Raw genomic sequence first — 144,179 nt, 5'->3', positions numbered from 1 at the left:
TGGTTGGTTCTTAAGCAAAAATCTCCAATTAATGTCTGAAACATGAAATAAGAGCCATTAATGAATCATCCCTCTTTTTGCATTAAATATTAGCTTAAGTCACACTTTCCTCCTCCATACCAGGTGGTACTGTATGAAAATACTGACTAAGGTTGACCTTTTTGCGAAATGTAATTGTGCAGGTAAATTTAAAATGGTTATATTTATCAACGGCTACTAATGGTGAGTAAACAAGGTATAAGCATGGTAGCTGAAAGAAGAGCTTATTTGAAATATAAATAAGACAACTTACGCATTTGCTCTCTGTTCCTTTTCTCTGCAGCTAACAGCCAGCACTCTGCTGTTAACAGTGACCTTTCCTTCTAGCCCTGTCATTCTATAATTATCTAATATGTTATGTGTGCTTTGCATACTATGTAGACTATACTACGCAGAATAGAATGCATATTGTATGCAGTCTGCTAAGCATACTACCTTTTAATAGTTTACTAGGCATAAAAAGGTTAAGAACCAATAAAGGGCATGCATGCTGCATTAGTCAGCTCCGGCTGTCATAAAAAATACCACTGACCAGGTGGCTTAAAACAACAGAAATTTATTTTCTCACCATAATGTAGGCTAGAAGTCCAATATCAAGGTGCCAGTAAATTTTGTTTCTTTTGAGGCCTCTCTTCCTGGTTTGCCTGACAGTACCTTCTCGCCTTGTCCTCACATGGTCTTTTCTCTGTGTGTGTGCACACGTGTGCAGAGAAAGACAGCTCTCTGGTGTCCCTTCTTCTCCTAAGGACACCAGCCCTGTGGGATTAGGGCCCCACCCTTATGCTCTCATTTAAACTTAGTTACTTCTTTAAAGGCCCTATCTCCAAATACAGTCACATTGGGGATTAGGAATGCAACATGAATTTTTGGGGGTGACACAATTCAGACAATACCGTGTGCAATGCACACACACACACACACACACACACATACCCTTAGGATAAGAGAGAATGAGGAGGAGAGAGGGGAGATGCTCATTGGATTGGAAATGAGGTCTTTAGGGACCTTATTAAGCACACTGCCTCTGTGGCATATAAAGAAGCCACATATTAAATTATCCAGCAGTGAATTGACTTGTAAACTGGACACTTCAGGAACCTGTATTTGAAGAGGAGGGAAGATAGATAGGGTCAATGTCCTTTTTTTTTTCTGAATATGTGTATATTCTAAGGAGAGTGAATAAGTGAGTGGGGGACATTGACTGATAGATACTATATCTGGAAGGAATCTCAAGAAATCATCTGATTTAACGTTTGAAGGTAAGAATCAGTTCTGATGAGGAAGAGGATCATTGATTCAGAATAGAAAGGGGACTGCTTTTCAGAGACTGGTGAGATGCTGGCACTGCAGAGAAAGGGGTTAAGGGAAGGTCAGGATTTGAGAGGAGGATACAATTATGTGAAGCTAGGAGTGGCTGGGAAGCCTTCATGTGACTTTGGATCATTTTCAAAAGATCACACCCATGAAGTGAATGAAACAAAAGAGGAGGCGACACATGGGCTGTGGGGTTGGAACTACAGTGTCATCTGCATTCTTTGACTTCCATGACTGTCTAATTTTCTGTACAAAAGCAGAACAACAAGACCCCGGACTGTTACTGGCAAGTCGAATGTGTGGGCGCCCTGCCATCGACCCTCTGCTTTCTGGCCAGAGATGTGCTGAAGGGCTCTTCTATCACTGTGGATAGACATTTATCTTCTGCCTTTCAGAAACCACGCAGGAGATGTGCCTTGCTCAGGGTTTCCATGGGGGCGGGCTGGGGCTGTGAGCCAGCCAACCTTTGAAATTGAAGAAGCACAGAAGGCTCATGCCCTTGGGCCGTACCAGTGATCTCAGCAGCTGAGACTGAGTTTGATTCTCTGAGGATCTGAGATGTTTTATGGTGTTGGTTCCTGGAATGAAGGGAGTATCTCTTTGGGACCAGCACAATAACTTTGAAAAAGTACAGGAAAATACTTGCTCCAAAGCTTCTAGGTTTAAAAAGGAACAACATGTTGAGCAATCTTGAGTTTCTTGAACCCCTGTTTTAAAAAAGAAACCTACTGATTTCAGAATTCCTTTTGTTGACAAGTTAGACTTTGGAATTGTGTGAAGGAAGAACTTTTGCTTTTATTCGAGAATTCATATGTAATTGTCAAGAACTTTGAAGGGGTTGAGATTTTACCCTACTTGCAAGCTAACCAGTTAGCTATTCCAAGTTAGTCTCATGGATCGTGGGAAAAGACATTAGACTGCTGAGTCAGGGAGATAGTTTATTATCCACAGTCATAGCAGTAGATAAACTGTCAGCATGCTTTAAAGAATTTATACTGGCTCCCCACGTCTCAAAAGAGTGATTGAAGAGGGTCAGATTATACATGAAAATGCAATGGGTTGCGTTTTAGGACAGGAATTCTGAGCTTAGGGGACCTGAACAAAGGGCAGTAAGCATGCACGCCCTTGATTTCAGGATTACATATTATCTCTATCTTCCAAGGAGGTAGGCAAACCTACCCTTTGCTCCCAAGGTACACATGATCTCTATTTTCAAGTCTGTTCACTACAGAAACATCCTGCAAAAGATAGTCCAGAGCAAAGGACAGTGTTTCTACTCAAGATATACAGAAATGCAGCCCGTTGTGGTGGCTCACACCTGTAATCTCAGCACTTTGGGAGGCTGAGGCAGGTGGATCACTTGAGCCCATGAGTTCAAGACCAGCCTGGGCAACATGGTGAAACCCCATCTCTACTAAAACAAACAAAAAAATACAAAATTTAGCAGGGCATGGTGGTGCACGCCTGTAATCCCAGCTACTCAGGAGGCTGAGGTGGGAGGATGGCTTGAACCAGGGAGGTGGAAGTTTCAGTGAGCCGAGATCTTACCACTACACTCCAGCCTGAGCAATAGAGCAAGACCCTCCCTCAAAACAAAAACAAAAACATATACAGAAATGCAAGAGATTCACAGAGAATTATATCCCAACAGTAATATGTCATTTAAAACTTAAAATTCCTAATAAATTGAATGAAAATGAAAACAATTTTACCATACATTACTTTCAGTTGTGCCCAAATCCTCTTTACAACACCCCCGTTTTTGAAAACAGTCGTCTTGAAGACTTTTCTGAATGTCTTATCATTATTGATGCCCCTGGACCAAAGAAACTTCTCAAACACTGCCGGAGTCTTCTATATACCGTGGTTTCTGCTTTAACTGTTTCTATCTCTGGTATCTCAGATTCCCTCTGGCTTAAATATTTCCTCTTTCATGCCTCTGTCCAGGTGACTACCTGCTAGTTAGTACCTCTTTTCCACTCCCTGGACTCAGCAATGTTTTCTATCTTCCTACTCCCAACATTTGGTTATTCTGGGTTTCGTGTCATCTGCTCTGGCCTATAAGATTTATGAAAGAAGACAAATCCTGCCCTTGATCCACTCGACCCCTGAATGCCTTGGCCTCTCTCACTGCATAAAGCTGGAAAGAATCTTAAAAGCTGTCTAGTCCAACCTGCTCATTTTACAGATCTGTGGGGCTCTGTGGTCAAATGAATAAAGGAAATACCAAGTTTAAAAAGTTATACAGGTGCAATCACTTTGGAGAGCTGTTTGGCAGTTTTTATAACATTGAACATATATACCCGATGGCCCAGCAATTTCACTTCTACATATTTACCCAAGAAAAATGAAAACATATGTCTACAAAAAGACTTACATAAGAATGTTCATACCAGCCTTATTCATTACAGTCAAAACTTGGAAACCACCCAAATGTCTATCAACAGGAAAATGGATAAACAAATTATGAGATATATATGTAATCTCTCTATATATTACAATATAGATGTATATAATCTGTCATAATTTGTTTACACACACAATGCAATACAACTCAACAATAAAAACATGAATTACTAATATACACGACAGCATTGACGCAACTAAAATATCTCACATGAGCAAAAGCAGCAAGTCACACAAAAATACATGTGGCATAGTTCAAGAATGAGCAAAGGCAGATGACGTTGATGAGCAGTAAGACAGTGGTTGTCTCTGAGTGGGGACAGTGGGTTGGCTGGAATTGGGCATGGAGAAACTTTCTGGGGTGGTGGAAATGTTCTACATCTTATTTTGAGTAGTAGTAAATTGAGCATTAAACTCTCAAATATTACTGAGCTGAACACAAGATCTGTGCATATGTTCATTCTACCTCAACTATATATTAAAAAATTAAACATTTCTTTACTCTGGGGCTTTCCAGAGGATTTAACAAGCAAATATATATGGTGCATCTTTAAGAAGGAGACACAGCCTAGAGTGTTTGTTAAACGTGTTTGAGGAGGGGACACTATGTGAAGGAGCATCTCATGGAACAGGAAACACTTTAGAGGAGTGATATTTTGGTTCCAATATTGACCTGAGAGCATCTCACCAGGACTATGTTTTCTGTTGTGATTTCCTTCCTTCTGCTCATCCTAGAGATGGACTGCTTGTGCCAATCCATGGGGCAGGGGGGCAGTGGGATGAGGTGCCTGCTGTGGCCCAATTCTCCTGCCTTCCTGTTACCAGACTGGAGCCCTCCATTGGCGCCCTGCCCTCTCTAGGCCACTGGATTGCCACCACCTTTGCCTGCTGTCAGAGGCAAGAGACCCACTTGGGCATCTGCTGTATTTGCAGAATTGTATCAGTCACATGGGTCATTTATTCAGCCATGGGTGCATGCATTCACTCATTTACCACCTGCGTCTCTATGGGTGCCTCCACGTGTCTATCACTGTGCAGCTCCCTGGAGACACAAAACTGAGTAAGGCATAATGCCTGCCTTAAGGGGGAAACAGTCACACAAACACAGTTTTTTAATTTTTTTGAGACTGAGTCTCGCTCTGTCGCCCAGGCTGGAGTGCAGTGGCGCGATCTCGGCTCACTGCAAGCTCCGCCTCCCGGGTTCACGCCATTCTCCTGCCTCAGCCTCCCGAGCGGCTGGGACTACAGGCGCCCGCCACCTCGCCCGGCTAAGTTTTTGTATATTTTGAGTAGAGACGGGGTTTCACCGTGTTGGCCAGGATGGTCTGGATCCCCTGACCTCGTGATCTGCCTACCTTGGCCTCCCAAAGTGCTGGGATTACAGGAGTGAGCCACCGCGCCTGGACACACACTCAGTTTTTAAACAATGCAGAACTGCAGTATTAGAGCAATGCCTAAGCTCTTATTTTTTATTTTATCCCTTCTCCTGCAAACGTGCGATTCCCTTTTCCTCTTATGGGTCTGCCAAGGGCAAAAATAATACCAACCACCTGATACAAAAAGAGAATTATTACTTTGACCAAAAGAGTATCTGCTACAAGAGAAATACTTTACACATCAGTGGAGTGGTAGGGGAGTGCAGCAGGTAGGGGCTCCAGGGCCTGCTGGGGCTTTGCTGCACATTTTGGGGTGCAGCAGCTAGGAAGGAAACTCAGAAGTGGGTGCTCAATGATGAGGTGACACCTAGATACATAAGTCCCGATCCTCCTAAGTTCAATATTTTTTTTCTTATCTTGTTTCTCAGGAGGGGCGAAGGGAGGTGAGCTTTACAGATTTGGTAGAAAATGCCTCCTGCCTTCTCATTCATTGTTCAGCTCAAACGAGTGATATTTTCTGAGCTTGAACTGGCAGTGGGGCAGGTGGGGAGCGTACGTTCAGCTGTGAGCTGCGCACTCAAGGGCAGCAGAAACAACCGGACATTGGCCTTGTCAATGACCTTCACAAGCAGGTGTCCAAGGAAGGTGGTGAAGTATTATTTAGACTAGAAGGTTCTTAGCAGCAACATCTCTTGTTCATTGGCCTAAAAAAAATTAACATGCAGCAAGATTGACCTTGGGTGTGTGTAGAATTCTACACCTTTTAATGAGTGTAGAGAATCAGGTTGCAGAACAGCTTCATCACTCTAAAGTTTCTTCATGCTATCCCATTTTAATCACATCGTCATCCCACCCCGACCCCTCGCAACCACTGATCTACTCTCTGTTGCCATAGTTTTATCTTTTATCTTTTTGAAACTGCTATATAAATCAAATCATTACAGTACATAACCTTTTGAGTCTAGCTTCTTTCACACGAGGTAACTGTAGCTCTTTCTTTAGTAATTCTTCTACAGCATGACTGCTGCCAAAAATTCTCTTATTTTTCATTTATCTTATAATGTTCTTATTCCACCTTCATCCCCGAAGGATATTTTCTTAGAATATAGAATTCTAGGGTGAAATTTTTTTTTCTTTCAGCATTTTACCATCTTGCCTCCAATTGTTTTAGATGAGAATTCCATAGTCATTTAATTGTTTCTCTATAAATAGTGTGTTGGTTTTCTCTGTTTTAATAATTTTGGGGGGCTGTTTTTAGTTCTTAGCAGTTTGATTAGAATGTGTTTGGGCATAGGTTCCTCTGAGTTTGTCCTGTATGGAGTTCACTGAATTTCTATAGGTTTGTGCTTTTTGCCACACTTGGGAAGTTTCCAGTCTTTATTTTTTGAGTATTTTTATGTACTACACTTTTTCCTGTCCTTTTGGGGCTCTGATGACACAAATATTAGGCTTTTGGGGAATTGTTTCACAGGACCCTGAAGTTCTGGGGTTTTTTTTTTTTCTTTTAAATCAATCTTTATTCTCTTTGCTAAAGCTTTATAGAGTGTTGGTTCTTACTTCTTAGAACATTTTTATAATAGGTGCTTTAATTTCTTGTCAAATAACTGTCACATTTGTGTTTTCTTCATATTGACATCCATTGATTGTCTTTTCTCTCGTGAGTTGAGATTTTCCTGGTTCATGTGCAGAGTAGTTTTGGAGCATATCATGAACATTTTAAATATATTATGAGACACTAGGTCTTGTTTAAATCCTGTACAGGTTTGTTCATTTATTTTTTTAGCAGGCAACTGACACAATTGGTTTAGACTGCAAGTTCTGATCAGCTTTCTGTGGTTGTGGTTGCAATGTCAGTTCTATTTTCAAAGTCACTGTGTCCTCTTCACAGTTCTCCTGGGTGCCTGTTATTTCACGGTCAGGATGGGACCTAGATAGTGACATAGCTGTTAATTCAGTTCTCAAAGTCTCTGTTATGATGTTTGTGATCAAATCCAAGCATGCATAGGTCAAGGGTGTGCCCAAAAGCCAGCAAATAACTGTCTAGGTTTGTTTTCCTAAGCTCCTTTCTCTCTGCCATCTCCCTTGCACTTTCTAGTTTCCCAGGATTCACCTTTTTGGTTATCCATCCAGAAAGCTGGAGCCTTATCACCCTGCTCTTCTGTGCACTTCTTGTGACTCTGCCCCTGTCCAGGACCAAGTGGTGGGAGCCCAGAGAAAAGAAAAAGCATGCTCTTGGGGCCATGGTTCCTTTGACCGAAGAGGAAGGTCTCGCTTTGACAACAAATTCTGTGCTGTGGGCCTTCCATGCTGTGGCTGCCACTGCCAGAAGACTCTTCTCTCACCGTGAGCCTGGACTAGAAGGTTTATGCTGGAACTCTCCGTCACGCTGATGCTGACTTCCGGGTTTCACGCTGCCTTGACTCCTGTCCAGGGAATACAGGGTAAACATGGTAAATCCACAGTCAATTGGCGATACCTTTGAATCTGGTTTTCTTCCACAATCTACCTGCTACTGTTTACTTCTTCAAGAGTTGTCAAGCAGCTGCCCTAAGCATTCTGTCCAGGTGTTATGGATATATTCAATGGGAGAACCAGAACCAAAACCCGTTCCTGGATTTTTGCAGAGCCATTTCCCCAGTATCTCCTTGGTCTGAGATCTGGCGACATTTTCCAGGTTACAAAGGTAGAATGGATACATCATCCTGAGAGTTTATGATGGCAATGGTGAAACATGTGAGTTTGTATGTTTATGTGTATATGAAAAACAGACATTGCAGGTGAATTCAGGCAATATGAAAGCTACAAGGGGGAACCAAATCCTTGTTCCCCAACTGGAGTGGTGGTCACCTCCTCCTATTCCTAAACCACTGCAGAGGAAGTGAGCTCTTTCCGCCTGTTCAGCAGATACAGTATTGTAGGTAACAGCTTGCCAGCCGACCTATTGTCCTATTGGGCAAATATAATATTCTAGACATGGAGCTGTCGGCCCTGCATCAACTTGCAGGTACCATCTAAACTTTTTCTTCTTTTCCTTTTATTCATTTCTTCTTCCTGCCCCTTGTTATGGAGTAATATGACAGTAGGACATACATGATTAGATCTAGATAACAGAAGGGGATGGGTGGAGTGCTGATGAAAAGGAATGAGGTTCTCACATGTTGTAACTATTGTGATCCAGGCTGGGGCAATCATTACGGGGGGGAAAAAGTTGCAGTGCAGAAAACCCTTGATTGATAAAGATGTAGAAGTGCTCGCCAATGCCAACGTCACCCAAGGGATAAACAGCTTGCCCGCCATAAAATCTCATTAGTCCCCGCCAGGAGAATGGAGAAATGTAAAGATTTGTGGCCCCAGTCTAACTAAAGCCATTATCTCAAGAATGTCTCAGCAATGTGTTACTGGTCTGTTTGAAGATTTCAATTTACCTGTAGTAGGTTTGCTTTCTTTGCTTCCACTAGAGGAAAACATTAAGCTTGTTTTATTGTTTTGGATCCATTTTCAGAGGACCAAAAATATCATAGCCCTCTCTCCAAAAAAAAAAAAAAGTAAAAATACCAACCGTTGAGCTGTCCTCCCCCAACACACACAATCTTAAAGGACATTTCAGTTTGTGCAACAATGGGTCACTTTTGTGGGTGTACAAGTTGAGTGATATAGTTGACACAGTTGTGAATTCATTTGTGGTGGAAAAACATGCTGAGAATCTAAAAATGTCTCTGAAAAAAGACATTGTATTACATTTTCCTTTTTGACATATTTGACATCATCAGTTCTTTCAACAAACGTTTACTAGGAACCTCTGAATGCACGGTCAGTGTTAGGAGCTGCAAGAGATGGAGAGGATACACCAAGAGCAAGGGCCTTGCTCTCTCAGAGCTTGCAATCTGCTTGTGAAGACGATACACGTGTAGGTGGTGTTGTCTGAGCGTTCACTCAGTTGCCAGGTCAGAAAGCTTGGCCAAGCTTCAGCTTCACTGGTTCCTCACTTCCCACATTCAACTGGTTGCCAAGTCATCTTGATCCTATTTCCAAAATGCTTCTCAAATGTACTTGGTTTTCCTCCTCCTACTGTGGCTGCAACTCTATCAGGCTTTCACTTACTTCAATTGCCCAGATCACAGCAATTTCCTTCTAACCAATCTCCAATCAACTCATGTATCTGGTCATATCTCTTCCCTATTCAAAATTTTTTCGTGGTTCTTTATTATGTCCAGAATAAGGCCCACGGCTCCTTAGCACATACATTACTCTGGCCCAAACATCCTCTTTCATGTCTGTCTTCCACTGGACCTGTAACATGAGGTGCTCTCTGAGAAGACCACGGATTTGCCTACTCCTATGCCTTTGTTCTTGTTATTCTTCCGCTTATAGTCCTCTCCCTTTTTTTTTTTCTGCCAAGCAAAATCAAACTTATTCTTCAATACGAAGTCAAATGTTGCTTCTTCAGTGTGGCCAGTCACTGGTTATAGCTCCCATTTCTAGGCTCCTGTGGAACTTTGTTTGGTTATCATTTATTCATACATTCATTCATTCGATGTATTCATTAAGTAATACTTTATTACTGGACAATAGACTAGCTGCTGAGAATGCAAAGGTAAGACATCATTCCTGGCCTCAAGGGACTTAGTCTAGTGGGGAGATGAATTTGAGCATAATAAGCATATGCAATGAGAGAAGACAGTGGTTATAATGGATGTGTGTACAAAGTTGTGTGTCTATGGGAGGTCCAGGAGAAGAAGCCATTAAATCTGCCTGGAGGAGGCTCCATAGGATATAGCATTTGAGCTGAGGCTTGGTGGTCGGGTAGGGTTTTCCTGGTAGATAAGTAGTGGCAGGAAATTTCACGTAGAAGAGCACATTTGAAGGCACTGAACCATGCAGAGCAAGGCACCCAAGGAAGGAGAGTCCACATTGACAGATGCAAAGCATAAGGGTGGGTGTAAGGTTTGTAAGGCAGCATACAGGACAGACGCCGAAGCAGAGGCTGTGTGACTCCTTCCAGAGACAATGACCAGGGGTTCCTGCAATGTGTGGGAGGTTAGACTAACCGCTGGGATTAGATTCCAGGAACAAACGCATTTCAGAAATATGTGTGCTTACAAAAATGTAGATAAGGGCTGGGCGCCATGGCTCACACCTGTAATCCCAGCACTTTGAGAGGCCAAGGTGGGAGGATCATCTGAAGTCAGGAGTTCAAGACCAGCCTGGCCAACACGGCGAAACCCCATCTCTACAAAAATTAACAGGGCATGGTGGCAAGCGCCTGTAATCCCAGCTACTTGGGAGGCTGAGGCAGGGAGAATTGCTTGAACCTGGGAGACGGAGGTTGCTGTGAGCTGAGATTGCACCACTGCATTCCAGCCTGGGTGTCTCCGTCTTTGAGACTCCGTCTTAAACAGAGAGAGAGAAAAAAAAAGTAGATAAGTCTGTTGGAACCATTTTTAATTTAAAGGGTACTCTCACTCCCTCAAATGATAGCAGTATTAATCACAGAGTAACATATTTGTTTCTGAGTGCTTAGATCAATATGTCAATTAAATTAATTCTTCCCACTCTTTTTCACTACCTTCTCTTTACCTTCTTTCTTCCTTTCCCAGGAATTACTGTAAGACAGTACTTATGGTATATATTTAACTGTTGTTGATTTTTGACTGGAAATAGTAAGTCTAAAATCTAAAAATAATTAGAGGACTATTCCATATCTATTACTATAAAAATCAACTAAATCTATCTTATTTTTAGCCATGTGACTCTTCATTATGTTTCTGCTTCCCACCCCGTGTGGACTACGGCTCACACACAGGCGTGCACACACAGAGCTTCCCCATTGCTGATATAAAACACAATTGCTAGATTCCTAGCCCCATCCCCACTGATTTGGGAGGAGGCAGGTGGAGCTCAAGAATGTCTAACACAGGCTCCCAGGTGACGCCCATGCTGCCAATCCGGAGACCACTCTTTAAATCACATTTCTCTACATGCTGCTATCTCCATTATTAAACTCTAAACATATGGATTAGAGAGCACTAATCCATATGTTACTTGCTGAGTTGAAAGGCATTTTAAGGGGTTATCTAGACTAATCATCACTTTGAGCTACCATCCAAGGCTACTCCAATGAGGTGCCAAGTAAAAGCAGTTATATGTAGTTTCAAGTCCCCGTCCTCACAGAAATAGAACTTGGTTGTTCTGCGTATTACATTTTGTTAATCTTGCATAAGAAACGATCCCGTGACACAGTATATGTTATCATGCATATAACAAATGAACTTCCAGACCATAGTAGTTAATGCCTGGGGACGAAGGTAACTGGCTAATTGAGCTTCTTTAACTTGACTTTCAAATAATTGCCACCTGTCTGTATCCTCAATCATTAAACCTATTGTTTTTCTCATGAACTTTTTTGAGGACTGATATAGGTACAATAAGCTGCACCCAATTAAAGTGTACACCAGTCTAACTTTTAAAACTACAAAATTACTAATGACTTATTAATTTAAAATTATTCATCAATATGAATAAAAATGTTTTTAGAAAGCCCACACAACTGGAAAGTACTACATGCTTTTAGAAGGAGAGAAACATATGATTTTCTATTTTTGGAATCTATTGGGTACACATGATAGAAAGACAAGCGGGAGTAAATGGGAATCAGGATGAGACTGTCCACAAGGACGCTGGAAAACCTTGGAGGTGCATCTGGCATCTGGCGCTCCTGAACTTGGCTTGGTGTGCTCAGATAGCAATGCTGCTCTGGGAGGATTTGGGCTGTGAGAATGGAATGAAGGGGATGAGTCTTTGTCATGCTTTCACAGCTGTCTGTCACTTCCTTTGTACTCCCAATGTCCCCACCCTGGTAGGCTGTGTCTGAGTTATACCTAGATTATTGTTAAAAACCATCAGCGTGTCTCCTTGCTTCCTGTCTCTCCCCATATAAACCTATCTTGCACGCATCTGGGTTTATGTCACTTTCCAACTAACAAAACTTCAGAGACTCTCAGGGTGAAGTCAGAATCTTCCCTCTGGCATTGGAAGCCCTCAACCTGTGTCATCCACCGATCTCACCTAATTTCAGAGGCAAATCACCTGTGGTAGATGAACGGCTCTGTTGACTTGCTCTTACCTTCATGTCTTCCTGCCTGCTGGAAAATCCCTTCATTTTCCTTACCTTTATTTCATGGTCCAAATGTAGTTCTCTATCAACTTCATGCACACAATGGAGACTTCACTCCCTCAGAATTCCCTCTCCCTATGTTTGTAGTTTTTACAATCTGAACTACTCATTTTGTACATAATCATGAACTGCTTTGGATTTGTGTTTAATAGTTCATGGGCATATGTTCTGTCTCTCAAGTGGAATATGAACTGCTTGAGGTCAGGGACCATGCTGTGGAATACTTCTTGGATTTTAGGATTATAAGTAATTATAGTAATAAAAAAGATACCTTAATGTATAACTAAATGTCTTATTGAGACTTTCCACATAAATCCATGAATCTGAAAACCATCTTTTGTTAGACCATGTATCTTGTTTTTTATTTTAAAAATATGCTATTTTTATAGGCACTAAGGAAATGCAGAGCAGTGATAATAATGACCAATATTTATTGTGTTTTTACTGTGTGCTGTGTACTTTCCTCAGTGCTATGCTGTGTAGTAACTGCCTTAATCCTCCTGACAACATACAGAGACTGGTGCTATTATCATCCCCATTCTACAGCCACAGAAACTAAGGCACAAAGAGGTGAAGTCACTGGCAAGGTCAGAAAGCCAGACTTGAGGGAGCTGGGCATGGTGCCCACCAGCTTAACCACAGCACACACTGCAACTCATTCATACGAGAAACACATGAAATGTAGGCTGTGTTGAGAAATACATAGCAGAATCGTAATTAGAGGCCAGAGGAAAAGGTTGTGACGACCATGTCAAGATTTATGCCTGCAAGATGGTAAGAACATGTCCTCTGCGTAACAAAGGTGTTATATTCTAACAAACGCAGAAGAAAGAACAGCTCATTATCTGTAGGATCTATTTCTAGATCCTTTTTCTGATGTCATTATAAAGAAAATATAAAGCCTCCAATTTGATTGCTCTGTATATGATAGGTCCAATCTTATTATTATTTTTTAAGATGCTCTATCTAAACTGTATTTTGCTGAGTTTTTCCATTAAAAATCTCCTTTTCAAGCCCAGCAAATGTTTAATCTTTACTACTTTAATAGTTGGAAATTCTCCCTTGGGGGTCGTAAGCTCTTTAAATATTTTTAGGTTGCCAGATTTCTTCTGTGGGCTCTCCAGGAAGCCAATTTTGGAAGCCAATTTTGTTCCTAAGAGTAGTCCGGGCTCTGTCTTTTGCACACTCACTGCATCACAATAAAATGCTGCCTAATTACCACCTTTGTGGGATCCCAGAGGTGTGAGTATTTGTCTCCAGGCTATTGCTGTGGACTATAAACTCTTCTCAGATGAGAGATAAAGCTCTTCATTATTTAAGCCTCCAGGTCTGGTAACAGGAGTTTACTCCATTCAAATTGTTTCCAGTCTTGTAAAAGAAGTGATCAAATGAGACATGCAATTCACCTTGAGATAATTTCTAAAGGGAGTAGTTAAGGGAATGTTCCTTCTGGGTGGTGCCCAGTTCGAAAGGGGATACTGAAAAGTCAAATCCTTTTATTATCTTGTGTCTTCATTTCTGGCTGGAGAAGGGAGTTCGGAGGTAAACAGATGAGGAAGCGTTACTTCCGCGAAGACACACAGTCTAGTATACTGTAGTGGAAATTTTCTTCCGACAATGGCTTAAGAAATTTGAGTCAAACAGCTAAACCTATGTTTTCACTAGAAACTATTTTAATAGATAATATATTTATATTTATAAAATAAATGTATGCTTATTTGGGTGAACCCTAAAGTGAAACATCATACAAAACATGTATAATTTGTAAACACATCAGAATTCAATGGAAAAATACATTATTAAATAATGTATGATTGTTTCCTCATTATCCATGGGGAAAATTAAAGAATCAGCCACTCGTCGGCTATGTGCTTATCCTCTGAGATTTTTTTCTTTTAAAATAGGAGGTATTCAATTTTCTAACCACTGTGAATAAGAAGTCCTGTGGAATGTTTTCAAGGGGAGCTTAGTGGAGGAACAGTGATGGGGCTGGGAGGCTCAGATTCTCTCGCTGTGTGCACCATTTTATCTGTCAACAGTGGCAGTTCAGGAAAAGGGCCAGCTACCTACGTGATGGTGGCATTTAGAATCTTTGTGGTTTGAGCTCTCTTGGATTTCTTTCCCAAGTGACCTCAGACCTATTTGACTTACGTACTTCATTTCTGGAACTAGCAGATGGATTTTTCCAGAACCATAAGCTGTGTTCTTTTAAAACTGTGATCACTTTCAGCAGCCACTAAGATGTACAAATAGTCTCAAATAGCAGTGGTTCCCAACCTTGGCTGCATATTAGAATCACTTGGAAAACTTTAAAAAAAATACTGGTGCCCAGTTCCTCCCCACCAGATTCAATTTTAATTGGTCAGGGTGGGACCTAGACACCTGCATGTGTGAGGGGGATTCCAGTGTGCTACAATTTAGAGAATCACCGCTCTAAAGACATGCTGAGAAGAAAGAGCTTCCCCTTCCCTCACTGGCTGGCTGCTTGTGCACCTTTAGACATGGGAGCAACAGGGGTGTTATACAGGTGATAACAAGCTGCAAAATTACTGAATGGCTGCAATGAAAGGCACTGTCAAAGTAAAGAGGTTATAACAAACATTACTGTTATTATTTTATTAGAAAACATTGCTAATACCAGACATCTATGGATTACCAGCTCAGTTATGAAGCACTTTCACACAGACCACCTGTTTTGTCCTCATAGGCACCCTGTGAGGCAGAGAGGCAAGGAATGATTATGTACTTTTTTTTTTTTTTCTTTTTCTTGAGATGGAGTCTTGCCCTGTCACCAGGCTGGAATGCAGTGGCCTGATCTCAGCTCACTGCAACCTCCGCCTCCTGGGTTCAAGCGATTCTCCTGCCTCAGCCTCCCAAGTAGCTGGGACTACAGGCATGAGCCACCACGCCCAGCTAATTTTTTTTTTTTTGTATTTTTAGTAGAGACGGGGTTTCACCATGTTGGCCAGGTTGGTCTCAATCTCCTGACCTCGTGATCCGCCCTCCTCGGCCTCCCAAAGTACTGGGATTACAGGCGTGAGTCACCACACCCGGCTGATAATGTACATTTTTTATAAGTGAGGAAATGAAGGTCAGAAGGTTGAATGGGGCCAAATGTGGTGGCTCATGCCTGTAATCCCAGCACTTTGGGAGGATTCCCTCAGCCTAGGAGTTGAAGACCAGTCTGGGCAACCCAGCAAGACCCCTCTCTCTACAGTAAATTAAAAAAATTAGCCAGGTGTGGTTGGCACATACCTATGTAGTCCCAGCTATTCAAGAGGCTAAGGCTGGAGGATCGCTTCAGCCCAGGAGTTCAAGGCTGCAGTGAGCTATGATTGTACCACTGCACTCCAAACTGGGTGACAGAGTGAGACTCTGTCTTTTCTTTTTTTTCAAAAAAAAAAAAAGAAAAAAAAAAGGTAAATGACATGTCCAAGATCATACACCTTAATAGCTGGCAGCCTTGGGGTTAGAGGCCAAGTTTTTTTTGTTGCTATTCTCTTGCAACAAATTTGTACTCTTATACCTTAGAATCCTAAACAGTTCTACTCAGTTGCTGTGTGACCCACAGTTGTATAACCTCTGTGAACCTGTTTCCTCACCTACAAAATGGTTATAATACTTGTACCTACTTCACAGGGCTGCTCTGACCTCAAATAAGCTGAAAAAAGATAAACCATGTCACAGACTACAAAAAATAGGTACAAATATAAGCTGTTGCTATTATTATAACTAGCAGGAGAAGGCAACAGTTTGAGAGAGGTAAGGTTATTTATAATGCTATTATACTGCTCTTAGGATTTTAAGTTAAGCCCAAAACAAGGAGGACGCATCATATTCTTTTTAATATAGTCTGCATTTGTTTTTGACCTAGTTTGTTTATTCATTAATTCAACATCCAGGGTTGCAGAATTGACCTGAGCAGACCAGGCTTCCGAGGGTCAAAAAAGCGCCTGAAGGAGAGACACTGAGCACATTCTGGGTTCACACTCCCCTCCTCTACTGCCTTCCTGAATTTTCTGCCTCATAGCGGCATCTGAAGCACTGGTCGTGTGTGTGCTTAACCACCCTTCAAATCCACAGCATGTCATATTACCTCGTTTTTGGCTCCCTGGGACTATTTTGGAGGACCTGAATTAGTCATGTGGGATACTTGATTAAAAACCACTTGAACGGCCCTTTTCTTCTGCTCAACACTGGGCCTTTCTGTTTGAGAACAGACCTGGGCTAGGAGAGCAATGTCTGAGGTTTCTCTCCTAAGACATGAAAATAGGGAATCAGTTACGAAAAAGAGATGAAAGAAATGGGTTCTTTAAATCTCACTTTCATCATTCAATCCACTGTCAGTGAGACATCTGATGGTACTTAGTTGTAGATATAAAGAATCCTCATTTATAAGTACAGGTCATTTTATACCTATTTTTTTTCATTTAGCACTGTCAAGTTCCACTATTTTTTTCATAATTTTCTCCAGCACAGTGCTCTATGTATAATAGATTTTCAATAAATGTTGTCAGGAACTTCTTTCTCTATCTTTAATCTCTATGACATTCATTCAATCGTTCATATAAGAAACATCTATTAGGTTTTCACTTTATGTCAGGCACTATGCTAGGGCTGGGGATATGAAACTGTGGAGACCTACTCCCCATTCTCAAGGAACTTGTCTCGTGGGAAAACAGAGAAGTGAACAGATGATTCAATTCAGAGTCAGTGCTGTGATGGTGGTGGCACAGGGTTCTACGGGGCACACGGAGAGAAGACCAGGGTCAGGGAATGGGTTCCAGAGGCAATGCCTGAGCTGATTCCTGAGGGGCAAAGAGGAGCTGGGAAGGTGACAGGTACAGTAGGGGAAGGTAGGTATAGGCAGAAGGAGGACATGTGCAGGCACAGAGGTCTGGGAGCATGAGGAGGTAGAAAATGAGGAAGAGCGAGCAGGCTAGGTCACCATGTACTCTGCACTGCATCCTGCAGGCTGTGTTTGCTACACCTACTAGTAGTTCAAGAATTAAATGTAAATGAAATAGAACAGAGAACATGAGAGCACAGGACAGTAACCGAGGCCCTCAGTCCGACCACCTGCAAGGAACTGAATTCTGGCAACCACCACGAGAGCCTGGAAGCAGATCCTTCCCACGTCAAGTCTTCAGAAGAGATCCCAGCCCTGGATGACACCTTGAATGCAGCCTCATGGGACACCCTGGAGCAGAGAACCCACTAAACTGTGGCTGGATTCCCGACCCACAGAAACTGTGAAATAAGTATGCGTTGTTTTGAGCACGTTTGTGGTAATTTGTTATGCAGCAATAGAGAACTAATATGCTGCCTAATTTATATTTGACTTCCTCTACTTCCTTAGCTTCAGCCTCACATTCCTGACTTGACAACCCTCATATAGTGACACCTACATCAAACCCAAATCCACTTTCAAACATTCACACTCATCAGACCAGCAAAAATAGAAATGTCAGATAATTCCAGGATGGGATGAGGTGGGAATTCTCTTACATTGCTGTTCTGAGAGTACACGAATACAGTCACTTTAGGGAACATTGGTGAAATCCAGGAAAACTGAAGATGAACCGCCTTTGCTGTCTATCATTCTACTTCTTGGATAAACTCTCCAAAACCTTGCACACATACATATATGGAAATATTCAAGAATGTTTATTGTACTACCTTTAGTATTAGTGAAGGATAAACTAGTCAACCATAGGAAATAGATGAATGGTATTACACGGTTACAGCAATTAAAATGAGTGAACTAAATCTATTAACATGTATAAATCTCAGAAATACATTGTTGAATTTAAAAAGGCAACCTCAAGAAAGCATAGTATAACGACATTTATAGAAAGCTTGAAAATATGCAAAATGGTATTATGTAATGCCTATAATACACAGATATGTAATAATAGTAAAAGAACATGAATCCAAAAATAACATCAAAACCAGGATGTGGTGAGTACCAGGGTTTCTTTTTTGTTATGCAACTCTATAATTTTTTTTGTGTTTTAAATTTAAAAAAACTAAAATGCTTTTCTGTCATGAAGGTGTAAATCCTAGAACAGATCAAGAAGGAAGAAACATATGTTTCTTCCCAATCTTATGTAATTGCCATACTTACTTTATTTCATCTTAACTTCACTTTCAGACAGTAAGAACAGGTAGCCAGTAATTTGGGAAAAAGGGATCGAGATGAGGTTGAGTAAGTGCTGTTAGAATCCTTTCTTGTCAGTGAGGATTTTTTGGAAATGTGAAAATTGAGGTGAGACTTGAGAAAGGAGTGAGGCAGGCCAGCGAACATAAGGAGAGAATATCAGGGAGAATAAGATGATGAACAGTTTGCTTGAATCGTTAACCATTTAGGAACGATTCATGTAAGCCAACGTTTATGATTTTGTATCATTTATGCACATAAATCACAAAGACGACCTAAAATGCATGAGAAACAGGAGGGAAGAAAGGAAATGGAATTTTCCTCCAAAACTCATCACTCTCAATTCTCTATAGTGGAAGTCGAACAGACTTAAGAAAAATAGGAAAAGAAAGGATTTCAGACATGGGACGGGCCCTGGAGAGCGTTTGCATCTCCTTAGAAGGGGAAACGGGATCCCAGCTGTACTGCTCCTTTTTCATTCATACTTGAAATTTCTGTGGTTGGGGTTGCCTGGCACAACACTGTCTTCTATGAATAGAAAACCTGATCACAAGCTGCTCTTTCTCTGTGACATGCCACCTACATTGTAACATGCTTCAGTGGGTAAATCAGAAGGTGACATGCTTTTCAATTCACTAGAAGATTCTTTGCATGGCACAAATGAAGTAACTCTTGCCAACATTTGCCTGAGTAATTCACCTTGAGTTATGTATTCTTCTGCCAAACGCAAAGTCCTAAAACAGTTAGGTGACAAAAGTGTTGCTAATGTATTAGTATCTAGTACAGTATCTGCAATGACTTACTGCAGTGCTCAATGAAAATACGATTCCTCCAGCTATCACAGATGACTATATATTCATTCATTGAGTTATGTGCCCACAACACTCCAAGTGTTACAAATCCACTTAACAGCCACAAGTCCTGGGTTTTCTGTTCATATTTCTGAATTAGCATAAAGAAATGCAAAATCATAAGCAAGGAGAATCCTCATAAATTGCTGCCAAGAGGTTTTGTGTTTATCTTGGCATACGTAAGAAATATTTTGAGTTCCTGAAATGTGGAGCAGTTCTTTATATTAGGAATATGTGATTAAGTGAGTCTTACTTCTAATGGGAGACTGAGGCATAAGTATAGTAAGCTCATGAATAAAATAGAGCAAAAACCTCATTTTGACTGGATAAGGCAGAAACATAGGTATTAGGTATTAGTATAAGGTTCTTAATTTCCTCCTCTTGTCTACTCTCTCTTCAGATTACATGCGAGAAAAGGCAGCAAGAGAGAGAAAATTCACACCTTGAAAATCTACCTTTTAAATCCTTCTCTTCCACTCAATCAAGTTCCATTTCACGGTATGAGGTCTCTGGTACTAGTTCCTGGCTTTCTTCATCATTCACTTTCTGCTTCCTCTCACTTGCTAATAACGGTAAAACTGTAGCAAGTAAAGAAGCTGAGTTTCTGCATGTTTGAGAGAGGTCAGATTCCATATGGGTTCAGGCCAAACTCTGATGGACGACTGCAGGCTCACCGCTAGTGATCCCTACAGGCCAGGCTGGGCCTGGGGTCCGACAGTGACGACTGCTGTAGTGGAACAGGATCTTTGCTTTTCATGGACCTGAAATCCAGAGTACCTCTGCATGTTAGGACTGGCCCCTTAGCTGCATCTCAGGTCATCTGGCTATTTAAGAACTCCCAATCCTCCAAAGCAGTGTTTCTTAAACCCTTTTGATGGACACTTATGGCAGGAAGTACATCTTACTTAACAATCCATATTAGTCAGGGTCCAGTCAGGAAAAAAGAAACTTAAGTAGGTATTTTAAGAGCAAGAATTTAGCACAGGGAATTGATTAGACAGATGTTCAAGGACTGAAAAATTGAAAAAGGAACACTGGTGTAACACACAGGTTATAACTGCAAGAAGCCGCTCCTGCCTACAGGGCTGGAGATCAAAGGGAGGAGAGGAGGTTGGGGTTTGCAGGAAAGGCCCACTGAAGCTGGGGCACAGGCTCCTGAAGGAGGACACTGGCTGGCTGCTGCTGCGGGTAATGCTCTGGGGTGCAGGAAGAAGACACGCGATGAGGCTGGTTGAGATACAATAAGAAGCTGGAGACAAGTAGAAGCTCTACCAGGCTGAAAGTCTGTGGCAGGAGTGATGCTGCCAAGCATAGCAGGCCATCAGGAAGGAGCAAGTTGCTTCCCTCTCCTCCAGCCTTGTGCTCTTCCTCTGGTCCTGCTGTGCTGCCCCCACCTCTCCATGCAGATGACAAAGGAGAAATGTGGTTTGCACAATTCCAGCCCCACCTCCAAAAACCAGAGGACAGAGGGTAGGTTTGAAGCTGAAAGATGACAGCTCAGTAACTGTCATACAATACTTGACCCTAACCATGCACATCCCCTCTGGATTTCATTTTCTACTGCATTCTACTTTACCCTACACTACCTTGCCTTATCACATTTTAAATATCACAAAGCTGGAAGAGACTCATCACACTGACTTCATGACCTACTAATAGGCTGTGACCCACAGTGAGGAAAACTCTGTTCTAGATCTTCACGGGTAAGAGGGCCTGAGCGTTGCAATTCAGTGCTACTTACATACTGAATTCCTTCCACAGCAACAGCGACTTAAGGAATTACCTCCCAAGGTACTCTCCTCCACTGAACATGTATGGGGACCCACAGTTCTATAGGCTTCAGGGAAATTTATATCAAGAGGCTGTAAATGTCCTGTATAGTAGTAGAAGAGGGACAGCTACCAGATAAAGAAGGCTTTGCTAAGGGGAAAAGTTAAAAGAACTACCAATCAAAAACATTTATTGTGCCCTTATTATATGTAGGGTATTATGAAGGTGTTTTTGAGAATACCCAGAAATGCACGTTGGAGAAGCTTGAAATATAGTGAGAAAAGACAAAAACCCAATGAGTAAACAATAGATGAGCAGCCACTCAGCAGTATGGTCAGCTGTCCAGGGAGTGAGATTGACAGGAAATATTCTGAGCACAGAGCAGGGTGATATGACTACTGAGCAGGAATGATCTGGAAAGGCTTCATGTGAAGGTTTGTTTTCAGAATACGTAGACCTTAGGGGGTAAGGGGCTGGCATCTCAGGAGAAGAGAACAGAAGTAACAGATCAAGTTAAGGAAGAGTAGTCCTGCTTGTGCAGTGCTGGAACTTGTGGATCAGAACTAGCAAGAGAAATTGGAGCGTCAACCATGGCCGAGGCGGAAGCTTGCAAATGGAGAAGGTGCAGTCACTGAACCTTGGCAACTATCCTCACATTTAAGGAGCAGGTAAAAGAGCTGGTGAATAACACAGTGAAGTCTGGTTGGAAAGCTCTGGAGAGATCCAAGGTCAAGGACTACCAAGGAGGGTGGTCAGCAAAGTCAAATGCTAGAGAGGCCAAGAACTCCAAGAACTGAGGAAAGACCTCAACTGTAAACCAGATGCGCTGGAAATGAGGGTGGTGGCTCTCGACCACACTGCCTGTGTGGATTAGTGTGCTACTACTTTCAGCTCCATCTTTTGCTTTTGCATAGGGTGTTTAACTATGACTTGAACAGGTCCAAAGTATCTGGTGAAAACAATGAACTATGGTTTACCATCGGTCCTTATTCCTTCCTACCTGTCCACAGCCACGTGAGGCATTTTAAGGCTGTGCTTCGGTGGCTTGTGGTCTTCCCTCCCGCAACTGCCCACCTCCAACTCACTGCAAAGCAACTTTTGTTTGTGCTGCTGTCATCCATTCGGAAGTGGCCTGTCCTGCTGAGCTGATTTTCTGGGATTCTGGCTTCACAAAACGAGGAGCGTTATGCACTGGGACCTTGCCTTTGGAGACTTCATCATAGCTGTAGGCTGCACTACAACTCTGGCCCGCTGCCTTGCAAAGAAAGACAAGCGACTGGTCACAAGGGAAACCAGATCAGGGATAGATGGATCCGGTGAACCTATTATCCCTACTACAAACATGTGTTCATCTGGTATAGCAGATCCGTAACATCTTCTCCAGGAGTAAAGGAGAATTTATTTACATGCTCATTACATATGCAGAGTTGTGACCAAACTGCTGCAGGTGACAGGTTCAAGTTCCTATAAGGATGTCCTCTGGCTTAATACCCAGACTTTATTCCGGACTTCATCTCTTAAGTGCTGTCATTTCTTCTGTACAAGCTATGGTTACTTTGGTTTCTTTTCTTCGACAGCAGATTCCAGCTATTACCACACAGCTTCCTCATTTATACTAAATAGAGTAAACCACCATTATGGATGTAAGAAAATGGGTTTCATAAGTGAACCCACTGTGAAGGTAAGAAGCACAGGTGTATTAGTCCGTTTTCATGCTGCTCATAAAGACATACACAGGACAGGGTAATTTATGAAGGAAAGAGGTTTAATGGACTCATTTTCACATGGCTGGGGAGGCCTCACAATCATGAAGGAAGATGAAGGAAGAGCAAAGAGACTTCCTACACGGTGGCAGGCAAAAGAGCTTGTGTAGGAGAACTCCCATTTATAAAGCCATCAGATCTCACGAGACTTATTCACTACCACGAGAATGGTAGGGGTGAAACCGCCCCCATAATTCAATTATCTCCACCTGGCCCTGCCCTTGACAGGTGGGAATTATTACGATACAAAATGAGAGGTGGGTGGGGATACAGCCAAACCGTATCAACAGGTCATGTACCTAAGCTGCTTAATATTTATTGAGCAGTGACACTGTGGACTGAATCAAATAGAGCATAAGGATACATACGTAAAAAAAATTATTTTAATAGCTGGCTCCAGAGTTTCTCTTGGGAAGTTACTTTGTATAGGAAAATACTTTGGTAAACAGTTTAGGAATGGTAGGTAGCTATAACGGCACAGATTAGGAGATAAAAATAAAAGTGTTGTATAAAGAGAGAAGAGAGGAGGGGACAGATGGGACCAGAGAGATAGTACGATAGTGGGAGGTTACAGGTAATGATGAAAAAATGGGGGTAGGTGGTAGGTGGATAAAAATATCACGGGAGGAATTGAAGGACTTTTAAGAGCAGGAATTTCTAATTTTAGGTTTTTTACATCCTTAATTTAAAACCACTCATCTGCTCCAAACCTTCCAAAGAGTTGGCTATAGAAACAACCAAAGAAAAGGCGCTGATTTCGACATTATGTGTCAGCAGGAGTAGAGAGAAAAGAGTTTTAAGAGGTGATATGTGGAGAAGTCTAAGTGTTCAGAAAAAGCAAGAACTGAGAGCCAGAAGTGACGGTGCAATCCTTGAGAGGACATTGTCCGTGGGGAACAACAAAAGGTGGATAAGGGACTCAGTCAAGTTCAAGAAAATCTCTGTGGTACGATGACTCAGCTGGATTACAGGCATAGTGCTTTGTTATTGTCAACCATAATTTTTCAGGAGATATTCATTACCAGAAAACGACAAGGTCACGAATTCACTCCCCTTCCTCTTTTTTTCTATTAAATCTCTGGACTTCAGTTTTCTCATCCATAAAATCTAGAGATTGGGCTTAGAATATCTCTGTGGTTTCTATTACAGTCTATAGCTCTAATAATAATAACAACACATTTTTATGTTCTGTTTTGAGGTAAATTTACATGCAGTGAAATGTACAAATCTTAAATGTTCCAATCCAAGAGTTCTGACAAATGCATATACTTCTGTAACCGAAACCCTTAGCTATAGAATTTTTTCATCACTACAAAAAATTCTCTCAAACTCCTTCCCGACGGCCAACCACTATTCTTTTATCACTATTGATTAAATAATTAATATTTAATAGCTATTGTTAAATGCTAAGCTTTGTTTTATAGAGCTTCATCAGTATTAATGCATGTATTTCTTACAAGAGTTGCAAGATGGATATCTCCATTTTTGCAGATCAAAGCGTTAAGAGGTGAGAAACGCGCCCCTGGTCATCAGCTACCAAGTATAGGGGCAGGACGTGAACTAAGAATTCGTTTTAGAAGCCCACGCTCTTAACCTGTTTATCCTAGAGTCCACAAACGATTGCCCGAGAAACAGCATAAATCCAAATTCAGTCGAAAGCAATGCCATTTGCAAGTTCTAAAACCTCCTGAATAATCCTAAAGGCCATATGCATTCCATCTTATCGAAGGATTCCTTTCCATCCCACTCCCCAGAGAATGGAGAAAGCGGGTGCGAAAGACTTCAATTCGGTTTGACTGCAGAAAAATACTGAGGTGGCGTAGGATCCACACATCCCATGGGGGCAGACCCAGCGGTGGAAGCCTGGACAGGCGGCGGGGGAAGGGCGCTGCGACGCCCCGGTGCCCCCTCCTTCGACGCCACTGGCATCCCCTCTGAAAACAGCAGGCTCGAAGGTGCCCCGCCACGGGGGATGGACGCGGTGGAGGCGGGCTCATCAAGCACGACCAGAGCTCAGTCGGCCACACGTCCTCCTCCATGTCACCGTCTCCCTGCTCTCCCACCCCGCGCCGCTGCACCTCCCTCCCCCGGCAACCTGGGCTGGAGTCCCAAGCTCCGCCCCAGAGCGGACTCACAGCCTCCGCGCTCCCTTCCGCGCTGCACCCACCGCGCGGCCGGGGCTGCCATGGCAACCCTACGCAGCCGCCGCCTCTTCACGCACGTCGCGAACTAACGGACTCGGCGGCGGCGGCGGCCTGCGCCCCACCCCCAACCCATCTGGACCGCATCGCCGGCTGTGCCCGGACCTGCGCCTTCTAGGTAATGAATCCGAGGGACAGGGGCTCAAGCGATACTGCAGGTAGTGCGGGGCTTTAGCCGATAGCCCCTCCCGGCCTCCCACCGCCGGAAACGCCAGGGCGGTGGGCTGTGGGGTTCCTCGGGCGCTGGCTCCCGTGCGGGGACTGGGAGGGGCGCGGGAGCGCCAGGCTCGCTGTGCATCATGGGGATTGTAGTTCAGTGACTCCTCGGGCTCGCGGCCTTGGCGGGGTAGCTCGGACTGCCGAACTACAAAGCCCGGCGGCCCCGACCGCCGGGAAAGACTGATAAACTTTGAGCGGACCGGGACAGAAAAAAAAATCTCTCTTTGTCTTGAGAGGGCTGTTGGGTGGTCGCGGACCTGGGCTCTGTGCGTTGGGAAAGGGAAGTGGAGGTGAGCCTCGGGCTTCTAGCCCAGTCGCTGGGACCGCCCCAGCTACAGCGCTCAGCCCCACCCCGACTGGGCCACCGCCCTGCACAGTCTCAGGGATGAGCAGCCGCCCAAGCTGCAGGGCCTCGGGTCTTCGGCGCCTCTGACCCTCGCAGGTTGCTGCCTCTCGGTGCAGAACCGTATGTATGTCATACATTGGATGTGAGACCCGAGAAACCGTGTTTTCACAGGCTTTTCTCCTTTCCTGGATACGTTTATTTCTGGGTTAGTCATGTTTGTTTTAAAGTAGCTCAGAGGTATTTGCATATTAAACCCATCAATTGGTAATTACTCAAAGGGCCGTAATGTTTAAAGGTTAAGTGTGGAATTAGATAAAAAGATGTCATTGCTATTATATGGTGGGATCTGGCATTTTAAACTTTTAGCCTTTTTGCATTTTATTTCTTGAGGTTCAAGGTTGTGAAATGGGTGCTCCACCCCACCCCCCCTTGCCAGCCTGAACACTGCCTACACATACTTTGATTAGTTCAGTTTTAAATTACAAGTAACTTTTAAAAACATACTTTTTTTAGCAGTAGGAAGCAATAATTATTTTCTTTGATTATTCCAGTGTTATTCAGAATTTCTCAGCATGTTTTCGGAAGGAAAAATACCATGTTTTAATTATTTAATTAATTATTTATATATTTTTTATGTTCAGGAGTACACTTGAGTCCTTAGAGTTGACTCAAGACTTGGTGGTAAAGGAAGCTGACACAGATTTAGAAAACCTTCCTTGACGACCCTTTAACATTTTTCAATAGGTAGATAACCATCCTGGAAATGTGCTGCTTTATGGAGTAAGTTGGAGAATTGTTGATATTATTGTGAGTTTGTGTGTGTGTGTGTGTTTAAAAACAAACAAAAAGACCACAAATCCTATAAAACTTTCTCTTAATTAAAATGAAGTTGACCTGTGTAAATTTTACTTGAGGTAGCAATTTTGTACAAGGAGGAGATGGAAAGTAGGTTTAGTAAGACAGGTAGAAAACAAAATTGAGGCGTTATGTGATCGAATATAAGGTTTGAAGTATTTATTCATTCAAAATTTGTTAAGAACCTATGTGCCAGGCATTATGCCAGGTGGTGAGAATAAAAAGATGAAAAAAGATAGTCTGTATCCTGCATGGGCAGTCATGTCATCCCAATAGCGTGGTAGAGATATGTGCAAGTTGCTATAGGAGCCCAGAGGAAATAATCACCTAACAGTAACATTTATTGAATATGTCAGGTGCTGTGCGGAGTATTTTGCATGCAGCTCCTCAGTAAATCCTCAAAACAGCTGGTGAAGTAGTTACTGATGTTTAGAGATGAGGAAACAGGCTTTAGAGGCCCTGCACAAAATCATAGTTGGTCAAGTGTAAACCTGGGATTTCAGCCCAGGTGGGTCTGGTCATGATCTCAAGCACTGACCATTTTCTCTGTCAATTAGTAGAAAGATCCTGACTCTGTCTACGGAAGTCAGGGGAGGCCCTGACCATTTTCTCTGTCAATTAGTAGAAAGATCCTGACTCTGTCTACGGAAGTCAGGGGAGGCCTTCAGTATGATTTGACTTTTAACTTGTGTTAAAATAGTTGAATAAGCTTTCACTGGAGTGATGAAGAGGAAAGTCATTCTAGGACAAATGGATGGCACAACACGAACAAAGGATAGATTGAAGAATGAGTATTTTGTATTTGGGGAACGCTAGGTAGTTCTGAATGACGAGATCCCAGAATGCGCACCATTAGTGAGTGAGGCCAGATCTTAAAGTACTCGGCACCGTATTCAGAGTTTAGAATTTTTCTTGACATGGGGCAGCCATTGAAGAATTTTAGCTAGAGTGATGGTGTCGTTAAGTTTGTATTTTAGAAAGATAATTCCAGCTCCAGTGTAGAGAATGGACCTGGGAGGGGAAAGATTACAGGCAGTAGAGAAGCCAGTTGTATAATAGGAAAAAACAAAGTCCAGTAGAGAAATAAAGAGAGTCTGAACTAAGCCGTTGGAGTTACAGAAAGACATGGATTCAGGGAATATTTAAGAGATAAAATTGGTATGACTTGATAGAGTTTGGATGTTGGGAGTTAGAGAGATTTGGAGCTCTCAGCTGATTGAGTCCTCATTTTCTGGCTACCACGACTGAGGTAATAGTGAACCCCCTGATTGAGATGAGGAGGAGCTGGTTTTTTGTTAGGGTGAAAGAGATATTAGTTCAGTTGTAAGCATTTGTTTGAGGTTCCTGTGGGATATTCAGGTGGAGATGCATTTGAGTCTGGAGTTCAGAGAGAGCAGGCTGGAGTTAGAAGTTTGCATGCAGATAAGTAGTTAAAGCTACAGGGGAGAATAGACCAGCTCACATTGGAGTAATGAGTAGAGAAGAAAAAGGAAGAGGTTTGGATATGGAACTCCCACTTAAGAGATGTGTGTAGGCCGGGCGCAGTGGCTTGCGCCTGTAATCCCAGCACATTGGAAGGCTGAGGCAGGCAGATCAGGAGATCAAGAGATTGAGACCATCCTGGCCAACATGGTGAAACCCCATTTCTACTGAAAATACAAAAATTAGCCGAGTGTGGTGGCGCTCGCCTGTAGTCCCAGCTACTCAGGAGGCTGAGGCAGGAGAATCGCTTGAACCCAGGAGGCAGAAGTTACAGTGAGCCCAGATCGTACCACTGCACTCCAGCCTGGCGACAGAGCAAGATTCCGGGTCAGAAAAAAAAACAAACAAAACCAAACAAACAGAGTTGTGTGTATGTGTTTGCGGGAGGAGCCTACAAATGAGGCCCTGGTTAGGAGGCAGAGAGGAAGAAGAACTGGGAGAGAGCATAACAAAGGAGGGGACAATAAGGAGAGCAAGTAAGTTGTCTGATTTTGTTTCTACAACTTATTTTCTGTATGATCATAGGCAGGTCTCCAAATCTGTACCCTTATTTCATATGAGGTGTTAATGCTATTTTATTTGATTTTGGGAAGTTGAAACAGTTTAGTGGAGGTAAACCCTGAAGTGCTCAACAACTCACAGCAATTCTCCTTCTCCCACTTCCTTACTAACAGTGTGGCAGGACTGCCAATTCTGTCTGATAGAAAGGCCCTGTTCCGTGACTTTACTTGACCATATTAAGCAGGTGGATCAGGTAGTAGTTATATTACAAAGTGATGATTTGAGTCTGAGGACTAATCATGTTTTTTTTTTTAAATAAAACGTCCTTTAATGCTATAAAATGTTATTGTATAGGGCATTAATACTAATGTGGTTTTGCCTTGTTTTCATCTTCAAAGAAACAGGAAGTTCCACTAGATAATTTGAGAGCCCAATGGCTCTAAAATTCTTCAATTCTGACAGTATTTCATGTCTGGACTGATGTGTGATTTCACTGATAGTTAACATCTGTAAATGAAAATATGTTTATATTTTAATGTGCTCAAGAGTATTTCATTTCATTTTATTTTTTTTTAGAGACAGAGTCTGACTCTGTCACCTAGGCTGGAGTGCAATGGTGCAGTCATAGCTCACGGCAGCCTTCAACTCCTGGGCTCAAGCAGCCTTCCTGTCTCAGCCTCCCCAATGGCTGCGATTTCAGGCATGTGCCCACACCTGGCTCAACATTATTTTAAATGTTTTACTCTTCAGTGATAACTATACTTATACTTATTTCCCAGGGAAATTGTGCCCTAAAATACCTGATAAAAGTGAGATATCGGCATTTGCCAGATAAACTCAAGGCATAGATTATGAGAGTAGTTTTAAAAAAAAATGAAATAGTTTTTAAAGGTGGTCTAATCTTCACTGGATGTCTTTAGATATGTTTCTCTTGCTGGGGTATGGTTTGATTGTGGTCCTAATTGAACGGAGGGCAAAGGAGTAAATGACCTTTTAAGTCCTTTTGTAACTTTGTTCTGTCCATTAGTAATTGTAAAAGCTCCTATTAAGCAGCCTATTAAAAAGTGAGCTTTGGTTTGAAATCTTATTCTTTTTAATATTTTGCTATGAAGCTGTTTTTAGTAAACATTTTTTATAGTTTTTAATCATGTCTGAGTATTGTTTTGCATTTTGTAAAGAAGTTAATGCTTAGTTGCTGACCCCCAGTTGTATTTACTTCCCAGGGTATTATAGAACTCTTTAGAATGGTGATTTTATGGACATTTATCAAACACGTGTCTTGCATTTCAGTTCAAGAAACATTATTGCGTGTCTTTATGTCGAACAGTGCACCAAATGATACACGATACCTAAGATCTGGCCCCTCTCTCAAAGGATGTTACATTTTAATCAGTGCTCAGACTAGTTTTGGTACACTCTTGTGTTTTTTAAGGAAATCGTCTCCAAAAAACAATGTATTTTATTTCTTATTTTCTTAGCTTTTATGTGTTTGAGGGACAAACGATATAACTTCATTTGCTGTATTTCAATAACTTGTTCCTTTATTCTCGTTTATTCCTATGTCTCTATGAGTGTCTTTATATGTTAGTATTCTTTTCTTTCTGATGTTTTCCTCTTTCCATTTTTCCTGGTGATTTTGGCAGTAGGAAGAGAAATGAATGAGAGAGAGAATCAGTAGTGACTTTTTTTTTTTTTTTCTTACCTACTTATGTGAGAATATGGATGACTGGCATTTAACACATAATTCCTGGTATTTTTATACTAGTATTTTCTCTGCATTGTTAGATATTTGAAGTCAAGCATTTTATGTTAGTAAACTCCACGTGGCCTTACATTGTTTCTTATGTATACATAGGTTGTTTGCTTAATGTGGTAGGTGCTTACTAATTAATTTAGATTGGATAATGAATGGATGAGTAAGTAAATATGATAATAAAATTACTTGTTCAAAGACTACTTGAGTCTGGGTGTGGTGGCTCTTGCTTGTTATCCCAGCGCTTTGGGAGACTGAAAGGGGCAGAATGCTTGAGTCCAGGAGTTTGAGACAAGTTGCCTGAGCAACATGGCAAGACCTCATCTCTGCAAAAAATACGAAAATTAGCCAGGCATGGCTGCACACACCCATGGTCCCAGCTACTCAGGAGGCTGAGGTGGGAGGATTGGTTGAGACTAGGAGGTTGGGAGTTCGAGGTTGCAGTGAGCCAAGATTGAACCATTGCCCTCCAGCCTGGGTGACAGAGCGAGACCTTGTCTCAAAAATAAATAAGTAAATACATACATACATACTTCATAAAATAAAGTAATATGAAGCAGATGCCTTTGAAAGGTTTTATGTTGTTCAAAGCACTATGAAATTTAAAAACAAGTAGTATTTAAATAGGCAACGGCAACAAAATATCTTTATTTCTGTTAATAAGCCTTTTATATTTATTTTTAGATTAGTTGCATAACTTTAAAGGAATTTGAGGCAGTAAACTGTAATGAGCTAGGAGGACAGGCTCTAAGTTAGACACATCTGGGTTCAAATCCAGGCTCTATGGGCAAATTGTTTAAATTCTTTAAAGCCTCAGTCACCTGCTCTGTTAAATCATGGGTAACTGTTATTGTTTTGTAGTGTTATAAGGATTAGATTAGATAATGCCCAGAAAAACATTTTTATCGTATTACTTGGTGGGGAGTTAGCATTCAGTAAACGTCGCTACTATTACTTTTGGTGCTAAAAAGGGTATTTACGCACTTAAGATAAAATTTATAGTGGTTTTTTTTTTTTTTTTTTTTTTTGAGACAGAGCCTTACTCTTGTTGCCCGGGTTGAAGTGCAGTGGTGCTATCTCGGCTCACTTCCGCCTCCTGGGTTCAAGCTTCTCCCACCTCAGCCTCCTGAGAAGCTGAGACCACAGACGCTTGTCACCACGCCTGGCTAATTTTTGTACTTTTTTTAGTGAAGACAGGATTTCGCCATGTTGGCCAGACCGGTCTTGAACTCCCGACCTCAGGAGATCTGCTGGTCTCTGCCTCCCAAAGTGCTGGGATTACAGGCGTGAACCACCACAGCCGGACAGGTTTAGTTTAAGCTGTCATCTTGAGACACAGTAACAGATGATCCACATTTTCTGTCCTTTGTAATATTTTATTTTATTTTATTTTATTTTTTATTTTTATTTTTTTTTTTTGAGACGGAGTCTCGCTCTGTCGCCCGGGCTGGAGTGCAGTGGCCGGATCTCAGCTCACTGCAAGCTCCGCCTCCCGGGTTCACGCCATTCTCCTGCCTCAGCCTCCCGAGTAGCTGGGACTACAGGCGCCCGCCACCTCGCCCGGCTAGTTTTTTGTAGTTTTTAGTAGAGACGGGGTTTCACCGTGTTAGCCAGGATGGTCTCGATCTCCTGACCTCGTGATCCGCCCGTCTCGGCCTCCCAAAGTGCTGGGATTATAGGCTTGAGCCACCGCGCCCGGCCCCTTTGTAATATTTTAAAGTTGCCAGTAGAATTTGGAACATGAGCAGAAATTACTGTAATGGTTACACTTCTGAGAAACATTTAAGCTCGTAGAATCCGATATTAATATATTAGATTCTTTTATGTTTATGAACAGTTTTTTTTTGTTTCTAAATATTTGAGAGTGATTTCTGTATGTGTAAAAAATAAATGAAAAGGCTTCATTACTACATACATTCTTCTGTAATGTCTGGGTTTGTGATTAAGTTGTTTTCTCTATTATTCATGGCAAACTGTAGTCCTTGAGACGGTTACCCAATATAAAGAGATGGGAGGTATTGTGGTTTTCAAAATTAACTATTTTGTTGATTAGTACTCACATGGTAGCTTCATTTATTACCCTTGAAACGCACTTCAAGATGCATTAATTTGAGAAATCGTGGTTATGTGTTTCCTTAATTGCTTTTATTTATAGCAGCCATTGTATGACATAAACTGAACTTTGGTGATTTGGAGAAGCATTTTTTTTTTTTTCATTAAACATGTAAAGCCTAGACATATTGATAAAATTCATTGTGGTACAAAATATTGAAAATAAAACTTGTTTTGTTGTTTTGCTTACCACTGTTCTAGTGTTATTTAGTTCACATTGCTATAGTCCAGGTTACTTAGGTGTTTCTGAAATAGGCATCTAGTTTCAGGAATTTATAACTTTTAGGAGGAAAAGGAACAATATGAGAAAAATATGGAAGTGTCAGAATGAAAATAGTTTAAAGCAGAAATTATTTTCTTAGTCTCGTATGTATTGTAAGTATAACTGAATTAGATTGACATCATTCACATAAAATTAGTTTAAAAAATGTTTGTTTCCTCTTTAAAAACCATTACTGTGGAGACAAAAGAATGATAAATATGATTCCATTTGTAATAGGAATTATGAGTGACGTCCCTGGTGGGGTTGGGTTCTGGATACAAGCTAGCTTTTCATTTTTTCAATTATGTGTCTTAGTCTTGGCATGAGATAAAAAATTAAAGTATGTTGGGAGAGAAAGTTCGTGTGTGTGTTGTGGGTGATGGCAGATTTAAAGGAGAGAACAGAAAGGTTGGAGATGTAGCTGAGGAGTTGACTTGATGTGTTATGTTTAGATCTGAGTCATGAAACAGTTACAAAAATAATTATCTGGGACCAGATAAAGCAGTATTCCTTCTTGGTCTGAGCATGAACTTGGACTGAGCGCTTCTCAGTCTGAGCCTAGAACTCTCCTTGAAGATATTACCTGGAGCATTCTGTATAGGGCAGCATTGCTGCGTCAGTTCAGCAGTAAATACTGTAAGAAGATGCTTAATTTATTTTTGAATACATAATAAACTCAAAATAAGAGACATATTGTCAAATATTAGACATTGCTAAAATGTTTTGTCTTTAGATTTAACCTGACATTTTAAAAAGTCCTAGAAATTCTTCTAATTTATAGTAAAGGAGATTTTTTAAAAAACTATATTTCAAGATTGTGACTAAAAGTAATTATAGTATAGCTTCTAGAAATTTATAACGAAAATTGAATCAGTTGATTTCTTTTTTCAGAGGAAAAATGAACCGCTTCAATTATCTGTATTGATGTTGAGTGTAGAGTAAAAATACTCCTTACGTTGATTCAGTGTTGTATGTGAGGAGTGATGTTAACATATCACATTTAATTTTTAAAGTAACCTTACGATAAATACTATTTTTCCTATTTTGTAGACAGAACTGAGGCCTATTGAAATTACATGATTTGTCTGAGGTCACAACTAAAAATTTATGGTGCCTGGATTCATACCCAGGTTTTTCTGTCTGAAATTTTTATGTGGCCTTTATCAAACATAAACTTGGTTTGGTATGCAATTCTAGGTTGTCAACCCCCTACCCCTTGGAAGATATTATTTCACTGTCTCCAGGCTCCCGATGTTCCTCTTGAAAAGTTACCTATCAATATAATTTCTTTCCTTTGTATATGATTTGTCATTTCCTTCCATTATAAATGTTCTTCAGTCTTACTGCCTTGTCTCTAGGTGTGAACTTTGATTTGCTTTTAAACTGAAAATTGTTGTCTTCTGCTAGTTTTGGAAAATTCTCAGCCACTATATTTTTGAATTTTGCCTTTCTTTTTTCTCCTTCTGGAATTCATAAGAGACATATGATGGATCTTCTCTTTCTACTCTGCTGCATTTCTTAATCTTATTACTTATTCTCTCTGTATATACGGCATTCTGGTCAGTTCCTACAGCTCTGTCTTCTGGTTTATTGATTCTCCTTTCATCTGTGTCTAAGCTCTTGCTTCCTCAGTCCACTGAGTTTTTTTTTTTTTTTAATTTCAGTGACTATATATTTTAATGCCAGAAGTTCTTTTTGATTATTTTTCATATAAGCTTATTTATTTTAAAATTTCTTGTCCCTATGTCTTTAAATGTACTTATTTTACAGTAGCTGTCTAATGGATTATCAAGGACTTTAGATAAAGGCCTTAATTTTCTCTATGTTGTATTCTCCCTCATAGTGGATTGTTTTCTTTGTATCTTGTAATTTTAGATGTAAACTCAGTGGAAATAAAGCCTGGGTAAATGATATGTCCTGTACTTTTGTGATTTGTTTCTGTGAAGTGCCCTATGGAGAACTGGTGAGTGAATAAACAAATTTTAGTATATCTATATAATGGGATACTACTCAGCAATAAAAAGTAATTACTGGTACATATAAGGGCATAGTTGAATCTCAAAAGCATTATTCTAATGAAGGAAATCAGAGTACATACTGTATGCGTTTATTTATTTTGCATTCTAGAACTGACAAAACTACAGGCATACTTCGGAGATGCTGTGGGCTTTGTTCCAGACCATTTTTGTAAAGCAAATATTGCGATAAAGCTAGTCACACAAACTTTCTGGTTTCCCAATGCGTATAAAAGTTACGTTTACACTATACTATAGTTTATCAAATGTGCAATAGCATTACATCTAAAAAATGTACATGCCTCAATTTAAAAAGACTTAAACATTTTTTAACTTTTAGTTTAGATTTAGGGGGTACGTCTGCAGATTTGTTACATGGCTATATTGCATGATGCTGAGGTTTGGGATATAAATGATCCCATCACCCAGACGGTGAGTGTAGTAGCCAAAAGATAGTTTTCCAACCCTTGCCTGCCTCCCTCCCACCTCTATTAGTTTCCAGTGTCTGTTGTTGCCATCTTTATATCTAGGAGTACCCAATGTTTAGCTCCCACTTGTATATAAGAATATGTAGTATTTGGTTTTCTCTTCCTGCATTAATTTGCTAAGGATAATGGCCTCCAGCTACATCCATGTTGCTGTAAAGGACGTGATTTTGTTCTTTAAGACCATGTAGTATTCCATGGTATATATGTACCACGTTTTCTTTATCCAGTCCACTGTTGATGGATACCAAGATTGATTCCATGGCTTTGCTATTGTGAATAGTGCTGCAGTGGACATATGAGTGCATGTGTCTTTATGGTAGAATGATTGGTTTTCTTTTGGGTATATACCCAGTAATGGGACTGCTGGGTCAAATGGTAGTTCTGTTTTAAGTTCTTTGAGAAATCTCTAAACTGCTTTCCATACCAACAGTGTATAAGTATTCCCTTTTTGCTGCAGCCTTGCCAGCATCTGTTGTTAAAAAAGACTGTATTGCTAAAAAATGCTAAAAACGCTAACAGTTATCTGAGCCTCAGCAAGTCTTAATGTTTTTACTGGTGGGGGGTCTTTTGATGGCTGCTGACAGATCAGGGTAGTGGTTGCTGAAGGTTGGGGTGGCTGTGGCAATTTCTTCTTCCTCCTTGTTCTTCTCTCATCTTCCTCTCTTCCTCCTCGTCCTTCTTCCTTCCTCCTCCTCCTTCCTCTTCTTTCTTTTTCTCCTTCTCCTCCTCCTTCCTTCTTCCTCCTCCTTTTCTTTTTTTTTTTAAAGAGACAGGGCCTCTGTCACCCAGACTGGAGGGCTGGAGTGTAGTGGTGCCATCATAACTTACTGCAGCCTCAAACTCTCGGACTCAAGCGATCTTCCCGCCCCAGCCTCTTGAGTAGCTAGGACCACACGTGACTAATTTTTTTTTCCCTTCCCTAATACTTCATTGGTCACCTCTAGGCCTGTGTGTGGCTGGGCAGGCTTTGGGGAGGGCGTCACTATTCAGCTCCCAGGTGGAAGCATGAGAAGGCCTTGGCCTGGCCCTCCAGGGTCCCACACTGTGGCGTTTGGAGGGGCAGGTCTGGCCTTGCCTGGGTCAGCACAGGGCACCTAGGTGGGGGCACAGGTGGGTACCCAGCACAGGCACCTAGGTAGGGGCACAAGCTCACTACCCATTGGCCAGCCTAATTGTGTTTGGAGAAATATTCCTTGCTGTCATCCACGTTGGGCTTAATCTTGTCACTGCCAAGCTTCCAGCCAGCAGGACAAACTTCTCTGTGTTCATCTGTGTACTGGATGGCCTGGACCAGCTGCAGAGCCTCATCCAATGAGCGTCCCACAGGCAAATCATTAACGGTGATCTGGCGAAGGACACCCTTCCATCAGTGTAAAAGAGGCCCCTGTAGGCAATGCCCTCATCTGTTTTCAGCACGCCGTAATCCTCAGACAAGTGTCTTGTCGCATCAGCACGCAGGGGATGTTCAGGGGGCCCAAGCCTACCTCCTTCTGGGGGGTGTTGATCCAAGCCAGGTGGGTGAACTGAGAGTCCACCAAGACGCCCAGCACTTCGCAGCCCAGCTTGCGGAAGTCCTCGGTGTGGTTGCTGAATGCGATGATCTCTGTGGGGCACACAAAAGTGAAGTCCAGAGGGTAGAAAAAGAGGACCACGTACTTCCCTTTGTAGTCTGACAGCTTCACCTCTTTGAAGGCGCCATCCACCATGGCTGTGGCCTTGAAGTCAGGGGCGGGCTTTTCCACGTGCGCATTACCGGAGGCCATGACTGAAAGCTGTGTGGGCAAAGGCTAGATGCACGGATGATCACACACGTGGACCTGCGTTCTCTGCCCATGTGACTAATTTTTAATTTTTAATTTTTTTTTTTTTTGTAGAATTGGCATCTTGCTATGTTGCCCAGGCTGGTCTTGAACATGTAGCCTCAAGTGATACTCCTGCCTCTGCCTCCCAAAGCGTTGGGATTACTGGCATGACCCAATGTGCCTGGCCCAGGGCAATTCTTAAAATAAGACAACAACAGAGTTTGGTGGATGTATTGACTCTTCCTTTTGTGAAAAATTTCTCCATAGCATGCAATTACACTGTTTGATAGCATTTTACCCACAGTAGCAGTTCTTTCACAATTGGAGTCAATCCTCTCCCAATCCTGCTGCTGCTTTATCAACTAAGATAATGTAGTAATCTGAATCCTTCATTGTTATTTCAACAGTGTTCACAAGCATCTTCACCAGGAGTAGACTCCAGCTCAACAAACCGCTTTCTTTGCTCATACATGAGAAACAACTCCTCATCCGTTCAATTTTTTTTAAAATTTTTTGTAGAGATGGGGTCTTGCTGTGTTACCCAGGCTGGTCTTGAACTCCTGGTCTTAAGCAATCCTCTTGCTTTTGCCTCCCGAAATGTTGAGATTACAGGTGTGAGTCACTGTGCCCTACCCCGTTTATGGTTTATCATGAGATTGCAGCAATTCAGTCACATCTACAAGCTCCACGTCTAATTCTAGTTCTCTTGCTATTTCTACCACATCTGCAGTGACTTCCTCCACTAAAGTCTTGAAACTCGGAGAGTCATCCATGAGGATTGGAATCAATTTCTGTAACGCTCCTGTTAGTGTTAATGTTTTGACATCCTCCCATGAATCACAAATGTTCTTCTTGGCATCTAGAAGGATGACTCTGTTCCAGAAAGTGTTCAGTTTACTTTGCCCAGTTTCATCAAAGGAGTTCACTATCTATGGCACCTATAGCCTTACAAAATGTATTTCTTAAATAATAAGATTTGAAAGTTGAAATAACTCCTTTATCCATGGGCTGTGGAATGGATAAGCAAGCATGAAAACAGCATTCATCTCTCTGTACATCTCCGTCAGAGCTCTTTGGTGACCAGGTGCATTGTCAGTGAGCAGCAGTATTTTTAAAAGAATCTTTTTTTCTGAGCCATAACTCTCAAAGTTGGGCTTAAAATACTCAATAAGCCATACTGTAAACAGATGTGCTGTCATCTAGACTTTGCTATGCCATTTACAGAGCACAGGCAGAGTAGATTTAGCATAATTCTTAAGGGCCCTAGGATCTTCATACTAGTAAATGAGCATTGACTTCAACTTCAAGTCGTCAGCTAAATCAGCCCCTAACGAGAGAGCCAGCCTGTCCTTTAAGGCTTTGAACCCAGGCGTTCACTCCTCCTCTCTAGCTAGGAAAGTCGTAGATGAAATCTTTTTCCAATAGAAGGCTGTTTTGTCTGCATTGAAAATCTGTTGTTTAGTGTAGCCACCTTCATCAATGATCTTAGCTAGTTCTAGACAACTTGCTGCAGCTTCTGCATTAGCATTTGCTGGTTCACCTTGCACTTTTGTGTTGTGGAAAAGTCTTCTTTCCTTAAACCTCATAAACCAATCTCTGCTTGCTTCATACTTCTGCAGCATCCTCACCTCTTTCAGCCTTCATAGAATTGAAGACAATTAGGGTCTTGTTCTGGATTAGGCTTTGGCTTAAGGGAATATTGTGGCTGGTTTGATCTTCTGTCCAGACCACTCACACTTTCTCCATATCAGCAATAAGGCTGTTTTGCTTTCTCATCATTCATATGTTCACTGGAATAGCACTTTTAATTTCTTTCAAGAACTTTTTCTTTGCGTTTACAACTTGGCTCTTCGGCACAAGAGATCTACATTTCGGCCTGTCTTAGCTTTCAACATGCCTTGCTCGCTAAGCTTAGTCATTTTAACTCTTGGTTTCAAGTGAGAGACATGCAACTATTCCCTTTCACTTGAACACTTAGAGGCTATTGTAGGATTCTTCACTGGCCTAATTTCAGTATTGTGTCTCCGGGAAAAGGGAGGCCGGAGGAGAAGAGAGACAGGACAACAGCCTATTGGCAGAACAGTCAGAACACAGTATTTATCAATGATATTCACCTTCTATAGGGCATGGTTTCTGGTGCCCCAATACAATTACCACGGTAACATTGTGTATTAACAGATAGAATAAAAATGGAGAAGTTTGGAATATTGTGAGAATTACCAAAATGTGACATAGAGACAAAAGGGAACACATGCTGTCAGAGAGTGGCACCGGTAGACTTGCTGGATGCACGGTTGCCACGAATCTTCAAATTGTAAAATAGTGTCTGCGAAGTGCAGCAGAATGAGGCGCGGTAAAGTGAGGTGGGCCTGTGTAGGGAGAAGGAAACAGGAGAGGACATGGTGAGAGTCGGAGGTCGAATGCAAAGTGGCAAAAGGGAGTTTTCTGGGGGGATAGAAACGTTCTTTACCTTTGTCGTGGTGGTTATGTAGTTTATAAAGTTTTCAAAACTCATCAACTTGTACACTTAAAATTAGTGGATTTAATTGTATGAAAATTATACCTCAAAGCTGATTTTTAAAAAGCAGGCAAAACGCGTCTGTGGTATCAGAATAGTGATTAAAGTACGGACTGGGAGGGATGAAGGATCCTTCTGGGGAGTTGGAAGTGTTCTGTAGTTTGAAGCGGGTGTTGCCTGGGTGTACGCAGTGTATGTGCACAGTGTAAAAGGTCATTGAGCTGCACACGTAAGACTTGTGCACTTTATATACCTCAGCAAAAACGGAAGAAGTTCTAAAGAAGGATTATAATATGAGGTTGAGAAAATCTCCAAGAAAGTAGAGCAAAAGGACAGAGAGATGGAAAAAAGGAGAGAAAAACTGAGAAAATTAGAGGACCAGCCTAGGAAGTCTAATTCCTGGATAAAAGGCATTTCATAACAGAAAAAAAAAAAAAAAAGGAAAGAAATTTTCAATGAAATAATTCAGAATATTTCCTAAAATGGAAAGATATTAATTTCTACATTGAAAGAACCCCAAATAGACCCATTTCAAAGCACATCATCAAAGATGTTAGAAAACTCATGTCAAAGAGAAGATCCTACAAGTTTCCAGAAAAGGGGAAAAACAAGTGATATATAACAGGTTAGGAATTTAAATGACGTCAGTCTTCTTAACCTAGTATTGAAATCTGAAAGGTATTAGGGAGATGCCGTAAAAATCCTCAAGGAAAATTATTTCCGAGCTAAGCTTCAGTAGCCAGGCAAATTCTCATGGAAGTGTGAGGGTAGAATAAAGGTATTTACAGACATGCACAGTTGCAAAAATTTTATCTCCCTTCTGTAGAAAATGTGCTCCATAAAGGTAAGAGAGTGAACCCTGGGCGACAGAGCGAGACTGAGTCTCAAAAAAAAAAAAAAAAAAAAAAGAGAGTGAACCAAGAAAGACAAAGACATGTGATACATGACAAAAGGACAACATAGAAGAGGCCCGGAAGGGCTCCCTAGGATGAAGGGAGGTACCAAGTTGAACAGCCTTGGAGGGTAGAAAGAGAGAGTGTCTTTCTCCAGAGCAAAGGTCAGGTTTGCTTATAGCCTTGGAAGATACAGTATCTCCCTTTGGAACAGGGATAGAGAAGCATAAAACTTCATAGATGCAGGTTCTCTAAGCTTAGGCCTCCTCTCCTGTAATTCAGACTACTTCCTTTGCAGATGTTACATGGCCCTTTTCAAATTGCCCCATGGGAACTGGGGCTTGGGGAACTGGTGGAAAAAAAAGTACGTTGGGTTAGGTTGTCTTCTGGAAGCTTTATAGTTTTAACTCTTACATTTAGGTCAGTCATCCATTTGAGTCAGTAATAGTTTTAACTCTTACATTTAGGTCAGTCATCCATTAATCCATAATTCATTTTTGTACGTGATGTGAAAGAAGGGTTGAGATTCAGTTTTTGTTTCGCATATAGATAGCCAATTTCTTTCAGGACCTTTTTGCTGGAAAAAATTGTCCTTCCCTCGTTGAATTTTTTTGGGCACTTTGGTTGAAAATTAGTTGGCTTTGTATGTATGAATCTGTTTCTTGACTCTCTAGTTTCTTTCACTGATTTTTGTGTCTGTCTTAATGTCAGTTCCACACTGTCTTGATTACCATAACTTTATTATTAATTTTTTTTCGAGATGGAATTTCGCTCTTGTTGCCTAGGCTGGAATGCAGTGGCGGGATCTCGGCTCACCCCAACCTCTGCCTCCCAGGTCAAAGCGATTCTCCTGCCTCAGCCTCCCGAGTAACTGGGATTACAGGCATGCCCCACTGCGCCCGGCTAATTTTGTATTTTTAGTAGGGACGAGGTTTCTTCATGTTGGTCAGGCTGGTCTCAAACTCTCAACCTCAGGTGATCCACCCACCTCGGCCTCCCAAAGTGCTGGGATTACAGGCATGAACTACCGCACCCGGCCATGATTACTGTAACTTTATAGTAAATTTTAAAATCTTGTAGTTGACATCGACCCCCAACAGGCATTTTTCCCCTCAGCCCCTTAGAAGTACTCCACCTGAATACATCTGTGTTAGTAAGTCCTCCTACTTTACTGTTTTTCAAAACTTTTGTCTATTTTGTGTTCTTTCATTTCCATTTAAGTTTTAGAATCAACTTGTCAATTTTTCCAAAAAAGGCTGCTGGGATTTTGATTGGGATTCCATTGACTCTATGGGTTACTTTCAAGATAATTTGACATCTTACCCATATTGAGTGTTTTTATTCATAAACAAATACACACACATCTATTAATTTAGGTCATGTTTAATTCTCTTAGGTTTTAATAGTTCTCAGGTTACAAGTCTTGCACATATTTTGTTAAATTTATCCCAGAATATTTAATATTTTTGGATAATTTTACTGTTTTTAGTTTCTGGTTATTTCTCGTATGTGGAAATAAGATTGATTTTTGAATACTGACCTTGTGTGCTGCAACCTTACACAGCTCATTTAATAGTTCTAGAGCTATTTGCAGAGTCCCTAGGATTTTCTCCACTGACAGTCATGTTTTCTGTAAATAAAAGCAGCTTTACTTCTTTTCCAATCTGCATGCCTTTTATTTTTGCATTACCTTATTGCACTGGTTAGAACCTCAGTTCTAATGTGGAATAGAAGGGGTGAGAGCAAATATCCTTGTCTTGTTCTTGATCTTGGGGAGCATTTAGTCTTTCACAATACATATGCTTGCTGTACGTATTTCATAGATGTCCATTACTCGGTTGAGGAAATTGTCTTTTATTTTTAGTTTGCTAAGTGTTCTTATGAATTATGTTGAATTCTGTCAAATATATTTTCTGTATCTATTGAGATGATTTATAATGTTTCATTTTTATTCTCTTAAAATTGATTGGTTTTAAAATGAACCATCTTGAATTCTTAGGATAAACCTCACTGGGTCATAATACATTATCCATTTTACATATTGCTGGATTTGATTAGCTAAAATTTGAAGATTTTTTTGTATCTATGTTTGTGAGGGATACTGATATGTAATTTTCTGATAAGATCTTTGTCTGATTTTTGGTGTAAGGCTAACACTGGCTTTAAAATATGAGTTGAATAGCCGAAAGAACTCTGGCAAAAAAGAAAAAAAAATTGGAAATATTTCTGCCTCTTCTGTATTCAATTTCATTAATTGATATAGGACTTTTCAGATTAAGTACTCTATCTCTTCTTGGGCAAGCTTTGCTATGTGACCATCATAGAATTTGTCCATTTCATTAAACCCTCTTTTGTCTTTCAGTAGCTCCAAGGTTTGTAGTGATAGACTGCCTTCATTTTTTGTTTTGGTAATGTGTGTTTTCTTTTCTCCCTTTCCTGGTCAATCTTACTAGAGGTTTATTCATTTTATTGATCTTTGTGAAGAACCTGCTTTTGGCTACATTGAAATTTTCTCTTGTTTTTCTGTTTTCTATCTCATTGATTTCTTCCCTTAACTTGATTACATTTTTTCCTTCTGCTTCTTTTGGTTTAATTTGCTTCCCCTGCTAGATTCTTAAGATAGAAGCTGAAAGCAAGAGTCAGCAAACTGCAGTCCAGGGGCCAAATCCAGCTTGCCACTTGTTCTTGAATGGCTCATGAATCAGGAATGATTTTTGCATTTTTATAAGGTTGAAGAAAAATCAAAAGAAGAATACTGTTTTGTGACATGTGGAAATTAAATGAAATTCAGATTTCATTGTCCACATATAAGGTTTTATTGGAACACAACCGTATGTAGTTGTTTACAAATTGTGTCTGGCTGCTTTTGTGCTGGAATGGCAAAGTTGAGGGGTTGTGACAGAAACCATGTGGCATTCTCATTGCTTTTGCACTGCTGTTTCTGATCTGTAATCACTGTTTTAAGTGCCATGTATATCACTGTGCTGTGACATTTTACTTTATTATCAGTGCATACACATCATGTCAAAACAAGAAAAGATGAAAAAAATAGACTTGGAATGTTTTACTCTTAAAGCACGCTGAAGCATAGATTATTGAATTATGACAAGGCATTGTATTATGCAGTGACACTATAGTTGTGTTAAATACAGTATACACTGATATTATCAGACTCTGCATTCATCACAATATTCCCAACTCACAGGAAATTAATGGTCAGAAAAATGAGAAAACATAAAAAGGAATATCTTATTCCAGTAGAATTTCTTCACAAAATTAGAAAATAAAAATCAGGCTGCACCCAGAGTGAACTTCCAAGTGGCTCATTTGTTAGGCAGGCAAGGGAGTCATTTCTCAGTAGTGAAGTGACTAAATTGTGTTTGGTTACAACAGGCGCAGAATTGTATCCGGAGAAGGTAAACTTAGACTATTAGTCTTTTGGCAAGAAGAATTACTCAAAGAATTGAGGACATCAATAATCAATTAAAAAACAAGGCAAATGATTTTGAGTGGATTTCCTTGGCTTTTGATGAGTTGACAGATGTTGCCAATACTGCTCAGTTGTTTATTTGAAAAGTCAAGGCTGAGTTTGAAGTTATTAAATAATCTTAATGAATAGTGTGTGTAGAATAGCTAAAGATATTTCAAAAAGTTAGGAAAACACTAATGGCTTGCAACCTGAGTGAAGTGTAGTCTGCTAAGATGCATTATAACTGATGGTGGTAAAAATTTGTGTAGAGTAGAAAAAATTCAGGTGGACAAATTTATAAAGCTGTGAAAGTGTAAGATGTTTAGAGTCTATGGTTACTTATTTTATTTCATAGCAGGTATTTTGCAGAGAATATTTGAATCTATCATGTAATATTGAACCAGTAGTGTCAACATTTGCTCTTGTGGACCTAGCCATTGTCAGTTCTAGGAATTTTTGTCAGAAATAGAAGCTGAATATTTTCACTTGCCCTGCTGTACAGCAGTTTGATGGCTTATTAGTTGTAAGGTTTTTATTGCAAACTTTTGAATTTAGAAGTGAGATTGAAATTTTTCTGAATGTGATAAACTGCTGTCAATCTGAATATTGAATGCTGAATGGCTTTAGAAATCAGTTTGTGATGCAGACTCAATAGTATTTCTTAATGAATTCAACCTAAAATTACAAGACAAAACAGTTCTTGTATCAAAACTAATACTGCAGTAAAGTTATTTCAATGGCAACCACTATTCTTTGAATCACAAGTAATATCAAGTCATTTTATATAGCTTTCCATGCTGTTATAAGTTAAAACAAAGGTCTCCATTCCTACCCAGTTTGCAATAGGTGTGTTTTCTGAGTTCAAACTACAGCTTCAGCAGCATGTTTTAGAACTTGATGTAAGTGCCAAGGAAATTTCCATTTAACTGTGCAGTTGAGGCACTTTTTATTTAACCTTTAATTGGAATGATTAATCTGCAAATAATGACATGCTAAAAGGTAAATACTAAGAGAAGAGTAAATCCTTTAAATGCCTTCCAAACAATGATTATGCTGAATTGAAATCATATACTAGTAATTTACTATCAGTATAAAGTAGCACCTAATTAGTACTTTTGAAAAAAGACATTTTCAAACATGAAATTTATTGTATTCAAGGTAAACATTAGAATGTGTGAACATTTGTGATTGATTCTTATGATAGGGAACACTAACTTTGAATCCCAACTAAGTGAAATATTGTCCCCAGAAAGAGTTTCAGTCTTCTCCTTAGTCAACCTGTCTTACAGAAAGTTGTACTCTGTTATTGTTTCTATAATATTTTGAATTGCATCGATAAGAATTATGGAATTTTTTGTCTCATTATATAAGTAGTTATATAATATCCTTCATTTTGTTTGTTAGCTCTCAAAACCTAAAGTGTTTGCTTGTCAGGTCTTTTACAGGAAAAGTTTGCCAACCCCTCCTTTGTATCAGGATATTTTTATCTTTCATAAGTTTGTGTCTGTACTTGTGAGCAGGATTAACACTTTTGTTTCACAATGACTTTAAAGAGAAATAATTTGTAGAGCATCTTTGTTTCTACTGGATTTGTTAATTACATATTACTCATTATAGTAAGACCATATGGTTTTGTGTTAATATTCTAAATTTGAAGATGAGACTTTCCATGGTTGTCCTGTATTCTGTGGATAGATCCACTGGACATTGAAATTAAAACTAGTTGTATTAGTCCATTCTCATGCTGCTATGAAGAAATACCTGAGACTGGGTAATTTATAAAGAAAGAGGTTTAAGTGACTCACAGTTCTACATGGTTGGGGAGGCCTCAGGTAACTTAAAATCATGGCAGAAGGCACGTCTTCACAGGGCTGCAGGAGAGAGAATGAATGCCAGCAGGGGAAATGCCGGATTCTTATAAACCCATCAGATCTCATGAGACTCACATTATCATGAGAACAGCATGGGGGGAACTGCCCCCGTGATCCAGTCCCTCCACCTGCTCCTGCCCTTGACATGTGATTATTACAGTTCAAAGTGAGATTTGGTTGGGGACACAGAGCCAAACCATATCATTCTGCCTGCGACCCTTCCCAAATCTTATGTCCTCACATTTCAAAGCACAATCATGCCTTTCGTACCGTCCCCCAAAGTCTTAACTCATTCCAGACTCAAAAGTCCAAGTCCAAAGTCTCATTTGAGACAAGGCAAGTTTCTCCCACCTATGAGCCTGTATCAAAAACAGGTTAGTTACTTTTTAGATATATTGGGAGTACAAGCGTTGGGTAAATACACTTGTTCCAAATGGGAGAAATTGGCTAAAACAAAGGGATATAGGCCCCATGCAATTCTGAAATCCAGTAGGGCAGTCATTAAACCTTAAACTTCCAAAATTACCTCCTTTGACTCCATATCTGACATCCAGGTCACACTGATGTCAGAGGTAGGTTCCCATGGCCTCGGGCAGCTCCACCCCTGTGGCTTTGCAGGGTACATCCCCACCTCCTGGCTGCTTTCACAGCTGGCCTCGAGTGTCTGTGGCTTTTCCAGATGCATAGTGCAAGCTGTTAGTGGATCTACCATTCTGGGATCTGGAGGGTGGTGGCCCTCTTCTTACAACTCCACTAGGCAGTGCCCTAGTGGGGACTCAGTGGGAGCTCCAGCCACACATTTCCCTTCCGCACTTCCCTAGCAGAGGTTCTCCATGAGGGCCCTGCCCCTGCAGCAGACTTCTGCCTGGACATTCAGGCATTTCCATACATCCTCTGAAATCTAGAGGGAGGTTCCCAAACCTCAGTTCTCATCTTCTGTGCACCCACAGGCCCAACACCATGTGGAAGCTGCCAGAACTTGGGGCTTGTACCCACTGAAGCCATGGCCTGAGTTGTACCTTGGCCCCTTTTAGCCATGGCTGGAGTGGCTGGGTGCAGAGCACCAAGTCCCACGGCTGCACACAACAGGGGGGCCCTAGACCCAGCCTAGGAAACCCATTTTTCCCTCCTAGGCCTCTGGGCTTGTGATGGGAGGGGCTGCCAACATCTCTGATGTGCCCTGGAGGCATTTTCCCCATTGTCTTGGTGATTAGCTTTTGATTCCTTGTTACTTACTCGAATTTCTGCAGCTGGCAGAAATGGGTTTTTCTTTTCTATTGCATTGTCAGGCTACGCATTTTCTAAACCTCTATTCACTGCTTCCCTTTTAAACATAAATTCCAATTCCAGACCTAATCTTTGTGAATGGGTAAAACTGAATGCTTTTAAGAGCAACTCCCCGCTCCCAAATCACCTCTTGAACACTTTGCTGCTTAGAAATTTCTTCCGCCAGATACCATGAATCACCTCTCTCAAGTTCAAAGTTCCACAAATCTCTAGGGCAGGAACAAAATGCTGCCAGTCTCTTTGCCAAAGCATAGCAAGGGTCCCATTTATCCCAGTTCCCAACAAGTTCATCTTCATCTGCAACCACTTCAGCTTGAACTTCATTGTCCATATCACTATCACCATTTTGGTCAAAACCATTCAACAAGTCTCTAGGAAGTTCCAAACTTTCCCACATTTTTCTGTGTTCTGAGCCCTCCAGACTGTTCCAACCTCTGCCTGTTGCCCAGTTCCAAAGTCACTTCCACATTTTCAGGTATCCTTGTAGCAGCACCCCACTCCTGGTACTAGTCTACTGTATTAGTCCTTTCACACACTGCTATGAAGAAAAACCTCAGACTGGGTAATTTGTAAAGAAAAGAGGTTTAATTGACTCACAGTTTTGCATGGCTGGGGAGGCCTCAGAAAACTTACAATCATGGTGGAAGGCACCTCTTCACAGGGGGCAGGAGAGAGAATGCATGCCAGCAGGGGGAATACCAGACGCTTATAAAACCATCAGATCTCGGCCGGACGCGGTGGCTCACGCCTGTAATCCCAGCACTTTGGGAGGCTGAGGAGGGTGGATCACAAGGTGAGGAGATCGAGACCATCCTGGCTAACACGGTGAAACCCCGTCTCTACTAAAAATACAAAAAAAATTAGCCGGGCATGGTGGTGGGTGCCTGTAGTCCCAGCTACTTGGGAGGCTGAGGCAGGAGAATGGCATGAACCCAGGAGGCAGAGCTTGCAGTGAGCCAAGATAGCGCCGCTGCACTCCAGCCTGGGTGACAGAGTGAGACTCCATCTAAAAAAAAAAACAGAAAACAAAAAACCATCAGATCTCTCATGAGACTTACTCATTATCACAAGAACAGCATGGAGGAAACTGCCCCCTTGATCCATTTACCACCACCTGGTCCCGCCCTCAACACGTGGGGATTATTACAATTTAAGTGAGATTTAGGTGAGGACAGAGCCAAACCATATTAGTAGTGTAGTATTTGCTGCAGTGTGATTCTCAAGTAATGTAACTCTGCCTTCATGGAACCTATAAGGGGAAAATAACATGCCAAACACAAACATTTGTTTTCAAAAATGTTTTGGAGTCAGTTGAAATGCCTAGAACTAGTGAAGGTTAATTTTCAGGAAGAATTTTTGAATTCCTGAAGAACAGATAAGAGATTGAGAGTCAGAGTGGAAGAGTCAGGCTCCCCAAGCCAAAGTTTAATTCCCTGAATAAGTCATAGAGTAGTATTTCGATTTTCTTCTTTATGTGTATTCATTGGTTTACTGTTCCTGGAAATCAGAAGGCAATTTTGACTCTTTCTCAGGATATCATTCTCCTGTATCTCTGGACTTCTATTCTTTTTAGTCTTGGGAGGAAAGTATCTTTGCATATAAGCCTTGGATGATTCTAGGAGACTTTTGGAAAGCCTGGAAGAAAAGCCAGAATTACTGAACTGGAGAGCTTTAGTGGAAGCCAGAAATTTAGAGGGTATTCTGACTAACATCTTATAGAAAGGAAAATAATGATAGTTATTTGCATGGCCAAAGAGCTATAGAGAATCATGGGGTCTTAGAAGATTACAAATTGGGGTTCAAAGAGTTTAATTTATAGGTGTTTGCTTAGATTTAAATTTGAGGCAATTACATGAGTATAAATGGTACACGGACAACTATAGACTGTCTTTAAAATCTATTCTTTAAGTATAACTTTTTATTCTTGGGGCCAAGAAGTTTTAGTGAGAACTAGTTCTTATAGTTTCAACTGACTTCAGTAGAAAATATATTCATATATTTATGTGATAATCATATTTTTTATGTTGTCAAGAATAAATTGAATAAAACAAGTTCATCTATTGCAGCCTATGGTAATTATAAAGGAATAAGGAAAACTAGTGTCCAATTTTATGTATCTGTAAGTAAATCAGTAGTTCAGAGCTGTGTAACCTCTCTCCCTATTATTTCCATGGGTGTTCTTTTGTAATCTCCTTTATACTTCCAAATTTGAAAACTTTGTTTAGTATTATAAGATGCGTACAGATAACCTAAAAGAATGGTAACTGTTTTGACTTTCAAAGTAGTTCTAGGCTGGGCACAGTGGCTCACGCCTGTAATCCCAGCGCTTTGGGAGACCGAGGTGGGTGGATCACCTGAGGTCAGGAGTTTGAGACCAGCCTGGCCAACATGGTGAAACCCATCTCTACTAAAAATACAAAAATTAGCTGGGCATGGTGGTGCACCCCTGTAGTCGTAGCTGCTCAGGAATCGCTTGAGCCTGGGAGGTGGAGGTTTCAGTGAGTCAAGATCACGCCGCTGCACTCCAGTCTGGGCAACAAAGTAAGATTCTAACTCAAAAAAAAGTAGTTTTAAACATATTTTAAAGAACAATAAATGTTTTAAAGTCAGTGCTGAAAACTTTTAAAAGTCATTATATTTTATGTTTAGGTCTCTGAAAGAAGATGAATTTGGCTGAGATTTGTGATAATGCAAAGAAAGGAAGAGAATATGCCCTTCTTGGAAATTACGATTCATCAATGGTTTATTACCAGGGGGTGATACAGCAAATTCAGAGACATTGCCAGTCAGTCAGAGATCCAGCTATCAAAGGCAAATGGCAACAGGTAAGATGATATTAAAGTATTAGATGTGTTGGGACAGCAGTACCCTATTTTACTTGAGAGATTAGAGTCGGAAAATGAGTTTGAGATGGAAATAGTTCCTATTTATCTGAATACTGAACTATGTTTAAAATATGCTCTTGTATATTTTAGTATCTTACCTAGTTAATGTTTTGTTTTTTGATCATATATTTCATGAGGTATGTTTTGAAGATATTTAATTCCAATTGAATCTACTTTTACTTTTTTCTGTTTTCATGATCAGTTACCTAATTGTGTGACTACAAACTTTCGAAATAAAGTATTTCATTCATTCATTCTTTTTTTTTTTTTGAGACAGAGTCTTGTTCTGTTGCCCAGGCTGGAGTGCAGTGGCACGATCTTGGCTCACTGCAACCTCTGCCTCCCAGGTTTAAGCAGTTCTCCTGCCTCAGCCTCCCAAGTTGCTGGGACTGCAGGCATGCACCACCATGCCCAGTTAATTTTTGTACTTTTAGTAGAAACGGAGTTTCACCATGTTGGCCAGGCTGGTCTTGAATTCCTGACCTAGTGATCCACTCACCTCAGCCTCCCAAAGTGCTGGGATTACAGGCGTGAGTCACCGCACCCGGCCCATTCTTTCTTTCTTTCTTTCTTTTTTTTTTTTTTTTAAAAGGGTTTTGCTCTGTCACCCAGGCTGGAGTGCAGTGGTGCCATCACAGCTCACTGCAGCCTCAAACTGCTGGGCTCAAGCGATCCTCCCACCTCAGCTTCCCAAGTAGCTAGGGGGACAGGTTCACACCACATGTCCAGCTAATTTTTAGATTTTTTGTAAGGACTGAGTATTGCTATGTTGCCCAGGGTGGACTCAAACCCCTGGCCTCAAGTGATCCTCCTGCCTTGGCCCCTCAAAGCACAGGTATTACATATGTGAGCCACTGTGCTGGACCCGAAATAAAGTATTCATACTCGCCCTTTTCCCTTTCATATTTACATGTTGTTTTGACCCATTTTGCAAAACTCTTTTGAAAGACTCCTTAAAAATACAAATGAGTCAGTAATCTAATAAAAAACATTACTGTATTTGTTGTCTTTTGACTATATAATTTGATTAATAAGGCAGTTAATAAAAACTTGAATTTTAATTTACCCACTTACTGTTTTTTAAATTTAATGTTTTAATCAGTATCTTTTAGCATAGTTCTTGCTTTGCTGCTCCAATTTCAAATTAACTGTAACTTTTAAAAACGATTTTTTTTTTTTAAACAAATCGTACTTATAAGCAATAGATCTTTAAGGAAATAAATAAAAGCATCTTCAGTGATGTTTAAACAAAATTGGCTTTTGTTTTGTAAGGGTTTATTATTTAAGCTTGTGTTTTCACCTGTTATACTGAAACAACATAACATCCTTTTTAGAAAACGTTAAGTGAAAAAATACGGACCACTTCAGGAGTTCGTGTGCATCCCGTGCAGGGGACATACTGGTCTTGTCTGTGTCATTCCAGTGTTAGTATATGTGCTGCCAATGCAGACCACTCCCCACTTGGTGTTAAAATTTAAAATCTTTTAAAAATTACAAGTACTAAGTCAAGTATTTCTTTGAAGTTTCCATTTTATGTACTAATGCCTTTCAAGTGTTTCTTCTAGTTTTTCCATTAGTCAGAAATTGATGTTTTCCTAAGTTTTGAGGGTAAATTTGACTTATTTTCCAACTTAAATGTTACCAAATTATATTGATTGAGAACAATATACTTGCTCCAACTCAGGCTCAAATTTTTAGTTGTTTTCTTCTATCCTTCCTGTTAGCTACAGGCAGGGTATTTTATTAATCTATCATGGAAGTATTTTTGACATGTTCTGAATTGTGTATGTTAAATAGTGACCATTTCTACTATGTTTCTTTCCACTGGGTTCTGAAATTACATTTCTTCCAGTGTAGCATATTGTGTAATTGCATGTATTAGCAGTTGAATTTTACCTAGCTTTTTCTTTGGATCTGTAACTCCTTCATATGTTCCTTTTAATATATTATTCAATATAAAGATGAGGGAAAATTTTTTATACTCTGCTTTACAGTATGACTTGCTTTCTGGTTAAAGAAAAAACAATTGTTAAAATGATTTATAATTGTAATTTTCTTTTCTTTTTTTTTTTTTTGACATGGAGTCTTGCTCTGTTGCCCAGACTGGAGTGCAGTAGTGTGATTGTAGCCTCAGACTCTTGGGCTCAAATGATCCTTCTGCCTCAGCCTCCTGAGTAGCTAGGACTGTAGACTCGCGCTGTCATGCCTGGGCTAATTTTTTTGTTTCCCTAGGCTGGTCTTGAATGTAATTTTTAATCTTTATCTGTTTACTTTTGAAAATGAGTTTGTGCTCAAAGTTTGAAAACACAAGAATTTCCTCATAGTATGTGTTCAGTTAAATTTTTTAAATACAGGAAAAACCTTGTCTTTGAAATAAAAATAAACTTAGAACTCAAAATAATTTAAATAAGGCAAAAATAATTCAGATTTCAGTTGAAGGAGAATTTAAATAAAAACTAGAAGTTTGTAATTCATAGTATAATACCACTTCTAGCTTTCAGACACTCATGACAGGTGTTTTATATTTAGTGATATTGGGAATAGGAATTGTGTTGAAAATTTTGGCTTACCGTTTTTTGGAATCTATTTACAAATATATTAAAAGTATTTAGCACAATATTTTACATTTCTTGGAATGTTTAACTTGTTACCTACTTAGTTGATTGTTTTAAATTGTATTAATGATCTTCACGTTCTTTGGTAGAAATGGAATTCCATTATGAAAGAGAGATAACTACTTATTAAAAGGTATAGAATTATGGTTTTTTCAAACTAATTTCTGCCCTTTTCTCAGTATTACTTGAAATAGTTCTTTGTGTTTATGAATGTTTTAATGATTCATTTTTCATACTTTGACATTAAGAAAACATGCACTCTATAGCAATTTATTATTTAAAATTTATGAAGTCTTTAAACAGCTTCTAGCATAAAGCCTTTTTTTTTTTAAGGTTCGGCAGGAATTATTGGAAGAATATGAACAAGTGAAAAGTATTGTCAGCACTTTAGAAAGTTTTAAAATCGACAGGCCTCCAGATTTCCCTGTGTCTTGTCAAGATGAACCATTTAGAGATCCTGCTGTTTGGCCACCCCCTGTTCCTGCAGAACACAGGTAAATAGAACTTTATATTCTCTTTAGGTTCTTCTAGTTAATTGATGTTCACAGTGAAGCATGCTTTGAACAAAGTATGAAAAATCATTTTTGGGGACATGTAAATTCAGTATCTGTTTTTAATATTCACATTTATAGGTTTACAGTTATGTATTTGATAAAGTACAGAAGTAAATGTCTTGTTACATATCTTGCTTTTAGAAATGCTTTATTTCGCTAATAACAATAGATGCCTATTGCTAGTCCTAAAATGTATCAGTTAAGAGAGGTCTTTTAGGTTTCATAATGGCAGCATCAAAACTTGGATAGTTTTGCTTTTTTGCTTGAAAAGATTCTAACAACTTCAGATGAAGTGGTGGAGAAATTGAATGTTCCTGGTTGGGCCTACAGTCAATTTCCAGAGTTTTAGTGTAGAAGGAACCTTACTGATAATGTTTAAGTGGCTTAGTGCTTAAAGTCAGATTCCTCAGTGTGGCGTCTCCCACCAGTTTTCTCTAATACCCAGCCTGTGCATCATTTACATTAAACCTCTCTCTGTTTTTGCCCTTTTTTGTCATCTTGTCTGTGTAGTCTCTTCTTTCTGCAAGGATTACCCATAATCCCCATCTCTAAACAACTCATATTCATGCAAGTCTCAACTCAACTGACTATCCCCTCTGCAGCCTCTTTTGATTTGCCCAGACATAGCAGTTTGTTCGTAGTGGTTATCATGTTGCATTTATTTGTCACTTCACAAGATTTGCAAGGACAAGGACCATGGTTTTATTTAAAACAAAAATTAAATAATAAACTTTCATTGCTAACGCAGGGTTTGGCACATAGTAGACATTCAACCAACATTGAATGAGTTAACTCCATTCGTTTCACAAGTGAGGAAACCGAAACGTGAGAGACCCTAATCATGCTAGATCAGGATGTGAGTTGAGGTCTTTCTGGCTTTCTGTCTGCTTTATTGTGAGGTGGTATTGTGGCCAGAGTATTGCACCATAGAAAATATGTTTTCCTTTGGCCAGTCTCTATAATAATCTGTTGAAATTTTCTAAAAACATTTTAAGAGCTATGAAAAATGGTTAATTTATTCCTTTGGATTTTTTCCACTGAATTACAGATAATTTTGTGATTTTCATTGTGAAAGCAGTAGATGAAGATTCTTTTTTAAGCTCTGCAACAATGTAGTTTTCCTCTGATGTAACCACCTTCAGGTGTTCTATACTAAGGTAACCCATATCCCTCGAAAGGCAGTGTTTTAAGAGTCATATCATTGTTACCATGGAAGTTCCAAAATACTGAACGAATGACATTTTAACCTACTATAACTTGAAATTTTCCTGTATGTATGTATAATGAAATACCTTGTTTTTTTACTGAAAGTCATTAATTCTGAAATATACTTCTAGTTTAAAGCTAAAAGCTGGCAATAACTTTAAATATAGGAATATATGCTCTGAATTGCTCGAGTACCATGATTCATTTCAAGCAGCAGTGTCTGCAGATAATAACTAATATTGATGGCTCAAACTGAATAAAAAGTTGTGAATGACATTTTCCCGTTGATGAATACTGATCTCAAAACGTATCACTAGAATGACACTAGTCCAGTTATTTTCTTTTCTTTGTCCTTTCTTAACTGTTCGTAACACAAATCTGACTTATTTTTGTGCTTGTTTTTAAATCCTTTTTCTAAATGAAAGTGAAAGATGAATGGACCAGAATGTATTTCTCTGATTCTCCTTTCTTTGTACTAAATTTTTTAAAAAAGTTTTCTCTGTGCATAGCCATTGTATGTGGGTTTTTTGTTTTTTTGTTTTTTTTCCTCTGTGGATCAGAAACCCTGAATAAAAGCAAATTGCAGATTGTATATTGTCTGGGGAAAAAATAGATTTTCATTCCCATGTATATCATCAACAACAATAAGAAAACACCTTACAACTCCACAAGGTTCTACTAGAGAAGGAAATATAAGACATTGAGTAATAGCATGGGATTAATAGTTTAAAACTTTATGAATAGAATTTTTATGTAAGCAAAAACAGTGGGTCCTTCATCAATTAACAGTGTAAGGTGAACGTTAATGAACTAAATCTTATGCTGGTTTGTGGCACAGAATGTATGCAAGGGCTGATAAAATAAATATTCAGATTGCAAATTTAGATTTAAAGGTTATGGAGGATTAGAGTTGTATGATATTTTTCTTGTTTTACAAACTTTGTTTCTTCTCCAGGTCATGTAAAACAAATATAATAAGATTTTCACTTAGTGATAGTGAATGGTAGATAGTCATTGGATATTCTTGGTTTAATGGAAAGACATTTGACTTCAGTTGATGAGATTGTGGATTCTGCTTCTGAAACCTACTTGCTTTATGACTTTGAGCAAGCTATTTACCCTCCCTAAACATTAGTCTCACTATCTGTAAAATGAAGATCTCTACTTCATGGAATTGAAAAAAAAAATTAAGACAGCAACTGGCGTGTAATAAGTAATTAAAGTTAATGGTCATCTCTGAAATAAAGGACTACAAATTCTTTCAGAGAAATAGCAAGAATAACAATTAAAAGTGATAGCCTTATTCATGAAACAAGTCCTTTTATTTTCTCCCTGCAGATTCTACCTAATTCCTTAGTTTCCTGAAACATTTCAAGAACTCTGACAGAGAGGGTATGACTTTTTAAATGTCCAAGTCTTAAGCAGTTGGTGATTATTTCCAGGGGAAGGATGATAGCTAATAATTATTAGTCACTTACTGTATATGTTATATACATTATTTTATTTAAAACCCAAGTGATCCCATGAAGTTTAGGTACTGTTACTGTGTATCCATATTATCATCGCTAATTTATTATTATGAACCCCATTTACAGTTGAGGAAACTGAAGCTTATAGTTTGTAATTTTTCCAAAGTCATCTGAACAAGGAAGTAGCAGAGCCAGGATTTGAACCCAAGTCTCTTCATCTTCAGGAGTCTTATTTGTATGCACTCTGCTATATTACTTTTGCATATATACTCAGTGGGTATATTCTGAGTATATTTTGATACACATCTGTATATCCTGGTATTATCTACTTGTTAACATTCTTACTAGTAGTGGTGGAAGAATAAACAAACCGAAAATGCTTAATGAAATTTTGATATTTCAAGGGTAACTAAAAAGAACTTTCCAAGCGAGCACCACACTGAAATTACAATTTAAGTCAATAGGAAAATATGATATTTACTTGTTTTGTTTTTTCTTTTCTTTTCTTTTTTTTTTTTTGCCATCTATCATCTTGTAATTTACCTTGTTTTATACAAAGCATTTCAGAGATGCTTCTGGTGTGATTGGCATTAGCCACTAATTTGGTAGCCCTGTTTATGGTTCGGTTCTTTTCACTTCATTGACATTTAACAGACACTTCTCCATCCCTGTTGCTGCATACCAAGGTAATCTGTGTATTGTGATTCTCCATCAGTGGTGTTGCCACATTGTTTGAAGTTCTATTTCTGTGTCATGAGTCTGCTGAATTTAATCATAATTAAGGTTTAAATCACCAGCAGTTGCTTGGATAAATCAAAATAATATTTTAAAATTTTGATTCATTGCCTTAAATGTGAGTAAACTGAGCTACAAAAGTAGGATCATGATGGTAGGTAGTGGCAATTTTAGAATTAAACCCCAAAGAGATGAAGTCTCTAGCTCATTCTTAGTGTCCTAAGTTAAAATATTTCTTGTATTAATGAAATGATTTTATAATAGTTTACATGTAGGCTTATTAACTACATTTTCTTTAATGAATTGGTTTCTTCCAGTGATACCTGAAACCATGAAAGTAGTAGTTTCTATATTGCAGCAGTATTCAACATGGTATATATTCAATAAACTATTCTTCATTTAGCTTAAAAAATAAGTATGGTAGGTCCTTTTTCCCCCCAACTTTATTGAGGTATAAATAACAATTAAAAATTGTACATATTTAAGGTATACAGGTTGATTATTTGATATATATATATGTGTTTTGAAGTACTTATCACAATAAGCTAATTAGCATATCAGTTACCTCACATTTATTTTGTTTTTCGTTTTCATTTTATGGTGAGAACACTTAAGATCTACCCTCTTAGCAGATTCAAGTATACAGTATTGTTAACTGTAGTCACCTTGCTGTACATAAGATATCCAGAACTTACCGTGCATGACTGAAACTTTGTACTCTTTGACCAATATCACCTCATTTTCTTCTCCCCTAGCCCCTGGTAATAACCACTCTACTCTCTTTCTAGGAGTTTGACTCTTTTTATATTCCATATATAAGTGAGTAATATGGTTTGGATGCTTGTCCCATTCAAATCCCTTGTTGAAATGTGACCTCCATGGTTGGAGATGGGGCCTGGTGGGAGGTACAGGATCATGGGGACAGATTCCTCATGAACGGCTTAGTACCATTTCCTTGGTAATGAGTGAGTTCTTGCTCAGTTCACATGAGATCTGATTGTTTACAAGAGTGTAGCACTGCCCCCTGCAACCCTTCTTGCTCACTCTTTCGCCTTGTGATATGCTGGCTTCCCCCTTTGCCTTCTGCCATGATTGTAAGCTTCCTGAGGTCTCAGCATAAGCCAAGCAGATGTTGGTGTCATGCTTGTACAGCCTGCAGAACCATGAGTCAAGTACACCTCTATTTATAAATTACCCATCCTCAAGTATTTCTTTAAAACAATGCAAAACAAAAACAAAAACAAAAAAACAGACTAACACAGTCAGATCATGTCGTATTTGTCTTTCTGCATCTGGCCTATTTCACCTGCCACAAGGAAATGGTAGGATTTCCCTCTCTTAAGGTCGAATAATATTTCTCTTTCTTTGTGTGTGTGTGTGTGTGTGTGTGTATGTGTGTGTATGTGTACACACACCACGCCCCCAACATATATGCACACATTTTCTTTATCCATTCATCTGTCAATGTATTTTTAGTTTGTTTCCATATCTTAGCTATTACCAGTAATGCTGAAATGAACATGAGAGTGCAGAGATCTGACACACTGATTTCATTTTCTTTGACTGTATGCTCAGAAGTGGGATTGCTGGATCATAAGTTAGTTCTATTTAATTTTTTGAAGACTCTCCATACTGTTCTTTATAATAGCTATATAGTTCCAATTTATTCCAAGTGGTAGGTCTTTCAAAGTTGCATCTTTTGGGAGAGAGAGCAGTAAGAATAGGATACACAAGCCTGAAATTAATCATTTTATTTCTTCTATATAGACGCACTAAAACTTTAATAGGCCTTCTCAAGAACCAAGGGGAATGGTATACTGTGTTTCTGTAAACATATAGATAGGAAGATTGATTTTTTTTTTGGATCAAATTAGTGCTATTCAGTAGAAAATCAGCAAAGAGGAAATTTTTATTGACTTGGTATTAAAGTTGTTGTCTTATGTTTCTTTGGGTACTCAGAGAGATTAAGTAACTGACGGTGTTTTATATCCCAATTTGCATTGAAAAAGATCAGTTAAGGTCAAAGTCAAGTACTGATAGAGAATAAACTATCATTCCTGCATACAGGTATTTCACCCAGGCTCTGGCTCAGTTATTTTCCTGGGGTTAGAAGGTTGGGGAGCAAGTTTTTCTATCAGTTCCACTACTAATTGAGTGATCCTGCAAGTTCCTTTCTCTATACCTCGTTTTCCCTTCTGTAAAACGTATATTGAAGTGAGATTGCTTTGTAGGATGCTGGCCTCTAGTATGCCTAGTACTGTGCCTGGTGCTGTCCCACATATGGTGGGATGCCGAAACAGACATGTTCCCGGCTCTCTTAGGCTTATGATTTTGTAGATGGGTGTGAAAGCCATTACAGAGTTAGAATGGACTAGATTTGGTGATTAATGAGATACAGAGAATGAGAGAAAAATTGGAGCAGATAATATCTACATCAAGCTGTTGAATAGGAGTTAGAAATGAGAACCAGACTTTGAGCAAGATTGGGATTCGTGTAGTTATTTCAGAATCATCAGCAACTAATGACAAAGAAATTTTAAGGTCATACTTTGTATGATGGAATAGGTTATTTGCCTAATACTATTGGCAGATTGAGATTATACTCATTTTCTTACAATTCTGGAGTCTTATTATCTTCTGAAATTCTGTTTCTGAGGTATGGGATGGACTCTTATTTTTAGACTGAGTGGAACGTGGGTAGCAGGGCTGATTAAGCACACTAATAACTGACATTTAGTGAGTTCTTAACTGTGAACCAGGTATTGTGCTTTTACATGGTTACTTTTTAAATCTTCGTAACCATCCTTAAAATAGGTACTATTATTATCATCCCTATTTTTCAGAAGAAGACACTGAGGCTTAAAGATTCTAAGTTACGCTATCAAATGCGTGTAGGTCAGATAGGATAAGGATTGAGAACTGGCATTGATGTAGCAGCAGGAGATCACTGGTGGCCTTGATGCACAGTTTTGGTGAAATGGTAGAGAATGATGGAATGGGTTCAAAGAATGCAGAGCGAGGAGCCGAAGACGATAAGTATGCACAGTTCCCTCAATGAGTCTTGCTGAAAAAGGGAGCCAGGAAAGTGAGTGCCAGTTGGGGAAGACAAGTCGTTGAGGTTTGTTGTTTTAGAGAGAAAGGAATAACAGGAGGTTTGTATGCTGGTGGGAATGCTGCGGTAGAAAGTTGATGATGCGTGGGCTAGATGGACAACTACTGGAGCAGTGCCGTTAGGTGACAGGAGGAGATGAGATCTAATGCACATGTACAGGGAGTGCATGGGCAGCTGGCTCAGAGTCACAGCAGGGAGGCAGGGACATGTAAGGGTGTGGTTGTAGAGAGGTGGGCAGATAGAGATGTGAGCGCTTGTGCAATCATTTCAGCAAGGAGAAAAATGCAAGCAAGACTATCTGAGATTGAGAACAGAGTGTGTTTTTCAGGGTCTAAATTCTGATCTAATGTGTTCCAAGGGTGGGAGGACATTCCATTTGGTTATTTTATTTTTTTTGGTTCCTTTTATGTAAGTTTTCTCTAGGGAGCATTTGTATTATTTTATAGAACTCAGTGGTCACTCTTAAATTTCCATTCTCCAGTTCTAGGTATGTAATACAATAAGTGCTTAAAAACTTGGCATTTCTATCTTTTTTTAATGTTACAGAAAAGGCAACTGAAAGATAGAAATTATAATTCATTAAAGATTAAGTAGTGGGAGCAAGATAGTGGTAAGTCAGAATGGAGCCATAACAATTACTTTTACATTTTTGTTGAAAAGATCTTTGCCTTGCTGCATGTTAGTGACTGTCATTTTCCCCTCCTCCTTGCAAACTGCTGTTTAATGTATAGTATACATCTGTTGCCCTTCAGTGCCCCTTTTTTCTTTTTCTTTTTCTTTTTTTTTGAGACCAAGTCTTGCTCTGTCGCTCAGGCTGGAGTGCAGTGGCGAGATATCAGCTCATTGCAACCTCTGCCTCCTGGGTTCAAGCGATTCTCCTGCCTCAGCCTCCTGAGTAGCTGGAATTAGAGACGTGAGCCACCACGCCTGGCTAATTTTTGTAGTTTTAGTAGAGACAGGGTTTTACCGTGTTGGTCAGGCTGATCTCGAACTCCTGACCTCGTGATCTGCCTGCCTCGGCCTCCCAAAGTGCTGGGGTTAAAGACCTGAGCCACCACGCCCAGCCCCTTTTTTCTTAATTATAAGAAATCCTGCTGCTCTTCAGTCATTGCAGTATTGGGACTGAATTCTTGAAAATACAAATAACTTCCTCACTTAATAATGAAAATGTCTGTTCTCTGGACTTACATTGTTTTACTTTCATAATACTTGATATCATGTTGACCATCTTCTTTGGAACTCTCTTTTCCCTCGTAAGGCTTCTGTGACATTACACAATTCTGTTTTTTTCCTCTTTTATTCTGACTGCAGCCTCTTTCTCTTATCTTTTCCACTTGTTGCTCCCTAGTCCTTAGCTTTGTGAGCCCTATGGAGCCAAAGAGCAGTAGAAAGAAGGTCCTTACCCTCCAGGAGCTCATGTTTCCTTTGCACAGAACTTGACCATTCACCAGGCTAGATACAGTTTGGATCTATGTCCCTGCCCACATCTCATGTTGAATTGTAATCCCTAATGTTGGTGAAGGGGCCTGGTGGAAGGTGGTTACATCATGGGGGCGGATTTGCCCCTTTGGTGCTATTCTCATGATAGAGCTCTCAAGAGATCTGGTTGTTAAAAAGTGTGTAGCACTGCCCCTTCCACCTCCCCCCACCCCCCACTCTGGCCATGTGATGTGTCTGCTCCCCTTTCACTTTCTGCCATGATTATAAGTTTCCTGAGGCCCCTCCAGAAGGTGAGCAGATGCCAGCTTCCTGTACAGCCTGCTGAACTGCGAACCAGTTTACACCTCTTTTCTTTGTAAATTACCCAGTCTCAGGTATTTCTTTATAGCAGTGCAAGAGCAGGTTCTTCTCCTAGCCCTACCACATGGCTTCTCCGGGGACAAATCATTCAACCTGTCCCTCATTTTCTTCCTCTGTAAGTTAGGGATCAACATGAAAATTACTTCATAGGGTTATTATGAGAAGTAAATGATTTAACGCATGTAAAGTGTGAAGAACATCCGGACACAGAGGAAGAGCTCAAGATGTGGTTGCCATTTTCATTGCCTATCCCTTACTTCCACCCCACTTGATGTTCACATGGCAAATGCCCTCACCTCATTTGTTCAAATGGCACATAGAGAGTCCTACCCTGACCACCCTGTTTTAAATATTTACCCTTCACTGTCACCACTCTTGTTCCCTTACTCAGCTTTATTTTTCTTTATAGTACTCATTGTCATCTGATATTATTATATTATATATTGTATTATATTATGTGTGTGTTACCGTCCCTGCTAGATTGTAAGCTTTGTAAGGTCAGGGCCTTTTATTGGTTTGCTGCTTTACCCTCCGCACCAAGAATATTGCCTGCCACAGTGTAAGTATTCCATAAATATTTGTTGAAAGAATGAGTAAATAAAATACTTATTTAGGTTTATTCATGCGTTTGCCAATGGTTTTGTTTACCATTTCTTGCATTTCACTATTTCTAGATTCAGTTTCATCTTTGCTGAAGAATAGTAGTCTTTACAGCCAAGGTCTCTATTAGTGGTAAACTAATAGTTCTTTTCTCAAAATATCTGTATTTTCCTATCACTCTTTCATGATGTTTTAATAGAAAATACTAGTTTGGTAGTTAGTCTCTGTGCTTTGAAGGTGACATTAGTAATAGTTTTTTGTCTCCTGGTGTGTATTACCAGTCTGTGTGTTGTTTGTTTATAGGTAACTTTTTTTCTCGTTGGTTTTAAGGTTTTTTTTTTTTTTTGTCTTTGTATTAAACAGTGTCACTGTGAATTATTTAAGTGTAGATTTATTTTTATTTATACTTAAGATTTGTGCGTCTTTTGCTCAAATTTTTAAATGCTTCTAATCATATTAAACATACTTATTTTGTAGCCTATAGCTGGCAGTTCTCTTATCAAAGTTGTTGAGAGTCATCTTGCTTTATGTTACTTCTGGTGAGCCTCGTGTGCGGTAAAGTTGAGAACTTTTCTTCAGCAAGGGTTTAACAAGTCTTTTCAATATGTGGCTTGTTTGGAAGAAGGTGTCACTCCTGAGACGTCTGGGTCTGCTTCAGCCTAGTGCCTTAGGGATGTTACCTGCCTAGGCCCACCTTTAGGCCCACTTTCTCTGCTTAAGGTAGTGTAAAATTGAGTCACAAATCACATGAGGATGGGCCCTTTGCTGCTATATCTAGGGGCTTCACTTTACAAATGTAGAACATAGACCCAAGTAGAAAAATGTACTCATTTCTTCTGTCTTTAAAATTCTACCCTTTTACCAAAGTGGCTGTCCTTTGAGGGTCCTGGCTTTATGTGGTAGTCTCAGTTCAACTTTGACTAGTGTGGGGCTATGACCCTGTCTCAGATCTCACTTGTGGTCAATAAATCTCAAGCCCTCAGATATCTGAGGCCCAAAACACTGACGGACTGCCATGTCTTCAGCTCATGTGCTTCTGTTTCTCTCTCTCTCTTTCTTGGCTATTAGGTATTTCACTTACCTTATGGTAAGGTCAGCTATGTATATAAAAGGATATTGGTTACATTTTACCTAGAATTCCTACATGTTTTATTGTGGGAAGGTTTTCAGCTTATTTATTTTTGTCGTCACTACATATTATTTTTGTAGTTCTATTATCAGTTCTCGAGGGGCTTATCTTACAGCTTGTTGGGTTTTTTTTGTGACTTGTTTATATTTGAGTTGAGAAGTCTTCTTCAGCAAGGTTTTAGTTATAGGGTTTATGTGAACAGAAAGTGATGTCTAGTATAATTGTAAAATATGTATGTACATTCAGCTAAATTATAGGCTTAGTGAATGCTGGTAGTATGTCACATGCTTTTAATATCCACTTGGTTTTATAAATCAGTAGAATAATCTCAGAAGTTGACAATAAACTGGACAAAGACCTGTGAGAATTTTTCTAAACTTCACCTGATACTATTTTATTATCTGTAGAGTAGAAGTTGTATAGTCCTGATAATATGAAAAAATACCATTGTTCGTCAAGTTTTAAAGTCTTTAGAGTTAGGCAAAAAATAAATTAAATATCTTAGGTTTTTCAAGTTCAAAGATTTTTAGAATTTAATGGTAAAGGCAATGACCTATCTGTAGAGCCAAAGAAAACCAAAATACAAGCAGTGATTAACTTGCCTGGGAGTGATGGAATTCCATCATTAGTGAAAGGTTTAGTAGTTTTCACACCCCTTGCCTCACTCTTGAAATGATTGAATGAATGGCTTAGCAACTTTAAATAAGATTTTAGTATGGCTCCTCAGAAACACTGACAAGAATCCACTCAGTATCCCAGCTTGAATAACTGTTGTGGGTAACATCAAAATGCTAGGAATCCAACCCCCAGCCTATTAAATGGGATTGTATAATTTTTGGTGTGAGAAGTATGTCTGTAGCTCCAGATCTTAAACCATCTGAAATTTCTGGTTTACTATTACCTTGGTTAAGTTGGATAAGTGTTTTCTGTAGTAGTTAAGCAGAGCTTTTAACTCCAGGAAAATTTAAAATTAAGACTAGATATGTCTAAGAGGATGAAAACTATGGTAATAATGTTTTTCTGTTTAAGGATATGTATATATTTGCATATTTATTTTTTATGTACTTGGAATATTTAAGAAAATAGGCTAATGAGGGTGACATGTATGCAATTCCACTTTAAATGTATTATGGAATAATTTAGACTCGTGATTTTTTTCGTACATGAAAATGTATGTTAAGTACTTTATTGGAACTCTTAGGAGAAATTTAATATTTGTAAACTTGATTTATTATAAGTTTATAAAGGTAATTATATGTAAATGATGCTTTACTAAGACAAGAACTAAGAAGAAAATATATTAAATTTATAAATGTTGGTTACAAAATTCTGGTGGCATTTTATTAGCGAGGTTTGTAAATGGGACCAAGCATTATTTTAAACTCTCTTAAAAGTGGGCCAGGTGCAGTGGCTCACCCCTGTGATCCCAGCACTTTGGGAGGCCGAGTTGGGCAGATCACTTGAGGACAGGAGTTCAAGACCAACCTGGCCCACATGGTGAAACCCAGTCTCCACAAAAATACAAAAAGTAACTGGGCATGGTGGCACATTCCTGTAATCCCAGCTGAGGCAGGAGAATCACTTGAACCTGGGAGGCAGAGGTTGCAGTGAGCTGAGATTGTGCCACAGGACTCCAGCCTGGGCAGCAGAGTAAGTGAGGCTTTTTTTTTTTTGAGATAGAGTTTCGCTCATGTTGCCCAGGCTGGAGTGCAGTGGTATGATCTCAGCTCACGGTAACCTCCACCTCCTGGATTCAAGTGATTTTCCCGCCCCAGCTTCCCAAGTAGCTGGGATTACAGGCGCTTACCACCATGCCTGGCTAATTTTTTGTATTTTTAGCGGAGACAGGGTTTCACCATGTTGGGCAGGCTGGTCTCGAACTCCTGACCTCAGGTGATCCGCCTGCCTCAGCCTCCCAAAGTGCTGGGATTACAGGTGTGAGCCACCACTCCTGGCCGAGAGACTGATTTAGGGAAAAAAAAAAAAAAATCTCTTAAAAGTGACTTCTAAAATCTGCTAGACTCATACATAGAAAAAAATTGTAGCTGAATCTGAAAGCTTTAAGGAAAAACTGACTTTTTGCATTTTTAAATTTGATAAATTGAATATTTTAAAAATCAAAGTAAGCCTCTGAAGAGTATTCTCTGCACAAAAAGCACCCTTGATAAAAAACAACTCATATCAACTTGTATCATACCATTGTCTGTGGTGCTCCATATATTTCTGAATGTAATTGATTTGCTTAGATAATGAGGGCATACTTTTTTTTTTCTTTGAGATGGAGCCTTGCTCTGTGGTCCAAGCTGGAATGCAGTGGCACGATCTCAACTCACTGCAACCTTCGCCTCTCAGGTTCAAGTGATCCTCCTACTTTAGCCTCCCGAGTAGCTGGGATTACAGTTGCCCACCACCATGTACAACTGATTTTTGTATTTTTAGTAGAGAAAGGGTTTCGCCATGTTGGCCTGACTGGTCTGGAACTCCTGAGTTGAAGAGATCTGCCTGTCTCGGCCTCCCAGAGTGCTGGGATTACAAGTGTGAGCCACTGCGTCCAACCCTTAATACAGCCTTTTACATTGTATAGCATAGTACCTTACATTCAGTAAGATTTAGCTATTTGTTGAAAGAATTAATAATATTTTAAAGGTTCCTGCTTACAATATTTGTTTATAATCTGATAGCAAATAATTTAAAACTTCTAAAGTCCTTTTTAGAACCAGAAGCTATCCTTAATGATTAAATTCTGAAAAGTCACTTGGTTTGTGAAGACACCACTGAAATTTAGTAGAAAAAGGTGGGTCGCATCAGTAAATGCTTCTGGGGTAATTGATTATCCATTTGGGTGAAAAAAAATCAAGATACTTTCCTTCCCCACCTCACATCATACAAAAATTAATATAAAATAATCAATACCTAAAATATTAAAAGTAATAAAGTAAAACTTCTAGAAGGAAACATGGGAGGGATATCATCATGATCTCGGGGTAGGCAAAGATTTATTAAACTGGCCACTAAAACATTAAATATAAAATATTGATAAATTGGACTCCTAGAATTATGACCTTCTCTTTATCAAGAAAAATACCATTAAGAGAAGTAAAATACCTTTGTAACAGACTTACACCTGTACATATGTCCCTGAATCTAAAATAAAAGTTGAAAATAAAATGCAAAAATAAAGAAAAAAGCAAATCATACACTGGGAGAAGATATTTGCAAAGCATGCATGTGACAGAGGACTTGTATCTGGACTATATAAAGCAGTACCAATAACATGTACATATAATATTGATACTTAATATAGCTTAGAAGGAGGAAGTACTGGATTTCAAAGGAGATGAGGCTTATTTGCATGTGATAGAATAAGGCATCTTTCTTATTCCTATAGGGAAATCTCAAATAGGAGAATTGAGCCCAGTATAGATACTTTTGTCTTTCACCTATTATTCTGTAAATATGAAGTGCTATAAGCTAGTACAGTGTCAGTCTGTTTGACCATTAGTGCAGCGGTCAAGGACACTATGTAATCCTACCAAAGTCTCTCTTTAAAGAGAGACTGGTAAAAGAAGCCTTGAGACCTTTATTGTTTACACAGCCTGGAAGCTGTCACTGAGTCCTTAAATTGAAGCATGACATTGTGCAGTGTTGCGCTAGTGGACAAAGAAGTACAGAACAGAATCAAGGATGTCCTTTGGGAAGTCCACAGAGTCTGTTACAAATGTAATATCCCGTTGCAGTGAGATGGAACTGAAGACTTACAAAGCAGAGGCACACTTCCTGTGGACAGGGGCCCTGCCACAGACAACACATCTGGCTTCTTGAGCAGTTTCACTCAGACCATTTAGGAGCCCATCAGAATATTGAGTGGCAGGACAAGGTCAGTAATGGCAAACACCCAGAATGCAGCCGGTGTAAGAGTTTTGAACCAATTCTTCCACAGTACAGCTTTACTGAGCAGGATGTGTGTGGAGAATGGACTACAGCAGGACTCCTAGGCGGTCGTTGAATTGCAAGCTGAGGTGGGGAAAGCACACGCTGAGGAGGCAGAAGGAGTGTTGTCTGAGGCCTGCTGCGGTGCACCCTGAGCAATGAGGTCCTGCAGAGCGGGCCCAGCCGCCCGAGCAGCTGCCATCCAGCTGGGAGGGACAGGCTTGCTGTTGGTGAGCGGAGGCTCTGGCTAGCTGTTGAGTCTGAAAAGCAGGACCACAAAGAAAACAGACTGTTTAAACAGCAGGTGAAGCCGCTCACAGAAGAGCAGACTTGATGCAAATCCTGTGTGGAAAAGATTGTTGGTCTCATTTTACTGTCTTTGGCCATACCCATAAATCTGATTCAGGAAAGACATTTATGTGTACACAAGTATATACAAATAAAAGTAAAGTTGTACTCTAGTACTTTCTACCCCTTCATCAAAAACAAAAAAAAACAAAAACACAGTGGTCACATCGAAATACTAGAAATAGAGCAATTTAACAATTACAATTTTTTATTTACCAGACTCACCACATTTTTATTTTATAGGCAGAATGCTTAAAAGACTGCTAATGTCCTAAAGACAATAATGTAATAATACTTTAAATTTCAAAATGCCTCATAGCCGTTACCATGCACTATTCTGTAGTTCCTTTCCTGTGGATTTCTTTAACAAGGTTCCTTGTCTTTGTCTCCTCCTAGGGTCAGAGTGGTAGAGGCCATATACCTCCTAATGGTGCCTTAGTAAATACTTGTTTAACTGGACTGAACCCTAAGGATTAAGATGTCAGTGTATGGTAACCTCATGGACAGACACGGTTTTCACCAGCCTTATAGCAATTTCATGATGTACTCTAATTCCAGCATCTAAATATGCTATGTCAGATTTGCAACATGTTAACACATTTTTTTTCTTTTTTTTCTTTTTCTTACCGTTTTGGCCTTTCGTTTGCAACCGTCATGGCTTTTTATCCATTTTCCTATCTTTGAATTATGCATATGTGTCACCTTTTCTGATAGGAGGAACGGAACTCCATGATGAGTTAGGTGAATTGTAAGTGTGAGGCTGGAAAGGGGATAATAATAGATATGGCATGTGGTTAAAAATGGAATACACATATGGGATCTGGAGGGCTATAGATACATACATAGCTGTAGAGAGAGAAAAGGTAGGAAAACAGAGGTAGAGACATTTCAAGAGAGAACTAAGATTAGACACGAAGTGATAGAGTCCCTTTCCCAAGAACCAAAAAGAGACAAAAACTGTGCTGAGAAGCCTCAAAACTTCACTGTTTGCAGGAGACAAGTTCCACGGTGATGAAACAAAATATGCTATTTTGAATGCATATATGTATTAAAAATTTTAATCACATTTGGAGGACTGTATAATTTGAATGATTCTGTAATTTTTAGACATTCTCAAAACATGAATATTTTTAAACATAAATTACTTAAAGATTTCATTGTTAGCTCTGCCATTTGTAATTTGGTGAGTGAAATGTTTCATTTTCCATTATAGAAGCAGAGAAAATCATCTTGGTCGTCAAACAGAAATTAGTAAAATGTACAAATAGACTTATTTAGAATTCCTATCCTTACAGCTTTTAATGCTTTTTTCTAAAAAAAGTTACTTATTCTTGGTTTAGGACAGTAATGAATAAAATTACTGCCTTTCCATTACGTTGTTAAGATTGTTAGATGGGGATAGTCTGTGATGCCCTCTATTGGTGATTAATAGTTAACTTTTGACAGAATAATTGCTGCTGTGTGTCATTTGTGTATTTAATAATTGTATCAGCCAGTATATTTTAGAAAAAAGAATTTGGGAAAACCAGCCTATAGTTGTGGCCGTGAATTGGCCAAAGGTGAAAAAATTAGATTTCGGACTTTTTGATTTAACAATTTTATTGACTAAGGTAGTATTGAGATACTTTTGCCTTTGATTAATTTTAATTTTAATTTTTTTTTTTTTTTTGTCAGAGCTCCACCTCAGATCAGGCGTCCTAATCGAGAAGTAAGACCTCTGAGGAAAGAAATGGCAGGAGTAGGAGCCCGGGGACCCGTAGGCCGAGCACATCCTATATCAAAGAGTGAAAAGCCTTCTACAAGTAGGGACAAGGACTGTAGAGCAAGAGGGAGAGATGACAAGGCAAGACGCTGTCTTTCTGTAATTCACTCGCTTGAAGCCCAGGACTTTTGGTGGATGTTACGATTTGTGTTGGCTTTTCAGGATCCTCTCGTTTTGACGGGGAAAAGTTAGAAACAAGTCTCATTCAAAGCCTAAGTAGTCTTTGTATTTTGAAGGCCACGCTGCAATGCAAATGACCTCAGAGGCATAGTAAATATATATATACACATACAAGTATAAAAATATTTAGTGCAATGGATCCCTTGTAAGAAAAAATACAGCTTTAAAACTTTTTTGAAAAATATTTTAATAAGTATTCTGAATAGAAATGAGCAATAATGAAACCAGTTATGGGGAAAGACAAGAAAGTAGATATATATGTTCACAGAATAAGATGAGGGATATGATTTACTACTGCCAAAAACAAGTATCTTTGATGTATCTGTAGATTATCGTAGAACAAGATTTTTTTTTTTTTTTTTTTTTTTGCCTTGAGAAAATTCCCCTTGCTTAGGGTTCATTGTGCACATTTAGTTATTTAGGAAATTGATTGGTGAATAAACATAGTACTGGGTGGAAATTGTGTACTTCCCTTAAAATGGACTTAGGACAGTGGGTTGAAGATAATCTTACAGAGGACTTAGGACAGTGGGTTGAAGATAATCTTACAGAGGAAGGAGATAGCCAGGATGATCTGATGTGTCTCTTAGGCCTTAATTTCAGTAAAAAGAGAAAAAAATTTTAAGTGATAGTATTTCCCATTTCTACTGTGATGTCATAAATGAATGATAATGTAATTGAATTGCCACAAAGAAGTTTTTTTACTAGTTAGAGATTCAGGATCTGTCATCACATTCAGACCATGATATGTTTAATAAAGACATATCTAATAAAAAGTGGTTATCCATCAAAACTGTATTTGAATATTTTTATTACATGTAATTTTGATCTGTAGATAAGGACTCTAGACCAACTTCCTAGGTCTTATATCCATAATACATAGACCATGATAGAATAAAATTGGTGTTTTCTGAGTATTTCTGAGATAATTCAAAGACATATTCTACCTCCCTGCCTCAATAGGACACTGAAAATGGAATTAGATTTTTTTAATGTTTGTAATTTGTGGGAGCTTTTATTCCATGAAAACAGCAAGTGATTCTATTTCAGATCCTTTTTGGGATTAGCAAAGGGTAGTAATAAATACATTAACTTTGAATTTGTTCTCCCCATTATCAAAAGCCATATAAATGAGTACTTGAAACGCTGTATCTTAAATGTTGTTTTTGTTTCTTTTCTTCATTTTTATGCATTGCATAAAAATGCATTGGTTTGCATTATGGAGAATACAGTAGGGGCTGAAATCCAACCCCGTTTGCCAGCAGCTTTTAGATAAACCTTTAGAACAGGATAAGGAACTTCCAGTTTTGAATTTACAGAAGAGAGGAACCATGGTCATGGTTTACTGGATGCTGCTTTGCTAGGCACTGTTCAGAGTGATTAAAAAGTAATTTATGAAACAATCCTGTGAAGTAGGTGTCTTACTATCCCCACTTTACTGATGAAGAAGCTGTGGTACAGAGGGCTAAAACTTGCTAAGATCTCACAGTAAGAGATGAAGACTAGAAGAATGGAATTTGTGAAGTCACGCTTCTTTTTCCTGTTTAACCTTCAGATTTTTCATGTTATGTAGTATCCCCACTTACCGAGCTAGATGAAAAGTTGGATTGGATTTAACAAAAGAGATCCAGAACAATTAAATGTTGGTTTTTAAATGTGACTCTTAAGCAAAGAACAAAATAAGCAGCATTTTTTGAATGTCAAATACATTTTTTTTTTCTGGAAATTATAAATTGTCTTTCGTTTATAATGTTATCAAATGATTTTCTAAATCTTATTCTTTCATTGACATGTAAGTACTCCGAATGTCACTGGAAAGTAACCCTTTTATGTAAGAAAAGAAAAGAACTCTGCAGTTGTTTGGAGATAAGAGATATTTTCTGAGTCACTGTGGAAACAGGGGACTATAATTTTTCAAAACAAACTCATGCAAACTTCATTAGCCTTTGAAAGTTACATTTGATGCAGTTACAATTTTCGTAACCACGCAAATATTCATTAGGATACTGAAGTTCCTAAAACTCACTGAAGCCTGCGATAGGATTTGAAGCAGCTTAGGTGAAACTAATAGCTATCTACTTCTGCTAAAAGCTGATTTGAAAATGAGTGTTGGGGCCAGTGGCAGTGGCTCACGCCTGTAATCCCAGCACTTTGGGAGGCTGAGGCAGGTGAATCGCTTGAGCCCAGGAGTTCAAGACCAGCCTGGGCAACATAGTGTAACCCTGTCTCTACTAAAAACACAAAAATTAGCTGGGCGTGGTGGTGCATACCTGTAATCCCAGCTACTTGGGAGGCTGAGATACGAGAATCGCTTGAACCTGGGAGGCAGAGGTTGCACTGGGCTGAGATCCTGCCACTGCACTCCAGCCTGGGCAACAGAGCGAAACTCGGTCTCAGAAAAAAGAAGGAAAATTAGTGTTGTTTGGAAGTACCCTCAGTGGTATGGGAGTCCTCAGTGTTTATTGTATTTGTTTTTCTTAAGATCAGTTTTGTGTGTTGCTACCAGCTTTAAAATTGAACTAGAAAAGAACAGAAAATTCAGAGTTTATTGCCAATAAGTACAGTATTATTTTGATAAAAATTTATTTATAAAATATATACAAATTTATTCATATACGTTTATGTACACCAGCTCATGATCCAGAATGCATTTATTACTTTATGTCTGGGTCAGAATTTTGAAAGCTGCTGCAGCACTCTAACTATGTACTTAACTTTATAGATGTAAAAAAGTGAGGATAAGAGAAGTTAGAGGTATCTTGCTTAAGGTCCCTGGTATATTTTTGGATTTTTAATTTGGTGTTGGGAACTGTATGATGGAACAACTAATAATGGCAGTAGTAGCAAATGTTAGTCTTCCTTGAGCATACTTATCCTTTTTGAAGGTTTCTACAAAAAAAGCCCTCTTTGAAGGTTTTTACATTTATTGGTTTATTTGATCCCTGCATAATCCTGTGAGCTCAGCATTATTTTTCCTGTTTTATGTGTAAAGAAATGGAGACACTGAAGTCTTAACTGCAGATGGTGAACTAGGATTTGAACCTTGTCTAATTGTAATACCTGAGTTTTTTAATCATTATGCTATACAGCCTCTTATTTGAAAGTGCTTACTATCTTCTTATAAGAGTACCAGTTTATTTCCTGAAAGTGATTATGTCTTTTTTCTTTTTCTTTTTTAAAATTACTGACAGGCTTCAGGTTAGGTCCCAGCTTAAAATGCTGTTTTTCAGTAAGTAACAATCATTTTGCATAGTGATCTGTTGATGAGGCTTTATCATTTTCCCCCCTGAGGTCTGCAGGGTCAGCCATAAGTCTAACTAGTACTCTGTTTGTTGAACACATCCTTATTAAGTGCACATTTTGTGTCAGTAATAATTCTAGGTGCTAGAAATACAAATGTTAATGAAATGTAGCTCCTGGCCTGAATGAATTAACTTTTAAGCTATATTTTTTTCAGTTTTATTTCAATGTATCTGGTCTCTTCTTCCTGCTATAGCAAAATAGCTTAGACTGGGTAATTGAGAAGGAACAGAAATTTATTTCTCACAGTTTTGGAGGCTGAGAAGTCTAAGAACAAGCCACTAGCAGATGTGGTATCTGCTGAGGGTCTGTTCCTTCTAGATGGCACCTTCTTATGTGTCCTTACAGGGTGCTCCCAGGGCCAACAGGCTCCCTTGGGAATCTTTTGTTAGGGCGCTAATTCTGTTTATGAGGGCAGAAACCTCATTGACCTAACTACCTTCCGAAAACCCCATCTCCTAATACCATCACATTTGGGCTTAGATACCAACATGAATTTTGGAAGGACATAAACATTTAGACCACAGCACCTGGGAAAATCAGATTTTTTATTATTTTGCTGTTTAAACTTAGAGTCAAATAGAAATATACATAGAAGTAGCGAAAGGATTTTTTTATTTAAGAAGGATAATCTAAAAGTAAAATATCACGTAGTAGAAGAAATATTTTTGTTTTATAACCTTAATTTATAAAACTCTGATTCTCAAGTATTTTTAAGATTATAGTTTTATGGTTAATTAACTCAGTGAAATGAGCAGTACTTCCATTATCTCATAATTGAAGCTATATATGCTTTTAAATAGAATTCAGATTAAAGGACGGTAAATTATATTCTCTGAATTCATTTTAACGTTGTTAAAGGACTTTATTTCATTGAATTATACATAACAAATGGCCATTTATCATGAGAAGGCTTTCCTTCTCATGAGTAAGTCTAGGGATATCTGATATGGAGAGATGTTCGAAACTAGATTGACGTATTCTTTTGAGAGCTATTGATTGATTATATAAATGAACAGTGACTTCATAAAAATATTTTTATTGAAGAAAAGTGCACAAATTTTAACGGTACTTTTTTGATGAATAATGATAATCTAGCCAGTGGTGTATATTAATAACTACTTTTATGAAAAAAAGATGTATGTGTGTATACACATTAAAGAATAAGATGATAGTGAAACAAACACGCTAGAGCTTCACTCATGGATCAATGACTTCAGCAGTTTTCAAATACTGGAAGAATAATCAGATTTTTTGTGCTATTTACAGTGTAACAGCAAAAATGACATGCTTTTAAGTTTAGTCTGCATTATTAACATTTTCCCCATTACTTTTCTAAATCTAGGCGGTCAAGAAAACAATAAATCAAGCCCTGATTTATAGCATTTGCTAATTCTGTGATGTAAATACCACCTGTGTGATGGATTTCAACATCATGTCACTGAACTCATATTTGAGATGAGTTTGGGTAGCAGCCTACCATTGTATGGTGTTTCCACCATACAGATACAATAAGCTATGGAACCTCAAGAGAATAGGTAATAGTAAAATAATTAGGATGTGAGGAATTTTGAGTATTTATTTCCTTTTTTAAAAATATAACTTATTCAAAGTTTGTGTAATTTAATATTTATTAGTGGCTGCATTTCACAACTGGCTCACAAAATTTCTGAAAATTTAGTAGCTGACACTTAAAAACTAGTAAGAAACAGCGTCAGCATCTCACTGCATGTAAGCCTTGTAATTCAATGTAACCATCAGCTCTGGGGTCAAGAAATTGAACATTTGGCACCCCAGAAGCCATGTTCATGATCCCTCCCAATCTTTGCCACTTACCTCTTTCCCAAAGGTAACCATTATTCTGATTTCTAATGCCATAAATTAATTACGCCTATTTTGGAACTTTATGTACAGTGAGTATTCTTTTGTGTCCAGCTTTTTTTGTTCAACATGTATTTGTGAGAATATTTCCTGGTGTTGTATATATTTGTAGTTTATTTTCATTGTCATATAGTAGTATATCACAGTTAAAATCTGTTTCTTATTAATGGATATTTGGGTTGCTTTTAGCTTGAGACTCTTGTGAGTAATGCTGCTTTGGATGGTTTTCTGCTTATCCTTTGACATATATATGCGTGCGTTTCTAGTGAGCCTATACCTAAGAGTGGAACTGCGGGATCATAGGATATGCATAAGTTAAACTAGTGAATAACACCAGTTTCCAAAGTGGTTATACAAGTTTTCCCTCTTACCTGCAGAGGGGAAGTTTCAGTTACTCCACATCCTTGGCAACACTTGATGTTGTCCATCTTTTTTAGGCATAATCATATCTCATTGTGATTTTCCCAGGATATTTACCATGTGTTGTGTATTTACCTGATAATTTATGAGGTTGAAAGCCTTTTCATATGTTCATTGGCTATTTGTATCATTATGACTTGTTTTTAAGAAATATCTTGTTCTGTCCTTTGAATATTAAGTTGCTCCACACATTTTTGTCTCTGGTGGTAGCTAATTTATAGTGCTGGGTTTTGTTTTTATTTATTTTTTTACCTTGTTGTGCTAGATTATAGTAAAGTAGTTTTAATATCCAAGTAACTATTTGACCAAACTTGTGATTTAGAATTCTAAACCCATTTGTGGAAATTTGTGCTATTCTGGTTTTTTACTCACCCACTGTTGATTTTCTTTTCCTGTGCAAATGTCAGCTTAGTCTTTGACGGGGATGAGGTCTTAGGTCATAGGAAGAGTTGCGTTCAAATATTTTAACCTCTTATTCAGAAGACTAATACACATATTTTTCTTAGACTGAACAGTCTTACTGTATTTCAGCCTTGCCAAGTGCGAGTGCTTTAGCTTCTTGATTTTAGAATTTGTATATCCTTACTGAGCTATCTTAAGTTTTCCACTTTCAAGGCTATCTTAATAGGAGTGCGTGAGCTCTTTCTTAATGTGGTATTTGCTATTTCTTATACAGTAAGATTAAATGTGGGACCTTAGTAGCTGTATGTGTTTTTTCTTATCCTCTCTCAGACTCTACCACTCATTTTAACCATTCTATATACTACAGAAAGTGTAAAATAAAACATGAGAGAACACACCGTCCCTGGCTTGTTGGCATCAAAGGAGCCAGAGAGTTCCTCTTAAACATAGGTCAGATTGTGTCTTTCTTCTGCTCATAACTTTCAGTGGCTTCCTATCTTAGATTCAATGCCAAGTCCTCATAATGGCCTCCAAGGCTCTGCAGAGTCTGGCATCCATTTCTTCTTTGACCTCATCTTCTTTCTCCCCTCATCTCATTTCTTTCTGTTGATTTCTGTGTTGTTCTTCAGACTTGTGAAGTATATGCTGACTGTGACACATTTGAACTTGCTATTCTGTCTCTGTTTTACTATATATTTTACTTATTAATATATTGTGCCTCCTAAGTTGAATAATATATGCCTCATGAGGGCAGGGGTTTCTGTTTGGTTCACTGTGATATCCCCAGTGCCTAGAATAGTGCTTGGCACATAGTACTGGCAAATATTGTTGAAATAACATGTATATTGATAGGTGTGCAGAATGCTATGGATTCATAATTTCAATTTAAATGTATTAACACTCAAATGCAAGGCATGATACTGAAATTAGTAAGCACTGTTTGCATTTATTAACTTATCTTACTTTGTAAAATAATAAAGTCTTAGAGTGGGATGCAATTTAGAAACCTTGTCTAACTTTTCCTGTGTTGCTTCTCACGCTGGGGTAAGAGTAGCCCAGGGGTGTACAGCAGTATGCTAGAGTACAAAGTGGTTGAAAGCACTGATTCTGGAGCTGTATTCCCTAGGATCTAGCTGCGTGTCCTTGGGCAATTTACTTACCCTCTCTGTGCCTTGGTTTTCTCATCTATGAGATGGAAATAATGAAAGTACCTACCTCATAGGACTTTTAGGATTAATAAGAGAGTTAATATATATCCAGTGCTTAGAACAGTACCTGGCACATTGAGTAGGCAATATATAGGTTTTAGTTATCAATTGTAACATGCAAGTGGGGGACTAACACAGCTACGAAATAGAATACAAAATCACTTTTTTTAAAAAAAGAAATAATTGCCATTCTAATTGGTGTGAGATGATATCTCGTGGTTTTCATTTGCATTTCTCTAATGACCAGTGATGATAGCTTTTTTCTTTGTTGGCTGCATAAGTATCTTCTTTTGAGAAGTGTCTGTTCATATCCTTTGCCCGTTTTTTGATGGGGTTATATGTTTTTTTTTCTTGTAAATTTGTTTAAGTTCCTTCTGGATTGTGGATATTATTAGCCCTTTGTCAGATGGGTAGATTGCAAAAATTTTTTCCCATTCTTTAGGTTGCCTGTTCACTCTAATGATAGTTTATTTTGCTGTGCAGAAGCTCTTTAGTCTAATTAGATCCCATTTATCAATTTCGGCTTTTGTTGCCATTGCTTTTGGTGTTTTAGTCATGAAGTCTTTACCCATGCCTATGTCCTGAATACTATTGCCTAGGTTTTCTTCTAGGGTTTTTATGGTTTTAGGTGTTACGTTTAAGTTTTTAATCCATCTTAATTTTTGTATAAGGTGTAAGGAAGGGGTCCAGTTTCAGTTTTCTGCATATGGCTAGCCAGTTTTCCCAACACCATTTATTAAATAGGGAATCCTTTCCCCATTTCTTGTTTTTGTCAGGTTTGTCAAAGATCAGATGGTTGTAGATGTGTGGCATTATTTCTGAGGCCTCTGTTCTGTTCCATTGGTCTATATATCTGTTTTGGTACCAGTAGCATGCTGTTTTGGTTACTGTAGCCTTGTAGTATAGTTTGAAGCCAGGTAGTGTGATGCCTCCAGATTTGTTCTTTTTGCTTAGGATCGTCTTGGCTATATGGGCTCTTTTTGGTTCCATATGAAATTTAAAGTGTTTTTTTTTTTTTTTTTCTAATTCTGTGAAGAAAGTCAATGGTAGCTTGATGAGGATAGCATTGAATCTATAAATTACGTTGGGCAGTATTGCCATTTTCATGATATTGATTTTTCTATCCATGAGCATGGAATGTTTTTTCCATTAGTTTGTGTCCTCTGTTATATCCCTGAGCAGTGGTTTGTAGTTCTCCTTGAAGAGGTCCTTCACGTCTCTTGTAAGTTGTATTCCTAGGTATTTTATTCTCTTTGTAGCAGTTGTGAATGGGAGTTCACTCATGATTTGGCTCTCTTATTATTGGTGTATAGGAATGCTTGTGATTTTTGCACATTGATTTTGTATCCTGAGACTTTGCTGAAGTTGCTTATCAGCTTAAGGAGATTTTGGGCTGAGACAATAGGGTTTTCTAAGTATACAATCGTGTCATTTGCCAACAGAGACAATTTGACTTCCTCTCTTCCTATTTGAATCCCGTTTATTTCTTTCTCTTTCCTGATTGCCCTGGCCAGAACTTCTAATACTTCCAATACTGTGTTGTCTTGTGCCAGTATTCAAAGGGAATGCTTCCAGCTTTTGCCCATTCAGTGTGATATTGGCTGTGGGTTTGTCATGAATAGCTCTTATTGTTTTGAGATATGTTCCATCGATACCTGATTTATTGGGAGTTTTTAGCATGAAGGGGTGTTGAATTTTATCGAAGGCCTTCTGCATGTATTGAGATCATCATGTGGTTTTTGTCATTGATTCTGTTTATGTGATGGATTACATTTATTGATTTGAGTATGTTGAACTAGCGTTGCATCCCAGGGATGAAGCCACCTTGATCGTCATGGATAAGCTTTTTGATGTACTGCTGGATTCGGTTTGCCAGTACTTTATTGAGAATTTTTGCGTTGATGTTCATCAGGGATATTGGCCTGAAATTTTCTCTTTTTGTTGTGTGTCTGCCAGATTTTGATATCAGGATGATGCTGGCTTCCTAAAATGAGCTAGGGAGGAGTCCCTTTTTAAAAATTGTTTGGAATGGTTTCAGAAGGAATTATACCAGCCCCTCTTTGTACCTCTGATAGAATTTGGCTGTGAATCCATCTGGTCCTTGGCTTTTTTTGTTTTGATTGGTAGGCTATTAATTACTGCCTCGATTTCAGAACTTATTATTGGTCCATTCAGGGATTTGACTTCTTCTTGGTTTAGTCTTGGGAGGGTGTATATGTCCAGGAATTTATCCATTTCTTCTAGATTTTCTAGTTTATTTGCAAAGAGGTGTTTATAGTATTCTCTGATGGTAGTTTGTATTTCTGTGGAATCGGTGGTGATATCCCTTTTATCATTTTTTATTATGTCTATTTGATTCTTCTGTCTTTTCTTTATTAATCTGGCTAGCAATCTCTTTTGTTAGTCTTTTCAAAAAACCAGCTCCTTGATTCATTGGTTTTTTGAAGGGTTTGCTGGAAAGGATATGGAGAAATAGGAACGCTTTTACATTGTTGGTGGGTGTATAAATTAGTTCAACCATTGTGGAAGACAGTGTGGCGATTCCTCAAGGATCTAGAACCAGAAATACCATTTGACCTAGCAATCCCATCACTGGGTATATACCCAAGGGATTATAAATCATTCTATAAAGACACATGCACACATGTGTTTATTGCAGCACTGTTCACAATAGCAAAGACTTGGAACCAACCCAAATGCCCATCAGTGGTAGACTGGATAAAGAAAATGTGTCACATATACCACGGAATACTGTGCAGCCATAAAAAAGGATGAGTTCGTGTCCTTTGCAGGGACATGGATGAAACTGGAAACCATCGTTCTCAGCAAACTAACACAGGAACAGAAAACCAAAGACCGCATATTCTCACTCATAAGTGGGAGTTGAACAATGAGAACACGTGGACACAGGGAGGGGAACATCACACACTGGGACCTGTTGGGGGCTGGGGGATGAGGGGAAGGATAGTATGAGGAGAAATACCTAATATAGATGATGGGTTGATGGGTGCAGCAAACCACCATGGCACGTGTATACCTATGTAACAAACCTGCATATTCTGCACATGTATCCTAGAACTTAAAGTATAATAATAAAAAAAAAAGAAAGACAGAAAAATAATGAGATTTCCAAGAAACTTTGTACTTACTTTGAGCCGTTGAAATCGGGCAACAGATGAATAAATTAGGCAAGTGAGAGGCAGTGGCTTTACAGGAAAAAGATCAGCTATAATTCAGCTTAGACATCCCTGTGACTATGACCCAGTGATTTTTATTACTGATTGGCCAGTAATTTCCAATGCGTAGTAGCTTACTACCTAATGAGTTGATTCGTCTGTTGGACAGAATCCATTGTTAGAAAATTCTTTCTTTTGCTGATCTGAAATCTATATCTTTTGTTACTGGCCCTTGCTTTGTTGTTTTTTGTTTTTTTTGTTTTGGGGAAGCATAATACTTAGTAGGCCTGTTGGTTGTATTGCCCCATTAGGATTTACTTCTTCAGCTTAAATGTCTCTAGTGTCCTTCGTCTTCCTCCATATGACATGGGTTTTGAAACCTTTATCATCTTGATTATCCTTCCCTGAGTGTAATTTATCAGCATTTCTCTTAAAATGCAAGGCCCAGAGCTAGTAACTGATCATGTTTCACTTAATCTGCCAGTGTGAGAGGTTGCATAGTAAAATGTAAAAAACTTTGCATTTTAGGGCAGACTATATCATTAATTGTTAGTCACTTTGAGCCTAGTTTTCCTCAAATAGAAGATTATCCAACACTAATAAAAGATGAGTAACAAAGCTTTCTCGATATGGGAAATTTTGATATTAGTAAAAAGAAGTGAAATATTTAGCTTTCATGAGAAAAAAAGTATATCAACCTTCATGCTAAAAATCAAATTCTTGCTAATGTTGACGTTAGTCGACTCATATGAAAATCTAAGGAAAGAATTGTAAGATCATTTCAGTGACATTGCACTTAGTATTATTTATGTACACTTAATAATATCTTGGGGGAGGTTAGCTTTATTGCCTTTCATAGTTTCCTTTAGGTGTTGCGTTTAATCTAGCTGTTTATATTTGATGTCTATATTCTAATTTAAGTATTTGCTATGAAGAATAACTGTCAGTCATTTTACTGATTTCCTGGTATGACCAAATTTATCTTAGTTTTCCTAAGTCTGTTTTTTATAACCTCACCATTTTGATTTGAAAACATTTCCAGAATCTTGTCTGTGGTACTCGATCTGTATTCAAGTCTCATGTGTACCATTGAGAAACCTTGGGTTCTCGGGCAGGTCATTTAACTAACTGGCCTATACACACACTTCTCCTTCTGCGTAGTGAGAGGCTTTTACTTCTTAGATTCTCCTCCTCTACCCCATCCTCTATAGGAGCCAGAAGAAATCCAAACTCACCTCTGCCCATATCTTCAACCTCTTTCTTCTGTGCAATACCTTTTATCTATCCTGGCTGCTCAGGTTTTTTTCACAGCACTTCACAGTTTATGTGTGTTTTTGCTTTATTTACTTGTTGTTTGTTTCCCCCTCTGGACTAGATGCTTGATGGGGGCAGATAATGTATTTTCATTCACTGCTCTAAAAGCTGATGCGCAATAACATGTGTTGCACGTAAAAGATGCGCAAAAAATCCTGTGATACTGCTATTACTTTCAGATAGGCATGCAGCTTTTTCTTTCTCCTGATGTAGTGTTTATTAAGTTCTTTCCGGCCACTTGGACATTCATATTAAAATGAAATTTTAACTATGTAAATATAAATTACAATGCCATATGAAGGCTCAAGCTCCAGATATGTCAGTTTCTGTTGTATTCTTTGTTGATACATTTCTAGAATAGTTTTAAAATGATTACAGAATGTTCCTAGTGATTTGTTGTTTGCATATGACTTGGTAGCCTTGGCCTGTCCGTACTATAAAATGTGACTCTAGCCTAAGCTTAAGTATGTTGATGTATTTGTTGTGTAGGTGCCAAAAATTTACTCCTTTTAATAGTGTCAATATTGATATCTGTCATCTGGAATGCAAGAATCTTCCTGAAAATTTGCTAATAAATGTAATACTACTGCCATACTGCCCAGAAATAATTTGTGTTTTTTTTGGGTGAAGTACCAGAATACCGTTTGGTCACTTACCTAGTGGCTTAAAGGAACCAGAGCATCTATCCAAAGGAGCCATTTAGTTTCCTCCCAGCACTTATGATTGAGCCTTTTTTGACTGTTTCAGAAGTGAGATTAGAGAAGTTTGTCTTGTTCTTTTGTCTCTTTTGAGGTTGAAGTTTAGGAGATTGACTCATTTTGGCCGTTTTCTTGTTTCATTTTTACTGTAGGCAGTAACTGGGGCTAAAGCTCTGGGGAGGCACTTGGCTATGCTTGCTGAAGTATTTCCATAGTTGGACTGTCTCTGGCAAATAAGTAAATTTCATTTAAAGCTTTTCAAAGCTGTGTAAATCTTGGCAGAACCCCATAAAAAGCATAGCATATAGTTCCTTTTAAAACAACTATATTATTAAATGAAGAATTTGGGGAAAGCATATTGCTTTAATGGTCTTAATACCATTTAAAAAGATCCTTCTACATTAATATTCAAAATGTTTTCTAGTAGTGGTGGAAATCTTCTGCATCTACTAGTTCAAAGGTAGGCTTTCCCAGTCTTTTGGGATCTAGCAAGGATGTTTAGTCTTACCTGCAACTGTCCCTGCAAGAATGTAGATTTGAAGTTTTTAATAAAGTTGACCAGTTCATGTATTTCTGATGAATTAAATAGAGGAGAATGGCATTTGAGTAATCAGAAAATACTACCTTAAAATAATAAAATTTAGAAAGTGATGGCATTATAATGTTTTCAAAGCGTAATGATGTTAACTAAATTATCCAGTTACTGACTAGTACTTTTTTTTATACCTATCCCCAGGGAAGGAAGAATATGCAAGATGGTGCAAGTGATGGTGAAATGCCAAAATTTGATGGTGCTGGTTATGATAAGGATCTGGTGGAAGCCCTTGAAAGAGACATTGTATCCAGGAATCCTAGCATTCATTGGTTAGAGTCTTTGAAATTATTGAATTAAAGTAGAGGAGAACACAAGTTATAGGTTGGCTTGGTGTGAGTTTTCTCTTGTTATTCATTCATCTGATCATGACCACCTCTGTAATGTGAAAGTATAGAATTGACGGGAGAGTTCTGTCGAATGTAACCAGGGCATTTTACGTGTTAATTTGAAGTTGATATATAACTGACAAAAGTTGTTAATTCAGTGACATGTCCTCATTAATAACTAATGTTTTCACTGATGTTTTTATGCAATAAGAATTAGAATAATGTTCTTAATATGAGAACAATTTCATAAGTAAAAAAAAATTAGAAAAATTAGGTTTGACCATAAATCAAAGATCCCTGAATAAACATTATGAAACTTTGCTGTTCTTTCAAAGGGATGACATAGCAGATCTGGAAGAAGCTAAGAAGTTGCTAAGGGAAGCTGTTGTTCTTCCAATGTGGATGCCTGACTTTTTCAAAGGGATTAGAAGGCCATGGAAGGTGAGAATTTATTAAATTGGTTTTGGTATAAGAATGCTGCTTGCATCAGAGTGAAAGGCAGCATTGCTGTAGTTTTTGATGTATTTAACCCATTTTGAAAAGGTTGGGAGAAGTTTATATACACCCAAAACACCTGGATTTGAATTTGTATTGTGATGTGTTACATCTGCATAGTAGGAGAGATGGGCTTGGAGTGTTGAAACTATATAGTCTTTAGGTCACTTCCCTCAGGGATGCTGAGCTAGAGATTAGTTTTAAGAATTTTCTAGATATATGGTTCTGTAAATAAAAAGTTAAGCAGATTAAGCAGAAATAATGCATAGTCTTATAGAAGAAAGGTATGATCAAACAGTTGTTTTTCAAAAGTTGGAATATTTCTCATTGATGGTTATTTTGTTTTACTTGTCACTGACTTGAAGCTCATTGTTGACTGTTTTATAGACTACATTTGCTATATTTTGAGTTTTCACAAATGTTTTTTCTAAAGAGAGGTCTTTAGCTGTGTTTTAAAAAACGACTTCTTGACCGGGTACCATGGCTCACCCCTGTAATCCCAGCACTTTGGGAGGCTGAGGAGGGTGGATCACGAGGTCAGGAGATCGAGAACATCCTGCCCAACATGGTGAAATCTCATCTGTACTGAAAATACAAAAATTATCTGGGCATGGTGGTGCGTGCCTGTAATCCCAGCTACTCGGGAGGCTGAGGCAGGAGAATTGTTTGAAGCCGTGAATCGGAGGTTGCAGTGAGCCAAGATCGTGCAACTGCACTGCAGCCTGGCAACAGAGCCAGGCTCCGTCTCAAACAAACAAACAAACAAACAAAAAAACCCACTTCTTATGTCATTACAGAATATCTGACTTTATGAATTTATTTTGTCCTTGCTGTGCTTTTGTAGTATTTATTGGCAAACTGGCTTAAGAAAATAAGATATATTTCTAAAGAACCTTTTTCCTGACCAAATAATTTTTTTTCTGCAACAGTAGAATAAAATTCTTGACTAGAACTATTATTATTTTTTAAAAAATCATGTTTGAATTTTTTAGGGATTTGTGAGAATGGATTATTTACTAAAATGGGACAATAAATTTATTTTATTTATTTTTTGAGACTGAGTCTTATCTGTTGCCCAGGCTGGTGTGCAGTGGCATGATCTTGGCTCACTGCAACCTCTGCCTCCTGAGTTCAAGTGATTCTTGTGCCTCAGCCTCCGGAGTGGCTGCAATTACAGGTGCGTGCCACCACGCCCAGCTGAATTTTGTATTTTTAGTAGAGGCTGGATTTTGCCATGTTGGCCAGGCTGGTCTTGAACTCCTGGCCTCAAGTGATCCGCCCACCTTGACCTCCCAAAGTCCTGAGATTACAAGCATGAGCCACTGTTTCAAGCCTGATAAATGTGTTTTGAAGAATACATGAAAATAAGGAGACCTCAGAAATTTTTCAGGTTTATAAAATTTGTCTCAAAACGTAAATTCCAGAATTTCAGAACTGGAATGAGTCTTTGAGATCATCTTAAATCCCCATTATTTGACAGACTAGAAAATTGAAGTCCACATAGGTTGTGACAACCATAATAGACCTTTAGAAAATTTAAAATTCAATGTGTCTCAGCTTCTTATGTTTATATGTGCCTTTCCCTCCATAGCACACTTCTGCATTGTGTGATACCATTCCTTTATCCTTCAGGCATTTCCTTAGCCCTGTTATATGTAAGGTTCCTTGTTTCTCAAGACATAGTCCCTGAGCTGTGAGACATCCTAAATAGAGAGTTGGGCAGTTACAGATAGCTTTCAGTGTTAGGCACTAGCAGAGCCTAATGGGTGGTACAGTCCACATGTGCTTGGAAAGCTCAGCAATGCACAAACATGACATGATTAGAGAAGGCTTTATGCTTGAGGACGTGGGATTCAAGCTGCAATTTGTAGGGTTGTGAGGATTTCACTGTGTTGGAGGAGACATTTTGGAGATGTAGGAACTTGAGGGGGATGAATGATGTGAGCAGTGGAATATAGTGAGAAAGTGTAAGTGTGTTTGGGAATAGATGCGTTGACGTTTCGTAAGGAAGGCAGCATGGAATATTGGTAAGGGGCACAGATCCTGGATCCAGACTGGGTGCATACGAATTCTAACCATTTCCACTTATTCTGTGATCTTGAGCAAGTTATGGAACTTCTCCATGCCTCACTTTCCTTATCTATGAAATGGGAATAATAATAGTTATCTCATAGGATATAGTGAGGTTAAAATGAGTTAATGAGGCCGTAGAATTATGTAAATGTTGAAAACATAAATTAGTGGAAGATTCCAATGGGAAGGTAGGTTGAGGCCAGACTGTATTTCCCAGGAGTTCTATTCTTTTTCTATAGATGTTTGGGAGACGTCTTTGAGCAGGTTGGTAGCATAATTAAACTGGTGAGTTGGAAAAAACAGTCTGGTTGCAATGAACACAGAAAGATGGGAGGCAAAGAGCATGTTCAGAAGTGATTGGCAGTAGTTTAGGCTTAAAATTCAAAGAGCCTGAATTAGGATAGTGATTATGAATTAGGAATGGAAGGACAGATGCTAGTGATATTTACTGAAGGAAGTTGGTAACCTTTTGGATGTAATATATATGTCAAGAAGAAGGCAGGGGTAAAGATACTTGGGTTTTGCCTGTGGCAGAATAGTGATGATAACGTAAATGTGGAGCTCAGGAAGGAGAAAGACGCTGGTTTATTGTTCTTGATGTTGAAAGTTCAGTAGGAGCAGGGGGTGCTTCTGGGGAAAAAGATATGGAATTATTTTTGAGTTTTAAATTTTGGTATATTAACGTGGAAATGCACCAAGTTAGAAATACAGGGCTGGCCGGGCGCGGTGGCTCACGCCTGTAATTCCAGCACTTTGGGAGGCTGAGGCGGGCGCATCACGAGGTCAGGAGATCGAGACCATCCTGGCTAACACGGTGAAACCCCGTCTCTACTAAAAATAAAAAATTAGCCGGATGTGGTGGCGGGCGCCTGTAGTCCCAGCTACTCGGGAGGCTGAGGCAGGAGAATGGTGTGAACCCAGGAGATGGAGCTTGCAGTGAGCCAAGATCGCGCCACTGCACTCCACCCTGGGGGAGAGAGCGAGACTCCGTCTCAAAAAAAAAAAAAAAGAAATACAGGGCTGAAGCTTGTGAGAGAAGTTAAAGACGGAGATACTAAGTGCCTTTTCAAAAATACGTATCTCTGGGATGAACTTTTCTGTAACAGAATAATAGCGAGGTCCTTCTTTATAAGTTTTAAGATCAGATTACATGATTTTTATAAAGGCAACATTTAAAATTTTACTTAGAAAATAAGGAGATGCCCAAGAAATAGACTACTGTATTTTCAGTGGCTGAAGTATAAACATATGCTTGAATGACTCTTACATTGAGACTCTAGCCATCTATCCATTTATCATCCAGCCTATCTTAGCACTTCTCAGACTGTGTCATAATTTATCTATCTATATTTTCTAATAGATTAAAAGTCTCTTGAGGATTTATGTGTGATTCCTGATAGATTCAATTTTTTTTTCCTCAGGGCCTAGTACTTAGTAAGCATTGGATACATTTACACTGGGTAAATACATATTTATTGAGTATTTACCTTGTGTCACGTGATAGGCTAAGTGCGGAGGATACCAAAATGAGTGAATAATAATAGCCCCCAAGAAGCTCATGGTCTTTGGGTGAATAAGCTTGTGTTTAATGGAGGCCATGTGTTAAGTGCAGTATTTGTTGAGGACAGTGTGACTAGTGTCTGAAAGAGTAATGAACTCACTGCTATGGCAGGAGAGAGGAAGAGGGACTTAGTCTGCTGTGGAGAATAGTATCAGGGATGGCCTCCCAGAGCAGGTGACTCTGAGCTGAGACTTGAAAGATGAATAGAAGTTAAACAGGTAGATGTGATGAAGAAAGGCTCTAAGGCAGAGTGGATATCATGTACAAACACATGAAAAGTGTAAGAGAACATAGTATGTGAGGAATCTTCTGTAGTTCAGTGTGGCTGGAAGGATAGAGTGTTTATATGGGACATAGTAACAAAAGACACTGCTGGAGTGGTTGGTGTGACCTACTTCTCACAAAGAGCCCTGCATGCCATGCCAAAGATGTCAGTGAGCCACTGAAGAGTTTTTATTAGAAGGGTATTTGCAAGTGTAGGAAGATACCTTTTCTGTAGCAGTATGGAGGATAGGTTGGGGATGGACATAGATGGACATGAAAAAGTAATCTCATCAGGAGGCTGGTGAAATAATCTAGACAAACAATGAGGACAGATACCTGTAGAAAGGCATGGGCTTTTTGGTTAGTGAAGAATCAATGGATTTGTGAGAGATGTTTAGAAGGTATAAGTGACTGACTGTTTACAGGGATGTGGGAGAGACAAGTTGTTTGACTCCCAGATTCCAGGCTTGAATTGAATGACTTCTGACATGACCTACCTAGAGTTGGGCCAAACTTCACAGGTTGAGAGCCCAGTTTTCTGCAAGACTGCCCTCACTTCAGACACTAGCTGCAAGCCTGGGGGTCCCTGGGTCACTCTTACAACCAGCTGGCTACAAATTCAGGGGTTCCCACTACCCTATCAGGTTTGATAATTCTCTAGAACAACTCACAGAACTTAGGGAGGCCTTACAGTCGAGCCCAGGACAACATAGGCATGAATATCGCGGATCCCCTTACACATGGCTTTTCTTCTGCCTCTGCCGCCCCAGAGACAACAAGGCCAACCCCTCCTTTTCCTCCTCCTCCTTAGCCTATCCAAGCTGAAGACCTTTAAGGTGACACACTTCCATTTAATGAATAATAAATATATTTTTATCATAATTTTCTTAATAATGTTTTCTTTTTTCTATGTTTATTGTAAGAATACAATATACAATACATATACAAAATATGTGTTTACAGTTTTTGTTATCAGCAAGACTTCAAGTCAACAATAGGCTATTCATTGTTATTTTTTTTGGGAATCAAAAATTATATGCAGATTTTTGACTGTGTAGGGGATTCGTGCCCCAATCCCTGAGTCATTCAGGGAGCAGCTGTACTTACAATGATATTGTTATTATAGCCAAAGGATATAAATTGGAACCAGCCAAAAGGAGAAACTTACAGGGCGAGGTCTAGAAGGATGCGCAAGGTGACGCTTCTTTCGCCCTCTCTTCCTGGAGTCAGGATGCTTTACTCTCCTGGAAGTGTGACAATATGGAGATTATAGCATCACATGGACGTGTGATAGTACTGCTGTAGTTTGGATATGGTTTGGTTATTTGTCCCACCAAATCTCATGTTGAAATTTGATTCTTGATGTGGTAGTGTTGGGAGGTGGTGCCTAATGGGAGGAGTTTGGGCCATGGGGGCAGATCCCTCATGAATGGCTTGGTGCCGACCTCATGATAATGAGTATGTCCTCACTCTGTTCATTCTCATGAGAAGTGGCTGTTGCCCCTCTCTCTTGCTTCTGCTCTTGCCATGTGACTTCTGCATGCTGCTGGCTCCCTTTCACCTTTCTCTATAAGTGGAAGCAGCATGAGGCCATCACTAGAAGCTGAACGGGTGCAGGCACCATGCTTCCTTTACAGCCTGCAGAACTGTGAGCCAAATAAACCTTTTTTTCTTTAAAATTACCCAGCCTCAGGTATTTCTTTGTAGCAACACAAATGGACTAAGAGAAATACATAGAGTATTGCCAATTAGGGACGCTCACGTGATCAATTGAATCATTGCCCATGGTTCTTAATCTCTTGTTCTCTTCCTCTCCCCAGAGGTTGAGTTGGTATCACATGGCTCAAAGCCCCAGCTCTGTAATCACATGGTTGGTTTTCCTGGCATGGTCACCCCCCATCCTGAGTTGTCTTGTTGGTGTTAACTATATAGGGGCCCACCATGAGTCACCTGATTAGCATAAAATTTCAGGGCCTATTGTGATAACAAAAATAATCCTGTCGGTAGGGTATTTCCACGGTTTTAGAGGCTATTTTCCAGGGACCAGGGACAAAGGCCAGCTAAATTCTTCATTATACAGGGTGCAGGGAACTGATATTGGAAATAGAGAAAGGAGCAGGTTTAAATAGAAACAAAATGTGTTTCAGTAAATACTCAGCAGCTAATTCGAAATAGAGGCCGGGAGCTTCAGATAAAATTCAGTAAAATTGTGACATAGAAAGGTTGGTTGATGATACGGGTATGGATGAGTTTGTTCAGGAGTTTTTAAAGGGAAAGGTTTAGAATTGCTTTGGGAATGTAAAGGGCAGAGGAAAGAGGAGATCTGAGGCGGTGAACATAGCCAGAGAGCAGAAGTGTCAGGAAAAGGGCAGTGTCAGGGTTTCAAGAAGAGGGGGATTAATACCATGTATTAATCAAAGCAGCGTCAAAGAGAAGTCAGGGAGGCCCGACTGAAGAGTGGTCATTAGGTTAGTAAATGAAGTATTTTTAGTGAATTGGTGAAGACTAAAGTCATGTTGTAGCTTATGAAGAAGAAATAGCATAAACCATTGAAGGTCGGCTGTGAGAGGAAGGAGAGGTTGATAGTAGCTAGAGGATTTGTAGAGTCAAGTGAAGGCTTTTTTTTTTTTTTTTGGTGTCAGTTTTATCTATCTTTTTTAAACATTTGTGTTTTTGAATTGATACATAATAAATGTACATACTTTTGGGGTTCATGTGATAATATATTTGCATAATTTGTAAAGATCCAATCAGTGTAAATGGGATATCTACTACCTTTAACATTTGTCTTCATGCTAAGAACATTCAAATTATTAAATTATTCTCTTCTAGTTATTTTGAAATATACAATAGACTATTGTAAACTATGGTCACACTACTGATCTATCAAGTTGTACTCATTAATCAGCCTCTCTTAATTCTCCCTTGACCCCTACCCTTCCCAGCCTCTGGTAACCATCAGTCTATTGTGTCTTTATGAGATCCTTTTTTAGCTCCCACAAATGAATGAAAACATGTGATATGTGTCTTTTTGTGCTTGGTGTATTTCACTTAACGTAGTGACTTCCACCTCCATCCATGTTGCTATAAATGACAAGATTTTATTCTTTTTTATGGCTGTATAGTATTCCATTATATATACACCACATTTTCTTTCTCCATTCGTCCATTGTTGGGCACTTAGGTTGATTTCATGTTTTGGCTGTTGTGAACAGTGCTGTGATAAAGACAGGAGTGCAAATAACTCTTTGATATATTGATTCCCTTTTTTTTTTTTTTTTTTCTTTTTTTGGATATATACCCAGTAGTAGAATTGCTGGATCATATGGTAGATCTACTTTTAGTTTTTTGAGGAACTTCCACACAGTTTTCCACGGTGGCTTCCACCAACAGTATAGGAGCATTCCCCTTTTTCCATATCCTCACCATCATCTATTATTAGCTATCTTTTTGATGAAAGCCATTTTAATTGGAGTGAGATGATCTCATTTTGGTTTTGACTTGAATTTCTCTAATGATTAGTGATGTTGAGCATTTTATATCTATTGGACGTTTGTATGTCTTTTGAGAAATGTCTATTCAGACCTTTTGCCCATTTTAAAATTGGATTATTTGTCTTTTTGCTGTTGAGTTGCTTGAGCTGCTTATGTGTTCTGGTTACTAATCCCTTGTCAGATAGATATTTTGCAAATATTTTCTCCCATTGTGGGAGTGTCTCTTTGTTGTTTCCTTTGCTGTGCAGAAGCTTTTTAGTTTTATATAATCTGTTTATCTGTTTTTGCTTTGGTTGTCTGTGCTTTTGAGGTCTTACACAAAAAATCTGCCTGGACTGATGTCCTGTAGCATTTCCCCAGTGTTTTCTTCTAGCAGTTTCATAGTTTCAGGTTTTTAACCTATTTTGATTTGATTTTCGTATATGGCCTTTAATCCATTTTGATTTTTGTATATGGTGAGAGATCGACATCTAGTGTCATTCTTCTGTATATGGTTATCCAGTTTTTCCAGCAACATTTATTGAAGAGACTGTTCTTTCCTTAAGGGCTTTTTGTAACGTGACAGATTAAAGTGTATTTATATACCGAGGGGAAAGAGCCAGTAGACAAAGAGATACAGGAAAGAGAGAAATTAATTAAAGGAGTAATGTCATGAGAAGGTGAAGTTTATAAATATCATACAGTAGCTATGAACAGATGCTAATGTTAGAAATGAACTCCTATAGGAGGTGGCCACATTAATGGCATTACAGGATGGCCCTCTCAGAGAGAATGGAAAAAGGCATCGCAGAAATAAGAACTTTGCTCTGGCTATGCCTATAGCACCAATTGGTCGTTTTCATGGTTTTTAAAATCTCAACCTCATGCAAAGTTGAGGGCTCCCTAACAAAACAAAATATTTTTTTAAAACTAATGTTTCAAATCTTAGTGATTCCTGGTTGATCTGTGTATCAAAATTCTATAGCTAGAAAAGCATTTGGACAGTTTCTGAACTTGGAGTTTATGGAACTTTGACATACACATAGTTTTCAAAGCTTAAATCCCCAGAAGCTTGTCAAACCAAAGTAGCAATTGGATCAGAATTCCTCTTAAGGAATCACCAAATATTATGCACAAAAATTTAGTGTGAGCTATGTGTTTAAACTCTAAAGTACTGGAAGAAAATAATTAAAGAACCCATTAGTTTTTTAAGACTAGAGGATTGGTTTCCTTGAATAATTTTTATTCCTCACTGATTTGTTTTTATAGAATACTTTTATGTTTGTTTTCAAAACTAAGAAGTAACTAAAGTTTGGTTTTTATTCTGCGTTTACTGGCTCTTTCATCACTATCACTGTTTTACATAAACTGTCTAACACTTTAAAATGATACAAATCTTGCTAATTTGATTATGTTTGAATCACCACTGGATTTTTTACTGTTACCTTATTAACTCATAAATGGGTCTTTATTTTTTACTGAAAGCTGTATATTATAAATGCACTGTGGAAGATAGGTTCTGTCCCTTATAGAGGGTAAGGAATGTGTAATTCTGCCACATGTGATAGAAAATGTCTTATTTTTAATATGTGTAAACAGAACAGTTGCTTTTAAGCAGTGCTCAGTATTACATGTATATATCATATGCCAGGTTCAGGATACTGAGATTCTATCTAAATATATGAGAAAACTGTTTGTTGTCTAGGCTTTTTGTTATATTATCTCTGACTACCTCTGACTTGAGACATTTTGTGAAATTTCTTCATTTTTTTCTGGCTATAAAATGATACTCTTGCTAAATGCATCATGATTTTACTGTGACAATTTTGAGTTTATCTTTTGATGGAAAAATCTTAATGTACATTAATAGCTGATGATAATTTATAAAACTTTTTTAATCTGATAAATCATTTAATTCATCTTTTGAAATGTCAGGGTGTACTGATGGTTGGACCCCCAGGCACTGGTAAAACTATGCTAGCTAAAGCTGTTGCCACTGAATGTGGTACAACGTTCTTCAACGTTTCCTCTTCTACGCTGACATCTAAATATAGAGGTGAATCTGAGAAGTTAGTTCGTCTGTTGTTTGAGATGGTGAGTGATGATAAATTCAGATTTTAAAGTAGTGTGTGTAGGCCTATGATGCTCCCATAAATCAGTTCTGTCCACCTGGAATCTTTTTTGAAAAGGGCAGTGTAGTTCTATTTTAATAGTTCTTGACACACTGACGAGAAATGGGATGATGAGTTTTGTGGGGTAGTTGGTGTATCTTCAGTGTATCTTTTTCTTTAAGGTACAGCAAGGCCTTTTGGCATCCTCTCCACTGAGGGTGGAGGAAGAGACTTTGGTTGTGTGTGTGGGTTGACTGGTATTTCTGCATCTCTAGTGAGCTGATGGAAGAGAAGAATATTTTAATATGTATTTTAAAAATCAGAGCCTGACCTGTCATTAAAGTTTATTCCTTTTTCATATGGGATTTGCAGTAACTTAAGAATGTATATGTGAGGATTGAGACTGACTTATTTTTGAAAAATTTTTCATTATGGAAATTTTCAGACATGAATGTAGAAAGCATAGTACAATGAACCCCTATGTATCTATCACCCAACTTCACCAGCCATATAACCTTTATTTTTAGAAATTTCTTTTTTCTTATGGGAATGATTGATTTAGCCTTTGCCATAACCAGGTGATGGCATTAAAACAGTGAGAAGTTTCTGCTCTCTTTTGCCATTGCTTTAAAAGATTTTTTTAAGTACTCCGATTGTTTTATGAGATTATTGAATGATTTCTTTAAAATATTTTCATAAAGGCTAGATTTTATGCCCCTACCACGATCTTCATTGATGAGATAGATTCTATCTGCAGTCGAAGAGGAACGTCTGATGAACATGAGGCAAGTCGCAGGGTCAAGTCTGAACTGCTCATTCAGATGGATGGTAATTGATATTTCATTATTGTTTCGAAACTCTTATTTTTCAATATTTTGTGTAAACTCATAATCAATGGATGGATTAGAAGGCAACCTAAGTTTAATTATTTGTTCATTCACCCATTTGTTCATTTGTTCATGCACCCAGAAAGCATTGCACCATTTCAGGTTCTGAGGTTACAAAGAAAAAGGCTACTATGGCCTTCAAGGAGCTTACTATTTGGAGCAAAGGTTCTAGAGGCGTGATCTAGAGTCCTAGGGATCCTTGAGACCCTTTAAAGAATCTGCAAGGTCAAAACTATTTTCATAGGAATATCAAGTCATCGTTTGCCTTTTCTTTTTCACTCTCATTCTCTCACAATGTACAGTAGAGTTTTCTAGAGGCTGTAAGATGTAGGGTATCATAAAAGGTAGAAAGCAGAAGCAGATATGAGAATCCAGCTTTTCTCTAGTTAGACATTAAAGAGATATGCAAAAATGTAAAAAAAAAAAAAAAGCCCCTCTACTTTTAAAAAATATTTTGGAAAACATACTTTTCATTAAAATATGTAAATAAGTAATGAATTTATCATTTTTAAGTGAACTAATATTTTCAAATTTCAATTTTAGGTTTTTTCTTTTTTTTCTTATAATTTACCCATGTACCATCTATTTTAAGTTTTAAAGATATTGATAGATACACTCCACACACAAAAAAGCTGTTTGGGGTTCTTAATAATTTTTTTTTTTTTTTAAGGTTCAGAGTCTTGCTCTGTTGCCCAGGCTGGAGTACAGTGGTGTGAACACAGCTTGCTGCAGCCTTGACCTCCTGGGCTCAAGCAATCCTCCTGCCTCAGCCTCCTAAGTAGCTGGGACCACAGGCGCATGCCACCACATCTGGTTAAGTTTTATTTTTTTGTAAAGACAGGGTCTCGTCGTGTTTCCCAGGCTGTAGTTGTACTCTTGAGCTGAGGTGATCCTCTGGACTCAGCCTCTCTAAGTGCTAGGATTATAGACATGAGCCACTGCATGCAGCCTCAGTAATTTTTAAGAGTATAAAAGGGTCCTGAGATCAAACAGTGTGAGAACCACTGATCTGGATGAGAAGCAGGCAACTGATCAGATGAGTATAATACATTTTGGTACATTCTGGGGTAGAAGTAAAGTCTGGGTGCAGTGGAAACACAGGAGAGGCACTACCAAGACTAAGGGGGAGTCATGGAAAGAGATAGCCGAGTTGAACTTTGAAGCATTGGTAGGAGTTATCCAGACAGAGAAAAAGGGCCCTGAGGAGCCTTAGAAGGAAGAGGGTTATGGGCTCAGAGCTGCCGTTTAGAGATAAGTTACTCTGGTAGTTAGTTGTGTGGTAGACAAGAGGCTGTTCAAGCAAAACATTAGAACAGATAAAATATGTTTAAAAATATCCAGGGTGAGGGACTGAGTGCAGTGGCTCATGCGTATAGTCCCAGCACTTTGGGAGGCTGAGGTGGGAGGATCACTTGAGGTTAGGAGTTCAAAACCAGCCTGGTTAACATAGCAAGACTTGAAGCAACAACTTTAAAAAGTAGCTGGGTGTGGTGGCACGTGCCTGTAGTCCCAGCTACTCAGGAGGCTAAGGTGGGAGGATAGCTTGAGCCGCAGGAGTTGGAGGCCACAGTGAGCTGTAATTGTGCCATAGCACTCCAGCCTGGGCAACAGAGCAAGAACCTGTCTCATAACAACAACAACAAAACACCAGTAATATCCAAGTTGTATTGTTTCAAAACAGTCATGGTTATTCATCAACTATGGATACTTACTGAATACTTACAATGTACTATGAGACCCTTCCCTCAATGAGTTTACCATTTTAACTTTTGCTAAAATATGAGAGAAAGGAATGAGTATGTTTTATTTTTGAGGTGGGATAATAGGGGAAAACATTAGGTGTTTAAAATTGGAAAAGGAAATTACTGAATACAAATTTAGTCAGCTGAATTTCATTGAGGGATATTTGTGATTATTGTTGATTATTAGTTGGACAGCTTGATTCTTTGTCATAATGATTGGAGTTTAGTAATAAGAAAATGTTGTAAGTTTCAGTGAGCCAACATCATGCCAGAGCACTCCAGCCTGAACAATGGAACCAGACCTTGTTTTTTTAAAAAATAACTATATTGAGCTAGGTTGCTTTAAATCCACTAGTACTTTATTATGCCAGACTAGAAAGTCTTATCAGTAAAATTTACGGGTTTTTTATTTTTTATTTTTCACTACATATTTTTTAGAGTTTCTGTTGTGTGACCTGAAATTTTTTATTCTAAAAAGGAGACACTGTGTACGTACATGTAGTTCGTTTGGTTATTTTTATCTGTGATTACTGGGTTCATTCTTAAATGTCTTGTTTGTTTTTTACAAGTCACTTAAAAGTTTAAAGGACAACATCATGGAAATATAACCTGTCTTTCAAAATTATAATTGCATGCTAGAATATTAAGTAAATGTGAACCCTCTGTTTCCACTTCTTGAGAAAATAGACTAAAAACTAAAGTAAAATATTTGCGGAACTTTATGATTTCAAAGAAATAAGAGGAATAAAACAGAGCCTAATCTCCCGTGCCTTTTCTTTTCAGAGGAAATACACATTCATTTTCTTACAGAAAAATGGATATTTTTATTGGATTAAAATCCTGCACTGGGTTACACAAGAAAAAAACAAAAAAAGAAAAATCCCACACTAGGTTATGTGAATTCTTCTACTTCTTTGTTTTGTAGTTATCTGTTGATGAGTCTGGTTTTGCCACCACACAGAGGTTAGGACTACACTGTCTTCTTCATCATTGATTCTGTCACTTTGGCTAACAGAAATGTTAACTGAATGAAAGTGTAAAGGGTTGTAAGAAAAACACTATCTTTTCCTCCCTTCCTGTGTACAGGAGTTGGAGGAGCTTTAGAAAATGATGATCCTTCCAAAATGGTTATGGTATTGGCTGCTACTAATTTCCCGTGGGACATTGATGAAGCTTTGCGAAGAAGGTTAGAAAAAAGGATCTATATACCTCTCCCAACAGGTATGGTGCCTTCTCTCTTTTGAGCTTTCTGTTACTTTCTGTTACCTTTCCCATGTGTCTGAATCTTTATTCCATTGCCATTCTGCTTAAAGAAGCAGAATAACATCACAAAACTAATTTGTAGTAGATGTGAACACAGGCCACAGTACTCTATTGAAATTTCTTACGTTTCAGAGAAATTCTTAAATTTGGAACAATATTCATGTTAATAAATATGGTAGCACTTTTAAGTTTTCACTTTTAAGCTTGAAGGTTTTTTTTAAATCTTTTTCAAAACATGCTGTTTTGGAGTGAGTGTGTATGTGTGTGTATTTTTATTTTTTTATTTTTGAGACAGAGTCTTACTCTGTTGCCCAAGCTGGAGTGCAGTGGCGTGATCTGAGGTCACTGCAACCTCCACCTCCTAAGTTCAAGTGATTCTTGTGCCTCAGCCTTCCGAATAGCTGGGATTACAGGTGTGTGCCACCACACCCAGCTAATTTTTGTGTTTTTAGTAGAGACAGGGTTTTGCCATGTTTTCTAGGCTGGTCTCGAACTCCTGGCCTCAAGTGATTTCCTGTCTCGGCCTCACAAAGTGCTGGGATTACAGGTGTGAACTGCCACGCCTGGCCTGGAAAATATAATTTCATCCTGTTAATGAATGCTGAAATTTCCGTACATGAATTTTTTCTTTTTATTTTGAGGTAAAATGTGCATAGAATGAAATGTACTTAAGTATATAATTTGAAAGAGTACAAATCAGTACTCCTGTTTAATCAATACCCTAATCAAGATGTAGGGCATTTCTATCATCCTATAAAGTTCCTGTGTGCTCCTACCAGCTAACCCTCCAATAGGCATTCACTGTACATGATTTTTATCACCATAGATTAGTTCTTTCTCTTGTTAAACTTCATATAAATGGAATCATAACAGCATGTACTCACTGTGTCTGGCTCCTTTCACTTGAGGTTCATCCATGTGATCACATGTATCAGCAGTTTATTCCTGGTTTGATTATACCACAATTTCTTTATTCTCCTTTTGATTGGTATTTAAGTTATTTCTAGTTTTTTGGCTATTATGAATAAAGCTGTAAACTTTCTTGTACATATCTTTTTTATGGATGAATGTTTTCAATTCTTTTGGATAATATAAGAAAAGAAAGGATGGGTCATAGGGTAGGCATATGTTTAGCTTTTATAGGAAACACCCAAATTATTTTTCAGAATGGTTGTACCATTTTGTATTCCATCATCCATAAATGGTAATTCAAATACTTCCGTATCCTTGCAACATGTGGTGTTGTCAGTATTTTAATTTCAGTCATTCTAGTAAGTATGAAATGCTATCTCATGATTTTAATTGGTATTTCTCTGATGACTTACGTAGAGTACCTTTTTATGTGCTTTTCATGGTCATGGTATACTTTTTGTGTAGTGTCATTTCTTTTTCCCAGTTTTTAATTGGATTATTTGTTGCTTTATTAATGCTTTTTATGTTATTAGATCTGTGCATTGTGAATATTTTCTTCCAGTTTGTGGTTTGCTTTTGATTTTCTTTATGGTATCTCTTAATAAGTAGACATTTTACATTTTGATGAAGTCCTGTTGACAATTTTTTTAAATGAATAGTACTTTTAGTGTCTTAAGAAATCTTATCTATCCCAAAGCTGCAAAGTTTTTCTCCTGTTTTCTTTTGAAACTGTATTTATGTCTGTGATTCCTCTTGAATGAATGTGTGTGTATGCGTGTGTGGGTGTGCGCAGATGAGTAATTTTTTTCATATATACAGTTGTAGCATCACTTACTGAAAGTTTTATTTTTTCATTGAATTACTTCGGCACCTTCATTGAAAATTATTTTGTTGTGTATGTGTGGGTCTGTTTCTGAATACTATTCTGTTCCATCGTTTTTTAAATCCACACACATGGTTACCTAAGTTACTTGTTTTTTTCTTGAGCAAGCTTTGGTAACTTGTGTCTTTCAAAGAATTTGTCTATTTTTTATAAGTTGTCAGATTGTTTTGGATTTGACCTAATGTGAATGTGGAAGCTGATTAAATAGTTATGAGAGATGGTGGATTTCATGTCTGGTTCTGGAACTTGAAGTCAATAAGGAGGGCACTTAGGAAGAGATGATGAATGTGAAGTGGTAGAAGTAAGGACAAACTCTACCTGTGGAGGTAGAATCCATGAGGATACATTGAAATCTGTGTTGAACTCTTTTTTTTCTGCTGAGACTCCTAACCTTGGTGAATGGGCTTTCTGACAGAAGAAGCTAGCTAAATGTATACCTGGCTCAAGAGTCAAGAAAGCTGAAGGGGCCGGATGCGGTGGCTCATGCCTGTAATTCCAGCACTATGGGAAGCCGAGGCGGGAGGATCACGAGGTCAGGAGATCAAGACCATCTTGGCTAACACAGTGAAACCCCATCTCTACTAAAAATATAAAAAATTAGCCAGGCGTGGTAGTGGGCGCCTGTAGTCCCAGGTACTCGGGAGGCTGAGGCAGAAGCATGGCATGAACCCGGGAGGCGGACCTTGCAGTGAGCTGAGATCATGCCACTGCACTCCAGCCTGGGTGACAGAGCGAGACTCCATCTCAAAAAAAAAAGCTGAAGGAAGAAATGTGGCAGAAACTACAAAGAGCTGAAGGTGCAAGTGCTGCCCCACACTAACAAGGAGAACGGAGACCCAAGAAATAAGTGACAGTATGTGCCAGCTTTCTGAGATGATTCATTTTTGCCTTTCACGTCTCAGACATAACTCATGTGGTCCACAATAACCCAGAACTATGCAATAAAGAGAATTCTGGGAAATGAAATTCCAGCTTCACTTAAGTTGGCATAATACAAATCTACACACCTTATTTTCCTTTTTTTGGCCACAGGATCTGTAGTGATGGCTCATTTTTCATTCCTAATATTAGTAATTTGTCTCTATTGTTCTTCATAATTTTTGGTTGAGATTTATCAATATTGTTAATCTTTTCAAAGAACCAAATTTTTGCTTTGTTAATTTTCTATTTTCTATTTCAGTGATTTCTTCTCTCTTTAAAACAATTTTTTTTGCTTTATACTTTGAGTATAATTTTTTCTTTCTGAAGTTAGAAACTAAGATTATTGATTTTAGGGATAGCCCTCTCCCACTTTTTTTTTTAAGAGACAGAATCTTGCTCTGTTACCCAGGAGTGCAGTGGCATGATCGTAGCTCACTTGCAGCCTCAAACTTTTGGGATCAACAGATCCTCCCACCTCAGCCTCTTGAGTAGGGACTGCAAACACATGCCACTGTGCCTGGCTCATTTTTTTTATTTTTGTTTTTTGTAGAGACAGAGGCTTGCTGTGTTTCCCAGGCTGGTCTCAAACTCCTGGCCTCAAGCAATCCTACCGATAGCACTGGGATTGCACATGTGAGCCACTGCACCTGGCCTTTTTTTCTTTTTTTAATGTGTACATTTTAAAGCTATAAATTTCTCATTAAGTACTGCTTTGCTTTTATCTCACAAATTTTGCTATATCTTTTTTTTCTATTAAGTTAGAGCTATTTTCTAATTTTCCTTTTTTTCCCCCTTTCTTTGGTCCTTGAGTTATTTAGCATTTAAATTGGTTTGGGAGCCAAATAACTGGGATATTTTCTAGATATCTTTTTGTTGATTTTTAATTTAATTCCATTGCAGTCAGGAACATACTCTGAATGATGTCAATTTTTGAGCTGCTTGAGATTTGCCCTTCAGCCTATAGTCTATCTTGGTGAATGCTCCAGATGCAATTGAATAGATTGTTTATTCTGAGCTTGTTATAACATTCTATAAATGTCAGCTAGATGAAGTTGGTGTGATAGTGTTATTCCAATAATAAGATCCTTGCTGACTTTTTAATCTAGTTTTTCTATCAATTACTGAGAGTGGCTTATGGAAATCTTCATCTGTGACTGGGAACTTGTTCATTTCTCCCTTTAGTTCTTTCAGTTTCTGTGTTATGTTTTGCTTCATGTGTTTTGATGTTCTGTTGTTAAGTAAATAAATTATCATTGTTATATCTTCTTGGTCCTATTACCACTATGAAATGCCTCTCTATCTCTGAGAATACACTTTGACTTGGTATCTGCGTTGACTGCTATTAATTTAGCCTCACTGTCTTTCTTTTCCTATTGTTGGTGTGCTAATATGCTTTTCATCTTTAATTTTTACCCAACCTGTCTTTATATTTACAGTGCAGTTTTTATAGACAGCATATAGTTGAGCCTTGCTGTTTGTCCAGTCTATCTCTCTTTGTTTGTTTGTTTGAGTTGGAGCCTCACTCCGTTGCCCAGGCGGGAGTATAGTGGTGCGATCTCAGCTTACTGCAACCTCTGCCTCCCAGGTTCAAGCGATTCTCCTGCCTCAGCCTCCCAAGTAGGTGGCACTACAGGCATGTGCCACCATACCTAGCTAATTTTTTTGTATTTGTAGTAGAGACAGGGTTTTGCCATGTTGTCCAGGCTGGTCTTGAATTCCTGAGGTCAGGTGATTTGCCCACCTTGGCCTCCCAAAGTGCTGAGATTATGGGCGTGAGCCACTGCGCCTGGCTGTCTCTGCTTTTTTTTTTTTTTTTTCTGAGACGGAGTCTCGCTCTGTTGCCCAGGCTGGAGTGCAGTGGCCGGATCTCAGCTCACTGCAAGCTCCGCCTCCCGGGTTTACGCCATTCTCCTGCCTCAGCCTCCCGAGTAGCTGGGACTACAGGCGCCCGCCACCTCGCCCGGCTAGTTTTTTGTATTTTTAGTAGAGACGGGGTTTCACCATGTTAGCCAGGATGGTCTCGATCTCCTGACCTTGTGATCCGCCCGTCTCGGCCCCCCAAAGTGCTGGGATTACAGGCTTGAGCCACCGCGCCCGGCCTGTCTCTGCTTTTTAATAGAAGCATTTATTCCATTTAAATTTAATGTAATTAGTGATATAACTGTGTTTAAGTCTGCCATCTTGCTGTTGTACTATTTGTTTCTCTGTACCCCCCTTGCTAATTTCTTTTGGGCTAATTGACTGTTTTTACTATTCATTTTAATGCCATTAGTGGATTTTTAGCTGTACCTGACTATATTTATTTTAGTAGTTGCTCTAGCAATTACAGTATGCATAATTTTATATAGTTGTGTGTGCTTTTATCTTTTAAATTGTATACCTAAATCAAAAGTGATTTATATACCACCACCGTTATAGTACTACAGGATTCTGTACCTGTCTTATATTTACCTTTATTAGAGAACTTTATATTTTCATTTGCTTTTGTGTTGCAGTCTAGTATCCTTTTGTTTCAATTTGAAGGACTCCATTCAGCAGTTTTTGCAAGGCAGGTCTATTCGTGATAAACTCCCTAAGTTTTTGTTGATCTAGAAAGGTCTCCTTCATTTATTTCACCTTCATTTTTGAAGAGCAGTTTTGCCAAAATAGTATTCCTGGTTGGCAGACTTTTTCTTTTAGTACTTTGAATATATAATGTCACTCCTTTCTGACTTGTGATGTTTCTGCTAAGAAATATGTTGATATTTTATGAGTGCTCCCTTATAGATGACAAATAACTTTTCTTTTGTTGCTTTCATGATTCTGTCTTTGAATTTTGACAATTTGATTATGTGTTTCTATGGTCTTCCTTAGGTCATCCTACTTGGAGTCCTTTTAAGCCTCATGAATTTGTTCATTTCTTTTCTTACACGGGCATACCTTGTTTTATTATGCTCCTCTTTATTGCACTTGCAGATACTGTGTTTTTCACAAATGGAAGGTTTGTGACAACTGTGAATTAAGCAGGTCTGTGAGGGCCATTTTTTCAACAGCATGTGCTCACTTTGTGTCTCTGTCACATTTTGAAAATTCTCACAATATTTCAGACTTTTCATTATTGTTTATCTGTTACAGTGATCTGTGATCAGTGATCTTTAATGTTAGTGTTGTAATTGTTTTGGGGTACCACAAACTATGCCCACATAAGATGGCAAACTTAATTGATAAATGTGTGTTTTATGACTCTTCCTTTCCTCAGGCCTCCCCATACCCTCAGACACAACAATACTGGAATTAAGCCAGTTAAGAACTCTACAGTGGTCTCTAAGTGTTCAAGTGAAAAGGAAGATGCAACTCAAGGAAGAATTACATCTTCCTTTCCATGTAAAGGAAGACATTATATGAAATCAGAAGCTAGACATGAATAAGCTTAGTGAGGAAAGCATGATGAAAGCTGAGATACACCAAAGCTAGACCTCTTATGCCAAACAGCCAAGTTATGAATGAAAAGGAAGAGTTCTTGAAGGAAATTAAAAGTGTTACTCCAGTAAACACATGAATGATAAGAAAGTGAAACAGCCTTATTGCTGATATGGATAGAGTGATCTGAATAGAAGATCAAACCAGCCACAACATTTCCTTAAGCCATAGCCTAATCCAGAGCAAGCCCCAACTCCAATTCTATAAAGGTTGAGAGAGGTGAGGAAGCTGCAAGAAAAAAAAAAGTTGGAATCTCAGAGGTTGTTTCATGAGGTTTAAAGAAAGAAGCCATCTCCATAACATAAAAGTTCAAGGTAAAGCAGCAAGTACTGACACAGAAGCTGTAGCAAGTTATCCAGAAGAACTAGCTAAGATTCCTTTTGAAATGCTACTGCTTACTGACAATGCACCTGGGATATATCTCTTTGATGGAGATATATAAGGAAATTCATGTTGTTTTCATGCCTGCTTACACAACATTCATTCTGCAGCCCATGCATCAAGGAGTCATTTTGACTTTCAAGTCCTACTTTTAAGGAATACATTTCGTAAAGTTATGGTTGCCATAGATGGTGATTTGTCTGATAAATCTGGGCAAAGTAAATTGAAAAACTTCTAGAAAAGAATCATCATTCTAGATGCCATTAAGAACATTTTTGATTCATGCGAGGATGTCAGAACATCAGTCTTAACAGGAGTTTGGAAGAAGTTAATTCCAACCCTCATGAATGACCTTGAGAGGTTCAAGACTTTGGGTGGAGGACGTCACCACAGATGTAATGGAAAAGCAAGATAACTAGCACTAGAAGTGGTACTTGTAGTTGGGACTGGATTGCTGCAATCTCATGATAAAACTTGAACAGACAAGGGGTTGCTTCTTACAGATGAGCGAAGAAAATATTTCTTTTTTTTTTTTTGAGACGGAGTCTCACTCTGCTGCCCAGGCTGGAGTGCAGTGGCCGGATCTCAGCTCACTGCAAGCTCTGCCTCCCGGGTTTACGCCATTCTCCTGCCTCAGCCTCCTGAGTAGCTGGGACTACAGGCGCCCGCCACGTCGCCCGGCTAGTTTTTTGTATTTTTTTAGTAGAGACGGGGTTTCGCCGTGTTAGCCAGGATGGTCTCGATCTCCCGACCTCGTGATCCGCCCGTCTCGGCCTCCCAAAGTGCTGGGATTACAGGCTTGAGCCACCGCGCCTGGCCCAGAAAATATTTCTTGAGATAGAATCTCCCGTGAAGATGCTGTGAACATTGCTGAAATAACAACAAATAATTTAGAATATTTTATAAACTTAGTTGATAAAACAGCAGCAGATTTGAAGAGAATCAACTCCAATTTCAAAATAAGTGCTGTTATGGGTAAAATGCTGTCAGACAGCATTGCATGCTACAGAGAAATCTTTCATGCAGGGGAGAGACAACTGATTCAGCAGAGTTGACTGTTTTCTTATTTAAGAAGTGGATACTGCCACCCCAACCTTCAGCAGCCACCACCCTGATTCATCAACATACATCGACATTGAGGCAAGACCATCCATGGGCCAAAATATTACAACTTGCTGAAGGCGGAGATGGTTGTTAGCATTTTTTTTTTAAGCAATAAAGTATTTTTACATTAAGATATCCACTTTGTAGATGTAATGCTATTGTACACTTAATAGACTACAGTATAGTGTAAATGTAGCTTTTCTATGCGTTGGGAAACCAAGAAATTCGTGTGACTCACTTTATTGTGGTGGTCTGCTACCAAACCTGCAATGTCTTCGCATTTAGGAAGTTTTTGGCTATTATTGCTTCAAATAAGCTCTTTGTTTCTCACTCAATTCCTTCTGGAGCTTCCATAGTATGTATATTGATCTATTTTATGGTATCTAAGTCCCATAGGCTTTCTTCACTTTTCTTCATTCTTTTTCTTTTTTTGTTTCTGACTTGATTATTTCAAATGACCTGTCTTTGGGTTCACTAAGTAATCTGCTTGATCTAGACTGCTGTTGATCCTCTTTAGTGAATGTTTCAGTTCAGTTACTGTATATTTTAGCTCCATAATATTGTTTTGGTTCTTTATAGAGCTTCTGTCTGTTAAATTCTTATTTTGCTCATGCATTGTTCTGTTGATTACATTTAGTTGTTTTTCTGGGTTATCGTGTATAGTGCTGAGGTTCTTTAAGATGATTATATTGAATTTTTTGTCAGATAATTCTTAGATCTTTTTTTTTAGGATTGATTCCTAGAAATTAATTTTTTCCCTTTATTGGTACATGTTTCTCTGTAACATGTGCCTTGTTTTTTGTTGTTGTGATTTGTGCATTTGAAAGAACAGCCAGCCCTTTCAATCTTTATGAACTCACTTTGTACAGAGGAAGACCTTCACCAATCATCCTGGCTGGAGATTCCGAGGATCTCTCAAACCTTTTGTGGGGCTATTGCCTCTCTGGGCTTGTGCATGTAATTTCCCAATTAGAGAGGTTTTCTGATTTCTTTTTCAGGAGCTTGTAGTCTCTCTTGCTCCTTCTGTTATCTATCTTTGGTATTGTAGCTTCTCTGGAACGCAACAAATCTCTTAACTCTCTTTTGTTCTTTGTGGCCCCTGGGTCTCCAAGGTCTCCCAGTTCCATCAGTCCTTCAAGTCAGGTGAAATAGAAATCAGTCCCTTGGGAAGTCCTCTGAAAAACTGAAACATTAGACATACATTCCACTCTTCTCTTTCCCTCCCAAGTAAGGAGCCACAAGCTGGTTGCTTTCTCCCAACCATATGGAGCTGTGTTGGCTTTTGTCTACTGTATTATAAGTTGCTAGCGCAGCAACAACTTGCTGAGTTCTCTCTTTGTGCCTGCTGCAAGTGTGGCAAGGCAGAAACCAGTCCCTTGGGCAGTCCACTGAAAAGCTGGAATGCTGGATGTACATTCCACTTTTCTCTTTTTCTCCTGAGGGAGAAGTTGTGAGGTAAACATTTCCTCTTGATTGCATAGAGCTGTGCTAGCTTGAGGAAGGAGCTGACTCAGTTAACATGAAATGGCTTTTCTTGGCCGGGCGCGGTGGCTCACGCCTGTAATCCTAGCACTTTAGGAGGCCGAGGCAGGCGGATCACCTGAGGTTGGGAGTTTGAGACCAGCCTGAGCAACATGGAGAAACCCCGTCTCTACTAAAAATACAAAATTAGCCGGGTGTGGTGGCACATGTCTGTAATCGCAGCTACTCGGGAGGCTGAGGCAGGAGAATCACTTGAACCCAGGAGGTGGAGGTTGCAGTGAGCCGAGATGGCACCATTGTACTCCAGCCTGGGCACCAAGAGTGAAACTCCATCTCAAAGAAAGCAAAAAAGAAAGAAAGAAAGAAAAGAAATGGCTTTTCTTACTCATTTCAGTGCAGTCCTAGGCTTTGAGCTTGCCTGTGGGGCTGTGAATTCCTAACTGGTATCTGAAGTTCTTATAAAGGCTTTTTGAACTATATTGTTAAGTTATCATTTCTATGGGGGAGCTGCTATAGGAAGTCTGAGGCATCCTATTCTACTACCTTGCTGATGTCACCTTTGGCCTCCATTGTTTTTTTAATACAAGTCAGCTGCAATTCATATCATTGTTCCCTTGTGTGTGATGTGTCTTTCTCCCTCTGGCCACTTTTTTTTTTTTTTTAAATCAACTTTATTGAGGAATAATTTATATACAATAAATTTTATTCATTTAAAATTTAATGAGTTTGACAGTTAAACAGCTGTGAAACCATACCACAATCAATCTTTTATCCTCAAAAGATTCCTTGTGCCTCTTATAATCCATCCTTCCCTCTTCCTTCTACACCTCCCCCTCAGGAAACCACTGGTCTAATTTTTGTCCATATAAAGTATTTTGAAGTTCGTATTAATAGAATCCTACAGTAGGTATCATTTTGTGACTAGCTTCTTTCACTCAGCATGGTGATTTTGAATTTCATCCATGTTTGTTGTTTTTATTGGTGAGTAGTGTTTGTTCCATTTACATGGACATACCACAGATTGTTTATCCATTCTCTTATTGATGAATATTTGCATTGTTTCTAATTTGGGGCTATTGTGAATAAAGTTGCTATGAATATTCATGTTCAAGTCTATGTAGACATAGACTTTTTGTCTTCGATAAATACCCATACGTGAAATGACGGGGGTATGTGGTATGGTATATGTCTACTGTAGAAAATAAGTTGGCAATTTCTTGAGTGATTGTCTTCTGTGGTTTTTTTTTTTTTTTAAAGATATTCTATTTATCTTTGTGTTTCAGCAGGTTGACTGTGATGTGTTCCTTTTGTCTTGCATGTATGTTGGACTTCTTGATACTGTCTCACAGGTCATTAAAACTCTGTTAAATGCTTTTTCCCAAAATGTTTTCTTTATATTTTTAAGGTTGGATAATTTCTAAATCGATCTTCATGTTTACTGACTTGCTTTTGTCATCCCTAGTCCGCTTTTAAACCTGTCTAGTGAATTTTTTAATTTAGATACTGTATTTTCCAAATCTAGCATTTCCATTTGTTTACTTTTTTTGTGTGTGTGTGTGAGATGGAGTTTTGCTCTTGTCAGTCAGGCTGGAGTGCAGTGGCGCGATCTTGGCTCACCGCAACCTCAGCCTCCCGGGTTCAAGCGATTCTTCTGCCTCAGCCTCCTGAGTAGCTGGGATTACCGGCATGTGCCACCATGCTCAGCTATTTTTTGTATTTTTAGTAGGGACAGGGTTTCTCCATGTTTGTCAGGCTGGTCTTGACCTCCTGACCTCAGGTGATCCTCCTGCCTTGGCCTCCCAAAGTGCTGGGATTACAGGCGTGAGCCACCTCACCTGGCCTCCATTTGGTTACTTTTTATAGTTTTTATTACTTTGCTGGGATTCCTCATTTGCTTATTTTTGTCTCTTTTTAAAAATTATTTGGCATTCTTCCCTTCAAAAAGTGGAGCTTAGTTCCCCTCCATCTGAATGTGGATTAGACTTAGTGATTTTCATCTAAGAAATAGGATATGGCAGAAGTGATGCTAAATGATTTCTGAGGCTAGATCATGAAAAGGATAGTTTCTGCCTGACTCTCCCTCACTTGGATCACATGGGATCATTTGCTCTTGAGGAGGCCACCTGTCATGCCTGGAACCATGTGGAGAAGCCCAAATGGGGAAGAACTGAAGTTTTCCACCAGCAATCAGCACCATCGTGCCAGCCATGTGAGAGCTACCTTTGGATGACTATAGTTCTGGTCCATGTATTGACTGTGACTTCCTGAGAGACCTTGTGTTAGTCAGGGTCCTACAGAGAGACAGAACCAACAGGACGTGTATATATAGAGAGGTTTATTTTAGGCAGTTGACTCACACGATTATGGGGGCTGGTAAGTCCAAAATCTGTGCCCCAAGCTGACAGCTTAGAGACCCAGGAAGAGCTGATACTGCAGTTCAGGTCCAAAGGCTATCAGGCTGGAGACCCAGGGAGAGCAGTGTTGGAGTTGAAATCTGAAGGCCATTTGCTGAATTTCCTCTTCCGGGGTGGGGGCGGGTCGCCGTTCAGTGTTGTGTTTTATTCAGACCTTCCATTGGTTAGATGAGGCCCACCCACGTTAGGAAGGGCAGTCTGCTTTACTCAAAGTCCACTAATTTAAATGTTAATCTCATTGAAAAACATGTTCACAGACACATTCAGAATAATTTTTCTTTTTCTTTTTTCTTCTGAGATGGAGTTTCACTCCAGTTGCCTGGACTGGAGAGCAATGGTGCAATCTCACCTCACTGCAACCTCTGCCTCCTGGGTTCAAGGGATTCTCCTGCCTCAGGCTCCCAAGTAGCTGGGATTACAGGCGTGTTCCACCACACCTGGCTAATTTTGTACTTTTAATAGAGACAAGGTTTCACCATGTTGATCAGGCTGGTCTTGAACTGCTGACCTCAAGTGATCCACCCACCTCCACCTCTCAAAGTGCTGGGATTACAAACATGAGCCACTGTGCCAGTCCCAGAATAATTTTTCATCCACTTTTTGGGCACCATTGCCCAGCCAAGTTGACATATAAATTTAACCATCACAGACCCCAAGCTAGAACTTTCTAGCTACACCACTCTTAAATTCTTGACACACAGAAACTTTGAGGATAATAGTTATGTAAAGTCTCTAAGTTTTAGTAACATTTTTTATTCAGAAATGGGATAATCTACCACTTTGTAGTTTTTGTCAGCTAATTTTAGCGTTTGATTCATTTGTTTCTATTAGTTACTTTTTAATTCTCTTGAGTGTGGGCCATATTTTTCTGCTTTTTCACATATCCAATAATTTTATTGTATGTGCTACATTGTAGGGATTACAGATTATGTATTTTCCTTTAAATGGTGTTCTGGCAGGCATTCAGATTACTGGCAGAACTAAGAAAAATCAGTATTCAGTTCTTTACTGCCTGTTGGCCAATAAATACATGCAAACAGTTTTCTTTATATTCTGTCTCATTTTATAGTTGTTTACCATAGAAGGGCAAGTTTGGTAACAGTTATTTCATCATGGCTAAAAGTGGAAACCTCACCTATGAAGTTTGAAAATTTTTGTAACATATTCCTTGGTCACTTTTTTGACTAGACCCCAAGGCTATACATTGTAATTACTTGATAGATTTTTAGCTTACAGATTCCATCTTATATTATCTTTTCTGGCTGTTACTCTGTATTCTAATAATTTAATAATGTCATTACTTAAAGAGAAAACTTTTCTTTTTCTTAAAATAGTACTTAATTTGGCTGGATGTAGTCACTCACGCCTGTAATCTCTGCACTCTGGGAGGCCAAGGTGGGCGGATCACCTGAGGTCAGGAGTTCAAGACCAGCCTGACCGATATGATAAAACCCTGTCTCTACTAAACATAAAAAAGTTAGCCAGATGTGGCAGCAAGTGCCTGTAATTCCAGCTACTCAGGATGCTGAGGCAGGAGAGTCACTTGAACCCTGGAGGTGGAGGTTGCAGTGAGCTGAGATCGTGCCACAGCACTCCAGCCTAGGTGACAGAGCGAGACTCCATCTCAAAACAAAACAAAACAAAACAAAATCAAAAAAACTTAATTTACTGATTAAGCTCATAAAATAATAAGCTTATTTAAGGCAACAGCAGAAGCGATTAGATTTAGAACCTATAAGCCATGCTGGAATATTGCACCTCTGAGAATTAACTCCTTAATACCTGGCTTTCTAATACATCAGTCATATACAAGTTGAAATTCGAGTGTTTTGTTTATTTGTGATTTTAAAAATTTCTTCCCATTCTTTTTCTCTTCATCCATGTTTTCGTTTGTTTATTTGAGATGGAGTCTCACTCTGTTGCCCAGGTTGGGGTGCGGTGGCCTAATTTTGGCTCACTGCAGTCTCCACCTCCCACATTCAAGCAATTCTCCTGCCTCAGCCTCCCAGGATTACAGGTGCACGCCGCCACGCCCGGCTAACTTTGGTATTTTTAGTAGAGACAGGATTTCACAGTGTTGGCCAGGCTGGTCTCCAACTCCTGACCTCAAGTGATCCACCTGCCTCCACCTCCCAGAGTGTTGGGATTACAAGCATGAGCCACTGTGCCCAGCCCATGTTTTGTTTTCTAAACAAAATACGTGTATGATATCTAATGTATTTGAAAGTTTAGTTTTACTACCATATTACAGTGATTATAAATAAAAATTGATACCAGTGGAGGGAATAAAATTTTTGCTGCTTGAACTGTCACATTATTTAAACTTTTGTTTTTTGAACTTTAATTCTTTACTATAATATAGGGAGAAAAAATATAATTAGAAAATAGTTGATGACAGCAAGTTTCTGAACTGCTAAGGAAAGCTTAGGTATTAGGGGAGAGACGTACTTTGTATTGGTATAAAGGCAGGAACTCAGTTTCCTTTGGAATTATACAAGAAGAAAATAAATACGGCTGAGAGGCTTCCTTCTAACCTTGTTTTTCTGTATGAAGTTTGAGACAGTTAATGACTTTGGGGTGCTTCTCTTTGTTTATTGTGGCTCTGAAAGTGCGTACCTTATGATCATGAAACCTGGGAATGCGTTTTCCCCAAGGGGCTCCCAAACCAATAATTAGAACTCCACTCTTTCTCTCATCTGTATTAATTCATCAACAAGTGTTCATTTAGCTCTTTGCTATCTGAAAGACATTTGTTAGGAAATGTGGGAATATAAATAATGTGCATTCCTTGTTGTTAGAGAACTGCCTTGGAAACCAGACATGTACTTACCCTAACTGCAGTAAAACAGTGGAATGCATGAGCCGAGAGCTCTGCACAGTATTTTTGGAACGGAGATGGAGGAATCCTAAATTCTGACTGGTGTACTTAGGGGAGACTTCGTGGAGGAAGTTGCGTTTTAACTGGATTTTCATAGAGAAAAGTAGAATTGAAGCCATGGGTGCTTGAAAATGAATAGATAGATAGGTGTTGGCTGGAGCCACCTGATAGGATAAAAAGGCCTGGAAGAGATTGAACAATAAATAAAATTTAAGAAGAGGAGAGATCTGAAAAGAATGATTTTGGAAATTCAGGGTAAAATTAGTGAAAATAAAAGTAAAATGTATTAAAATTTTAAAAATTGGACAATTTATGAATAAAACCAACTGTGAATAAGAATTTTTATTTGAAAAAGGCAAGGATTATAAGAATCAGGATAGATGAAATCAAAACCATCTGATGTAATTAGATGTAATGCCTCTTCATATAATTTCCATAAAGAAATATCCATATTTCTTTAAGAATTAGAAATTGGTGGCAAGAAAAGCCAATATATCACTTATTCTTGTGGTTTAACAAACCACTTCAGAATTTAAAGAGACAAAATAATCGTATTATTCTCACATCGGATGGGGCACAGTTGGGATGGTTGGTGTCTGTTCATGATGCTTGGTCATGGTTGGGGGCGACTCCACAGCTGGGGCCTGGGATCCTCTGGAATGTCTTCATTCACATGCCTCGATCTCTGCTGGGACTGTTTTTCTGGAGCACCTCCATGTTCCCTGTGGCCTTGAGATACTTGGATCTCACAGATGGTAGCTCAGGGCTCTAGAGGTGATTGTTCCACTGGATCAGGTGGAAATGTCATCGAATTTTATGAATTAGCCTTGGAGGTTATGTAATGTCCCTTCTGCTCATACTTGTGACATTCTCAGGCCCACACCGATTCGAGGGGAGGGAAATTAGACTGCCTCTGGTTTGGGGAGTGGCAGGGTCCCATCGTAGAAATGGGTGTGGGATGAGAGAGAACTGTTACTGCTGTCTTGGTAAATACGATCTGCTGTAGTCAACGGAAGGCAAAATAATAGACACAAGTGAGTTCTAATGTCCTTACCTTAAGGCTCTTTTCATTTTAAGCATCTAAATTATGGCAGCAACTACCTGGTGAGCCCAACGTACTCCTTTCTCAACTTTCCTTCATTTAGTTCTTTTTGCTTTTAGGCTGACCTGAACACCAAGGCATTAATAGTCCTTTCAACTAGGAGTGACTCTGACTTCCTATTACATCAGGGTCAGAGTCCTTTTTTTTTTTTTTTTTTTTTAATATGTTCCTTTTACTGCAAGGTCACATCTTATGTATCCTATCTGTGTCTGTTTGCATCTTTCAGTATTGTATTGTATTTTTCTATGTTTCCGCCATTCTGCTGCACGCATCCTTCTTCCTACTTCTGCGTCGTTATCTGTGGTACTCCCATTTCCCAGGTTCTCTCTTCCCTTCTCTTTAAATTTTACTGATTTTTCAAAGCTGACGTTACAGCATGTGGACATCATGCAGTCTGCTCGCCCTGGCCTGTCTCGTGTCCCCAGGTGTTTCATCTGGGTTGGTGATTTCCCAGATGTCCCTCAGGAAAAGGACACTTCTGTCTCCCCAGAGTCCTATTTGTTGATTGACTGGTGGTGGGGGCTGTGAACATTTATTGAGTACTTACCGGCCAGGCTTTGCATGTATCAACTCACCTAACCCTCATGACAGCTTTGTAAGGTAGATTCTGTTCTTATTTACTTAGGAAACTGAGGACCCAGAGGCTAAGTGAGAGCGGGCATGTGAGTCCAGAGCCCAGACAGGCAGGCCCAGAATGTAGTTGTTATCTCCTACACTGGACTGCCTGGTGTATTCAAGAAAAGTTGTATAAGGAGTGTATGATACTTCTAACAACATTTATTTAGATTTAGAATGTGTATTAACTTTGTGATACAGGATCGGCAGTTTGTTACAGTATGATTAACAACACATTAATCCCTTGTTAAATCTTTTCATAAGCTTATTGAATATCAATTCAGTTTTATAGAGCCGGTAAATCTTAAGAATATTCTAAAATATTACTGACATAACCAGTTTTCAGTTACTTGTCCCTCCCGCCAATCGTAGTTACTAGAGAAATGGAGCATGCTTCCTGCTAAGCTTCAATACCACCAGGTCCTCATTTATGAACAGGTTTATGTATGTTCATTTTAAGTTGGCTGTCTGGAACTTTGTTTCAGTGGGAGAATATATTAAACTTGGTGTTAAGGATCTTAGGACAGGCACAGTGAAATGTTTGATTTATATATGCAGTGGTATTCGAATATTGGGCCTGTAAGAATGAAAAGGGGTATTTGTTCATTGGCATTCGCTGGCTCTATGTGGAACATTGTGTAAAGATGCTCACATGTTAACATCAGTTCTTACCTGGACATCAGGCGCACATCAGCCTTCTGTAGTAGTAGACACAGGAGCTTCCTCCCCTCACCCCTTTCTGTCCCTACCCCTCTTGCCACCAGCCTGACTGGAGGACTTCTTTGGCTCTGAACCACATGTTGAGCAGGTGTACTCCCTGTGAGCCTGTTGGCTGGGATCAAGGACAGGGGCTCCTGGGATTAGGGAATTGTGGAGGTAGAGGTTTTCCAGTCCCGCCCTTTCTGTTTTCTGGTAATCCCAAATCACACCTGCTTGCTGCTTTTGGCACTGCTTTGCTTGGTCTTACTGTGTGTTTGTGGTGTGTGAAACATAATACAGAAACAGTTCCTAAAATGTTTAGTGTATCAGGTAGCTGGTAAAGCAGACAGCCCTGTTACCCACTCCAGAAGTGGAGCCTCGCTGGAACTCAGGAGCTCCCAGCATGCTCCGTTCCAGCATGGCTCCTTCCTGCCCTCTGCTGGAGGTCACCACCTTTCCCTTACAGTGATTTCCTTTTATGGAGAGAATGTCTTGCTTTTCCGTATAATTTTATCACCTAACAGTATATCCCCAAACAAAGTTTTACCTCCTTTTAAACTTTACATAAATGAAATCACACTGATTGTGTTCATTTGTATCTTGCCTCTTTTGTTCAATGTATTTTAAGATTCATTCATGTTACCACATATAGATGCCACCTCATTCATTTTTGTTGCTGTGTGATTGGTATTCTGTCATATTCGTTTGCTAGGGCTGCCGTAACAAATACCAAAGATTGGGTGGCTTAAACAACAGAAGTTAATTTTCTCACAGTACTGGAAGCTAGAAGCATAAGACGAAGCTGTAGGCAGGGTGGTTGCACTCTGGGGTCTCTCTCCTTGGTCTGTAGGTGGCCGTCTTGTCCCATAGTCTTCATGTGGTCTTCCTCTTAGGGGTATTTGTATCCTAATAGCTTCTTCTTGTAAAGACACCAGTCATGTTGGGTTAGAGCCCACCCATATGACCTCATTTTACCTTAATTACCTCTCCTGTCTCTAAATACAGTCACATTCTGAAGTACTGGGGGTTAGGAGTTGCCTAAAAATTTTGAGGGACATGGTTTGACCCATACCATCTATTATATGATTTTATCAAAATGTATCCATCATATTATTTGGTGGACATTTTAGTTATTTCTTGCTTTAGGCTATTATGAGCAGTACTATTGTGAACATTTTCATACATGTATGGTGGTAAGCATGCCAGAATGGAGCATTCCGTCCTAGGAGTGAATTGCTAGGTAGTGCTGCACGGCTGCAGTATTAGATGAATTCAGTGTGTCTTCCAAAGTGCTTGTGTTGCAGGATCCTTGGTGGCGCCTTTGCTGGAGTTTTGCTTGAGCCCAGCGTTCCGCCCACTTGCCCTGGCAGGCTGTGCTTGGCTAGAGCTACCGGCCCTGATCCCACGCCGGCCAGGGGCAAGCCAGGCACAGAGCGGTGAGGGGTACGTGAACACGCAAGCACTGGGGTCTGCCCACTGTGCGTAGCCAGGCACTCTGGCTCTTGGGTAGTCTTTTTCTTGCTGATTTTTAGGAATTCCTGAGATATTCTTGATACAAGTCTTTGGTTGCTTATGTATGTTACAGATATCTTCTCAAACTCTGTAACATCTGTTTTCACTGTGTTGACAGGATCTTTTTGATGAATAGAAGTTCCTCATTTTAATGTGGTCAGTTTATCAGTCTTTTCCTAGTTGATTTTTTGAAATATATGTCTTGAGAATGCTTCCCTGAGGTCATTCAGATATTCTTCTATGTTATCTTATAAAATACAAGTTTGCGTTTAGATGTAATATATCTGGCACTGATTTTTGGGTACAGTATGATGTAGGACCCGATTTCATTTTTTTTCGCTGTGGATAGTCAGCTGTTCTTGCATCATTAATTGAAAAGACACTCCTTCCCCTCGCGGCCTGAACCGCTTTGTCATAAATTAGGTGTCTATAGTTCTGCTTCGGTCTGCTGCTGGGCACCCCGTTCTGTACTGTTGATCTATCTGTCTCTTTCCACAAGAGCGTCACTCTGCTTTGAGTCCTATACCTTTGTAGTAAGTCTTGAAATCTGATAGAGCAATTCTTTCCACTTTGCTGTTGCTCTTCCAGAGCATCTTGGCTGTTCTTGGTTCTTTCCATTTCTGTGGACATTTTGGTATCTGCCCATTAGTTTCTACAGAGAGACCTTTTAGGAGGATCTTTATTGGAATGTGTTGGCTGTATAAGATCATTTGGGGGAGAATTGTCAATTTCATGAAAGACAAAACAAAATGAACCAAAAAGTAAACACTGGGAAACTGTCTTAGATGAAAGAAGATGAATGAGACATGGTAACTGAATGCAATGTGTTATGGTTTGTAAAAGTTATAAAGGCTTGGGACAAATGGGGAGACTTTGCTTTGAATTGTGTATTAGACACTAATGTTCCAGTATTAAATCTCCTGATAAGGGTGAGAAATGTTATGTCTACCTTTTTTCTTAGGAGATACATGTTGGGGAATTTAAGGTGAAGTGTTGTGATGCCTACAGCTAGCGCTTAATTCAAAAAGTTGAGGGAGGAGAGATGAGGAGGCAGCTAGAGTGATAATGGCAAAATGTTAGCAATTGGTGAATCTCAGTGAAAGGCAAATGGGTATTCATTGATTTTCTTTTTCTGTAGATTTAGCATTTTTCAAAATAAAAGTAGAAGAGAATTAAATTTCATTTTGTATCTCAGGAAATAGTAGAGTACCAGATAAACTAGTAATGCATTATCTTAGTGTGCTGTGCTAAGCAGATTTGCCACTAAAAGCACTACTGAAATGGCAAGCGTGATTGGTTATTTTAAAAATTCTGAGTATGTTTGAACTTACTCAGTTCACATTTAAATCATACTGGAACAGCACATGTCTGTGGGCTGGCTCTCCAAGTAAAAAATACATTAATGAGCTTTTTGTGCCAATTACTGATTTTTAGGAAATGTTCTTTAAACTACTGATAAGAGTTCTGGAGATCCATGTCATACTAACAGGTGAACGAAGTAATTCATAGGAGTTACACTTGATGCAGTCTAATTTTCTAACACCAGGCTAAGTTTGTTTTTTTTTTTTTGAGAAGCGTTTCCGGTGCCTGAAAACTGATATTTATATTTTTCATGAAGGATCTCAGATTCTTTGTTCTCATAGTAGATATCTTCACAGTCTATAAAGAAAACCCAGGTGGTTTTTGTTTTTGTTTTTTGTTTTTTTCAATTTTTAGTTACTGCTACAGAGGCACATAGGAATTTAAATGATTCCATGAGTCATACAGTGAATTGGTAATAATACTAATGGACACACAGTTATTGACTCTTCTTTGCATTGGCCTCATTTTTCCCCCTGAATGTTAATATGTCATTTCTCAGCAAAATTATTTGTAAAGTAAAACATCTAACAACACCACCAAAATCTTGTAACAGCAAAAGGAAGAGCCGAGCTTCTGAAGATCAACCTTCGTGAGGTCGAATTAGATCCTGATATTCAACTGGAAGATATAGCCGAGAAGATTGAGGGCTATTCTGGTGCTGACATCACTAATGTTTGCAGGTATTTTTTTAATGATCTGTGATGTTAGACATTAGTTATAGACTTGGCAGGGGGACTAGTCTTAAAGTCAGTGTAGTTAACCCAGTGTAGTTAGACATGAAAGCAGCTACCCGTTTCTTTGAAATAGTTTCCCATTTGTCCTTTTTTTTTTCCATATAACTTTATTCTTCATTGTGAGTTGAAAATTATATAGCATTGGTCACTGATGTTTTTGATCTTTGGATTTTTAAGAAATTGTTGTGTTGGTGGCTCGCGCCTGTAAGCCCAGCACTTTGGGAGACTGAGGCAGGCAGATCACGAGGTCAGGAGGTCGAGACTATCCTGGCTAACACAGTGAAATCCCGTCTCTACTAAAAATACAAGATATTAGCTGGGCGTGGTGGCGGGCGCCTGTAGTCCCAGCTACTGGGGAGGCTGAGGCAGGAGAATGGCGTGAACCCGGGAGGCGGAGCTTGTAGTGAGCTGCGATGGTGCCACTGCACTCCAGCCTGGGAGACAGCGAGACTCCGTCGCAAAAAAAAAAACAAAAACTGTTGTGTCTAACTTGATGATAACGACTTTGACAACCTAAGATTAGTTTAGCTTTGTGTTGGAGCCTTTCTACATCAACATAAAATAATATTATTTAGTTTTGGTTGGCATTATTTAAACACATGCCGATGAGCAAAAATGATCAGTGTAAGCTGGGGAAGATACACATTTAAAATTTTTTCAGTTTAGCGACATCATAATTTTTAGACACCTCCTGTCACTCTGTGCAGTTATTTTTTTCCTTATTTTTCTAACTGTACTTAAATTGACTTTAGTAGCCTTTCTTTAAAGCCGTAGCATCTGTTTTTCTCACCTTTTCTGCTCGCATTTTTCCCATGTGCATCCAAGTTTAGTGGCATACAATAAGGTCACAATAGTTTCTACTGCTACTATAGTGAAATATTTAAGAACTTGACATTTTTGTTGGCTTGGCCTTCCTAATAGCTTTTTTGTGTTTATGAATTATCCTTTTCTTCCATACCTTCATATTTATTTATAGTTGGTCAAAAAGAGCTGCACATGGGATCAAGAGAAGCCAGAGTTTATGCCTTTAGTTGCCTGCAAATACTCCATGTAGGGAATTCTGTGTCCACTGTATGTGGATATTCATGTTTCAGAGAGAGTGATTTGTGGCTTTATTCCTCTATTTAGGCTGTAGACAAACTGGTCTGTGATTTGAATTATCTTAACATTAGCCACGTGTTCATTTCCAAGTGTACAATTCAGTATTTCAAAATTCGACTTTGGTTTCTTAAACTTCTTGGCTGTCTTTGAGGAGCAAGTGGGAAAATATAATTCAGTACTGTTTGAGCTTAACTTAGACTTTTAGGGTTCATTAACTGTACATTTTATGTTTCTGGTTATTTGCATCCTGTTTTAACTTCTGCCGAACCCCCAGGATGTTTCTTAAGTGGAAAATTCTAAGAAGCCTCATAGAAAACATGTAATCTTTTGATTGTTTTTTCATAACTTTGTTACAATTGAAAGTGTTTAAAATGTGCAAAAATTACTGTTGACTGATTGTGGTGTATTTTTAGGGATGCCTCTTTAATGGCAATGAGACGGCGTATCAATGGCTTAGGTCCAGAAGAGATCCGTGCACTTTCTAAAGAGGAACTTCAGATGCCTGTTACCAAAGGAGACTTTGAATTGGCCCTAAAGAAAATTGCTAAGTCTGTCTCTGCTGCAGACTTGGAGAAGTATGAAAAATGGATGGTTGAATTTGGATCTGCTTGAATTTCTGTCAACTCTTTAATTTCTGGTATTTTTGTTTATAAAATATGAAGAAATTCCTGCAATTTTAAAAAAACAGATTTGGAATTTTTTTCAGTGGAGTGATTTTCGCTTAAAGGAAAAAAAAACATCTAAAACTGTGACGAATACTAAATGTAGTTGAGAAATAATTCAGGGCGAGAGTTTGCTAGTCTCCCTTCCCTGGCTTTGTACTGGTGTTCCACGTATTCCTGCATTAATATTGCACACCCAAACCAGTCTATCAGGGAGGCTGAAGAGAGGGAGCAGTGTGCTATTTTAGAAACTTGTTTACAGAAGATTTAGAAATACCCCTATTTCTCATTTGCAGTTGTTTTTCTTTGGTTTTGTTTTTGTTTTTTTCCACTTCTTTGCTCTGTCAACATGAGGGACCTATCTATACAGGTTGACTTTTAACATCAAAATTGGATTTGTGTCACACTCTGTATTTATTGTTAAGAGAAGAACGACAGTATATTTTGGAGGAAATAATTTACTGATTAAACCTTTAGAATTTATGACTTACTGTTAGGAGTCTGTCATATGGTTAGAATTTTTACTTCCCCTCCCGCTGCCATTTATTCCACTAGCTACTTAATAGCGTCTTGAGCTTTATTGAGGAATATTCTCGCGCTCTGTGGTATTTGAATCATTTTGCCAGGTCATTTCTCTGTCTTTAGTATTTTTTTGCTGGTGCTTCTTATACTTAATATGGAAAGGTGGGAAGAATATTGCATTGGATGTAATTCTTCATTCTAGACTTCCAAGTTTGTTTTCACTTTTCTTGTGTGTGTGAAGGAGTCTCACTCTGTCACCCGGGCTGTGTAGTGCAGTGGCATGATCTTGGCTCACTGCAACCTCCGCCTCCTAGATTCAAGCAATTCTCCTGTCTCAGCCTCCCAAGTTGCTGGGATTATAGGTGCGCACCAGCATGCCTGGCTGTGTTTTCACTTTTCTTTCAATATGTTCAAACAGGTGTATAGCCATTATTTTTCTCAGCTCCAACATTGTTTGATTTTTGTTGAATTTGATTTTAGTATTTGAGATAAATACTTTTGCGTTCTGAACAAGTCCATTCTCTGTAGCTAACACAAAACAAATGAAATCTTTATAGTATTCCAGACAGCTAGTTTAACAAAACAGCATTGTACATAATGAATGATGTTCATTTGAAAATTCTAAAATTTGTCCTTGTCTAGGTTGAGAACTTTTACACACAGTAAGATAAGGATAGAAATCTGACATGCTCACTCAATACAGCAGGAATTACACCTTAGAAAGAAGCCAGAAAAAGTGAATGGCATATATCCAATCACAAGTAAATGATCCTGGCATTAGTTTTTATGATTACATGTGTCTTATTAGGCAATTTATGCTTTAATGGTCAAGCTTTTAAAACTTTGTATTTGATAACATCCTGAATTATCAGTTTTGAATAGCACCTACTGGTTTAAAACTAAAAATAATACAGCTTTTTGGACACTTAATCAAGATACTAAGAAGGTTTTTTTTTTTAAAAAGAGATTGATTATTTTTCCCTGCTAAAAACTATAAATGCCTTATGTTCTTTTCAGATAACTTAAGTCTGACTCTAAACTCCAGTATTCATCTGATGCTGTAAATTGCCCTTCTTTCTGAGACACAGATTATAAGATGCCAGATCATAAGACATCATGATTTTATTGTAATTGAATTCTTCCTAAAAACTGAGAGAAGTTTCCTTTTATTAACTTTTAAAATAAAGAAATAAGTAGTTTCATTGAGATTATTTTGCAAATGATTGCCATTCAGAAATGTACTTTTTTTCCCCTGAAGTTGTAGGAGCCATCACTAAAACATTAGTTTGTGATTATTAAAACTTGTTTGTATTGGGCTGGTGCAAAAGTAATTGTGGTTTTTCCATTACTTTCAATGGCAAAAACCACAATTACTTTTGCACCAGCCTAACAATAGTTGATTAGTGAGACCTTTTCTGGGTTTCGTATTAATTATCTTGGTGTGCATTTAATTATTTTTCTGAATTCATGGATAATGACATAGTAATTGTGTTTCTTTTAATACCAGTTATTCAGTATTTGGCAACTCAGACTTCCTAGGAGCTTATCTTTACCATGTTAAGTGAGTCAGCTGTGCTTTGTGTTTCCCTTGTTTCTCATTTTGCCCTATCAGTGGATGGTAAATGCTTTGTATGTGTCAAATCCCTTAAAGGATCTTAAAGACATCCCTCAGGTGTTCTATTTAACTTTTATTTTATTTTATTTTAATTATTTTATTCTATTTTATTTTTTTATTTTATTTTTATTTTATTTTATTTTATTTTATTTTGAGACGGAGTCTTGCTCTGTCCCCCAGGCTGGAGTGCAGTGACGTGATCTCGGCTCACTGCAACCTCTGCCTCCCAGGTTCAATCCATTCTCCTGCCTCGGCCTCCTGAGTAGCTGGGATTACAGGTGCCACCACGCCCGGCTAATTTTTTTGTACTTTTAGTAGAGACAGAGTTTCACCATGTTGGCCAGGCTAGTCTCGCACTCCTGACCTCAGGTGATCCACCCACATCGGCCTCCCAAAGTGCTGGGATTACAGGCGTGAGCCACTGCTCCTGGCCCCAACTTTTAATGTACAACACACACACACACACACACACACACACAGTCTTTATTTCAGAAGACAGTGTGTTGCCTTACCCAGAATGAGTTTTAGGATTACGGGCGTGAGACAGACATACATACACACACACACATACAGAGTCTTTATTGCAGAAGACAGTGTGTTGCCTTATAGGCATGAGACACACACACACACACTCACACACACACACAGAGTCTTTGTTGCAGAAGACAGTGCATTGCCTTACCCAGAATGAGTGCTTGGATTACAGGTGTGAGCCACTCTGCCCAGCCCTTTTAATGTACATCACACACACACACACACACACACACACAGACTGTCTTTATTGCAGAAGACAGTGTGTTGCCTTACCCAGAATGAGATTGAATTGTTTTGCTTTGTTTTGTTTTGTTATTCTGTGTTGCGGTAGCAGATGCATTATCAAAGGAAAAATATTTGGCTCCTTTAATTCCTCTGAAAACATGAGTATTTTGAGTTCTGCAGCACAATGACTGTAGGACTAAGCTAAGTCTGCTTTGCAGATATCTGATCAGATAGTCCCTACATTCTGTAGATGTGTATTGGTTGGTCCAAGACAGTGGGTGGGAGCTCTGTGGACCAAGACAAAGCTGGACTAGAGAGTACAGTTCCAACTTGGCAGTTTCTCTAACGGCTCTATATAGCTTCTGGCTTCTACTACTGAAACAAGATCACTGATGGAGAGGCATAGTAATCTGTTTGCACTTTGGAAAAATAATATATAAAAGTTTTTTCCCCCTCCTTTTAGCACTTTAAATCTGTTTTGAAATTAGAACTGATATCCATTTGTTTGAATAGTGTGTAACTATTATGGATCTATTTTAATGAACATTTTTTACCATTTCCCAAGCTGCCTATTATAAGCATAACATGTTTAAACCTTTTGCCCCATAATTTCTTTTTTTAAAGGAAATTAATATTAGTGAAATATATCAAACACCTCTTTAATGGAAGCTGCAACCTTCTAGTGATCCAAGTAGACAATAGATGGTGGCATCACAGACTGTATCTACGCACTTTCGGATCTGACCACTACCTCCCACAATACCGAGCCATTTTGGAAGGGGAAAACGTGGTGGTCTAGCTCTATAGCTTGGGGCTTAATTTCAGCTTCTGAGATCACAGTTTTTGGGAAGTCATATTTCACTCTCAAAACGTAGGCTTAGAGCACGAATTGCTCAAAAAGTAAGCAAACCAATACCTGGTGAATCTATGGTCATACACATACACCAGGGGAAAATGTGTGTGTACAACCCAAATTTACAGTATGATTGTCATTATTTGACTTTACTTTATGTAGCCTGACTCTGTTGAACATAAAATTGTTAGTACTCTAAGTTTTTGATAGCCTGAGTTCATTTGAATTCCTTCCTTAGGAATAAGTTTTTATATACACTGCTAAATCTGTGATGAGAATCATAAAACAGTAACCAGCTGAGGTAGCTATGATTCACTTTCTCCCCACCCTAACATGAGATAAAATGAAGGACCTAGGCAAGTATTTCATGTTGTGTGAGTGGACTTTGGTTCCTTCAATATTGCCTAGGTTATTGAGTCTTTCTCTGCCTAATAGTGGATTCCCACTCTTAAGATAAGTTTTATCTTATTAATGATAAATCACTTTAGGGTATATTCTGTATGACAGGCATAAAATGTTAAGGGTGAATGCTGGCCTTTTCCAAGAAAAGGCCACCTTAACTCGTATGAGGGAAAAGTCCTAACTATTCTCTTTTATGTATCTTTTTTTTCTTTAACTGTTTTGATTGTATATTTTTAAGAAACCGCTTAATTTGTGATGCACATAATATTTATGTGAACCTAAGAATATGTCACAATAGAAAAAAGAAATTATAGTTGGGGGACATGTTAGGGGGATTTAAGCTTCAAATGTTTTAGTCTCATCTCCACTAACTATTTTTACAGAAAGCTAAAAACTCTGTTGTGATTATTGTAAGTTTACTTATTTATACTTTTAAACTTGGCTTTTCGTACTTATTTAATTTTTTTGACATTTGCTTTTAATATTTGTTTCTTAATGTGGAAATTGTGTATTTTAATAATCAAATTCTTAGGATAGTAGGTATATTTTTAAACATTCACCTCATTAACAAATAGATCTTTGAATTTTTATTGGGTTTTTTGGCTGCAGACAACTCTTTAGCTTTAATGTTATTTCTGAATTCCCAGTGACTTATTAATAAAAACAGGAAAGATGTTTAGGTAATGTCATAAAATTTATTTTACTTTTCTCGTTTCCTGAGAAAATAAATGAAAAAACCCTGGATATTGCTTTATTACCAGCAGTGTGTAGGTTTTTGTATATTTGAAAATTTGGCACAAAAAAATAGGGAATTAGTATAGAGAAGTTTCCCTCCTATAAAAGGACTCCCATTTGATTATTTGAAACTATAAAATGCACTTTTACTTTACCATATCTGAAATGACAAAATATTGCCCTTTGGAAAACCTGATCTTTGCACGTGTAATTCCCAGAGTCTACCTCAGTTAACCAGGCTTAGTTTTAGACAGGAATGAATTGAATTAAATTCAGTTCATCATCTATGCAGATTTGTTTCTTTTAAGCACGTCCTTCCCTCCTGCTGTTGCCCTCCTCCCATTAACTTTCCTCTTTAATCTTGAAATTGTTTAAAATATTTCGTCTTTCTTTCCCTAGCAAAGCGTTTATATTCCAAATAAGGCCTCTGTGAAATGTCTGAATTACTTTTCCCTTCTTTGTTGTGGTCAGCTTCATTATTTGGAAGTATTGCATTCAAAGCAGCAGTGTCAAACATGACACACATCTGTTTTCTTATAGTTTCATAAATACAAACTAATGTGATGACCTTAAAAATTGTGGATCCTACATGTTCCTATGCTCATTCTCTGAAAACCTGAGTAACTTTATGAAAACACACAAACCTGGACAAATGTCACATTTTTGTGACATTTTCACTGACAAATGTATATTCATATGATGGTACGGCAGCAGGGAGTGGCCCCCGTTAGCATGGTTGTGAGTGGACAGTGTCCAGCAGGATCACTGCACGTTATGATGGCTTGTAAGTGCGTTGTTAAGACTTTTGCTTCAGTGTTTGTCTCCCAGTATCTGAACCTAATTTAAAGAAAAAGACGTTTCCAAGTTGTATTTATTAAATGTGTTTTTCCTCACATTTTGTGCTGCTACTTTGCCAATCTCATTAGCTTAGTTGTGTTTGTGCTTAGGTTATATTTGGTAATAAACTTATAGAGTGTTGGTTGTCGTCACTTTCTTTGTGGTTCATTTTGATCTATAGTCACGGACGCACTTCTTGCCACCGGTGGGAACAACAAACCCCTCACTAGTAAGGACTGGCTTTCCCCAGATTTTTGTTCTCATAAAATCACGTATTGTAAACCTGACATTTTGTATTGGCTGTGCTTATGCCAGTAATTTCAAGGTCGATGCAGGTAAGATGTGTGTTTTTTCAATTAATTCCAACTGGCATAATCAATACACTTGTCTTACTTGTGTAGCACCATTGCAAAGTGGATGTTCCATATGGTGAATTTTCTAGATGACTAAGTCTTTATGACCTCCTCTAAACAATTTTTTTTAGTTAATAGACTTTATTTTTTTAAAGCAGTTTTAGGTTTACAGAAAAATTGAGTAGAAAATTTGGAGCTCCCATTTACTCACAACCCCCGCCCCAGTTTCTCCCCTTACTAACATCTTACATTACATTAGTGTGGTGTATTTGTTATAATTGATGAACTGATGTTGATGCATTATTATTATTCAAGTCTATAGTTGACATTAGGGTTCACTTTGCGTTATACACTTTTATGGGTTTTGACGAAAGCATAATGTCATGTATCCATCTTTACGACAGCAGACAAAATCGTTTCACTGCTCAAAAATTCCCTGTGCTCTGCCTATTCATCTTTCCCTCACCTCCCAATTCCTGGCAACACTGAGCTTTTTACCGACTCTCTAGTTTTGTCTTTTCCAGCATGTCATATAGTTGGAATCATACAGGATGTAGCCGTCTTAGACAGGCTGCTTTTACTTAGCAGTATGCATTTAAGGTTCCTCCATGTCTTCCTGTAGCACGATAGTTCATTTCTTTTTAGCACTGAATAGTACTCCGTTGTCTGGATGTACCACAATTTGTTTATCCATCCACCTACTCAAGGACATCTTGTTTGCATCCAAATTTTAGCAATTATGAGTAAAGCTGCTCTAAACGTTCATGTGCAGATTTTTGCAAGCACATAAGTTTTCAGTTTACTTGAGTAATTATGGATGTGATTGCCGGAACGTATGGTAAGAGTATGTATAGTTTTATAAGAAACTAGCAGGCTATCTTCCAAAGTGGCTGTACCATTATATATTCCCACTTGGAATGAATAAAGGTTTCTGTTGCTCCACATCCTCGCCAGCATTTGATGTTGTCGGTAGTTTGGGTTTTGCCATTCTAAGAGCAATAATGATGCTAACAAGCCTAACAGCTGGTTCACTAGGTTCACTGATAGGTGTGTAACGGTACCTCGTTGTTTCCATTGCAGTTTCCAGATGATGTGGAACATTTTTTCATGCGCTTATCAATTTGAAACTTTGCTAAACCGTATCACATTTGTTCCTTGAGTTTGTAAACTGAAGAATTGAAACTTACCCTTTTCTTCAGGATTCAGAGTTATGAGGTCAGTCCTTTGTTTTATGCCACTCTCTGCAATTAGTGGAGGGGTAGGAGGGCTTTTTTTTTTTTTTTTTTTTTTTTTTTTTTTTTAAATCTCTCTCTCTGACTGGTCTTTGAGTTTTGATGTTTGCTTTTATAACATTTCCACTGGTCTCTTACCAGCCTTTCTTCCTCTTCCAATGTCCTGTTTCCAGTCTTCAGTGAAGCTAGAGAAATAGTTGTTGGGCTTGTTAGCATCATGTGTGAATGAGTACCGCAGTTTAGGATGAGGAGCGGTGGGGAGGTCTATTCTTGGGCTCTAATGCTGTGTGTCGTTTCTCTGGGCTCTCCGTGGCCTTTTTAGCTTTATCTTTGGATCCCAGAAGTGCTCCTGATGGACCAAGTGTGAAGGAGATATTTTTGCATAATTATGGTGCCATGCAGTTGTGTAATATTTACAACTGGAAGGGAGCTAGCAACAATTTAATTCCATGGCCCCAGCCGGTTTTCTTCCTATGACCATGAGGGAGGTGTCGATCTCTTGGGAGGTATAAAGAAAAAGAATTAGGTTAAGTGGGACCAAGACAGGAGACATTTGTGGCTAGAGCCCTCCCACTCTCCCTGCAGTCCTTTCTCCAGTGCATATGACCAGTGCCACCTGTGACTGACCTGGCTCCCATGGCAGAGCATGGCGCAGTGTTGGAGTGTTTGCCCAGAGATGCCAGGAGTTTAACTAGAAATCGTGAGGGAAGATAGAAGCATTGCCTGGCTCCGTCCCTTCCCAGCATCAGCTGCTACCTTTCTAATGATAAGCAGAAAGGCAGGGTGGGCGCAAGTGTCACCTGGCCGGTTCCAACAACAGATGCCCCAAGGCTGGAGGCTGGTCTCAGGTGCTTCTCCCCCTCCCTGGCTGGATGTCACCACTTCAACTGCACCTGGCCAGGCAGACGTGGGGCTTCACCTGGGCATTCCTCTGGCTCCTGCTACACCCAGAACAGGGCAGAAAGGGATCAGGGGAGAGAGAACATGTGCTCGGTGGTTACTTCTTATCCTTTTTACACTCAGAAAAGCTTGATGGGCAACTCTTTCCTAGTTTTACCTATTTTGATATCTTCTTAAGACCTCCCCTGTAAGTTTTGAGAGACTCACCAGCAACCTACAGCATTGAGAGCTGAAATTAAGAGCAAATGACTTGGTCCCCTTCATCTTACAGGTGAAGAGTTGAACCCATGAAAATTTAAAAATATATATTCAAGATCGTATTCTGACCTGGAAGCAGAACTTATATCCGTTTCTGATCTTGAAGAGTGCTGCAGACAAGGCTTAAAGAAAGCAAGTCGGCCGGGCGCGGTGGCTCAAGCCTGTAATCCCAGCACTTTGGGAGGCTGAGACGGGCAGATCACGAGGTCAGGAGATCAAGGCTAACACGGTGAAACCCCGTCTCTACTAAAAATACAAAAAATTAGCCGGGCGTGGTGGCGGGCGCCTGTAGTCCCAGCTACTCGGGAGGCTGAGGCAGGAGAATGGCGTGAACCCGGGAGGCGGAGCTTGCAGTGAGCTGAGATCCGGCCACTGTACTCCAGCCTGAGTGACGGAGCGAGACTCCGTCTCAAAAAAAAAAAAGAAAAAAAAAGCAAGTCAGGTGGCAAAACATTTATTAAGGACCTTTAAGATTGCAGCAGGTACCAATACAGACAATTACCCGAGCTGATGATGGTTAAAAATAAGAAATGTAAGATAAGTTGACATCATAGGATTGGAACTAACATAATGTTTACTGTGTGCTAGATACTTTTATTTACTAAATTCATACATTAGCCCTAAAAGATATATTTATTCTTATTCTTTTTCTTCAGAAGAGAAAACTGAGGCTTATAGAGTGACTTGCTCTAGTTGAATGGCTCCTAAGAAGTGAAGAAGGATAGGAACCTAGGTCAATTTAGTTTCAGAACCCATTCCTTTGCCATATTCTAAGCTTACTCTCCACAATGTTAAAAACACACAAAAAGCACTCAGTGTTTAAAATGTTGCATTCACCCACTTTTCTGAGGTTATGAATCACTTTTTAATCTTCCCTTTCTCTTACTGCTTTTTTGGTCAGATTTTTTAGGTAGACTATTGTGATAGGTTCTGTTTCAGAATCTATGTTGATAAGGCAAGAAAAGAGGGCTCTTGTGGGATTTAAATGAATTTGACACTATTGGCTCCTGTTTGCTCTATCAGAGTGCAAATATATACCTATTGTTTTTAAGGGCAACGCTTAATGAAATGAATTGATCATTCTAAGAATTCCCATGAATCATAGGCCAACAACTTAGGTGGCATAGCGCTCTAACAGTTATGTTTATTCCTGGAACCTCCAGCAGTCCTCTGCTGGCTGGGTGACAGCTTCAGAGTCCTTAGCTGGACGTGTACTTGTCATCGGAGCATCACCAAGTCATGGAGGGGGCTCACTGTCCAACTTTGAAGCACCAGAACAAAGTTAATTCTGAATGTTCAAAATACTGACCATGGCCACGCCAACTGAACGCCCCTAATCTTGTCTGAATATTCAAAACGCCTGTCACTACATCTTAAATAATTTTTTAAACAAGTAACCATGGTATGACTACTGTATTCCATAACAAAAATCCTAAACTCCAGTGTTAGTAATTATTACGTAGAGGTGGATGAATTGAACTTCATTTGGGGTTTGTAAAATACCTCAAGCTATTTTTCAAACATTTCGAAATATGTTTTGTAACATTTCTCAAATATACTTTACTAAACATATTTCCTTTAATTTTTAAATCCTTTTTAAAGTGTTTGTTTAAGGGGAAATTTAATCCATGTGTTTCTGATTCATTTACAATGAACTCATCAAAGTTGTTTCTTAAGAATTAAGTTTCTAAGAAGCCTGAGGAACTCTTCTCATGAATTTTGTCAGCCCTTAAAAGCCTTTTTCCAATCAAAACTTTTTCCCCTAAAGATAAATAAATGTGGATGAAATGTTTTAGTTTGGTTTACAATACAAAGCCCATATTTCAAAATCTAACCTAGTTGTGAATTTAGGATAATAAACGATTCTGCCTTTACCGTAAGAGTTCACTTCATTTGTTGCTCTTCAAAGCAACTAACTGCAAAGGGTTTGCAATAACTGTGCTCTCCTGAAAACACACAACACTGACATTCCATACCGTCTTCTCAGATTCATAGCAAAGGTGACATAAGTGGGCTGGGCAAACATATTAAACTAAGTCAGCTAGTTATTGGGGATCTACCATGTATGCTAAATATGCATACAGTACATAGTCACACATGTACGTACATGTGAAAAGACTCATTTAAGTTACTTTTGTGTGTTTACCTATACTTACAAATTTTAACAAAGTTTATTTTTTATATTAATAAATTATTGTGTGAAGTGGCTACAATCGTTCTCATCTCTATATAGAAATGTTTTTTGCCTGAGATTTAGTTTAACAGGTTTCTGTTGCCTAGCAGTAGGTTTTTGAGAATAGCTTTTTGTATAGCTTTAATTGAACAGGTTGATTGCATGAAATCATCTTAGCAAAAGTAAGGTCATTGCAGTGAAGGTAAAAGGAACTATGCTGACAACTAATTGGATAGAATGTCATAAACCACAGTGGATCTGGAAGAGATTTGCAGACACATAGCAACAAAAGAAGGGAGTTTGTTCAAGGCAGCTAGAAACTGCATTCAGAAATATTCATGTTAAAAGAAAGGCACCATTTCCTTGGTTTTCATTAGGGAATTGTGTGAAATACATATTTGTTCATCACAAGAAATAATCAGTTCCTATTTTTAGTGGAAACTTTTTCCCTGAGTTGTTTAGTATGGGATTATTAGACAATAAAAACATCTTTTCTGTACTTTTCAAAATATAAACTAATTTCTTACATATTTCATTAGTTTGTGCCGTAGATGAACTCTTAGTATTTTAGGAAAAAACTTCCATGATCATTCCTTTTTAAAACCAACACTTAAAATTGTCTTTATTTAAATCAAAATGCGAAACCTCTTGCATTAAGGGAGACTTTTACCTTTTACTTTGTATTTTTTCATATGATAATTATTTACTTTGTAAAAGAAATATAAAATTGTAAAGATTTTTTTAAAGCAATATTTGTAGAAATCAAATCAGTGTCTGCCCTTCTGTCTTCCAAAAGCCCTTGGCCTAAATAAGAGTCAGGCATAGCTGTTGACCCCATTTCATTTGACACAGAGGGAAGGAGTGTGTTGACCACTGTCACTCTCTCTCTCACCTAGGACAGTGCTCTCCAGGCTGCATTAACTGTGTCTCTCCAGCAGTAAATATGTGAGTTACACACTGTTACTACGTTGGTAGTTTCAGGATACTTGTAAATTACAGTAGTATTTCTATATAATTTATAAAAATCCATAAAATGTAGAAATATGAAAGACTATCATATGAAGACACTGAAAAGTAATCCTTACTGCTACAAAATCCTTCCAAAAAACATGAGTAATATTTTCATTGAGAGCCATGACATTAAATATACTTTCTTATTTTTTAAAATCTTAGGATAACAATTTAGGGACAGTGATTTTATTTTTTATTTCAATGCTTAGTTATAATGACCATTACAGCTAAAAATGTAACTTCACAAAGGTGTGTAGATCCAAATGGAAGAAGCAGATCATTGGCTGCAATCTCAAGTAAGGAGCTTCAGTTTAAAATCATGCCCACTATGCAGAAGTTTTTATTTGGCTATTTGCATCTTTCTTGATGTCAGTCAGTTATTGCAAATTAATTGAAAAGTTGCATTTTATGTTGAATGTGCAGAACCTGCTGCACCTCTTCATTTGGAAGATTTTAAAACAGGAAAATTATTTTAAGTTGCACATATTAGAGTTCTTAAAAAAGAGGCTCAGTGTTTTTGGCAACAAAATCATGTAACAATGGAAAAATATTTCCCAACATCAATTTTCTTCGTGTAACATGGATTTCTTTCATATAGTAATTATTTTCTCATCCCTTTTAGGAAAAAGAATAAAGTTGTAGAGTATAGGAAATAAGCATTTCATTTTATCTAGATATGTATATGAGCCTGTTACTGTGCATACAGCAAAAATTTAATAAAAACAATAGCTTTGCCTTTATTATATCTGATACATTCTGATATTTTCTAATTGGTTTCATGTTGTAAAATTCCTGGACCTGCCCCAGGAAATTGATTTCATTACTTGTTAATGGTGGACAGCTTGTAATTTCAGACCTTCTCCTGGACTGCAGGGTGCCACTGGCTGCAGCCCTGGCCCTCTCCCAGCTTCCTCTGTGCGGATTACTCAGTGACACATTTGATAAGTGGCCTAGTGAGCAGCAGTGGCCATGCCTGGTTTCCTGGCCACCCGGGGGCTCATCCTTCACCATGCTGTTCCTGACAGGCCATTGCGAGTCTCTTTATCGTTTGAACCTGACCAGTCAGGTTCTCAGGGTCAGGCACTGGGCATCTGTCCTCTCTCTGCCTGCCTCCCTGAACCTCAGATGCCTGGGGATTCTAACTCTGTCCCAGTGGTGGTTTTCTTGAATTTGATCAGTCTAGACATGATAGTTCTTGAAAGATTTAAGACACGCTTAATTTCTGTTGAGTTTTCATTTCTCCTCAGTCTTAAGATTATTCCTGACTTCTAGATATGATATGAATATGTCACTGTTCATTCCTTCTTTTTAAAAAAGTCAGCAGTGATCCCTGTGCCAGTGATGTTAAACACATCCCCTGGGGAAGGACCAGGTCACTGTGGTTCTTGTACTAGTATAGGACATTTAGATAGCTGCCAGCTCCCCAGGGCAGCACAGCTGCTTGGTGACCTCTCCTGTTCCTGGAAGAGGAATAGGGCTCTTCAGTTACAGGACACGGGACTGGAATCATTCAAGGGAGGACCAAGAGAGGAACAGAGACTCTTAGTCACTAACAGGAAAGTGATAAGGTTTGAGAGTCAGACTGCAAGGAAGAATCAAGGAAGGAGAGGATCGAGTTTTCAAGGGAAAGGAGTTCTTATGTGTTCTGCTGTGACCACCTGAAGAAGGTTGACAGAAGCTACAAATAGTTGGTCTTATTTGGACTGTGCCTCCTGTGGCCAAAGCACTGTTCCTGCTATTTGACTAGATACTTACTGGCTATTTAAAACAAGGCCTCATTTGGATCATGAGACGTATCTGGGTAGTGTGAGAACTTCAACTCTGCAGTCAGAAAACGATTTTATCCTCAGCTCTACCACTTCTAAGCTGTGTGACTTTGGGCAAGTTACTTATCCTGTCTGTGGCTGTGTTATCTATCTCACCTCAGAATGGAGATAACAGGACCTTCCTTTGTAGGACTGTTGGGAAGATTAAATGACATACTGAATTTAAAGTACTTATCACGGCACCATACAGACCCTTAATGTTAGCTGCAGTGATGTGCGAGGGCTGGTACGTACCAGGCTGTCCCAAAGCCAAAGAAACGTTAAGGAATATTGCAAACCTTTCCACCATTGATAGCTGAAAGTGTAGCCACGGTGAGAGGATCCACACGTGGAAATCGGCCAACACTACACCAGGGCTTTACCCATCCCCTATCCGCCTGGAAGAGTTAGTCTACCAGCATATCACAGGTTAGCTCTTTTTATTTTTGTGGGTTTTTTTCTCCCACTGCAAGTAATACGGGTCCAGGTGTGTAGCCTGGCTCTTTGTCACTCCCTCTGGGTAATACGCCTAAGCTTGCCAGTCGTCATGAACAGGTTAGTCTGACTTTCAGTGAGCCATTTTTGACTCAGTGAATGGCTGTTTTGGTGTCTGCCAAAATTAGGTGCCCCTCTCTTTCCTGAACTAGACTATATACTCTGATACCTTTATTGCAATGTTACAGAAGTCTTAGGACACTCGTAGTGGACAGACATATTCCACTTCCCTTTTAATTCCTGAGAAATACAGTCTGAGCTGTATCTAGGCAATATCCACACTGCCTTGAGACTTTTTCCGAAAGTGGAATTCATCAGTCATCCAGGAGGCTCTGAGCCCCGTGACTGGCATGGCTTACCTAGTGGCTGTGGTAGACTTGTGCCTATGGAGGTGTTTTGCTGAGGGCTTGTGAGAGCTATTTGGCACCTTTTCCGGCAAAGTTGGGAGAGGAAGGCGGAAGAGAGGTTCTGTTCTCACCTATTTTAATACCCAAACCAAAAAATGGAAGTTGGTGGTAGCACCGAATTAGAACTCTTGCCTCATTTAGCACACTAATTATCAAATTTCTCTGTATTTTCAACAGAAGCAAAGCATAAATTCTTAATAAAGAGGCACTTCAAATAGGGAATTTACAAACCTTACACATTGTCTTTCGTGTTGCAGCTGTGAAACATACCTTCTAGAGAAAATCACACAGATTGTTGTGTACTTAGCTTAAGAATTGCAGACTAGAGTCATGATTTGTTAGTCCCATTTGCTTTTCACAAGAAAAAGCATTACGTGATGTCCGAGGGTCTCAGATTCCATAAGGGGGACTTTCCCAGGGTCTTTCATATGAAAGTTTCTGTGCAGCCCATGGGAGATTACACAGGGAGGCAGTCTGGAGACTCGCCAGGACTTATTTTAGTCTATTCTAATTTGAATCTTATACAAATATTTATATAGGCCTATTATTTACACCTATATATCAGTCCAACTTACTGAATGCCAACAAATTTGAGAGACAACTCCTGCCCTCAAGGAACTCGTGTCCTGGCAGAGAAAGCCATGAAGCAGTCCTAGGATACTGTGTGTGGTTATAACAGCATGCACCTGAGAAATGGTCTGGAGGAGAAGGACAAAGAAGGCTTCACGGAGGAGGTGAGGTCAGCCATGTGCTGAAGCAAGCAGAGGAGTTTGCCAGGTGGCTAAGGAGGGAATATTAACCCAGGGGTGGGTGATGGTCCCCACCTTCTGGATGATTTACTATATAGTTACATTTGCCCCTTAGCATGACTTTGACAGCTGTTGATGGACAGCTCTGTGAGGACGAGAAGCACTCTTGTTGCCTCCTCCACGGGGTTTTGCAAATTGTAGGTGCTCAGATCCCCGATGGGAAATGAGAACCTTAGCCTACAAAAAAAAAAAAAAAAAAAAAAAAAAATCTCCCTTCTTCACTGGAACCCTGTAAGCAAAGCAGTTCCGAAGAGCACTGATAGGAAAAACTGAATTCACTGCAGATGACGACAGAGCTGGGGTTCAAAATCAGCTCCTAAGCAGTAATCTGGAGCAGAGTCATTGTCTAGTCTGTGGATATGGTCAAGATGCATACAAAGTTAAATTGTCTTTCAGAGTTTGTAGCTTGAAGGTGCCTTATATTGATTTCTGTTGTTTTGTTTTGAGACGGAAACAAAACTCCGTTGCCCAGGCTGGAGTGCAGTGGTGCGATCTCAGCTCACTGCAACCTCTGCCTCCCTGGTTCGAGCGATTCTTCTGCCTCAGCCTCCCGAGTAGCTAGGATTACAGGCACCCGCCATCACACCTGGCTGATTTTTGTATTTTTGTAGAGACGGGGTTTCACTGCGTTGGCCAGGCTGGTCTCGAACTCCTGACCTTGGGTGATCTGCATGTCTTGGCCTCCCAGAGTGCTGGGGTTACAGGCATGAGCCACCACACCCGGCCGATTTCTGTTTATTGAGTCCCTGATAAAACTGCTTTGCTTGCTTTCTCAAGAGGGAGGGTGACTGCGCCACCGCAGCAGGTCCTGCAGCCATGCTGACTTTGCAAAAGCATTCCTCTCAGTGCTTTATTATTTACCTGCTGTGGATGATGATACAGCTGCCAGTCACAATATCTTTTCAGTGCTACAACATTTCCCTCCATTTTTCCAGGCCCACATCTGGTCTTAGCCCATCCTGAAGTTGTCTATGATGTAGAATTTGTTCCACTTGTGAACTGAGCCTATTTTGAAACTCAAAAGGTGCTTCCTAATTTGCAGTTGTATATTACATTCACACATCTCAGATTGAAATTCGCACAATCTGTTTTGCATTACTCACGCTTAATAGTAATTTCTTTTGGCTATTGCCCTCAGGCTATGTAAGAAAAAAAATAGATTTGAGCTTTTTATTTTGACTGTGTTCACGGACTGTAAATCTAATTAGTTTTCTGGGATTTTTTCTCTTAAAGTCGCATGCACATTGCTCTCTGGACAAAGACTGATAAGCAGGGGCAGGTTTACCTTCTAACCATGTTCATCTTACCTGAATTGTCCTGGCACTTCACTTGGAAATACATCTTTTTTTTTTTTTCCCCCTTCCCTAATTTGCTGCATCCGGTTGATGTGTGTCGCCGGTAGATATGGTACCCACCTGTGAAATGGTGAGGAAAATTATGTCCAGATTAGGTAATGCTTTCAGATTCCTCTATTACAGACCATTGACTCCAGTGTTTCTCAGACTGAGCTAGAGAGTTCATTTGTTCTAGGAGAAATTTTTCAGTAACTGTGTTTTCATTCAGAGCAGCAACCACAAGAAATATGAACACAATCTGGCCCATGGGGATGACCGCTCCGAATTGAGAGTCAAGGTCACACGACTCCAGGGATAGGACCAAAGTCTGCAACCGAGAGGGATTCAGCAATTAAGGAGTGGCCTGGGTGTTCCAGATGATGAGTCCAGAGTCCTCCTTTGGCCGATTGAATTCTAACTGGAGATATGGTGAATGGGGGGCATAGCCATGACAACTGTGTCATGCCAGCCCCAAATTCCTGTGGGAAGCAGCTGGCACTACATATTTGTATAGTTGTGTATCATTGGTTCTTTTATAGTTGTGTATCCATGGTTCTTTTGAAATGGCAAAGCTGCTGCCAGGAGCTCTCATTCTAAGGGTGTGTGTCGGTCAAGCCATCCCTGTCATTCTTTGTATGTATCGCATATATGTCCACTGAAGGGTGATGGGCCAGCCAGCTTCCTCTGAGTAAGACGGAGCTAATCAGATAACCCCAAGATCCCAGCAGTTTGCGGTGATAAAGGTATTTCTTGTTCACATACATATGTCACCTGCAGTTCTGCTGTAGCTGTGATTTTGCCCTGTGCATCATCTCATTTTGAGAGCCAGGACGTCTTCAGTAGCCTCTGTTATTGTGGCACAGGGAAAAGAGCAAGAGGGCTCAGCAACATTCAGGGGCTCTAAAGACTTCTCTTCGATGTGGCATATGTCACTTCTGCTCGGGTTCCACTGACCAAGTCATACATCCAAACTTCTTGTCATCAGAACCAGGAGATGTTATTCTCTTTGCAAGGCTTCCCATGGCAGCGGGTGGAACTGTGCCGTCCTCTACCGGGGAGGGAGACTGGTTGAGAACAATAACGCTCTACTCCGGGGCATCCGGCTCCCGTGCACCTCACTGGCAGCCAGTTGCCCACCACTCTGGCTGACTGGGCTATTCAGTTTGAATTTCTGTTTTCATTTACATTTTTCTTATTTGGAAGTTTCAGAATTAGAAAGTCAGAAAGCTTTAGGGTTGGGACATTTAGAGATCTTATCTAGTGCTCTGACTTTTCTTTTTTTCCCTTTCCTTTTTTTTTTTTTTTTGAGACGGAGCCTAGCTCTGTTGCCCAGGCTGGAGTGCAATGGCATGATCTCTGCTCACTGCAACCTCCGCCTCCTGGGCTCAAGCGATTCTCCTGCCTCAGCCTCCCGAGTAGCTGGGATTACAGGCACCCACCACCACACCTGGCTCATTTTTGTATTCTTAGTAGAGGCGGGGCTTCACCATGTTGGCCAGGCTGGTCTCAAACTCCTGACCTCACGTGATCCACCGGCCTCAGCCTCCCAAAGTGCTGGGATTACAGGCGTGAGCCACTGCACCTGGCCTGCTCTGGCTTTTCTAGTAGGGGAACTGAGGCCTAGTGAGGTGATTGGCCCAAGATCACACAACAGGACTTCACTGCAGTACTTTCTTCATAACATCAGCTTGGGAAAATGTTAGAGAAGAGTTGCTACTTTCCTAATTGGAAAATAGAATGCTCGGTTGTTCCTGAAATCGTACCCCTTCTGGGAGAGAAATAAAACAACCTGAGTGGTCAGTTTTGGAAGGAAAACTTGCTCACCTTTTCCCTAAGTGATGGGTGTTAGGAAAGCAATCTGATTAAACTTTATTATGCATTTTGAGATTCTAGCATTTTATGTATCCTACTTTTTCATTTTGACTTCCCCAGTCTTTCCTCTCTCTGGTTGCAATTTGTAACTATCTCTGTGTACAAAATCTGTACACATAATAGTTTTCAACCACGGGGATTATTAGAACACCTTAGGGAGCTTTAAAAAATATACATGCTTGGCTGGGCGTGGGTGGCTCACGCCTGTAATCCCAGCACTTTGGGAGGCCAAGCTGGGTGGATCACAAGGTCAGGTGATCGAGACCATCCTGGCTAACAGGGTGAAACCCTGTCTCTACTAAAAAAAATACAAAAAATTAGCTGGGTATGGTGGCACGCTCCTGTAGTCCCAGCTACTCTGGAGGCTGAGGCAAGAGAATCACTTGAACCCGGGAGGCAGATGAGCCAAGATCGCGCCACCGCATTCCAGCCTGGGCAACAGAGTGAAACTCCGTCTCAAAAAAATGGCCGGGCGCAGTGGCTCACGCTTGTAATCCCAGCACTTTGGGAGGCTGAGGTGGGTGGATCACGAGGTCAGGAGATTGAGACCATCCTGGCTAACACGGTGAAACCCCGTCTCTACTAAAAATACAAAAAAAATTAGCCAGGCGAGGTGGCAGGCGCCTGTAGTCCCAGCTACTCGGGAGGCTGAGGCAGGAGAATGACATGAACCCAGGAGGTGGCGCTTGCAGTGAGCTGAGATCGTGCCACTGCACTCCAGCCTGGGCGACAGAGCGAGACCCCATCTCAAAAAAAAATTATATATACACACACGCTTAAACCCCTTTCCTTGAGATGGATTTGGTAGGTTTGGGGGCTTCGGAAGTTTTGAAGGTCTTCCTGGGTGATTTGAATGGATATACCTGGCAAAGAACTCTTGCATAGGAAAGCCTGCTTTTGTTGCTTGCCTTAATAGATGGAGGTACTTACTTTTCATGTTAGTTTCTTCATAATACTAGAATCGGCTTCCCAGGAGCTAATTCTTTAGTTTATTTTCTCTTAGATTGAACAAGTATTCTTAGATTCTGTTCTCCCTGCCCAAGTTTCTAGCTTGTAAATTCAGCCACTTCCAGGGATTGGAAACACTTGGACAAAGATACACTATAATCCTTGGAATTCCTTGGTTTAAAACAGGGAAGAGGTTATCCCTAAACCTGACCTTATACATGGCCCTAATTCCCTCCCCTGTGTCCCATCTTCCTTCTTTTCAGACCTCTCTTTACTCAAATCTACTTCAGAGATTTTTGTCTGTGTAGGGAAATTATTTCAATTTTTGTGAATGTCTCATCATTCCTATTTAATTTCCATGTAGCACTACCATGACAGTGCATATCATTAAAATGTTCACTCTGCTGTACATTTTAGTTAATTCTAATGCTGAACTCTGTGTGTTGCCCTGATACAATGTCTGTCTGCCCACAAATTAAGAAAACAAAGGGGGACAGTTGTCTGCTAGCATTTTATTTGTGTTGGACAGTTTGGCACCATGCAATAAAGCCCACGCGTAAACAAGAGCTCTGAGTTTGTTGGCATGGCCAGAGCCAGGTAGATGGGTAGTCTCACTTCACATTTTGATTTCAAATCAATTTCCATCTTCCCAGCCTTCTACTGAAATAGAAGTATGCATGTCTTTGGGGACAGAAGAAAGCTCTTTGGCAAGGCACTTGGTAACACCTCCAGTGATGTCTTTGTGGACAGGTAGAGAAATGCAACCTAGAAGATAGGTGGGTTCTTGACTGGTTGAATGATGGCATCAAAGGGTGTTAGTTAATGGACCTATTCTGGACTAGAAAAAAGGCTTTAATTTCATGTTATGGAGCGTTGTATTTGACCCAGTTCTCCAAGTGTTTTAATTGAAAGTAAAGATGAAGATGTCAAACTTCCAGATGACCCAAAGCTGGAAAGTGTAGATTTACATTTAGGATAAGAACTCAGTAGGATGGAGAGAGAGCTGAAATGAGCAAAATGAAATGAGTTAGGAACAAATGTAAAATCCTACACTTGCCTGATGCATAAGATAGGGAGACCCAGTGTACTAGCCACTGCATGCTAAAGGCCGGCTCCTAAATGCGTCACTGGGAGGATTCCAGCTTCTCAGAAGTTGGTCAGGAGGATCCCAGAGGACTTGCAGGACCTTTCAAGATCTCTTGGAGGCTCTAATCATCTAAAAGGCGAACAAGAAGAACCCTGGAACACCCAGGCCCACCCAGTGACCCACACTCACAGCACTTTATGCTTTCCCTGAGTCCAGCCCTTGCCACAGGGCAGTACAGTTAGGTTACTTGTGTGCCTGTCTTGGCCCCTAAATGGAAACCTTCTCTAGGATAAGGACCACATTTTACCCCTTTCCAAGTTCCCGGGGCCATGGTGCATGCACAGGCTCGAAGCACGGAGTCCTCCTGGGCACAGATTTCTGTCTACTTCGTTTTCTTCACTGCTGGACCCACGGGACTTAGAACAACATTTGGCATAAGTAGACTTCAATACATATTTGTTGAAAGAATGAGTGACACATACAGATGTGCTTAGTAAATCTCAGCCATTCATCCTCAGCGTGGTGTGGCGTGTTGGTGAATAAATCACTACCTGACTATTCTAAAGGCTTCAGGAACTTCATATCCTGTTTTTTTTCTTATACTTCTCAGTTCTTAGTCTGTTCCCATCTCTGATTTTAGTGTGAATTTAGTTATAAAAGCCAAAATAGGATAAAGAAAGCTGGGTGATCCTTTGTAAAGACATACTCCCGATGTAATGACCATAATCACCCATTAGCAGGAAGTTAGTGCACAGGCTGAAGCCGGATGGGTCTGGGTTCAGGTTTTGACTAGGACAGAGATTTATGACTTTGGAGAAATCTCGTTTTCCTGAAGTGCTGATTTTCTCATAAATGTGGATAAAACACTGACTCCAGAGGGTAGATGTGGTATGTATAACACAAAGTATCCCCTTAATAAATGTCACTATTATTATTTCAACAAGGCATTGGCTCACATGAGAGCTGTGAGTACAGAGGAAAGAACTCTAGGAAGGACCAGGGAAAAACAAATTGAAAATTGCTGAAGGCTTGCCTTCAAGGCTTAATTCTTTTGTATGTTAAAGCACCTGTTCCTATTAGACAAGCAGGCTCCTCAGGGGCGGGAAACAGAGGCCCTGCAGCGCTGAGGGAGCTCTGGTCTCCATGGTAACTGCACATTAGATCCTGATGCAGGCACACCTGGCATTCTCAGGTTGCTCCCGCATATGGTACCTCATACATTTCATTTCTTAAAAAACTTGCCTTGACCTCCCTGCTACCGTATACAAACTCCTTCACACACACACACACACCACACCCTTTGTCTAATCCACGGCCACTGAAGCGATATAAGCCTGTCACAGAGATCGGAAACACAGTTCCCAAAGCCATTTAATCAAACAAAGGGCGAGAACAGTTATTCTTGCTTCAAAGTCGAGCCCGGAAGAGAAGTACCTGAAAGATGCCTTTTCTATGGGACTGACGTAGACTCTGGTGCCCGCACCCCCGGCTTGCTGATAAAGCAGCCCCATTGATAACCTACTGAAGCAGAATCACATCCTTGACCATGACTCATGACACCGTTTGAAAAAGTGGCCTCTCAAATTCTCCCTACATATAAACGGCCATTAAATCCTGTGCTTTGAACTAGTTTAAAAGGAAAAAGATTTCCTGGTAGGATTAAACAAAAAAGTGCAGAGAGCCTGTAGTTACCATGTTACACAACCAAAGAACTGTGTGGCTGCTTAGAGATTTCCAGCTCTGCTTCAGAAACAGATGTTTAAAAACTTCTTGTTAAAAAAAATGTCAGAAACTGGGGACAAAAGTCACTGTTCCTTGAAACATATCAAATTCTCTCTTTCAGTGGTCATCTTACTGATTTGGTTCCTTCACACTATATTTCCCAAAACTCCCATTTAAATTAACCATGCATGCTACTCCGGCATGCTTGGCTGCAACCATAGCGCCTTGTGTATGTTACGCTTCATAAGGGCCTTCAAAGACAGTGTCTCAAAAAGCCACCGTTGAGAAATGTTAGGACTTAGGATCTAGAAATGTTGGCTTACTTATGGTCCTCATGATGTTTTTCTTGTAAGCACCTTGGAAAGTCTAGTGAGTAAGAAATAATAATAACCAAATGTATTCGCCCAACATGGGAAAGTGAGCTGTGCTCTATAAAGTTTGTAGTTTATGGTTTGAAACTGGCTCAATGTACAAGGTTCCTGGATCATTACTTAATTTTAATTTGTGGAAAAGGCATTATGTTTAAAGCAATAAAAACTTTTTCTTCCATGTCACAGCAACCTTTGGCAAACTCACTGGCTCTTTCTCTCAGCTACTTTTCTACCCCATTTGGTTATGAGGAAGCATTGTGATTGCCTTGTAACCCCAAAGGGAACTGCAGGTCTCATGGGACATATCTGACCTCTCCTAAACATGCCAAGTATAATCAGACTTTTGATTCCAACCAAGGTGAAGTAGCCTTATTCCTCCCAGCTCCTTCCTCTTGCAACTCAAGACCCTGGATGTGACACAACAAGGAAGCATAAAAAGACCCCTAAAGGGCAGAAAAAACATGGCAGCCTTCTCAGGGCCCTCAGAACTGGAGGAGACACACAGTGGTGGGTCCCCCAGGTTTTCTTATTGCCTCCTGTGTATTCCAGACAGGGATCCAACATAAGTCTTCAACCCAGAGCTGCCAACAAAAATCCCCAAGAAAAGCCTGTGTCCCATACCCCAAACACTGAGAAATGGGTGACCTAACAGCAGAAAACCTTTCCGGCAATATCTGTCTCCCTTAAGCTAAATATCGATGGAAAAACTACATCCCCCCGATATGGTTTGGCTCTGTGTCCCCACCCAAATCTCATCTTGAATTGTACTCCCATAATTCCCATGAGTGTGGGACAGACCCAGTGGGAGATAATTGAATCAAGGGGGCAGTTTCTCCCATACTGTTCTCATGATAGTGAATAAGTCTCATGAGATCCGATGGTTTAAAAAATGGGAGTTTCCCTGCACAAGCTCTCTCTCTTTGCCTGCTGCCATCCATGTAAGATGTGACTTGTTCCTCCTTGACTTCCACCATGATTGTGAGGCCTCCCCAGCCACGTGGAACCTTAAGTCCATTAAACCTTTTACTTTTGTACATTGCCCAGTCTCTGGTATGTCTTTATCAGCAGCATGAAAAATGGACTAATACACCCCTTCGCCTGGAATTTCATCAGGGCTGAACTGGGAGCTGATGTACTGCAGCCTTCCTGCCCTGCCAGAGTGGGTGATAGCACTCGAATTAACCTACTCAACAGGGCTAAGAGGATCCCTCATCTCTGACATGGTGCTGGGAGCACCTACTGGGTGCTGTCTGTGGGCTGAGTGGGTAGTTAGATTTCCATCCTCTGCTCTGTGGAAGCAGATGGTGCGCTTACTTCCCCATTAGGATCATGTGAATGAAGTCCCGTGGCCAGCAGAGCCTCACACCTGGTATTAAAGAGGCAGAATGAAGTAGGAGGCGGGACTAGCAGCTTGTGATTTCTCTTCCCCTTCCTAGGTGTCAGTGGGGCCCAGGGGGGAAACTGAGCCCACACCCTTGGAGGTAAGGGGGCAAGGTGAGTTTATGTCCTGCCCTATTTTTGCTGGGAAGGTATCTGTGGGGTTGAGCCATAAATTTACAGATTTGAGAGACTGAGTGAAACCCAAAAGGGATAAACCAAAATGGTGTGAAACTCATACTAAGATACATCATAATTAAACTTTAAAAGTTAAAGACAAAAATTCTTGAAGGTGCCGAGAAAGAAACAGTCATTACTTGTAGTAGAACACCAGTTCAAAGGACAGTGGATTTCTCATCTGGCCAGAAGGAACTGGCCAACATTTTTTAAGTATTAAAAGAGCTGCCAACTGCAAATTCTCTATCAAGGGAAAACATCTTTCAAGAATGAAGGGGAAATAAAGACATCATCAGACAAAAACTAAGAGAATTTGTTGTTAGCAGACCTATCTTTTAAGAATGACTAAAGGAAGTTTTCTACATAAAGGAAATAATAACAGAAGAAGGCCTGGAACTTCAAAAAGGAAAAAAGGATATCAGAGTGGGTAAAAATAGGAGAAAATAGGCTATCCTACTTCTCATGAGTTCCTTAAATCGTATTTGATGGTTGAAGCAGAAATTTTAGCACCATCTAATGTGGTGTTCAGTGTAGGTGTAGAAAATACTTGAGACAATTATATCTAAAAAAGCAGGGAAATTAAAGGGACAAGAATGGAAGTAAGGTTTCTATTCTTCAGTCGAGTGGCAAACTTCAATACCAGTAGACTGTGATAAGCTATATGTGTATCTTGTAATATCTATAGCAACCACTAAGAAAATTGTGCAAAACAAGATACTTGAAAACACTGTAAATACAAGTCATGTGCCACATAATGATGTTTCAGTCAATGATGGATCACATCTACAATGGTGGCCCGTAACATTGTAATGGAGCTGAAAATCTTCTATTTCCTAGTAATGATGTAGTCACTGTAACATCACAGTGTGGTGCATTACTCATGCATTTGTGGTGATGCTGCTGTGAACAAACCTATTGCACTGCCAGTCATTTAAAAAGTATAAAGAATATATATATATAAATGTAAAAATAGAAAAATCTTATAGAATAAGATTTACATCTTATTCTATATATCTTCTAGAAAGAAAATATTTGTTACTATTATACAATGGGTGTGTGTTTTAAGCTGTGATTATAAAAGTCGAAAAGTTAAAAACATTGAAGGATAAAGTTTAAAAGTTACATCAAGCTAAGGTTAATTTATTGTTGAAGAAAAAAAAATTTAAGTAAATTTAGTGCAGTCTGTGTCTGGCATTTATAAAAACTGTACCAGTGTACAATAGTGTACAGTAATGTCCTAGGCCTTCACATTCACTCACCACTCACTCACTCACACACACAGCAACTTTCAGTCCTACAGACCCCATTCATGGTAAGTGCCGGATACAGGTATACCATTTTTTGTCTTATATACTATATTTTTACTATACCTTTTTAATATTTGATCTGTTTAAATCCACAAATGCTTATCATTATGTTACGGTTGCCTGCGCTATTCAGTACAGCGCCATGCTGTACACGTT

At 39.3% G+C, this 144,179-nt stretch overlaps 1 protein-coding gene, 1 non-coding gene and 1 pseudogene across 7 annotated transcripts; 1 reads left to right on the top strand and 2 right to left on the bottom strand.

Annotated features, from left to right (window-relative positions):
* The first annotated feature begins 24,199 nt into the window (after nucleotides 1–24,199).
* On the top strand, nucleotides 24,200–125,906 carry KATNAL1 (katanin catalytic subunit A1 like 1). Of its 6 annotated transcripts, none has more exons than XM_021929351.2 (11): nucleotides 24,203–25,172; nucleotides 49,577–49,752; nucleotides 52,761–52,921; nucleotides 68,985–69,153; nucleotides 82,388–82,515; nucleotides 82,908–83,013; nucleotides 92,374–92,532; nucleotides 93,251–93,377; nucleotides 96,265–96,399; nucleotides 116,719–116,845; nucleotides 125,819–125,906. In XM_021929351.2, the coding sequence occupies exons 2-11, from the start codon at nucleotides 49,591–49,593 to the stop codon at nucleotides 125,895–125,897; spliced, it is 1,353 nt and encodes a 450-aa protein (XP_021785043.1). In that variant the 5' UTR covers nucleotides 24,203–25,172; nucleotides 49,577–49,590; the 3' UTR covers nucleotides 125,898–125,906. The 6 variants fall into 6 exon arrangements, with proteins under 6 accessions (XP_021785044.1, XP_021785043.1, XP_021785039.1 ...); XM_021929347.2 differs by lacking the exon at nucleotides 125,819–125,906 and adding an exon at nucleotides 118,414–119,145 and having other exon boundaries at nucleotides 24,206–25,172; XM_021929350.2 differs by lacking the exons at nucleotides 24,203–25,172; nucleotides 125,819–125,906 and adding exons at nucleotides 25,405–25,563; nucleotides 118,414–119,145.
* Nucleotides 36,256–36,850, bottom strand: LOC101013422 (annotated as a pseudogene).
* On the bottom strand, nucleotides 51,161–51,263 carry LOC116270664. The gene has a single exon (XR_004178810.1). It is a non-coding gene; the product is annotated as a U6 spliceosomal RNA (small nuclear RNA).
* Nucleotides 125,907–144,179: the final 18,273 nt, after the last annotated feature.

Source organism: Papio anubis, chromosome 15, assembly GCF_008728515.1.
Source record: "Papio anubis isolate 15944 chromosome 15, Panubis1.0, whole genome shotgun sequence".
Classification (NCBI taxonomy): domain Eukaryota; kingdom Metazoa; phylum Chordata; class Mammalia; order Primates; family Cercopithecidae; genus Papio; species Papio anubis.
This window is presented reverse-complemented; position numbering and strand designations above follow the sequence as displayed.

Excerpts from the sequence above, each read along its gene's own strand:
- KATNAL1 (XM_021929347.2), top strand. The coding sequence starts at position 49,591 with ATGAATTTGGCTGAGATTTGTGATAATGCAAAGAAAGGAAGAGAATAT. Across the intron at positions 82,516-82,907 it reads AGGAATCCTAGCATTCATTG|GGATGACATAGCAGATCTGG; the intron begins GTTAGAGTCTTT and ends GTTCTTTCAAAG. Across the intron at positions 92,533-93,250 it reads TTCGTCTGTTGTTTGAGATG|GCTAGATTTTATGCCCCTAC; the intron begins GTGAGTGATGAT and ends ATTTTCATAAAG.